This window comes from Filicampus tigris, chromosome 1, assembly GCF_054856515.1.
Source record: "Filicampus tigris isolate MCC_2025a chromosome 1, RoL_Ftig_1.0, whole genome shotgun sequence".
Taxonomy (NCBI): domain Eukaryota; kingdom Metazoa; phylum Chordata; class Actinopteri; order Syngnathiformes; family Syngnathidae; genus Filicampus; species Filicampus tigris.
This window is the reverse complement of record NC_141217.1, coordinates 5,577,445-5,715,988: the sequence shown is the minus strand read 5'-3', so window position 1 is coordinate 5,715,988 and position 138,544 is coordinate 5,577,445. Positions and strand designations below refer to the sequence as shown.

Genomic DNA, 138,544 nt, shown 5'->3' with positions numbered 1-138,544 from the left:
ACCTTAGAGTTTATTATTCTTGACTGTTTCAAACGAAGAGGTAAAAATAAAGTATCAGTGCATTAGAAGCACTACTTTTAATTTTTTTTAAATTGGGTGATAATTACCATCCTCTTTTCTGCTACAAAGACGTCAATATTCATTGCTACTAACATTGTCTACAAACATATATCTGAACCATAGATCATGTTCGACTGGTTCGACTAGTTTAAAGTCCACAATCGCGTCGTCTATACCACTGCCGTTTGTCATTTAAGAGCTCCCGCGACCGCGGCGCCCGCCATTATGTCTCAAAAGAATTCCCGAACATCCTCCGCGGGCTTACGACACCGTCACGTGTATATTCTGATGCATTTCATTGGTAAGAGACTGAGAATTAAATAATAAATAGAAAATGACGTATATGCTCTCCAGGCTTTAAGGGTAGAAAGACACAACAGCGCTCTCTAGTGGTAGAAACGCGGTTGTGAGCCCCCGTACTTTAACAGAATGTGATACGAGTAAATAAATACAAGTGAAACCAACTTACTTCCAATAAAGACTGCCTTCACGTACAAAAAAAAGAGAGTGTGACGAAGGCCATAACCAAGGATTCACAGAGTCAAGAGAAATAAATGCACTCTAGAAGCCTCATGGCAGGATAAGCTGCGTGAATCGTGTGCAGTATTGTACAAGAACATGGCACTGCAGTAAATAGCGATGTCATTGTTAGCCATAAGGTGATTAGATTTGTGGAATGGGATCGGATGAGGGAGCATGACTGTTGTTAGCCAAGAATGGAACAACCAAGTAACATACAGTGTAGGGATTAGCTTGAAGATAATGGCAAAGTGCCAAGTATTTGGTATGTTTCAGTAGGTAGCCCATAGGAAAAGCAAGAACCACGTTAATCATACAAGTCACAAGCAGAACATTGTCGAAAGCATCACACTGTCTGTGCACCCGTGCACTGTCTCCCCGAGCAAAGCTCCTTGTTCTGTTGGTCCGTAGTCATTGTAGCGACTTTGAGAGGTGGAGGTCGGCGTATTGCACTTTGAGTGCATATGCAGTAATCTGCAGTGCACTGTGTATTCCGACACCTTAATCAGGAGCAGACCATTGACTTTTTCAGGAAATGCGTGTACTGCGGTGAAATCTTCTGTGGGATCAGACTACATGGCATAACCTTGACTACTTCCGAGGACATCAATCACTAGGTTTACATGCACGTTTTAGCTCACGCTATATAGCTTGAGTAAGACATTAAATCGGGTGAATGCGTTGTCCCACTGCACCGGTGAAATGTGTGAATGAAATATACATCCCAGAGGTGATGGTGGGGGTTATGTCGGGGGTTGACCCCAAGGAATTTGCCTTTTTTTTTTTTTTTTTTGGCCATACTAGAATAAAGTGTAATTGCACATCTACTACAGTAGGTTGCAGTGGCGCTCTCACTGTCAGAATGTGCGCAGGGAGTATACGTGATGTTAACAAAGTTATTCAGATTTATATTTCTTATTGTATTCTTTAATGTTTATAAGGATACAATGTTTTGCAGAGGTACTTATAACTATTTTGGAGACTAAATCATATTATTTATAGTCGCGGCGGAGAGTCGGTGGTCATGAAATATTTTCTTCTTCCTACGGGGGCGCATAACAGAAAATAATTGAGAAGCACTGCCATAAAAGCAATGAGACAACCCATGTGTGCCAGATCTTTTCCTCATCACTGGTACGGAAGGCAAATTGTTTGCCTCCTCCGCTACTATAGATGGCGTTATACTCCCTTTGTACCGTTTTTTTTTCTCTTTTTTTTTTTTTTCCCAGTTGGCTTTTAAAATAAAAGTAGCCGTTTTTGAACTGCTACTAAGGTGAGGTCTGTACATTTATGTTTTTCCACTCCTTTTACAAATGACAATGAACATTATCCATTTGAAATTCTGGTATCTATTGAAAGTGAACTGTACAACGGCAGATATTGCATCCCTCTCGAATTTGGAAATTGTCTTCCCTGCGTACATGCTTCGATAGTTCAACTTCTCACCACAACAACTAAAAGGTACGTTAGCTCAACTATTTGAATTTGATTCTTTCAGTCAGATTAAGGTGTTGAACGTGTCTAAATCTGGTCTCAGTCAGAATAATCCAATAATTGTTGTGGGTCCAATGTCCAATACATACTTCCTGCTTTCAAGGACAAAAATTTAATTCGCTGCTTGGTGCCAACTGGTGCCAATGTAATGACACAATCTGTTTTACTTAATTCATCTGTCGGTGAATATAATATTATGGCTTGTCATTGTTTATGCGTGTTTGAAAGGGAAATCTGAAGTTCCACGGATGGTTACTGTGACTATAAGCACTGAGTTGCGGCACAGAGCATTACTTAAATGTCACACAGACACGAGTGGGCTTTCTTTTTATGACATGGTAGCAGTCTCCACAAATAAAATAAAGAGGGGCTACGGCAAGAGTGTCAGACTCAATTTTGTCGCGGGCCACATCGTACTTACGGTTTCCCTTGGAGGGCCGTTGACTCTGAACCCATATAAATGTATGATCGCCTTATATCATCACATATACACAAGAAATTGATGGATAACTGGATTAACTACTTTTTGAAATCAAAGACCAGTAAAATGTTTTTTTTTTTTCAACAATTTTTGAATTTATTTAAAAGGGGGGATTGGTAACAAAAATCTTGCAGTGTCTCATGTCTCAAGGTTGTTAAAAGTCAGTTGTGACTCAAAGCAGTCCTGAATTTGAAAGAAACAGGAAGTCGACACATGATTTGCCTTCTCGGGCCACATAAAATGATGTCACGGGCCAGATCTGGCCGCCGGGCCTTGAGTTTGACACCTGTGGTCTACGGCATAATGACCCTCAAGATACCATGATTATTTACCACTTTTTGCTTATAGACAAATGAAGCTGTTGAGCGCAAAATATCAACAGGCCTTGGATGTCCCGTAAGACCTCACTTTTACAATATGTAGGTATTATTACAATACCTACACATTTCTGACATTTTCCCCCTGTATGTATGTTCACTCAAAATGGCCTGTTTGCATTACTACAATAAGTAAATGAAAACTTTGTTAATTATCATAAATTAATTCTGAAACACTATCACTTCAGAATGAACTGGGTACCAGTTACAGTATATACTGTGCATACTAGGGGTTGAACAACTAGAGAGTTTTTGTAGTCGACGCTAATGAGATGAAAGTGGAGTCGAAGTTGATTAATCAATGACGTCATTGAAAGTTTTTCAGTACAGTTGGCCAGTCGCCAACCTTTTTTGCGCCGCAAATCAGTTTCACACAAGGACATACTTGGATGGACCAGCAGAGAAAAAAAGAAAAAACATGATTAAAGTAACAACTCACCCATTACGCTAAATGTAGTGTGGGAGTCATGCGCATGTTTTTTCTCTTTAACATTCGTAGCATAGCATGTCGTAAGACAAGATATCATGGCCGAGCAAAAAAATGTTCTTACTGTTTGTGTCTATTTAACTTTTACATACTTTGCCATGCTACTACTCTTATTTTTGATAAAATATTTCCACACGCGTATATCATTCTGCTTTATCCCGTAGTGCTATATGTTTTACAACAGTCAACACTGAGGTCAGTGTCGTGATATTGGTGTGTGTTATTTGATGGATAAAGTTCACGTTAGTCGTGCATTACTGGACATAACACTTTGGTGATGAAGATGGGGCTTCATTTCGTGCCACCGCCCTGAGACTTTGCCACCAGCCCCAACTGGTATGAATCCTTTAAGACTAGCGGTGATAAGACTAGCTAGCGAGGCTAATCGCTGTGCTCATCGGCAATCTTCACAGACCTGTGCGGACAGAAAAAGATTGTTGCCTTGTTTGCCGGACAATTTGCTGCTCTTAAGATAGTCTAGCAACAGCAGCTGAGAGGCAATTGGAAAGTACTCGATAAATTGGCAGAATGAAAGAACAGATGACAAAAATGTGATTAGCATTGAAATTGATTTCAAGCTTTAAATGTCGATTCGGAGCACGTCGAATCGAATAAGTAGTTGAAGCCCTGGTAGGCCTTTGTACTGTATATATGGGTCAATTTACTGAGGTAAAAAAAATATCAAGGGAAAGACTTCTAATTCCAATTTCTAGTTACAATAGAACACAATCATATTATGGGATTTATTTCGATTCTAGAACAATTTTCCCCATGAAATTAGGGCAAAACAAATAATCCATTCCAGGGTTAATTTTTTTTTTCTGCTGGCCCAAACTGAATTCTGTTTAGTTTTACTGAGTTCTTAGGTGAAATGCTGTCACTCCCGATGACAATTAGACCTCCAACTTTTTATGTGACTTTAGAGGGGTTAATTTCCCCCCCAAGATTTTTGTCCAGTTTTCATTTTGTACAAACGTAATGCTGTCTGAATATGGTTTTTCCACCGAATAGCCGCTAGACTAATAGCAAAACAATATTAAGAATGAACTTGTTTCACAGCTGACATGAATGTAGGTTATATGCAGTACCAAGGGGTTCGGGGCTTAAAGTGCTATTTGTTTCATGGGATCCAAAATCTGTGGTCTGATTAACGATGGGCTGTGTTGGATCAGCGCTCTGCTTATCTGAAGTCAAATTTAAAGTCATCTTGTGCAAATCGTGAAAAATTTCCATCATATGTCAAAGGCTAAAGAGAGTTAAGAATAGAATGACTAGTCAATTACTTTGCGTCTACAATCACCATCATTAGGTAAGAGAGTGTATCTGAATAGATGATAACAGGACTCCTGGTAGTGTAGTGGGTCAAACAGCTTACTTCCATGTAGCTGCCGTAGGATCATGTCCCACTCGATGCTCCCGTCACAATTGCCCGGCTATTGACTGGTGACCAATCCAGAGTGTAGACTGCCACTCCGCTGAGTCAGCGGGCATAGGCTGAACGAGTTAAGCGGTGCAGTACTAAATATGGATCTTGGAGCCTTTCTATGAAAAGTCACACACTAGTACAGTACATAAAAAACATTGTTACAGCGCAGCATGTCTCGCAAACGTCCAGCATGTTTGCGGATTTGCGATATCCGTTCCGACTTTTCTCATGATTTCTCACTGAAGTCTAATTACAACATATTTAGTACAATCTTCCCCGTAGGGATCGTGCCAAAAGCCCTGCTGCGAGTATCGAAAATTGAATTGCAATTTTTCTGACAGATACTGTATTGCAATTTTGATTCAATTCACAATTTCTTCAAATTAAGCTTCGGTTCAATATTCACTATGTACAGTAAGATTTACAAACATGACATAAAATTACATCATACCATTAAAACCTTAAAAGGTATTACTGTAATAATGCACGGACATTTAAGAGCCTGTGGGATCGACGCAGTCCTTTTTCAAGGTTGCTTGCTTACATGTATAAATATGCAATTACGTTTAGTGTATGCAAATGTAATATATATATATTTTTTTAACCAAAAATGTTTATATTTTTGTGATGCACTTTTCCGCTGTACATAAATGCAATATTATATAATATGTTTTTCCTTTATTTTTATGAGAGACTTAACTGCTTCAAACTGAGACAGATGGTTAGCAAGGGTTGGCCTGAAATGCATATCATGGTATTAATTGAATCCCTTCAAAGTAACGGTGAGTGTAAAAGAGTAAAAATCATAATGGAAGTATTTCTGAATGGGTTATTTAAATGTGAAAGATAAATAGTTCCAGTTAAAAGGGTCAGAACGTATACAATTTATTGTTCGGCCTCTTTTCATTAAAATTTTGCATTTTCATGTAACCATGTCTGCTTTATTCGTCATGGCTGAGATCAGCCCGAACCGATTCATTTCTTGTTTTCGAGCGTGTGCTAGCTGTTGTCTTATTTAATTTCTAGATATACACTAATTGTAATACTAATTTGCTGTTAATAGCTGATAGCTCTCCACCCTAACGTGGTTCTGGACATCCAACTGCTGTTTTATTGCTCAGTGCTCACTCACTGTGCAGACGGTGTTATTGTCCCGGGAAGTCTTGTTTGAAAGAATACCTCAACCCTAAGCAGATGTTCTGTTATTGTACTGTACACTCAGTGTGTGCCGGGAGGACGTGTTGGACATCTAACAGCGGGTCGGCGTCAATTCACTCGTACACGACCAAACCTTGCGCAATTCTTTCTGACGTAAAATGAGGTGAAAACTGTCCGAGCGCCAGTCAAGGCATGACTTTCCAGTTACACAACCAGAGACGCATCATATGATAGATAGCAGAGTCTTGAAGCTTATTTAAGACATATTTGCCTTCCTCACTCTGAAGATTATTTAAGACATATTTTCATTCCTCACTCATCTCAGTTGACCTTACAGCGGACGACCGCAGAGTGCTCACTCGTGTCCATGTTGTCCTGTCAGCAAGCTGGGTCCACAGGGAGAGGACCATATAGAATGGTCCAACAGCCAAAAATAGCATTGCAGAGATCGCGAGGAGACTTTTAACTGATATCCCTTCTGTAGACTACAATCAAGAATTTGCTTTACACGAGTAGAGCAGAAATACGAACACAGCGCTACGAATGGAGGTAAATCAATCGGAGCATTTTGATGCAAAATCATGAGTCATGATACAAAGTCTATTCTTGGATTTGCGGGGGGCTGGGTGGACGGGGGGCTGTTGCTCAACTTGTGCAAATCAAAGTGATCCTGCACACCAGGCAAGATGAGAAATGGGGGAAATCAAGAATCTATTTGGGAATACGCTTTGGTCACTTTGAGCAGCCATGTGGAGTTAGACTCATCAGTTACGTAAGCCAGAAGGATGCATTTTAGCACTCATTGAATTTTTTGGAATCAGGTAATACTATACCTACATTGTGCCTGTTTTCACATGGAACACTGATCATCTTCTATTTCTCTTCTAGAGCTCACCAGACCTAAAAAAAAAGTGTGAGGGTTCAAGATGCCACACTCGAGGTGGACGATGGCAGTAAGCACCAGCTGGCGGGAGCAGGTACACGGCTGCTGTGGGTGTTTCTCTGGCAGTGTCTTAGCTGGTTGTTGTGAGGAGTGAGAACGAAGCAATCAGCAAGTATACTGCCGCAGAAATTCTTTGCAATAAAAGTCCTCGGCACCGGCGTTGACAAATGGAGGGGGAAACTTTATGCTGCCTTGTATCGACCAACTGGTTTTAGTTGCCATGTGAAGACAAAGTAGAAATAAACAAACGACGAACAGAAGTTCCCAATTCAAGATTCTGTTGGTCCAAGGCCTCATGTTGTAGTTTGTAAAAAGCCCTCTGCTGTCATCTGGTGGCTAAAACAAACTCCCAGCATTAAACCAAAGTGGCTAGACAATGACTTGTGTTGATGTGCCTGAAATCAATTTTCATAATAAATGCATTAATTCAGTTGCAACGTTTTAATTTAAACATTTTAATGATTTACTTAGTTAGTCTCAACATTATGTTCACTTGCTAGATCTACTGAGATCCAATACAAGAGCTGTATGTTAAAATCAGCTATACCAAATTAATTATACTCCATTATGGTTGACAGTCCCAGAAATGTTAATTTAACCAAATGTCCAGTACTGTGGTTGTACATTTGAGTAGTGTATAATGTTCTGCATCATAAAGTTACTTCATTTGGTTACATGAGTGTTAAAAAAAAAGTATTGAACAGCTCAGTGGGATGCAATACAGTTTTACACCATAGCAAAATGCAACCAGAACACCACAACCATTAACACTTTAAATCAATACCTCAGTGTCATACGTGTCACAATTGAGCATTATTATCTTTGTTAACAGATTATTTGATACAGCTCTTGTATTGGATATCATATGGTGCAAGTGGTCATGTAGTGTGGCTGGCCAGTTGACAGTCAATTGCTCATTCATTATGTGTACTGTGAACTGAATTAAATATGATAGAAACAATTCACATCCGATGTTTTTCTTGTTCAAACGCACATTGTAAGGTTATTGACAAACATGATGCAAGTAAGACAAAATTGTTTACCCAACCAAAAAAAAAAAAAAAAAAAAAGTCACGCAAGGAAGGTTGAAAGCAGCCAGGTTGGCCGTCTCTGCCGATGAGGTGTACCTTATTTTCGGACCCAGCCTGCGAATTTGGACACAGCTACTGAGTAATTTGTGAAACTCTTCTTTGTGCGTCTCTATTTCTGTATTCCCTGTCCCCTGGTGGCCAAGGTGCGCACACCAGAACGAGCACAACATTGGATTTTTCTATTCATTTCAATGGGGGAAAGATTTGAGATGCAAGTGTTTGGAGTTGCAAGCGCGGTCATTGAATGAATTAAACTCCAAAATCAAGGCACCACTCTATTATTGCCTGACAAACAGTATGTTTATCTAAACTGTCATATTGGTTTTAGCATGAAGGTGAAGAATGCCACAGAGGTCTTCATCCTTTGATTTTTCTGTCCTTGGGCGGTGGAGGCACTACAGGGCTTTGGTGTTTTTCCACATACTGCTGGAGAATTTAGTTTTTGGATTACACATTGCTACATAACCATTTGAAATCCAGGGTTCAAATCCGGCAGCCCAAAATAGCCTCGAGTGTGCCGCTAACCGGCTGCTGTGACCTGACCACAGCTTCAAGAGGAAGGAAGGGGAAGAAGGGGAAGAGGTAGTGGGTGGGAGGGAAAGAAGGAAGGTGACTTAAAACGCACTTAACTTCGCGGCCTTCTTTAAGTAAAGCGGACACATAAAGCTCCATCATTCGCCTTAAAGTTAACAGTGTCGTGTTTAGCAATTATGCAGCGCGTGTAGTGAAGAGGAAACAAGAAAGAAAGAAAGACATGGCAGCACACAACCAGACAGTTGTGTACTTGTCCGAGCAGGTGGTAGTGTTATGTTCGTGCGCCATGTCGTTTGTGGGCTCGTCGCTCATTATCGTCACTTACATTAGTTTGGCGGATTTGAGGACCACTCCACGCAAACTGCTCCTCTTCCTCTCGGTGGCCGACTGGCTCTCCGCGGTCTCGTACGCCTTCGGAGTGTGGAGAGTGTTCGACTCCGACTCGCCGGACTGCATCGCTCAAGGAGCGATATCCACCTTCGCCAACACCAGCTCCTTTTTCTGGACGGTGGCCATCGCCGTCTACTTGTATGTGCTCATAGTACAGTCCAGTCAGAGGGCTGCTGACAGTTTGGTGCTGGTCTTCCATTTGATCAGGTAGGTCAGATCAAAATCCGCTACTATCTTATCTTTACGACGCCCTGAGGAATCTTGGGATACATAAACTACTTTTTCCATTCATATTATTATTAACAAAGAGGATAATACAAGTGTGGTTACAAAATGTAAAGAAAAAAAGACATTTATAATGAAAGAAATGACAAAGGGATTCTTATATGAAGAAAAACAAACAATACATGAACATGCATCTAAAACAGAAACACTTTCCATTTGCATTCACACACGGAAGAGCAAAGGCAAGGAATTAAGATTTTTTTTTTTAAAATATCGAGCAATATCTGCACTTAATTTCCCATTATATTTTCTTATTTCAATTTTCTTAGGGCAAAAAAAAAAAATCATTTTAACGTCAGTAATAAATCCCGAGAGGTGGTCTTACTCTTTCTCCATTTGGCACTAATGTGCATGGTATTTACTATTTACCCATCAATCAAATCATGTTCATCAAATCTGAAACAGAAAACTCCAGTCGTCCATAAACAAAATCTGACATCAAATTATGGAACTTTATCAATTCTTAATGGCAGATTTTTTTGGGGTGGGGGTGCAGTTCAGAAGCGTTGAGGGATACAGTAATCCAAAGAAAAAACAAATGATCCAAAATTTAACCTTCATTATGGCAGAAGAGCTATCAGTTATTCAAATTAAATGTTTTCTTAAGAAAATTTGCCATATTATTGACTTTATAATATAAAATTTTAAATGACACATAATCTACTGCTGCTAGGCAGTGGTGGCAAAAATGCTAACATTTGGTTCTGAGGAAACATGCTCTTTTATTAATTTGCAGACTTGTCATACCATGTGGCCCGCGACAAAAATGAGTTTGACACCCCTGTGACCTAACCCTTACATTCCTTTCAGGTTTTGGGCAGGATTGCAACCTTTTCACCACCATTTGATGAGTATATAGCATAAGAGTGTGATTTTGTACACCACATTGTATGTTCTTTTAAAAAATATACCATCATAATCTATAAAGTAATTTAACAGTCACCGTGTGAGTACAGCGAACCACATGTTTAATCATTAATAATACGATGTGCAACAGTGAGTACTTCAATTGTAAACCTTCATTTATGTGCTGTGTGTATAAATACACTGTAAAGAGAGGAAGCAACTTCGTGTTGGTGTATAAATTAAGATAAGTCAAGAATTGTGCGTATCACAATCACATGCTCACCCCATGTGAATATTCGAGCTTTGTTGAGACAAATTCTTAGGCGGTCCATTGCATTTGGGGTATCACAACAGAGCTATTCATCCGCTTGTTTGAGCAGCACATACAGCCTAGCCCCTGGCAAGGTACTATTAAAAACAGTTTGTCATTCTGACACGGAAATATTTATTTTTAGCTGTTAGAGACAAAACTTTGAAACATTTTGTTTATATTTGACATACTGACAACAACTACCACACAATATGTATGAACCAGGTGCCCGGCGCTCAGAAAGTCTTTAACGTGGTGTTGCATGTAATTGGCTATTGAACCCACACAGCATTTAAAAATGGCAAAACATTTTTTAAAGCGATGATGTCATTCTCTAACGCTTCTCTTTTTAACGCTTCTTTGTTGTCTAGCTGGGGGGTTCCTCTGGCTATCACAGTTGCAGCCGTGTGCCTCAACAAGATTGGCTACACTGCGTCAGAGGTGTCAGTGGGCTGGTGCTGGGTCAGAATCCACACACCTGACCGTGTCCTGTGGATGCTGCTGACTGGAAAGATTTGGGAATTCTTGGCCTACCTCATCCTCCCCATCCTCTACATCCTCATCAAGAGACACATCCACACAGCGGTGAGGAACCCAGGGGTAGCTCAACAATGTAGTGTTACTCATAGGGTTGAATGGTATACTTGGACTAAAGAAGTGATAGCTTTCCGTCAAAATGAAAAGATACCACATATTTTTAGTACCGTTGCAGTTCGGCAGATTACGAACATTTCTCCCAAAAAAGTGGCTAAGTACTTGCTTCAAGCTGTTTATAAGGCACTCCTGTCAATAATGTTCTGCATTTGTATGTGGAAAGAACGAAAGCCAGACAAGCATCCTGTGGACACGGACGTATGTATGAACGGACTATCAATAGCCCCCTTGTGGCCGAAGCCAGAGGGCAGCCATCTTGCATTGCTTCTGTTACTAACCACTTGCGTCAAATTTTCACTGAAAACACTGTTAACTATATAGAGTCAGGAGCGCCTCTCAAAGAATGCACTTCACTGTTTGCATCAACCATTCAGAGTTCACCTCAGCATTGTGAATTGTGACTGGCAGAGGTTAGGTTGACATTGTGCAGTGAATTTTGTCCCAATGGACTTTGCTTTCATTTCATTGCTCATGGTTCTGACAACCTGATTCAGACGAATCATTAAGTAGCGGTGTCATTTTTGGGAAATCAATTTCTTCTGGTTAAGCAGGCTGAGCAAGTGGCAATGTAAGATGGCCGCCAGTGGCTTCACTTTTCCCGACGGGGAGTAAGCAGCATTGTTAGTCCATGCATATACACGTCCGTGGCTGTGGGAAACTGAGGCATACTTTATTCAGCTTTCAAGGCCCAGACACACAAAAACAGTACGGCAAGGGTGGAGGAACATTACTTGAAGTAGATATAGATGACAAAAATGTAATCCGCAAAATGCTACATATTGTACAATGCTGTGAAGCACCAATATGTTCTACCAAACTACATAATTTTGTTTGGGGCATAAACGTACCAACCATACTGTATGTATGTAATAATTTCATTTAATATACTCCACCACCGACTATTTTGAATGATTGGATAAATATCATTTAGTTCCCTGGTTTTATCCTCTTTGGATTCCAGTGTTTTTACTGATGATCTTGGTTTTTGCCGTGATATCGTTTCAGTAACAGTATCGGGGTACATTATGCTGGTATAATATCGAAGTCTGAGTTTTGGTATCGTAACAACACAAGTTACTGAGTTTCTAAAAGTCAATAATTTCCTGTTATCTTCCTTTGATACTGCACGCAGCATGCAGCCCTTTCCGAGTACCGTCCACTCTTGGCAAATAGGACGCCATCGCACTCCTTCTCCTCCATGGCGGACATGAAGCTGACTCTCATCCCTATTATCTTCATCATGTTACGCATTTGGAGCACAATACGCTTCATTCTGTTGCTGGTTGGATCCCCGGCAAGACAGAACCCTGTACTGGTGGTGCTACATGTGAGTGGAGTGGAGTGGAGATGACGTTTCAATAATTCTGTTGCCATACAGCTACAATTTATTGCTCAGTTGCATGTTGGCATGTTCTCTTCTAGCCACAATTTCCCACTTCCCTTTCCATTAATTAGTTCAGAATTTTCTTTTGTTTGCGACTGAAGCTGTCATTCCACAGTACGGTAACCGAACCCTGCTGAAAATAACTAAAAAAAACTGTGAGAAATTGACATCCCCTACAATTCCCTCTACTAATAATTTAAACTAAATATGCCATAAAATTTTGATCCAAAATCAGATTAGTATCATTTCATTATCTTTAAAAGTGAATGGATTCAAAATGATTTAACTACAAGAAAAATGAATGTAACTTTTTTTGTTCAATACATTTGAATTGAAATTATTAAGTACAGTTTTCATTTCCTTACGTTTAAACATACTGTTAATGTTCAAACAGAGCATATTAGGCCCACCGCAAACTGAGCGATCTGCCCAAAAATGAATTATTTGAACAACCACCCCAGAAAAATAGTTCGCGAATTGCTGGTGCACACTATTGCCCTGTGATTGTCAAGCAATGATGAGACCTCTGTCATTTGTTAGCTTGCACTTGTCGACCTTAGAGCAAAAACATGACGTCATTAAATAATAAATAAATTGGCAAAATAGGCTACGACATCACGGATTTGGCATAAAATGCTAAACGTCTGCTGATCCGATTCAGCAGATCAGATCTGTGTAAAGTCTATTGAAAACCATTGCTCACTGAACACTGAGTAAATTGAACCAGATTGTGACAAGTGGATGTTAAATGTAGACCTTTAGGCCCCTATTTGGTAGACTGGCGCTCGTGCGCTCGGTGTAAAAACGGGCGTTCCGGCACACAGAGTCGTGATTTTCGTGATGGGGCAATGGTCTAGTTTAGCGTGTTTGTGAATTTGGTAAAGGTGCTCCGCCTCACTGGCCGTTACTGCTGCGCCCCCTGGTGCATCTGCAAATTTGGTGACAAAAACTAGACTAGATTTTAGACTCTCAAAAAACAGGTCCAACTCGTGGCACAGATGGTCTAATGTGATTTTGATGTATTTGATCGAGGCACAGGCAGACAAATTTGGAGCTCCGCGGATGTGTATGGTGGACGTCCTCGTATTTCATTCATAAATATGACACCATCTTGGGACAATGCCTCTAAATCATTGTCGAAATCAATTCATTGAATCAGTTATAATGATTAGCATCTTAAAAATATTTTAATAGCACCCCCGTCACTATTGGAGGGGTGTGTGTCCACACTCGGACGCACAATCAGGTGTGCAAGTCGGTCTCCAATTACCCACGTCACATGCACAGGCACAATGTAGCACAGGCTACATTATCCACAAGGAGAGATCTTGCAGTTAACTGCCAATGTCATCCACGGATCCCAGCGAGTCTATTCCTGTTTGCACAATGTCAAGCATGTGGTACTCGTGCGTACCATGACTCCGACCACCCTGATTTTGATGCAAATGAGGCCACTAGGATTGGCCGAGAAAAGAGTACTTCCATCTCACAACGCCACACAAAGGCCCAATACCCTGTTACGCCCAATTTTACCCATGTAAAGTCTAGCAAAACACCAAATGAAATAAAATCCTACCCATGCGAGTTAGACTGCGCCGGCCGGAAAATGGAAACTGTTTAAAATTGTTCAACTTTTCATAAATGTTTTTTTGTGTATGTCTTGTGTGGTACCACAACAGGGTATTGGCAACACTTCGCAGGGAGCAGCCAACTGCATCATGTTTGTATTATTCACCGCACCTGTCCGCATACGGCTCTTCGCTTCGCTTTGCTGCTGCCGTGCGGGCTCATTGGAGAGGCAGAAAGCACAGGACCACACTCACGGCCTGTCTCCAGGACCTCACACCTCGAATCAGAGAGAAGTAGACTTCACAAGTGATACCCACACTGACAGGTGATGCTCGATTGAACAAAAGGTGGACTTACTTGAACAAATGTGTTACATCCATATGTTGGGAAATTTACAGTTCCCAGCACATAACGTGGCGTCATAAAAAGCATCTCACTTTGGTGAGATGGTGGTGTCACTCACTCAAAGATGAATGAATTGATCACGTGGCGCGTGGACTCAATTTATCATACGTATGATTCATATTCAGTTTCCTCAAGTATTTTTGGGCGACGGAAAACGTGTAAAAGCTCTTGGCTATGTCGTAGAAATAAACAGGATTACCATTCTGTGCCTTCATTGCCGCTGTTATTGAATTTAATCATGTGCATCATGTATCATATGATATTTTGAAAGAAAGTGGACACAATAAACTCGCTCAATGTAACTTGTCACGCTCTAGTCACTGTTCCTTTGTGTTGCCAAACAATAGTCATTCAAAAGAAGTAAATTGGATACAATAGAGCCTCCAAAGTGGGTCATAATCTGATCCGTGATGTTGGTTGGCTTCCAAATTAATTCAAAACAACTTTTCTTGCAAGAAATCACACATCAAATAATGTTTCATGCTACAATTGTCACAATCTTTGCAACTTTATTTACAATACACCTTACAAATACAGTGAACTCCCGCTATTTGTTTGTTTTCTGTTGAACCTATCTACAGCTGTTTACTGAAAAACTTTTTCTTTTTTTTTTTTTTGTGCTCGTTATAAAGATCTAACGTGAGATGGCACAAGTTTATGACAAAGCCCCGTTACTCAAAAAGTATTTGCTGGTGTCGATGAAGTATGTTGAAGTAGTACATCTCGATTGAGAGACTAATATCTCTTTATGTTGGGGAGGAGTGAAGTTTAGCCAGGGTTGTGAGTGGAAATTTGTCTTTGCTGCATATGTATGACTTACATGCACTGTAGTGCCATTTTTTCATGAAGGCAGGTAAATAACTATCATTTGACAACTTAATCAAGAAATAATAGTGACTTAAAATTCATTGTTTTCCTTTTTTGTAATAGAGGAGTTTTGAAAATGTAAAAAAAAATAGCATGAAAATGTTCAGTTAAAAGTTTCTTCAAAAACATTTTTCTAATTAATTTATAAAAACATTCACTCTGGGACAACAACAAAATAAAGGTTGACCTCTTAAGGAAAGCGCTTCAAGGCTAATTTGCATTTAATACCTATAATTCAATGTATTGGCAATCTTTTCCTAGTAACTATTTCAATTGGAATGGCACTGTTGATAAGCATGATGCTGCAGTCAGATGATGTCACTGGGAGTGATGTGCTCATCCTTTGTTTTGCAAAACCTGCGGGTTCTTGCCTGATGATGTGTTCCAAAATCATTGCGTTTGATGTGTCACAGTGATTAATATAATCACTGTTGTCATCATGATCAGGATGTATGACTGATCGTCACATGTCGTCCTTCCTCCTTGAAACCAGAGCCTTTCTACACTGTGGAGCCTCACTTCTCCTTTGAGCCCTCTGATGTTTGCTCAAGTCAGGTCAACGTCTGCATCAGTCTTAAAGCATACCCGGGTGGGCTTTAAACCCACTGAACTCAGTGGCCTTTCGAAAAACCAAAAATGGCCTCTTCTTAGTGCTAGAAAGTATTGTTGGTTTGCAGCATTTCCCAATCTTTATGGCACCAAGGTACATATACTATTTACTGTCAAACAAAAAGAAAGGGGGTGGGGCTGAGGGGGCGATGGTTTTGGGACATACTAATCACACTCGTCTTTGCATCGAGTTGTGAAGCGTAACAGTGTTTATATTTGTCATTAATATAATCCTACTTGAAACAGTAATTGTGCCACACACACACATGTGTCAATGATGTGTCATCATCTCAATATCGTCCCTTGATAGAATTTCTGTGATCTAAATTCAGATAGTGGCTCAATAGCCAAGTGACTCCTAACCACTGTGCCACAAGATCGTTAGGTGTGCTGCACCACGTGGCTGGGAAGCATAAAATCTTTAACTGTACAGGTAATTTTTAAAGTGATATTTTAACATTGATATACAAGTAGAATCTTGATTTACACCAAACAAAATCTAACACTAAACAGTTAAAACGACACACGACACAAGCTAATGGCTTGTGCGGGATGCTAAGATCTTCCATCTTAGTGCATACAGATGTGGCATGACAGTAGTCTTGTAAGATCCAAATCAAATCCCATTAGAGTCTGATAAAGCCAACAATAATGGAACAAAAACAGGAAGCTGGAACCTACCAAAATAAACAAGTAACAGTGCAGAGCACGGCTTAACGGAAGCAGTCATCCACATGACGACTACCTATCATTTCGCTAACGCTGGACAAAATTTATACTTGGACAAAACAAGTCACCACCACAATGCCAGAGAAAATGGAGAAGTGAGGACAGTTGATGCTGATGAGGTTCCTTTTTTTGTCCTTGAGGCCCATCGTGCATTGTGTTAGGTGCGAGGACGAATATATTGGTTGTGTCAGCTTTGAGTCTTGGCTGACATTGAAAGCCCTCCAACGTGTGCAGACACTTCATGAGGGGATTTTAGTCAGCTGGCTTGCACACCACTTAATTCATTAAAACTAAAAGGGGAGCACACCAAATGCGGTGGAACCATTTATTTTCTATTTTTAAGGCATACTTTTTCTATATAACGTGTGGCAACCAATAGCCATCTAATCTTACCCCACATCACCAAAATGCTTATACCAAATACCTTTAGACCTTACCCAAAAGATGTGAACAATGTGAAATATATATATATATATATATATATATATATATATATATATATATAACAGTGTTTTGTTGCGTCTTTATTCAGACATGAACAGCCTCGCTCTAATTCTAGGGGTGGGGGGATCGATCCAAATATCGATATTATCGATACCAAGCAAGTATATATATATATATATATATATATATATATATATATATATATATATATATATATACATAAATATATATACTTGCTTGGTATCGATAATATCGATATTTGGATCGATCCCCCCACCCCTAGAATTAGAGCGAGGCTGTTCATGTCTGAATAAAGACGCAACAAAACACTGTTCTGCCGTGTCGGTTGTCTTTAGCAAGGAAGGCGCCAGAAGAAATACATAAAGTCAAACCTCTATTGTAACCCACCATACCACGGCCTCTGAAGATAAGGAAGAGCGACTTTTAAGGGTTACACTACCTACACGTACGTCACGACTATCTCCGGGGCAGGGGGACTCAGTCGTGCATGTGTCAGCCGAGCAATTAATGCTCCTCGTCAATATTTTTAAACAGATCTAATCCAGTTTTGCCGCTTTCACAGGTTCTATTACAATTCTTATTTATGTAATGGGTGTATCCTCAATATATTGCGCAACAACTGATTAACCTAGCTAGACTAACGAGTGAGCACTATCAGCAACATGAAAGCAATAAACAAATTGCAGCTTTTAGCTGCGATGATGACATGTTCAAAGGGCAGGCAGAAACCGCAAGTGCAGTTTACCAAAGTGCACTTTTTCTTATTCATTGTGTGCGAGACACAAAACAGCCATGGTGAACAATGAGGAATGGGCAAAGCCGGAGACGAGCGGGGTGAGTGTCACACGTCCCATTAATCCAAGTATGCAATGCTGTAATCATGATGAATAATGTATAAAACATTTCTATATCTATTGTAGAGATTAACTGTGGTCCTGGCACTGGCCACACTCATATCTGCATTTGGCTCATCCTTCCAGTATGGATACAACGTAGCGGTCATCAACTCTCCAGCACCGGTAACCTTGCAAGAAACACACACACGCACACACTTTTGTGTTGATGCATTTCTGCCATGCAGAGTTCTGTCTTGTTCCCGCTTCAGTTCATGCGGCACTTTTACAACGTCACCTTCCTCGAGCGTTACACTGAACCGATGGGGGAGAACCTGCTGACTCTGCTGTGGTCTCTGTCCGTGTCGATGTACCCTCTGGGAGGCTTCTTTGGCTCTCTCATGGTGGCCCCGCTGGTCAACAAACTGGGAAGGTACACGGATGCACGTGAGACAACAGCATAACCACCTGTCCCATGTAATGGGATACGAGGATTGGAACAAACCTTCGGTCTGCAAAGACAATCACCCAGCTGACTGGGCGAAAGGTAGCCTACGCCCTGGGTTGGTGGTAAGATAAACGTAGGACACGCTGTATGGCACATAAACAAATATTACAAAGACCTTTCGCCCCACAATTCTGATTTAGGTCCATCATCCTTTATCTATTTGCCTGAATTGGTAATGTCATCGTGTTACCTGAATACACAACAACAAGCCAGATGCGCGAAAGTCCCTCGGTCAATTGTATTGTCTTGTTTAATGATCTAAATAATGTATGTATGTAAACATGTGGCGAGCGGCCCGTCTGATTGAATGTCTGTTCGTAAGTGAATGAGGCAGCAAATGGCAGTGAAACGACCTACGTGTTAACTTTGAAACAAGCACAAATTGACACTAGTGTCACACTAGGGTATAATATTGACGATTGAGTTTTGACGGTCTCATCAGAAATTTGATGTGATGGTCATATTTTGATGAGATTCGTCTCAGATTGATCGAGTATATCTGATCTGTCCACTTCCCTCGCAATGGCAGGTATCCAATTTTTAGTTGTTTTTTTTTTCTCGTTCTGGAGAAAAAAAAACCTGAAATAATGAAGATTTTGTTTCAATTTACTCACAAATTTATGTTGGCTGTGCGTGGCATGACGTCTTGGTTTTGAATGGCAAGAAGTGGGCACACAAGTACTTTCTGCTATCTCGTGGTAGAGCATTTGCTAGTCATTATGCTTTCCACTATATAGAGATAGATGAACAAAGATACAATATTTGTAACAAATCATGTCGCATGTCTGTGTGCATTGATGATGGCAAACTCGCGACCTGCTCTCATACTGGACCTTATTACACGCTGCAGGAGAACGTAATGCTGTGTCTCGTAAGTGTTCATGTTTATCACAATCAATGCAAACGGTATTTGTGTTGCCTGGCAGAAAAGGAACGCTCCTTTTCAACAACATCTTTTCCATCGTCCCCGCATTGATGATGGGAGTCAGTGAGCTGGTCAAATCCTTTGAAATCATTATCATGGCGAGGTTCATAGTGGGCATCTGCGCAGGTCTGACTTTTTTGAACACAATGAAGCCCAGCGGAAGAACCATTTGAATGAGTCTTGAGTTTCATGTGCTTGTGTGCAGGTCTTTCATCCAACGTGGTGCCCATGTATCTGGGTGAACTCGCTCCCAAAAACCTGAGAGGAGCCATCGGGATCGTACCGCAGCTCTTCATCACCATCGGCATCCTCAGTGCCCAAGTGCTTGGAATCAGAAACCTATTGGGCAATAGCACAGGTTGACACTACTACTACACATTCACAGTACTATACATGTCACGTACATATGCATTTGTTGTGTATTTATTTGGTCAAAATACACGTAACATTCCCTGGTAACACTCTGTGGTTGATGTCTTTAGCGAGTGGTTCTGTCTCATGGATTCACATGCAAAGGTTATTTTTTATGAGGTGCGCTGACACCTTGATATGAGGTGATGTCACACTCTGGCGATCAAATCTCCAAAACGTGTTGTTTGGAGGGCATATTTTTTTTAACCAAGATTTGTTGGACTCCAAATTGCACACCTTTTTGTGTGAACTCCGAGGTACTACTGTATGTTTTGCGTGGAGTGACATCGAAAACTCCTGGCCTAGCATGCATATTGGAGTCGTTATACGGTTCTTAGACTCAAGTCAATTCAACATTGTTTACTGAGCACTTTAAAAACAACCGCAGCTACATACAAAGTTCTGTATATAAAGTAAAAATCAGTCATAAAAACTAAGCCAGTTAAAACAACAAATTAATAACATAAAAACAGTAAACACCAGAAAACACAAAAGCACTGGAGAGTCTCAGGGGTTAGTCATAAGACATCGCATAAAATTGTATTTTAAGACGAGTTTTAAAAATGGACACATACAAGGCTTGCCTAACGTTTGTCGGCATTTCAAAGAGAGGGACAGGCGACGGAAAAAGCTTGATCCCCTCTGAGGCTCCGCTTGGTCCTCGGTCCCCCTTCCAGTTACGTCTGGTCCGTTGACCTGAGGTATTGGGCAGGTGCGTAGGGTTGAAGGAGCTCAGAGAGTTAAGGTGCGGCAAGACCATTTTTAAAGACTTGAATGCAAATCAAAGAATCTTAAAATGAACTCTAAAACGTATAGGAAGCCAATGAAGGGAGGCCAGAATTGGGGTTATGTGCGCCCACCCCCCAAGAGCTAGTTGGTAAGCGAGAAGCAGCATTTTGGACCTCCCTTGAGGGAGGACTGGCTGACTCCAAAATGAAGTGCATTACAGTAATCCAACCGAGATGTAAAAAGGCATGGATTAACGTTTTCAAATTGTGTTGAGAAAGGAGAGGCTTTAACTTAGCCAGGCGCCTAAAATGAAAAAGGCTGGATTTAACAAAAGCACCAATTTGCTGGTTCAATTTAAAACCCAGGTTTGAGACTGTTGGCTTTAGATAAGGAGCCAAGGGGCCCAAGTCAAGATGGTGGGATGTACAAAAGCCATTGGGATCAAACACCATAACTTCTATTTCCTTTTCATTGAAATTAAAAAAGTTCATTGCCACCCAGACCTTGATTTCCGCCAGGCTGGACAAAAGGCTAACACAAAATGCTCTGTCTGCCAAATAAGATGTAAACTATACTCGAGAGCCCTACCATTAATGCCCACCTGGTGCTGTAAATGTTTTTTACTTTCTGGACCTGGATTTCCCATCTCTGCTGTGGTCAGTATCGAACGCTGCAGTCAGGTCCAACAAAACGCGACACACATAAGTCTCCGGCGTCATTAGCCAGGCAGATGTCATTACTCACTCTGTGCTACTCAGCATCTGGAGACCTGACTGGAAAACCTCCATGACCTTATGTTCGACCCAAGAAAGATTTCAACTGACTATGCACCAATTTTCCCAGAATTTTGGAAATACTTGTAAAAGTCAGTTTGGTAATGGGTCTAAAATTTGACAGTATCCCGAGTCAAAACCGACACGGTTCCTGTATTTGTTCAGGTTGGACCCTCCTGCTGGGCATTACTGGCATTCCTGCCGCGATTGAGCTCATGCTGCTGCCCTTCTTCCCGGAGAGCCCTAGGTACACGCTCATCCAGAGGGGCGACGAGACGACGGCCAAGAAAGGTGATTTGCAAATGTGAAGTGAGTTTGAACATGACAAGGGTTTAGGGTCCATCTTCCCTTAGCGCTACAGAGCCTGCGTGGCACAAACGACGTGACTGAAGAGCTTTCGGAGATGCGTCTGGAAGACCAGTCGGAGAGGGTAGAAGGCCGCTTGTCTGTGCTGCCCCTGCTTTCCCAGCGCTCCCTTCGCTGGCAGCTGGTCTCCATCATCGTCATGAACATGGGGCAGCAGCTGTCGGGGGTGAATGCGGTGAGACCTGCGTTGGCCTCCTCATCTGTGGAACGAAAGTGGGAATGTCTGGGCGATCCCGTCTGATTGTTTTTTTTTCAGATTTCAGCACAGAGGAGAAAACATGTTGTTTCGTTGTCATTTTTGTTTTTAGCATTAGCAATCCTCAGTGAGTGAGTTTCGGGGGTTCAAGCTCAGCTAATCATAGTAGGCTATTTAGTTGAACCAATCAGGGGCTGAAAAAAATGCTGACGTCACTTTGAGCCTTTTTCGAGGTGCAAGAGTGTTGAATCTAAAATTTGATTGGTTAAAATAAGACAGCCATTTCACTCAGGAGTAGAGCAAATCACATTTACATGGCAACACATATAAACTGGAATGTGATTGGACAAAAAAGAAATTCAGCCACAAATGAAGCTAGGCAGCCAAAGACACACGCTATGAAATGAAGACAAAAGACTGTTGGAAATAAATGATGACTGTTTCATGTCCGTGCTTCTGGTCGTGGTTGCACCAGCAGAGAAGGCCATGAAGTCCCTTACTGCATGCCATTGGCAATCCTAGTTCACGGAAGGTGGAGATTTTCTCTCCTTGATTTTATTTTGACAGTCGGCAACAGTTGGTAACCAAGAGGCATATGATTTTTGCCATTCCTGGAAGGGCTTTTTCTTATAACAGGGGTTCACTTTATTTACATATGGACACTGACAACAGCTGTTACACTCCTGCTCATGTCAAATCATCTACTCTTTCTCGTAGATCTACTACTATGCAGACAGCATATATGCCACCGCAGCGGTAGCGGAGAATGACATCCAGTACGTCACAGTTGGAACCGGTGCCGTTAATGTCGTCATGACCATAGCGGCTGTAGGTATTCTTCATTTGAGCCGAGAGCTGTAGTTCTTTCATAAAAAAATATGTTAATATGAAATTTGTAACGCTAGGTCTTCATCGTTGAGGCCTCAGGCCGACGGCTCCTTCTCCTCTGTGGGTTTGGGATTTGTTGTGGCGCATGTATCCTGCTCACAGTCGCTCTCACTATTCAGGTTTGACCGGACAGTGCCTCAAGGCCCTTCAGCTCATGTCGCTCTGCTGCCCTCAAGTGCTCATTGTCAGAATGACTTGAGTTGTTCGGCGTGACGCTCGTGCTCACCAGTCCAGAAACATATACAGTAGTGGAACCTCAAATTTGCAACACCCAAAATATTCCGTAAATTGAAGATCGAGTTACTTTTCAACTTCCGTATTATATTTTACAATACATTAGTGGTTAACTTGTATCATCGTGTTAAAACGTTAACTCAAACGTTTTGCAATGAGTATTGTGATGGACTGTATTTAATTTTGAAGATGGCACATAACCTGCTTGTGCTAACAGGAAAGTGTGACATGGATGCCCAACGTCAGCATCGCTTGTGTCATCATCTACATCACCGGCCATGCTATCGGACCCAGTGAGTGTGGATATAGTAGCATCAAGGCTGGGTCTTGACAGGCATGTACTGTATTAGGGAGCAGCCACAAATCTTGAGGGGGTCATTGTGCTCCAGCAGCTTTTACCATGTCCAACTGACAACGCTGGCTCATTTGCATACTGAAGGGTGATTGGAAGTTGGGTCTCAGCTCGCTGCAGACAGATATCCCTCACAGCGAGCCGGGAGCAGGCCGACACTCTGAGCAGAGTGAAAATGGGAGATGGAGCGGAGTTGAGAAGCAAAACATGAGAAACAACTTGATATATTTTATATTTGAGGGAGCAAGCAAGACATTAAGACAGTAAGAAGTGGAGCGGAGGAGAGAGGCATGAGAAAATAAAAATATGTGAACTATGACATATTTGGGGGTTCAGTTTGGGGGGCACAACATTTATTTTAGGGGGCCAGGCCCCTTCCTGCCCCTGCTTAGACTGCTACCCTGGGTAGCATTCGTTTGCACTTTCCAAATGGACACCCTCACTGTGACCTTGAGGATTGACCACTTGTCTCAAATGTTCCCGCTTTGGCTGATCCCATTGGCAGGTCCCATCCCTTATGTGGTGACCACTGAGATGTTCCGGCAATCAGCCAGGCCCGCTGCCTTCATGGTGGCAGGCTCTGTCCACTGGCTCTCCAACTTCACTGTCGGCCTGCTATTCCCTTTTATGGAGGTCAGTTGCACCACCTCAGTCTCATCCTCTATCCCAGGGGTCATGTGCTCAAGAGCCCCTACACAGCCTGTTTTAGGTGTATCCCTATTCAACACACAGGAGTCAAATGATCAGCTCATCAGCAACGTTTGCAAATGCCTGATAACGAGCCTGATGATTTGAATCAGGTGTGTTGCCATTGGGATACATCGAAAACAAGGCTGGATAGGGAATCTCGAGGACCGAACTTGGGCATCCTGCTCTATCCGGACACCCATTGATAACAACATACGGTATCTAAGTTCTCATTACAGGCATATCCAATGTTTTGATTGTCTAAAGTTAATTAGACTGCACAGCGTTTCTCACACTTTTTTCTTTTTACTCCAAGTACCACCTCGAAAAATACTTAACTCTCCAAGTTGTCATGAGAAACATTAAAATTGTAGGCCCAAGTAGTCATCAAAAACAAGGCATACGTTTTAGTCCTACAAAGACAGTTATATTATTGTAAGCCACTTTAACGCTATACAGTTTGAACATTAGCGCTGCGCTTAAACATAAAATTAGAAATAAAAAAAGCATACCAATGATTTAATTAAAATCGATTGCACAGAAAACCTGAATAAAAATTGTGTTCAAATCTTTAAAAACAAACATTTCTTAAATATTAAATCCAAATATATTGAACTGAAAAGTAAAATGCAACTGAATTACACTGGGGAAAAATGGTTGAATTTACGAAATGTTATTTCATCAAGTGGTTGCACAAAATAAAATGATCTGTATCCAGATACATTTTTAAAGTAAATGTATATGGTCTGCTTAAAAAATCTATTTGGATTCGGATGATTTTGTTCCGTGCAACCACGCTTGAAATAAAATTGAGTAAATGATGCTGTTTATTGCAGTGATTTATTTCGCAGACCACTAGAGGGAGCCTGTGCACCACTGGTGGTAATCATACCACAATGAAAATCACTGCTTTAGAGCAGTGTTTTTCAAACTTTTTGAGTCAAGGCACATTTATTTCATTGAAAAAATCCCGCGGCACACCACGAGCTGAAATTGTGAGAAAAAAAAGAAGCTTATTTTAACACTATAAGTGTTATATTCTTTATATAGGCATTTTTTTAACATTGAAGAATGTCGTTAAACAATAACGTCTTGAATAGGAATTAAATAAACACAGAGAAAAACGTATTTTATAATGTTTCATATTGATACTCAGTGTGAAACATGGGTCTGTTTGGATAAACGTGTCACTAATTAGCTTGTCTCTAAACAAAGACAATTAGCTACCTGCTGCCACCTGCTGGTATGGAAGAGTACTACAATGTAGTAAAGACTACAATGTAGTAAAGATGATTACGCTGCCAGTTGCTAGACCGCAAAGGCACACAAATTAGATAATTTCCCACGGCACACCTGACAATATCTCGCGGCACACTGGCACAGAGTTTGAAAATCACTGCTTTAGAGTACCGTATACATACTAGAACAGGGGTCATCAACTGCGGTTCTCGAGGGCCACTATCCGGCATGTTTTATTGAATTTGTATTTGTTGGATACCCTTTTAGTTGGCAGTGACCAAAGACCGTGGCATTAGATTGTAAGATTTAGTTTTCCCCCATTTTTTGTAATGAGTCATATCCCTGTTATAATGGGACACTTTGGAGTGCAGGTAATCTTTTGCACTTTTCGAAAGTAACATCTAGCGTTGTTATCCTAATCAACTATAATACATTTACACCATTGGATATGTCTGCATGGTGAAAGGGTTTTGGCACTTAGTGGGGTTATTTCTAAGTTGAAGCTTGCAACCCATTCAACAAATGAAAATTCACTTTTATGCAAAAAATTGCCCACAGTCTTTGATGCAATGAAAACAAATCTGTCCCAGAATTGTGTGAGTTTTGCTGCTTTAAATATGAAAAACAACAAAAATAAGATCACGTTTTGAATAAAAGCCTGTTTTACACTGGACAGTGATGATGGTTCAGATTCAGTACATACTGTATACTCCCATTAGTAAAAAAAAAAGTATTGTTTTCTCTCTTTGCTAATGTGTGGAGTACTGAATTGTGAGTTAGTGTTGCTTAACAAATATATTGCTGAACGTCATGAAGAGACCATCCAGCATCATGGACAGTATTGCTTTATATGGACTCTTTCACCTTCAATAAGATCTCAATATGTTAGCATTTTTGAATTGTGATGAGTAAATAAAAACGGAATTCCTCTATCAATATATGCTGTATATTTAAGGCAGCTCACTGGGTGTATTTGAGAAGTCAAGCATAGCATTCACTCACTATATTTTTCTGTTCAGGGACAAGAAGAATTTGACATCTTAACCAAGAAATAATAAGAATGAGTTTCACACATTTTTCATTTTTTGTGTGTGTAAAACTTTCAATTTGAGCCTGAATTGACAGCAATGATAATTATATTTATGATGATGACCCTGATGAGGGTAAGCCTTAGTATAGACAGTAGATTGATGGATACAAATCATTTAGGTCAAAGACAAAGAGCTTTTACATGCAGAAACAAAAAAATGACTTGGATAATACCAACACATAACTTAGGTCAGTGGAGGCGTGAACGTCGCATGAGGTGGTGGTTGATCAATTTTGAGACTGCATGTTTCTTTCATATTTACTTCCTTTGAATCTTTTTGTAATAAGATTTAAAAAAAATGTCACAAATGGATGTCTTTGCTTTCTCCCCTCAGAGAGGCCTGGGCTCCTACAGCTTTATCATTTTTTCCTTTATTTGTCTGGCCACGCTGATCTACATCTGGCTGGTGGTCCCCGAGACCAAGAGCAAGACCTTCCTGGAGATCTGCCAGATGTTTGCCAAGAGGAACAGAGTGGTGATCAATCTGGGCGATGCGCCACTCTAAGGGAGCAAAGAAAACCTGCAGGATGTAGAGAAGGTCACAACAACCTTTTGAAGACAACAATAGATCTTTCACATCAGAGGAAGTCCTCACTTTGGGGGGCCAGGGGGATTGCATTACACTGCAAGTTGCTCTAGTTGTATTTTTAGTCTTTTGGACCATGTCCTTTGTAGAAAAAAAAGATACACTGCCAGAAGTATGAATGGACAATGAAATCGCTTTATTCCCAACACCAATACAAAGATGATAAATGAATGAATGAATGAACATGTAGATGTAGACAACACAAGGCATCATCAAGAAGAAAAATAAAATAAAATGAAAAAAAAACCCACAGCAAAAAGTCTGTTCAATAGCAAAAGAAAACCAAAATCACATTTTACAGTCAATAGTGAATTATGAATACAAGGATGAAGCTCGAGTTGATGTTAAATATGAGGTGCATGGGACAATAAAGAAAATGGCAGCCACGGCTCACTGCTTTTGTCACTTCATCACTATTCTGCGTCACTCTTGCCTCTCTTTTTCAGGCTTTTGTGTTTATCGCATACTGTAAGTTGAGTCACCACTGTGGCTGCCGCGGTCTCATTTCTTTGTATTGTCACGCCTCGTACTAATATACTTTTTATCCTTTGATACATTGCAATGACGCGTTCAAAGCCCCCAAGTCACCACTGGTATACAGTAATCCTCTGCCCGGTCATGTTTTGGTGGGGGGGAACCCATCTGCTATTATTTGCAAAAAAACTCCCCCATTCCCGTTCGTTGCCAGGGTTAGGCTAGGGTGTGCTATAGCCCCGTCAGAAATCTGTGTAGGCCCAGTTAACCCCACCCCCCCAAGCATTTTGTTGATATTCTAAAATATATTTCTAAATAATTTTCTGAGCCCCCCCCTATGTTTGCGACAAGCAGGAAAATCCTGGAGCTGTGCCTGTTTGTTGCACTTTTTTGGGGGGGTTTATAATGTACTAAGATGGTACTAAAACCATGTCGAACTAGAAAAATACAATTATCTCAAGGAAGTAGGTTGAAGGGATATATCTTGATTGATAGACACGTTTTGTACGTCGGGGAGGAGCTATGTTTCGTCTGGGTTTTTAGTGGAAGTTAGGAGCGTTTTCACACTGCAAGGCATTTTTAAGTGTGTAGAAGATGAGTTTGAAATATTAAACTGTTGTGGCATCACCGATTGTGGTACATGTATATTCTAAACTACTAATATAGGCAATTCTAAATATTTAGGGAAGGGCATTAATTACTGACTGTTTTTGGCTATTCGTGGGAGGACTCGGGGCCTATCCCCCCAAATAGCGGGGGTCCACTCTATTGGATTTTGCTGCATGAGGGTGTTTCAGGAGCATCTGTACTGACTGTCTAGCTGCACCCCCTCATAAAGGCTAAGTTTGGTGCTCCCCCAGTTGAACACATTTCCTTGCACCGTGTTGGTCCCCTCACATGACATCTGGTTTCGAATATTTGCTGTGGTCAGCACATGGTCCCACACATTCACGTCGGTCAGCTTTCCTGCAAAAGAGTCGGTGTTGGAGATGCCCAGCAATCCATCCTGGTCGTTGCCCAGGATGAACACCCCACCGGGGACGATGGTGTAGCCGCTTTTTAGGTAGCGTTGCTCCCCCACCATGCCGTTGACCCACAGCTCCACAGCGCCAGTGCGGGACGTCCAGGTGATGCAGTAGTTGACCCAGCTGTCGGACTTGATGTTGTGCGGCAGGTTGACAAACTCATTGCCGATCCACAGGCCCACCTCCTTGGTGTCTCTGTCCTCGGTGACGGATATCATTAGCTCGTTGTTGACGCCGTCGCCGGTGTAGGAGATGATGTTGTACGCCTTATCCATTTCAGGCAGGACATGCATACAGATGGTGAAAGAGTCGAGATCCATTGGATGGCTGAGGTGGGCCTTCGCGTAATGACCCAAATTCTCCCGCTGGAAGGTCAGCACCAGAGGAAACAAAGCTTGACGTTCTAACGAAGACAGAGAAAGACACCTATATTTTTACAGATATTGCTGCTGGATGTTGGAACAGTTTGTCAACCGTTACTGAGTCACGGTATTAGAAAAATATCAGAGCACACCACCAAACGAAAATGTCACAAAAGTATAATGACTAAAATAATGATCTTGTCTCAATTAACTCACAAATGTACTTATTCGGTGTGAAATCTTCAGTTGGAAACAAAGCTACTAGTGTATCAATGGCAAAATATGGATACACAGGTTAATCAAACCCTAAGCCATCTGGTGGCGAAGTGTTGAATTGTTCTGCCTGTTACTACTACTACTTTTTTTAATTTTTAAAAATTATTTTTTTACCATTCCTGAAACATCCATCCATCCATTATCCATACCGCTTCTGCTCACAAGGGTCGCGGGCGTGCTGGAGCCTATCCCAGCTGTCTTCGGGCAGGAGGCGGGGGACACCCCGAATTGGTTGCCAGCCAATCGCAGGGCACACACAGAGAAACAAACACACACACTCACAATCACACTTAGGGGCAATTTAGTGTGTCCAATCAACCTACCATGTATGTTTTTGGAATGTGGGAGGAAACCGGATTTCCCGGAGAAAACCCACGCAGGCACGGGGAGAACATGCAAACTCCACACCGTAAGGCCGGGGCTGGATTCAAGCCCACGACCTCTGAACTGTGAGGCGGACGTGCTAACCAGTCGACTACCCAATTCCTAAAACATTCTTCCAAAAATGCTGATAAACATTCAACATATGTTTTTTGGGGGAAAATGCAAAATATAAAAAAAATATATTTCAAAATTGAAAGGAAAAAAATCTGTAGATATGCAAATTCACGGGTGCTGAACTGCGAATATGTAGGTTTCGACTATAGTTTTAAGTTGTAATATCACCAATCACCACTAGATGACAGACATATCTTAATTGCGCTTACACTGAGTCTTATACAACAGTTTAGGAAGGGGAAATAAATGAGCTCACCATATTTTCTTGGCTGCGAAACATGTCGTCCGCCTAAGTACACACATACAACATACAGTAGAACAGTGAAAAAGTTAACAAGAGTTCTTGGATTTGGATCCAGGCCTGCATGACTTGTTATATGACCAAGACGTCGCTCACCTGAGTACACGCTCTTCCCGAGAGATGTTATCAGGCCTTCAATTTTCTGAAGCTTGGATTCTATTTCGTCTTGTCGGCAGAAAGCTGGCGAAGTGAGTGGACACGGCAAATATTTGTCTCAGCCGATTTTCAAATAACGCAGTCATCAAGTATACAATTCATGAAATACACACTTCCTTTCCCAAGTCGAGGAAGGAAAGATGATTCCACCACTCGGTCATTGAGAGGCTGAGCGATGCGGTAGTCGTTCCATAAGGTCTTATTATCGATGTCCATCAGTGTGCTCTCTAGTTTTCTGATCTGGACACAACAAAGACCAGGCAATGCAGCTTTATTTATATAGCGCATTTCGTACACAAAGTAACTCAATGTGCGTCACTTAGGCTAGGTTCACACCGCAGGTCTTAATGCTCAATTAAGATAAAAAAAAAAAAAACGGCTTTTTTTCTCGTAGAAGCGTTCATATTACATTTTAAATGCGACCCCGGTCTTGTCTGCTGTATGAACACATGCGTCACTAAAGTGACCGGCATGCGCAGAATAAGAGACGACGTCACTCCCGGCGTTGGGTTTGTGGAAGTAAATTTGGTCCAGCGTGTTGGGGCATCTATACAGTCAAGTGATTAGGTAGGCGGCAGAAATAAATACAGTATTTGGATAAAATCACGAGGCGACGCTTTAATATCTCATTGCATGGAGACATCACTAATGATGACGTCACGTCATATCCGTGTGTAAAAAATGAATCGATTTGCGCTGTGCCTGAATTACTACGATCGCCATAAATGTCCACTTTATGCTTCATGTTTCAAGTGGGATTAAATGAAAGTAAAATATAAAGTCAATAGCGTTCCTCAAAACAACTTTGTAGATGCGATCCCCTGCTGCCAGCACTTTCCCTCTGCCTGCGCGGAGCACATTTTGGGCTCCGGATGACGTCAATGTCGGATATATGCGACCCAGCCGTTCAGACCACGAACGCATTGGAAAAGATTGGATACGTATCCGATCTAGGACCACATTAGAAAGCGACCCAGGTCAGGTTTGAAAAAGTCGGAATTGAGACGTTCAGACTGTCATGTGGTGCGAACCTAGCCATAGATACAAAACAACATTTAAAGACAAAATACATTTAAATTCAAATTAAGTTAAACATACAGCACAAGAGCATGATTTGGGAAAAATATATAGAAATGCTCCGACCTTAATCATTCACTGGTTTCACAGGTTTCTGTTGAATTTACTCAATTTTACTTCTTCAAGCGGTTAGTCAAAATAAAATCATCTGGATCCAGATACATTGTTTAAGTAGACTATACATCTGGATCCAGATGATTTTATTTTGTGCCACCACTTGACGAACTAAAAGTGAGTAAATTCAACACACCAGTTTTTTTTCAGTTTAGGTTTGGGGAGGGGGGGAGCATAGCTTTAACCTAGATTTAATTGGGGCTGTCTTCAATTATGTTGGCATCTTAATTCGTTTGTGTGGGTTTAATGTCTTCTGAACCTAGACCATGTAGTGATTTATAGACCAGTAGCATCATTTTAAAATCTATTATACTGCTGACTGGGAGCCAGTGGAAAGCCCTCCGGACTGGAGTAATACTGTATGTTCTGATCTCTTTGTTCTGGTAAGAACCCGAGCTGCAGCGTTCGGAATTAGCTGCAGCTGTTTGATGCTCTTCTGAGGGAGTCCAGTCAGAAAACCATTACAATAATAGTCAACAATAGATACTGTTTGATACTGACTGTGAGAGCCAGTGCTTTAAAGTAGTTAGCTAGTTTGATCATTTCTGATTAGAGATTTACTGCGCATGCGCGATTGAATTTGTACCCCCTGTGCACACAGAGGAGGGGTAGACAGTAGTGATGGGAATTCCGGATCTTTTTAGAGAACCGGCTCTCGCGGCTCGGCTCACTAAAAAGAGTCGGCTCTCTCGGCTCCCAAACGGCTCTTCAGATTTTTTTGTTGCTTTAGTCGATATATTACCCAAAATAATGTAACGTTATGCACAACATGAATGGATAATTAGTTTTAAAAATGTATTATACTACTATATTATAATAGCCTTTATTGTTTCACTCTAGAGTGAACTTTTAACCAATTTAAACTTGTAACTTTTTTTACTAAACAACTTTAAAGTCAAGCAACACAGAATTCCTGAAAAACACACGACGCAACAAAATGTAAATTAAAAATATTTGCTTTTTAGTGCAACAACAAATAAACGATGAAATACATGCATAAACCTTTAGCTTTTGTATACGTAACAAATTTAAAGTGAAACACAGGATCCCTGAAAAACATATATACGAAATGAGTGAGGAATACCTTTTTTCGAGCACTCAGCATCAAACCTGATTTACTGCACAAATTGACTGTAAACCTCAGGATTTTCTGCTGATACAGTTTATTCGAGGCAACGAATTCAAACTTGCGGAGGAAGAATCATTGAACACCTACAATATGCCTAAAAAGTCTGGTTTGAAGCGTCCTAACGCTAGCGAGTCCAGCGAGGAGGCTAACATGAGCTTCTCAGAGAGCGACCATGCTTATAGCAGTAACGGCGCGGTTTGCAATCTGCAAACATCCTTCGTCTAGGAAGAATTCCCGACCCTGCCGGTGACTCCCGGTAAACCTCCGATTCCGAAGAAACCTTCCTTATCCACAAATAAAGATTTCGGGCTTTGCTCAGACGATGTCAATACGTGGCGAGATTAAGGTCCTGTCTGATAGGGTCGTACACGTTGAAAAGACGGTGGAAAGGAAAGAGAACTCTGCTCTGAAAAATATGACTCGGATCAGCGAGCTTGAACGATACAGTCGTAGATGGAACCTGCGGCTACAAGGCCTGCCAGAAGACAGGGAGGAGGAGGTGCGGGCTCGAGTGATCAACATCTGTCAAGTGATTTTACCGGAGGAAAAGGAATTGCTCCCAGTTGCCGTAGACGTCGCACACCGAGTGGGAAAACTTCGACAGGACAACACAAAACACCGAGGCGTGATCATAAGATTCATCACTCGAAGACACAGGGATGCGGTGTGCAGAGCGGCCAAACAAAACTCCTTTCGACAGACAGAAGGGCTTCGCTTCACAGAAGATTTGACCCAGGAGGACAGCGAAAACAGACTAAAACTGTGGCCTCACATAAAGGAAGCTCGAGATGAGGGAAAAACGGCGTGCTTCGTGGGAGGAAAAGGTTTTGTGAACGGTTTGGAAATCCATCCATAATCTGGACTTGAACTCCAACCTGAAGGTACGTGGACTGGATGTCCTATGTTCGGGTCGTGGTTTCATGGATCGTCTACTTAAGGATGTTTTGCACAAGATCACTTTGGTTTAAATATGAGAAGATTTAATTTGATAGATATATGGAGAATGAAGAATCCTAAGAGCAGATTGTTAACTTGGAGCATTAAAACCGGCTCTAAGCAATCTAGACTAGATTTTGGCCTGATATCTGAAATCTTAAACAGGAATACTGTTGATTCGCTGTTCTGTTCGCATCTGCCCAACACCATTATCTGACCATAAAGGCGTATACATATCTGTTAACATCTCTGCTGGTCCCATACCTACCTCATTTTCAAGCTACTGGAATCGTAATTGTTCATTATTACATAGGATTGAAATTCAAAGTAAAATTAGGAATATGATCTCACTCTAAATTTTTATAAAGAGCTGTACAGCTCAAAATTTTAAGCCTACAGCTGCTGAGAATTTCCTAAACTCCCTCTCAGTTAAGATGCACAGAGTTATGTGCGACAGGCCTATATCCGCTCAAGAAGTACAGGATGTTATAAATCAACTTAAAAACAATAAATCTCCAGGACCTGATGGGCTAGTTTCTGAAATGTATACGTTTTTTGCTTCCGAACTCACTCCTTTTGTACATAAAGTTTTTGTAGAATGCATTAGTCATGAATGTCTTCCCACTACAACGACCCGAGGAATAGGAATAGGTCTTAATTCCTAAACCAAATAAGGACAAACTACTCTTAGATAATTGGCGCCCACTTTGCCTACTTAATAACGATTATAAAATTATGGCTCTTTTATTAGCCAGAAGATTAAGGCTAATTTTAGACTCGGTCATGGATGAAACACAGTCAGGTTTTATGAATAAGAGGCATATCACAAATAATATTAGACTTGTTTTAGATATTCTTGATTATCCAGATATGGTGGAGGACAATGGGCTTATGCAATTTTTAGATTTCTACAAATCATTTGATACCGTTGAACACCCATTCATCCTATAGTCCCTTAAGAAATTCGGTTTTGGAGGATATTTTCTCAGCTATAAAAACTCTACACAAAAACAGTAATAGCTCAATTAAATTAACAGGTGGCATGTCTCCTGGATTTCATGTCTCCAGAGGCATTAGACAAGGGTGTCCAGCTTCACCGTACCTCTTCCTACTCGTATCTCAGCTTTTGGCGGATCAAATCAAATCTAGCGAATTGAATGGTATCAACATCTTAGGCAGAGATTTTACTATTACTCAGTTGGCAGACGATACGACACTCTTTCTAAGGGATGAAAACCAAGTCTCTACTGCTGTAAGTACTATAAAAAAGTTTTCCAAGGCCTCTGGTTTGAATCTAAATCTAAGTAAATGTGAAATTATGCCTATCAAGAACTGTTTGAAAACATACATCCGTAGCATCCCAGTAAAAAATGAACTGGTTTACTTAGGTATTAAAATTATTTGATTAAAAGACCAACAAAAAAGATCTGTGATGAATTTCAATCCTATTATTAAAAGAACAACAAAAAAAAAAAGCTAAACTAGTGGCTCTTGCGGGATCTCTCTCTCAGTGGTAGAATTCTTCTCTCTAAGGCAGAAGGTATTTCTTGCTTAACATATGCTTCACTGTCCTTGCATTTGGATAAAAAAGTAATTGCTGAAATTGACAAGCTACATTTCAACTTTGTGTGGAAAAATGGAACTCATCATGTGAAGAAATCTGTTCTAACAAATGACTTTGAAAATGGTGGCTTAAGTTTTCTAGATTTCTGCACTCTAAACACATTCAAGATAAACTGGTTGATTTTTTTTTTTAAACCCAACTCTATATGGAATGTCATACCTTTTCATATTTTGTCAAAACGGGGTGGATTAAATGTTTTCTTGGCCTGTAACTATAATATTGAAAAAAATCCCTATAAAAATATCATCCTTTCATTGTCAGGTTTTCCTTTCATGGTCTCTCATTTTCAAGCATAACTATTCACCTCATACATATTTTATTTGGAACAACAAATATATATTATTTAGACACAAGTCACTTTTTATTGAACAATGGTTTAATAACATCATTTTTGTCTCTCAATTATTTAACAGGGCTGGTCATCTTACAGTGAGTTTCTTGAGGAATACAATATACCTGTGTCACCTGGAGAATATGCCAAAGTCTTTGGAGCAATTTTTCCTGGTGTTTCTATGTTATTTAGATCACGAACAGTGGAAACCCAACGTTTATCTTTGCCATCTTTGACTGACACTATAATTGGTAAGATTTGCTTGTCCTGCACTCATAGCAAGAACAATAAAGTCCTTCGTTCTTTGTTCAAAAAAGAAGTCATGACTATTCCATATGTGATTTCGTACTGGAATAAGTATGTGCAACACATTGACTGGAAAAGTGTATGGCTGTTGCCCAATCTTTATTTGTTGACCAACAAAGTTAAAGAAATTTCATTTAAGTTAATTAATAGATTTTACCCCTCCAATGAAGACATTGTAAAAAGATTTTAAAAAGCATTGATGTAAAATGCTCCTTTTGTTCTGTGGATACCGAAACAGTAACTCATTTTGTTTTGGCTATGTCCTATTATTCAAAGTTTTTGGTCTGATATTTGTAATTTTATTGCTAATAATTTTGATAAAGATGTTCAACTTTTTTGTAAGGATGTTTTGCTTGGTTTCTATGACTTTAAAAGAAATAAGGCAAAACCCAACAAAACTTTTATTATCAATCTTATAATTTTTCTGGCTAAATTTTACATTGACAGATGTAAATTCATGCATAATAGTATTCATTTTGTTGCTTTCCAGCGAGATCAAGCAATACATCAAATCTATACAGTTTTCTCATAACCAAAAGGCTATCAGAACTTGGAATATGTGTAAACCTTTTGATATTATTTTGTAAACTTTTATCCCCCCTGGCATATTAGTGTTTTATTTTTATTTTATTTTTGTGTATTTGTATTTGGTTGTTATTTAAGATTGGTATTTTGATATTATTTGTTACAACTGATGGTAAGATCCTATATAAGATGTGCAATTGTTAATTTGTTAAATTGCATTGTAATTGTTAATAATAAAGAATATGTATGTATGTATATATATATATATATATATATATATATATATATATATATATATATATATATACACATATATAAAAGAAAAAAAGATATATATATTTTTTCTTTTATATTAACATTTACAATGCAATTTAACAAATTAACAGTTGCACATCTTATAAAGGATATATATATGTATACACATTAGCAGCAAGTTAAAAAAAAAACAAGTACAAGAGCAAGGGTTGACAATACCGTGTCAAGAACATGATGGTTTACTTCGCATGGGATTTCATCGTGAGCGAAGAATATAGCTGAGTGCATTGTTTACGTTTTTATAATCCTCCCCCGGCCAACAGTTTTCCAGTTGGATTTTTCTAACCACGAGAGATGGTGACTACCGCCGCTGATGATATGGAAGGGTATTACATCTTATGCATGAGCAGAAGGTACTGTACTTTAATGGTCGCTGTTGCGGTGTATTCCTCCAGCATGAAGTGCCGATAACCGGCTGGACGCAACAGGGGGTAACCGTCTGTCACTGTTGGCCAGCGTTTTTTTGGTCCATCTAGACCTTTACGTTCGCAAACGACACAAGCCTCGTAGACAGTGTGCTGGTAGTCACGGAAGCAAAACAACTTTAGACCGTTCCCGTAGTTTAAGTAAATGTTATCCACCCATTGTACTGAACACATTGCTCACTTTGTTGGATTGCAAAACCTTCAATACAAGAAGATAAAAAGTTCCTTTGAGTCCGTGTGACTACTTGAATGAAATTCAAAGCTGTGGCTAAAAAGATGTGCCGCTACGGACGAGTCTGAACCACCTTCGACTGCTCACATTGACGAACAAAGGCTGATGGAAAAACAGCATTTCTGCCATTACATTAGTCAAAAGCTGGCTGGAAGAAGAAAACGCTGCTAACTGTGAAGAAGATAGCTACTGGAAAGCTAACCAACGAAGCCCGATGCAGAAGAGCATCGAGCTAGTAAAAAAAAAATATTTTTTTTTTGGGAGCTAGCATCAATTAGCGTGCAACCTCGATGACTTCGTTACGTTACGAGTTCAGCCTACCGTGGATCGAAAGTGGACCAATCGTCACAAGTAAACGGAAGAACGAATTGTGCTTGCCAACTGCCGCGTCACAAGTTAAACTCAAGAACAAACTGTGCTTGCCAGCTCCCGCGCAAACATCTGTTAATGAACAATGGAAGCCAGTGGCAACTCGTCAATGAGACTGAGCCAGACGAAGGAGCTCAGGGTGCAATAACCCGTTCAGGCCGCAAGGGAGCTCACACCTAGAGGATTACCTTTATCAGACAAAATAAATGGCCTTATTAATGCACGGAGAGGAAAGCTGAGACAGTTAACAAAGAAATCCAATGAAATAAAACTTGCTATAGAAAATGAAGAGGAAAATGTGCCTGATATAAATGTTGTGCAAAAGGAATTAAGAGAATATGAAGCATTGGTTTCAATGAAATTAACTATGAAGTGCTATCATATCTCAAACCTGATGAAAGGGATGAAGATCAAGAATTCTGGTTTATGCCTAAGGCTAAGGCATGCCACCAATTTATAAATAACATGGAAGCATGGATCCAGACTGCGAAAAATAATGATGAGGTGACTGCTGAAAATAGTGTGTCAAACACTGGTCTATCAAAGGTGACATCTGGAACATCAAAGGTTTCTTCTACTACATCCTCAACACGTGTGAAAGAGCAAGCCAACCGAGCCGCATTGATGGCAAAAGCAGCTGCCCTGAAAGAAAGGCAAGCACTAGAAAGACAAGAAGCACCGCTTAAAGCTGAACGGGAACAGTTGGAAATCGAAACAGCTTTAGCTGCTACCAATGCTAAAAGCAAGGTGTATGAGGAGTCTGAAGAGCAGCGTAGAAAGTCTGCTGTATGCATGCCTCGCCACGCAAAAGATGAACTCTTAGGTGGATATTGGCTTGCATATAACCCACACAACAAGCCACGAAAGATGCCCATGTTTCAAAGTAAAAGCAGCTTGGCCGTTGCTACCTGGAGCTATCCCCAAGCAAAGAGATACACCCGAGCTGTTGAAACCCAAAATAGAACCAAGTAATGAACAATGACTACAACATGATAGTCCACGACGTAATAACATTGCAGCAGATATGTATCAGCTCGTTAAACAAAATCAGACAAACGTGATTGAAATGCTCGCTAAGAACCAGAAACTGTCGCGCTTGCCACAAAGAGAAGTGCCAGTGTTCAGCGGTACATGTTAATCCACTCGTTTTTAGCCATCTCAGGGGGCGGCCATTTTGTCTTCTGTCGACTGAAAATGACATCACAACTGCTCACAAGGACCAATCACGGCTGACCTGTTTTCTGAATCTGAGCCGTGATTGGTCGTTGTGAGCAGTTGTGATGTCATTTTCAGTCAACAGAAGACAAAATGGCCGCCCCCTGAGATGGCTAAAAACGAGTGGATTAACATGTATTCCACAAATGCAATATTCATCAGAATGCCCTGTTTGAATTAGTGGTCTTGCGTAGAACATATTCTTGAAAAAAATATGTTTGCGTTGACTTCCACTTTAATGCTTTAACTGACTTCTCAGTGTTTCTGGTGAGCTGTTGCAACACTATGGAAGATATGGATTATATGGAAGAAATAGACAATCCAACAACGATGAGGGCAGTCGTTGCCAAACTGCCGTTCAAAATGAGGGAAGAATGGAGATTCCGCGCATAAAATCTACAAGAACGCTGTGGTACACGAGCCAAGTTTACAGATTTAGTGCACTTCATCGAGCGCCTCGTTAATATCGCGTCTGATCCTTGACAGCACAGCATCTGAAAAGAAGGACACTAAGAAGACTACGAAACAAAAAGACAAAGCGGGGAAGCAGCTTTGCAACCAACGCCAAACAAGTTGATGATGAACAAAGCCAGTCATCAAAGTCAAGGAACGATGCTTCATCCTTCAACCGGGCCTTCACAAAACCGTGTGTTTTCTGTGAGAACGGCCACACCATGGAAGAGTGTCGTAAACTGAGAGAAAAACCACATAAAGAAAGAGTGGAATTTCTGAAGAAAAACGGCTTCTGTTTCGGCTGCTTGGTGAAAGGTCACCTCTCTAAGGAGTGTAAGAAGAAAATGACGCGTGAACACTGTTCTCTGAAGCATCCCAGTGCGCTACATTTTGTAAAGCAAGACAAATGAAAGGAGAAGACAGGGGAAGGTGCTTCCATTTTGACCTCCGCGTCAAAAGTGGACGCAAGAGACATTGGACACTGGAGACATTGTCATGATCATGGATGAATCAGCGCCGCGTGGTTGCTGGGGAGAGTCGCTCGTATTATTCCTGATGCACAAGGGCACGTGAGGTGCGTGATGGACAAGACAAACACCCTGGAAAGACCTGTCGACAAGTTATGTTTTATCTGTGAGGTGGACGGTTAAAGATTTTTTTTTTTACTTTATTGTATCAGGTGTACATTACTGTATAACGTGGCTCTAATTTGTTTATTAAGTAATTGTAAGCCTGCTTGCCTTCCAATTAGGGCCCGGAAATGTGAGCGCCAGTGCTTTAAAGTAGCTAGTTTGATCATTTCCCACTAGAGATTTACTGCGCTTGCGCGACTGAATTTGTACCCCCTGTGCACACAGAGGAGGGGTAGTCAGTGTGCTGGTAGTCACGGAAGCAAAACAACTTTTGACCGTTCCCGTAATTTAAGTACACGTTATCCACCCATTGTACTGAACACATTGCTCACTTTGTTGGATTGCAAAACCTTCAATACAAGAAGATAAAAAGTTCCTGTGAGTCCGTGTGAGTCCTTGAATGAAATTCAAAGCTGTGGATAAAAGGATGTGCCGCTACGGATGAGTCAGAATCACCTTCGACTGCCCATATTGATGAACAAAGGCTGACGCTAAAACAGAATTTCTGCCGTTACACTGAGGCATCCTGTGACTCTTTTACCCATCCTCCATTAAAGCTTTGTAAGAAAAGATTCCAACAGATTAAATTCAAATGCGTTGTACTTGAAAGTTAAATACAACTGAATTGTAATTGAGAAATGTACTCAAGTATCTTAAAGTGACACTTGGGTGAGCTTAACATTGGCACTTATATAATAGGTTTGCATGTAAAAATGACATCAGTACTAAAATGTCCACCTCAAAAGACTCTGTAGTGATTTAAGGTCTTTTTTTGTGATTAGGTTTACGACAAATTTCCCTGCCCCTTTTTGGGGCGTGGCTTAACTTTTGTTATCCGTCTCAGCTGTCTACGTCACGGGAGGGAGCCAAGCGTGATAAGAATGCCTTTATTGATCCCACAGTGGGGAAATTTTCAATCAGAGCTGGGCAGTCCGTCCCTGGATTCCCATTATCGGGGCGGGGGTTGGGGGCTGACAAATTTTTTTTAAATGGCTGCACTGCCGTAAGTGGATTTTAGTCCGGCCCACTAATTGGCCTTCATGCGTGTGACGTCGTTGCGAGAAGGCCAAATTTCATCTCAGCCTACTCGGTGAAAGGCTTCTTTTTAGGCTTCTTTCAAAACAACTTGTGTCCGGGAGTATATTCAAGCTGCGCGCAGCACTCAAGTATGGCACGTCATGCACTTTCCTACTTCCGGAAATACGCCGTGGCAAAACTGCTGTGTAGTGGTTTGCTGGCATGCTTTTATGTTGAAGACCGGGAAGTGTGAAGGAGGGGAAGTGTGGAAAATACGTAACTTGTTGAATGCTTGCAGACTTGTCGTCTGTTGGACCCAAATAATTATACAATATGACAAAACCAACCCCAGGGCTAGCAATGGAAGTTAGTACACGCAGCTGGGTAAGTATGTGAGTAAGTGGCGCATTTGAAGCGTGTCCACAGCGCGCGTTTGAATAGTAAGTTAGCCAGCTAATTGTCTTTAAATAAACCTAATCCGTTAGAATCGCTCCCGCGGGGGCATCATGCACATTTTTGGTGGGGGGGGGGGGGGGGGGGGCAGGGGTCGGAACGGGGCGGGGGCTGACAATGTTTATGAATATGGGGGTCGCGGCCGGAAGGGTACCCAGGTCAAGGGTAGAGGGTAGCAGCCGGACAGGCAAAAAAGGGTCAAGTGCCCAGCTCTGGTGGTAATATTACCCGCTTTGTCAGTTCTGTTGTCTAAAACGGCGACCGATCGCCACCAAAATGCAAATGCACATTATTACTCTTGTCCACTTCAACCTGTGAAAGTATAAAAGTGTTCTGCACAATAGTTTGGATTTATTGACATAAAACGTGATCTCATTCATGATCACCTCCACAAAATCAAAAATATCGTGGCAATTGCTTCTCCACTTTACACAAGATGAAGCGGACAAGAGCATGAATGCGCACACGAACCCCGACTGGTTATATTTCGGACATTTAGCGACGCTAAACTCATGTCAACTCTCGGGAGGCAGACAGCGACTGGCAGTGGGCAAGCAATCAGGCAAGCATGGATCTAAATCTATGTAGCTCTCCTCACTTCCAAGTTTTCTCATTCTCATATAAATCAGCCACGGAAAGGTTCATCCTTTTAATATGTTGAAGTGGTCATTAGTAAGGATGTCCACATACATTTTGGTGCCAATTGATCACCGTTTTTGGACTCTTTCCATTTTCCTGATCAAAAAATATATAAAATGAACTTGTTAGTGAAAACATGACCTCACCGTCTCTTTAAGAAAAGCTTAATCCACTGTGACGAGCACAATTGGAAGATTTAATTCAGTGATTCTTTTCACATACCATTAGAGGGAGCCCCTGTCCCGCCAGTAGGTGCAACTACGCCACTGTGTCTTCCCCATTGAGCCTACCTGGTTATGCGAAAGAGTGATGGGTGTATCGAACACCGTCCAGAGGATGCTCTCGAAGCAGGGCGGTGTGGTGAGGGAGCCCTGATACCTGAAGAAATGGTTGAGGTTCTCAGGGAGCATGGAGCGCACATCGAGGCTGGAAATGTTCATGGACTGACCTGCCACAGGTCATTTAGGACACATGGGACTCAAAAATGTCATGTGAGTGCACGACCGTGCGATTCATAATGATACTCACCTGCATATTTGATTTTGGCAAGGTTGGAGATGAAGTCACTGTAATAGGTGTTCTCAAAATGCCCATCCTGAAAATGGAGAAAAAAATCATGAGCAAAAAATTCCAAACTTAACTGTGAGTCATCAGTTGTAATCTGTGGTGTTGTATCGGAGGTCCGTTCCATTTATTTTCTGTGGAGCGTGTCCTCGTGATGCTCACAGGTATGCTGGAGCCTGTCCCAGCTGACGTTTGGGCCAGAGGCGGGGTACACCCCGGACTGGTGGCCCATCAATCACAGGGCACATAAAGGGCAAACAACCATTCAGTCATATTCACACCTATGGATATTTTACAGTCTTAAATTATCTTAATGTGCATGTTTTTGGAATACAGGAAGAAGCCGGAATATTCTGAGAAAACCCACGCAAGCATGGGGAGAACATGCGAACTCTACATAGGAAGGCCGGAGCCTCGATTTGAATCCTGAAAGCCACAAGTGTGAGGCAGATGTGCTGACCACATACTGCCCAGCGTAGGAGGGAAGAGAGCAAAACAATATAGTAGTAGCACTCTAGCAGGAAAAGTTGCTTTGCGACTCTGCTTGTAATGTGTGTGTGTGTGTGTGTCCATAATCAGTGGTGCGTGTGTTTGAACAGTGACCTTTTCAACCAGGGAGTCAAGCTGAACTCTGCCTATTTTAAAACGCACATTATCAGCTGGTCTTTTTTTCTCCACTATAATTATTTCTAATTATTACCAACCACTCCACAGCTTGGGCCACTCGGAGCTCATATCGCAAGGGATGATAAAGGCTGTGTTGCCATAGCAAAAGACACATCAGCGCATTCTTCGGGTAACGATCTGTCTTCAACCACTTGAAAACGTTATTACGCTTTTACTAACTTGAATTAGCTTTTTTTCCTGTCGAAATATGTTGTTATCTTATTGTAAATAATACAAATGGCAGGATAATGACTGAGATGTGTTTAAGTGCGGACGAGCAGTCAAAGAAGCAAAAGAATACGTACTTCATAGAAAAAGGCGAGTACTGCCAGCCCGTCTGGTTTATCTTTGGCCTCCGTAAAGCTCTTGTACTTGTCTGAATTGTAATGGACAACATGGAGCTGAAAGACAAGGAGGAACAGCCAAAAACAATAACAAGGGACACTGTGTTTGAGCACAGAAAAAAAAGTACTGCATGTAACGCAATTAATATCAATCATAAAATAATTCACTCTCATGTTACTTATAATTAATTCAATATTTTATTTTATTCTTCAATAAAAACCATGCAAAAACGTTAAATGTCTAGGTAAGAAAAAAAATACTATTACGTTTTTAATGTATTGTAATACCAATATATTAACCAATTATTTAATGGTATGAATAAAAAAATAAACCCCTGAAAATGATTTAGAAAATAACAGTGGGCTAGATTAATTTACAGAGCGGGTCATACTTTGGCCCACTGCAGCTGTATCGACACTGTCACTTTGACAAATTGATGTTTTTGCAGCTTGCAGGATGTTTGCGTTTCACATCACAACACTGTCACCACTGAAGCGTGTGCTGCACAACGCTGCTGTCTGCCCATCACTGCTCTTCATGGATGTAAGCCGCATGTGAGCGTTTTGTTTGGTCTACCTCTGCCATATAGCGGATGCCGTCGATGGTGTGCTCCGCTCCGCTGGCCTCCAGGTCCCAGCCGCCCCAGTGAAGATGCATCTGAACAGCAGTGTATTTTCCTGGCATACCCTTTGTGATTTTCATGGTGGACGGCAGGTCAATTTGGACTGATGGGAAACACCATGTTAAACTATTAAGAGTAGTACAACAGATGCAAACAGTAGAGGCAGCTGGTTTGAAACAAGCATGGGTAGTGCAAAGTTGTTAACCTAGTTTGTTTAGCTACACCACTAGAATGTTGTTGTTCAGAAGCAGAACTTTCCTATAGGATCACCATGCGCTATACTGTACGATTGACTTACCCGAGTGTCCGTTGTTGGACATGAGAAAAGTCCCTTTCTGAGCATCATATCCACTAAGCTCCAGCTGCAAGATATCCGGATTGTGTCTCACGCTGCGTCTTTGGATGTCAATTGGGGACTGTTTCTTACCCCCACATGCTGGGTACTTGGTTGCCCAGTGCATCTGGTCCAAAGCTCCCTCTGTGTGAACATCAAATGTTACAGAAAATTGGCTTTTTAATTGCTTGCATGTAATAATAATATACTTGTTATATACTTAGGAGTGACTTGAGTTTTTTTTTTTTTTAATACAGTACAAGCCATGGCTTGTCCGATTTTTATTTTTTTTTTGTCTTGAGTTGTGAGTAAAATTTAAGTTATGAGTGCTAGCCATGGTGGCAGCAAAGTTAACAACAAGCAACAATTTGGTAGATAATTAAGATCTTTTTTTAAGCGGCAAAGTCTTTGCTTCCATCTCTTTATTAACACTCCCAGTCAAAGTTTACTGTAAAACTGAACATAAAACAAAAACAATTGCACAAACAATACACATTAACTTTGTCTAACAAAATCCATTAGCTCAATACTAACACACAACGCGAAATGCTATAGATGGGCTAACGAAACTAGCGTCCATTTTGTGGTAATTATAAACCCTTAACCTAATGAAAAGCATCTACGTAGCAGTGTTATGATGCTTTAAGGGATGTATATTTGAACAAAAGTAACACACACAGACAGGACATACAACAGTACTCACAGGCATAGATTCTTTATCCTCTGCGAAAAGCAATTAACAAATGTACATCTATACATAATTTTTCAATTCTAAATCTACATTTAATAAGTCTGTTTGTATAACACTGCCCCCTGGTGGCCAAGATGCATACACCAGGAGGAGCAGCACAATGACCATTGAACTATCTTGATGTACTGTTTAATTCTTTAGATTTTATTCAATGATGCTATTACTACATGTTTGAAAAAAAGTTAGAGTTTTAATTTTCCTATTGATACTACATTTCATTTTTGTCAAGGCACAAATCATCAAAACAGTGACTCAAGTCGACTTAAGTCCAAGCTGCAATGACTCAGCTATTTGGACAAAAGCATGCCAGAGAAATATTTTTAAGACACCTGGGAAATGTTTTAAATGTTGGGGGTGGGGGTCTTGATGCATAATATGTCTGCTTTACGTAGTTTGCTGAATAAATCATCAAAGGATTCATCGGGGAGTGACTGTGTGCGCAGTTGTGGGATGTTGGTTCTCTTTTTTTCTGCCAGTGAGGATTAAACAAGTTACAGTCACAGCCAGGACTTGCCCAATTTATGTTGTTGCAATTTATCCTTGTTTCCCGGCAGTGTAACAAATTATAACCATATGATTGTCATGCATATTCTGTATCTGAGGAGTCATTATTAGTATGATTATGATTATGGTCATTATTGTGTTTATAATAGTAATAATAATAATGATAATAATAATAATAATAATCATATTATTATTATTATTATTATTATAACAAAAAAATGCCATTTTAGTTGTTTTGGAGTTATTTGGAGTTGTTTGGAGTTACAACCTATTGTTATTATGATTACTTATTTCTATTATCCATTTACACCCACTCAAAAGCGTCTGATCGTTAAGGTTTTAAGCATCAATTTTGGCGGTACGTAAGGTTAGTAAACCCCCTCAACTTCATCCGCCCCCCCTTCCTTCACCTCAGCTCTAAAATGAATATGACACATGAACAACTTCCTACCTGAGTATGTCCAGTGTATATCGTCATGGGGAATCGCTGCGGCGACAACACCGACCCCAAAAATGGCGAGCAACACGCAGTCTCGGAGCATCGCTGCGTCTGGGATTACTTTGCGCACGACTGTGACACTTCGAATGAGGAGTGGACTGCGCACCACTTTTCAAGTGAGAGGATCAAGGGAAGTGCTTGAACGTCTGCAGAAAACGCCCAGAGGCAGGCCCCGCAGTGATTGTACTGCGCGCAGTGAAAGTTGGAATACTAGAATAGAAGGATATGCACGCTAATTATTATTCATTCAAGAGATGTCAGACTCAGCAATTCTATCGTTAATCGGCTGAAGTGCGTTGGATGTGGTAACTCCTGTTTTAAATGGGTTCAATATATATAACAGCATCTTATCCAACTGAAGTATTTCAGCATCTATACATGTAAAGAAAAAAAAAACAATTAGCTGTTGTCAAGCGTGACCTGTCCTCTCTCTCGATTTTTGTTTGACATTGGAAGTTCAGTTGATCCCATTGCAATAATGGTCCAGCAAAATGCATAACACAGGCAATCCAAAATTGCACTTTATGCAAGCGACGCAACTTTTTGTTGTCTACCTTAACTTGTCTGAGTCAATTCCATCTTTTGGCAACATATAATATGATTAAAACCTTCAGTAACAACTCTGGTGACAATTAGCAAATGTTCTATATAAATATTAAGATACGAGTTTAATTTGTTCAATGACTATGTTCAAGACTCAAAACACTCAAAAGCGACAAAAATGTTGTAATGTGTTTTTCGAAGCAGTTTGTGCACCACCATGAAGAATTCATTGTGGCTCCTTTTGGTGCTCCCGACAGCAGTGTAATACAGCCATCCAGATGAACAAAGAAGCATTTCAATCATACTGTAAGAGGCTCAATAATTTGCAGCTGTGGTTGTTTTTTGCAGAGGATAAAGAAAATATGCCTGTAAGTATCATATATGTTTATATGTGCTGCTGAACCATTTGTGTTCAAATATAAGTTCCTGAAAAGCGTCACAACACTGCCACATAGATGCTATTCATAAGCCTGTCTTTGGCATTTCCCATTATGTGTTAGCATAGCAGAGGCAAAGTTATGGGGTTGTTTTAAAACAACATGTAATTCTGTTTTTATGATTAGTTTGACAATAACTAATGATGAGTGGCAATGAACAGCTTTAGCTTCCTTTTTAAGTTTTGTTTTCTATACCAAACTGCTGCTTGTTGTGAAATAAGCCGACTTGAGTTCACTGGCACCATGCAACAATTGGATCTCAACATTTTGGTCACAAAAAAGGTCAAATTATCGCTTGTATCTCAAAATACTTTCAGTCATTCGTCTCCTTAAGGTATCACTGTTGTAACTTAATCAAGGGGAAAGAAAGAATTGAATTTGTACAGCGATTGAATTTAATGTGCGTAATTGAAAGATTTGTATATTTTTGGATTCAAATTCTGCCCACACTTGAACAGATTGTTGATGCTAAATATCAAAGCTGGGAACTGAAAGTCACAAGTAAATCTCAAGTCGTAAACTTTCTAGTCTCAAGCAAGTCCCAAGTCACTGTGGGAAAAAAAATCAAGCTAGTCAAGTTGAGTAGCTGTCAAATTTCAAGCAAATCATGTCAATCACTAAAATATTGCTCAGTCACGTGTTGGAGTGATCTTTTTTTTTTCACTGGTCACACTACAAAAAGTACATTATCTCTAAAATTAAATGACCATTGAAATCCCCCCAAAAAGTCTCTTAAATAAAAAATAATTTATCAAATTAATGTCGACACTTAAATTATTTAGATACATGTTTTGTTTTTTTCATACTAACGTTTATATGAGTGGCACATTATTAATGTGGTGAATACTGAAATATGCTAAACCTGGTAATTACTATTAGTATGTGTAAATAGGTGAATGAAAGGGATTAACTTTGTGCAGTTTGAAGTTTATCCCTTTTTGAAGTTGAGTGAAGAAGTTGATGACCGACACAGGGCACACACAGAGAAACAAACACACACACTCACAATCACACTTAGGGGCAATTTAGAGTAGCCAATCAACCTACAATGTATGTTTTTGGAATGTGGGAGGAAACCAGAGTACCTGGAGGAAAACCCACGCAGGCAAGGGGAGAACATGCAAACTCCACACAGGAAGGCCGGGGCAGGGATCGAACCCACGACCTCCGCACTGTGAGGCGGACATGCTACCCAGTCGGCCACCAATGGTGTGGTATATTTTACTGAACAATGAAAAATATTTGCAAATAATTGCCTGATAATTTAATTTACCTGGTTAATGGGACTTCTGCTCCTGAACTTTTGCGCACATTCAGCGTCTGCGAATCTGGGCTGGCAAGTCATTTTCATCTTTACGCAGGACTGTAAGCTGCCGTCTTTTTAAGAAAAATCTTTTTTTTTGTGTAAGCGTTCGTATTACATTATAAATGCGACATCGGTCTCTCTTCTTGTGTGAACATAATTACGACCTGGAGGTTCAGACTGCCTCACATTGCAAAAAAATCAGATAGCTGTCCAGTCTAGGACCACATATGAAAGTGGCCAAATAATTTGACTTCCTAAGAAGACATATGCACGTTTTTGAGAAAAATAACATGCACTTCAATCAGACACTTGTAATTTATTTTCTCAAGCCACGCAGAGCCGCAACATATGAAAGAGCGGCGGGTTGCCGACCCCCGATTTAGTGCGGGACAACCGGCAGATGCAACATTCAAATTACAGCACTCTGCAGCTCAATATGATTGGTGATCAACACTTGCCTAACTCAGATATTATGCTTTTCAAAATGTATGAATGCAGAAAGTCTCTTGCATTCTAAACGGTTCGTGAAGTATAATTTTCAAATGATTGGGTGCTCCAATAAACGAACAATTTATTTTTTTGGGAAAGGGTGTTTGAAAAGGCAACTATGGATGCAAGTTCATTCATGCATCTTGTCACTTGACGCATACTCCTGCAGTTGATTTTGAAGTTTCCACTTGACTTCAAATGACAACACCAGTTAATAAATATGCACGCACGCACACACAGGAGAACTGGCAGCGAACAATGTGATAGCATGCTAGTTGGAGCATGTCCGATACCGCCGCCTCAGATGCCAGACTTGTGAGTCTGCTCAGGAGGGGCAAATCGAAAGAGCATGTTAGGAATATTCTCCTACTGTTTATATATAATCATGCTTGTTAAAAATGCTTCAGATTTTACTTACCCTTGCAAAGCACAAGCTGGAAAAACTGGTGAGTGCAGTGGGAGTGTAAAAACGACGTGTTACAATTTGGCAAGAGCTTTAATGCCTAACTTCAGGAAACTATGAGTTTATAGGGGAAGAAGTCAAACCACAAGAAGTTTCTACACCTAGCCAAGAAGTACTTGACTTAAGATGTTGGATTCCACTGATCACAACTTTAATGTAAGCCACGGGTTCCCTAATCTTTGTAGCTCAGATCCTCCCCACTTAACAAATTCATAGCATGTATTTCCAAGACATCACCATTTATATGCAGAGAAATGATGTTAGGAAAAAAGAGAACAGACATAAATGCAACATAACAAACATTTCCACAAATAGTAGCCAAGACATTCATTTATTCAACCATCTAGTGAAGGGATGGGAAATTTAAATGCTGGAGGTGCCCGCAATTTTTCATCAGTGCTACTCGAGGGCCACATAGGACCACGCACTTCCGAACAAGAGGTTGGACAAACATTCTATTTGAAATGTGGACAAAATATGTGCATACGTGCAAAATATGTGCTCTTGATACATTTCATTTTCATAGTACACTACATTTCTCCAGAAAAAAAGAAACAATAAATACATTAATTAATTAATTAAAAATCCCCCCAAATAGTTTTTTACATTTTTTTATTTCTTTATTCCAGATTGATACCAGTATGAGTATTCACTCATTGAGTGCCTCAGGTACTTTTGATTTTTATGTATGTTTTGATTTCTAAATATATAAAATTTAATTGAACAAAAGGACCAAAAAGAGGTGAACAAAGACCTGTCTTTCTGATGAAGATGATGCTTTGCTGATTTGTGAAACTGCTGCAGTATTAGCGCCAATTACTGCCGAGGAGGACTTACAATGTCAGATTTCTTTTCTTTGCCGTAAGTGACTGTGGCTGGTATTGGCAGCCTCCACGAGTACTGATACCTTGAGATAAGGCAAGGCAAGGCAGCTTTATTTATAAAGCACATTTCATACACAAGGCAACTCAATGAATGTGCTTCACATAGCACAAAACAACACCTACGAGCATTCACAAACACAATTACTGTTCATGACATTCAGATCAAAGCAGGGAAAAGCAAAAGTAGCCTAAAGAAATTACTAAAAGAACAAGCAATGACAACGTTTAAACACATTAACAGAATACTATAAAAACATTTAACAGTTAAGTAAAGAAATAACAGTAGGTTTCTAAAATAACTAAAAAAAAACATGTTTAGAAACCTTAGTCAAAGGCATGTGAAAACATCGTTTTTAACCTGGATGCTCCTACTATTTTGATTGACAATGGAAACGAAACAAGTTCAGCAATTAAGTATTTAATGAAGTGAGATCATTACATTAGCTGTTTGTTTATGATAAAAGAAATGTAAAGTGCATCCTGTCCTTCATAAGTGCCTTTGAGAGCGAGGATTAACCCGTATTTACCCGTCAGTCACAGGGCAGTACACCGAGGGCACATATAGACAAATAAAAAAATGCACGCATAAGAACAATTTAGCATCCTCTGTGAACCTAATGTGCATATTTTGGAAAATACAATACAAAACAATTTTATTTATACAGCGCATTTCATAACAGCTAGAGCTGTAACAAAGCACTTTACAAACAATGCAACAAATAAAAAAACAATAAAAGGCTGTGATACGGTGGTGTACCGTGAGAAAACTCATGAAAGCGCAGTGAGAGCATATAAACCAGGAGGGCCGGAGCTGAAATTCCCCCAACTCCAAAAGTGTAAGTAACACCAAGTAGCGTCAGTCCGAACAGGAGTAGGAAGAAGTAACTCTTATTCAAATGCTACCCCTGCTAAACATAAAAAGATCTTAGAAGAGCTGACAATCTTCTTAACACTCAAAAACAAAATGATCATTTTTCCAGATTGGTAACCTAAGTACCAGCCAACGCTTTGAGGTTGAAAGTGTATTGTTTAACGAGAATTCATTCCAAGAGCCTTCATATGGCCTGCACGTGTGCATGCATGCGTGTATGTCTGTGTGTGTGGGTGTGTGTGTGTGTGGGGGGGGGGGGGGGGGTTTATGTGTGGAGAGAGACAATTGAATTACAAAATAATCAAAGAGCACACCTCAAAATTGTATTGGAAGCTTGACTGGAAGCTTGTGGCCTCTCTGATTGATTCCAGTCCTGTTTGGGGCTCATTGTCTCAAGCAAGTGTGGAAATGTTTGAGCTCAATTTTGTTTTTAAAACAAACAGGTTAATTGTCAATCAGGTAAAATAGAATAAAAAATTAAAATGAGAATGTACAATTGTTTATTTTAAGTACATATATATATACTGTATATATATATATATATATATATATATATATATATATATATATATATATATATATATATATATACACTAATTATTTAATGAGTAAAGTGAATGAAAAATTAATAGAAAATGCTGAAATACATTTTACTTAAAGCAGCACTGGGCGAGAAATCGACCATAATAAATTTTTTTCACAACCCTTTTGATGAAGCATTGACTTACAAGTACAGTAGTTGAATGGGACTTCATGCCCTGAGGGGTCTGTATCGTTTTTACTGGCACAAAGCAACTTTGACGTTGGTGGGATCAATCCTGGCACACAAAAAAAATACAAATGTCCCGAATTACTTTAGGCATACTCATTTCCTCCTTTCGCTATAAGGACGGCTCAGCATTTCACGACACTATGCGCTGGCACGCATGGGGAATGTGGTTGACTTTTGTAAAACACTATACCATTTTTGTCCACATGGCGCCGCCATAATCAACAAAAACTGACATACGACACAGTGTTGCTCTAACCAATTATAGGACAAAAATGCTTAAATTAATGCAAAAAATAATTACATGAATCTTTATATTAAAAATGCTCTGAGGTCTTGATTAAAGAACGGAGTGGACTATATTCACCCCACAAGCCATACTTTGTCCACCGCTGAGGTAAAGGCTGATAAACAGCAACTAGTAGATGCAATAATGTTCACCCTAGTGGGCAATTTCAACAAAGTAAAAAGTCAGGCAGCGTTTAAAATTTGCTGACGCTGTGCACTCGCCAGGATTTAGATGTTGACTGTGTCCTCAGAAAATCACACGGTTCCTTTTGCCCTGAGGGACAATCGTCATATTTAAGCTGTCAGGGATTATAATGTTGTCACTGGAAATGTCATTTCAGGTCACCCAGTGTCATATATAGAATTAAAGCTGTGTGATGTACAATTCAAAACAAAAGCTAGACTGTGACGAGTGCTGTAGTGGAACCGCCACACTTCAACGGCACGAAAGGCGAAGAAGTGAGATGCAAGCAAATCTGGCTGTACATCAGCTCAGGAAGCATGTAAAGCAGTGATTCTCCAAGTGTGTATGCAGCTCCCTCTAGTTGCAAATGAAACAAAAATCACTAAGTACAGTTCAGTTGTTTTCAACTTTTAAGTTCCATACATTTTTGTTTCATCTTTAACGTGTAAGTAAAAAATATTGTTTACAATAATATGTTCTATGCGCGACCACTACTCGAAAGAATTTATTCTGATTAATATTGTGTTCGTGGGATATGAATTAAACAGCAAAATTCACCCGTTTTTATCCATCTCAGGGGGCTGTCATTTTGCCACTTGCTGTCGACTAAAAATGACATCGTAGTGCCCAAGGGCTTAGGTAACAACCCATATGGCTCGGCTGTTTTCTGGGTTTGGTCATGTGACGTTCACTACACTATCTATCTATCTATCTATCTATCTATCTATCTATCTATCTATCTATCTATCTATCTATCTATCTATCTATCCATCCATCCATCCATCCATCCATCCATCCATCCATCCATCCATCCATGGATACATATACTTTTGTCATTGTGTGTTGCTGAGACAGCTAACAGTTCAACTCAAACTTTATGAGCCCTGTTTGTTGTTGTCCAAACGTTTCACAACACAAAAGCAGATGGGCGTTTAAGTTCAACCACAGCCTGAGATCATATTCAGGTCATCTCAGAAGAAGGAATAAGGAATTTTGTGCATGACTTGCACTTGCTGAGGCACCACACCAAGACATCTAACCAAATATGCAAAGGACTGAGGCTGACAAATGGCAAAACATTTTTCGCCACCACTAACCAGCCTCCCTCACTCTGTCTGTAGAAACAAATGGGCAGAACTGTGATTGCTTTTAAACTGTGGGAGACGATGAGCTGGTAAACAAACATGAGACGGATAAACAAATGGGTCATGATTGTTCACTCACACGCCCATACTGCTTTATGGTGACGACCGACTGTTTCACACAAGTGAAGAGGATCCTGAGAATTTTGCAGATTGATGGCAAAAGTAGCACCTCTGCCACCACCGGGCTAATTCAATTCAGTCAAATCTGTCAATTTCTTTTCTACCAGCAATGTACTAAACCACTAAAAATGTCCAGGATTTAATTCATGATAAAACTTCACAAATGAAAGAGCAAAACCATCTCAATAAATACAGGTATTGTATTAATGCTTGTGAATATCCTCATTCGTCATTTCATTCTCAGGGCATTGATTTGATTACAAGTGGACGGTTCTGGTTGTCTTAGAAGACAGTTCGCCACCACCCTGTTCTAGTGCTGCTGTCTTATGAAGCCTGCTTGAAAAAGAAGCAAAGCATCTTCTAAGACGGTCATTGTCAAACCTTTTAAACCAAGTAACACGATCTAAAAAACGATCTAGTGAACATCCCAAGTACTACAGCAATGACCAACATTAAAATACAGTAGAATAGTAAGTCTAAGTATCCATAAAAAGGTATTATTGTTAATTGTTAAGTGTTAAGTGACTGTAACATTATACTAGCTAAAGGAAAACTGTACTAAAACATTAAATACAGTTGATCTGTACTTGTTCGGTGATTCTTTCTAATACCACTAGAGCTACTGGTACACTTTGAGAATCACTGTTCTAAAACAACTAGAAAACTCAATTTGCAATCAATTCAGTGTCCTTAAAATATTCCTGTGTTCACCAAGCACATATTTGTGTGGTTATTTGTTGCTAGGCAGAAGTGATTACAATTTTGTTCTTTTAAAGAACCCCGTAGCACCTCATGCTGGATTTGGTAGGCCACTTCCAAGTATCCATTCTCTGTACCACATAACCCGAGAAGGGTCATTCCTGGCTATTGGTAACTTTTCAATGCCCTAACCTTTGTGATTTTTTTTGGTGTGTGTTTTTATAATTACATCAGGTAAATGATGTGAAACTTTCAGGAAATTGTGTTGACAGATCTTAATCATTTAAATGTAATTATGCGTGGATTATTCAGACATTGACTTTAAGAGAATTCTAACCTGCTATGTAATGCAAAGTGTTAATTATGTACATATTTAGCAATACTTAGTTTAAAAAACTTTTGTGACGCTTATTCCATGATGCAATTTTTTTTTTTTAATAACAATGAAATGAGAATTGTTAAGTACAACATGTGTTCAGTGTTTAGGACATCACAATTTTGTACCTAATTTATCCAAAAGGATAAATAATAGCAAATTACTCAAAAAACATATGAATGCTATGTTAATCTCTTTCAGATCTACAAATTAACATAAAAACATGCAAAATATTTGACAAAGTTGATGTTTTTTTTTTCCTCCAGTGACTAACAAGGTGAAAAGTATCCTAATAGGGCGTTATCAGCAATGAATTTCAACAGTGTTTTTATTAAGCACATTAGCATTGGTGACAGAAAAGTCACAAATAGCCAAGGATAACCCTCTCGCAGAAGACTTTGGGCAAGAGGAAGGGTACACGGTACACCCTGCTCTGAAACTGTTAGGCTATTATTCATTCATTTGTTGACGATTATGGGTATTACCATTTTTGAAGTTTTGTTATGACAGCAGTATGACCCTGTATTGGATTGTTTCTATTTAAATTTTATAGGGAAATTGATTCCATATAGTTGATGTTTTTGAAATTTGCTAGGACCTTGAACGCAGTGGTTCTCAAACTATGGTCCCTGGGGTACTGTCAGCTATAGCTTGCAATTAATGATTAGGAAAAATCAAATTAAAAAGTGTATACCTACAAGTGGGGACCAGTGTGCCCAAAAAAAAAAAAAAAATCAACCAATTACCAATTACTTCTCCTTATAATAGTAAATCCACGTATTAAAGTAAATGAAATTATTATTGGATAATTATTCCAGTAAAGTCCCTTGTTAAACTTTCACTTTAATATTGTAATATTTTGATTTATCTAAGAAAAAATGTGGAGAAAAAAAACTGGCATTTTTCTAATAGCATTACAATTTTGTATCAAAAAAATATTAATTTGTTGTCATAATATTGCAACTTGTCCGCTGATAGTGTAGTGGTACACACGCCCGAGATGTGTGCGGGCAGCGTGGGATCGATTCCCGCTCAGTGACAGTGTCTATGTGTGCCCTGCGACTGGCTGGCGACCAGTTCAGGGTGTAGTCTGCCTTCGCCCATTGACGGCTGGGATAGGCTCCAGCAACTCCCCGCGACCCTATATAGGATAAGCGGTTTGGAACATGACATGACAATATTGCAACTTCTTTTTCAGAAAATAGGGAAGCTATTCATTCCTGTGGCATTTCGGGGTACAGGTGGTAGTTATGTTGCATTTGTATTAGGATTTGGAAAAATATCACCTCTGTAAGGAGTCCCTGGGCCCAAAATGTTTGCGAACCCCTGTTTTAAAGGAACGCTCAGAATCACTCGATACTTCTCCTATCTCCCGTATTTCTCTTTTCAATGGTTGCGTCGCCGACTGCAATCGGACTGCAGATGGCGCAGTCAGACAAAGTCCAGTTTGAGCATGAAGTTGCTGCAGCACTCTATATGCGTGTACGCACTGCGCAGCTGCAGAAAACACAACGAATGGGGGTGATCGGGTGTTTTTCCTGCACCATTATTATTATTATTTAGCGAAATGCATACTTTCCCCATATTTACACAAGCATGAAATGGAGGGGTGGAGACATTTCCCAAATGTTCCTCATCCTTCTACATTTCACTTTGTTCAAGGGATTCAAATCATTTAAACTTCAAAACATCAGATCATTCAGGACATCTTGAGGATATTCCCATTACCCAAATCCCCAAATTTTACAATAAAGTTCGGAAGTTTTATATATATATATATATATATATATATATATATATATATATATATATATATATATATATATATATATATATATATATATATATATATATATAATGTAGCGAATTAATATTTTTAAAACTACATAGGCTATTTACCACGTCCCTCCACATAGCTTGACCAATACATAATTTCAACTTCACAATGACGAGCTCAGTCAGGACACCATAGGAACTCCTTTTTCCAATTTTAATTCCTTTTTTTCATTGTTGCACATTCTCTATATGCCAACATAACCGAGTGAATGCAGACATTTTGCATTCTTAACTCCTCCTTTCAGATTTTTGACCTAAAACCATGAATGGATTGTTCCAGAAAATAGATACTCATGTAAACGTACAAGAGCGGTTTCATTGGCTTGCATCCATGTTTTTGGATGCAGTTACTGCGTAGTTACGGTGACTGTCCCGAAAACGCCATTGTTGTATTTGCAGTACCTGGTGGGAAAGGACGTGTCAATGCCCCCTCCACACGTGACCACGATAGACATGTGATCAACATCTGCATCGGAGGCCCCGCCCACTCATCTCCCAGGCCCCAGACTTTCTGCACGTCTTCTTGAGTTGCCAAAGGGGTTCCTGACTTTTTTTCCCACGGTATATTATCCACAAACATATAGTAACGTTGTAATATCTCTCTGGACATGGTGCTTATGATTCTATTGTTATTTATAGGACGGCTAAATAAGCATGCTTTCCGTGCAGTTGTGGCTGTTGGAATTGGACAAATCAGTTTTGTAATTATCCAACCGCTTTTGGCTTTTGAAAAGCATACACATACCAGAGGGGATGGCCCCAATGTAATTTTCAATGTGAAATTACGTGTTTTAAAAATGTGACGTCATATGGCAGCGCATCATTAAAACCGCCCATGAAATAGTTTAACACACACGCACAAAAAGAAGGCAATTAGATTAGAATTCATGTGTGCGGAGTCAAACATTTAGGTCCACTCCACGATGAGCCACGCCTTGAACTGCGCTATGCGGCCATCATCCCGCGTTGCCTCTATGCACGGTGTACCTTGGTCCAGAAAAAAAACAAACAAAAAGTTCAGTTCCCATGATTCACTGGAAATAATCGCTCCCGTAGATGGCTCATCGAGCGGATGGGTCCATTTCTGCGATACGTCAGCGTGGCCGCCATGTTGGATGTGACAAATCTCCCCCATCAATCGACTTGGACAAGTGCACTAGAGGACGCCCCTTTTAACTACGAGGTCCGAATTGCGAAGTCAGAAATAAAAAACAAAAGACCCCAAATACACCGACAGACTTCAATGTGACGTCACTTGGCAATGGCGAGTCGACCCCCATGGAGACACAGACCGTGAATGGCAAAACATAATTTACAAGCTTTATAAACTTATATTATATTATAGTATAGTATAGTATAGTATAGTATAGTATAGTATAGTATAGTATAGTATAGTATAGTATATTATTACATTAATTTAGTTATTTGAAATAACTTCACGTAACACAATGTGATTTGCACTCACTGTGCGAAGATATGCCGTTATCTCCCTGCATAGTTATTTGGTGAAATGAATGAAATGCTTTGAAGATAAAATATTCCTGTATTTATATACATTTAGGAAATTATGAAAAAATTGTGATGATCAAGAACAACAGACAATTTATTGGAATCAGTTATCTTTGTATTTTTTATGCCTTGAGGTTGGAACTTGGTAAATCAGAGTGGGATAAATCCGATTTACCACCTTCCTCGAGTGCAGCATAAGCACCAAACCAATTACAGTATGTTATTTTCTTTTCAGTTTGCTAGTTTTAGCTACCTATGTATGTAATACTGTTATTGTGATAATATATAAATATTCATAGTAAATCTTTAATTGGTGTCTACCAATAACAAGATCCTGAAAAGTAGACATCACGTGATGAGGGTTTTCTAATTAGTACTTGATTGAGTTTTAACCACTTGATCAGCAACAATTAATATCAATTTAGTTATTAATAATAACAATCACTCAAGTGCCCATCTGACTGCATTCTCAGCACTTTATCTCTGGGAAACCTACATAAAGTGAGGAACGTTAAGTAATTTAGTTAAAGTGGGAAGTCAACCCAAATATAATTTTTTTCCAGAATATGTTCTGTGCAGGCCCATTAGTTGAATCAAGGCATTCCGATTAATATTCCGTTGAAATACAAGTTAAGCAGCAAAATCCATCACTTTTAGCCATCTCAGGGGGCGGCCATTTTGTCACCGCTGTCCACTAAAAATTACATCCCAGATGCTCAGGGCTCAGATAACGACCAATCATGGTTCAGCTTCAGAAAACAGGTGAGCTGTGATTGGTCGTTACCTGAGCCCTGAGCAGGGGCCGAGCCATGGGTGGGCCTGGGTGTGCACAGGCCCACTCAGATTGATAGACTGCCCACCCAGTGAGATTCATGAAAGAAAATTTACTTTTAAAATGTTAGTAAATTATTATTACATTATTTTTGAATTTGTGTTTTGATGTTTTACATTTTATTGAATATTAAGAATGGTAGAACGGTGGTTGTCTAAGGAAGAGCTGAACTTCATATTATTCAATTTGTCATTTTATTTGAATATACGTCAGGACAGGAGGATTGTGCTCAGTGAGAGAAATATTCAGGCCCACCCTGATTTTTCCAGGCCCACCCATTAGCCACATTCTGGCTCCACCCCTGGCCCTGAGCAACTGCAATGTCATTTTCAGTTGAGTATAAGTGACAAAATGGCCGCCCCCCAGAGATGGCTAAAACCGTGCGGAGATGGGCTAAAACCGTGTGGACTTAGCTGCTTAACTCATATTTCGTATTAATCATATTGCCTTGTTTCAACTAGTGGGCCTGCATAGAACATATTCTTGAAAAAAATGTTTGGGTTGACTTCCCCTTTAAATAGCAAAGACTTCTTTGTTTATTTTTCATGAAAATTTGGGAATAATGAAAAGCGTATAAAATTGTTGGATGCTGAAAATAGTTTATGAAAGACATCGTGAATGATCTGAACACTTTTAAATTGTGAAATATAGGAGGATGAGTTAATTTCTGAAAATGGCTCCCACAACGCAATATATAATAAATTGGGTTTATGTTTATAATAAAAAAGAAAAATAACTTTTGTGTCACAAAATAAGGCGTCGTCACTGATCTCCCCACTTAGACATATCCAATATGGTCGCACCCTCGACGTACGATATAGCGCATAAGGCGGTATTTATGTAAAAGATTCTAGGTCACCATCAGCTCACGTTCGTTACTTGCGCATCTTCCTGGTTCCCTCCATGGCGAACGTGCAGCCCAACTCGCAGTCGTGTCCCGCGTGACCGTGCTCCAGCCAATGGCGTGGCTCCGCGGCTCGGTTCTGCGTGGATGCTGTCCACTTATCATCGAGCCCCGCACGTCACGAGTGCCTTCCTCTCGTCTGCTTGCTCGCACGACACAGCCACAGACAGCACCGTCCTTGCACACAGTTAGGCCGGAAAGGTAACTTTAAAATCCATTTGGTGTTTGCAACAGCCACTTTGATTCAAGTATCGGATTTCCGTTTGTGCCTTATATCATTTTCTTTCATCGTGTGTTAACGCGCTTTTGGGAAAGGCACACTTTAAATGTTGTCCTTGACAATTGTATGTCATTTCGAGGACTGTATGTCCGGATTTTGCTAACGCTCCTCGGTGGCCACCATGGTGGGTTAGCTTGTAGCCCAGGGGCTATTTTTAAAGCGACGCCGTCAGCTGGCGGGGAAGACCGCCAGTCCCCCTCTTGATTTTTTCTTTTTTTTAAGAACTGCGGCGGGTGTCAGTAACTGGCGTCAGGTTGCAAACTTCCTGCTGTCTCTGCAACATGTTGCGGAACTTTGGGATAGAAAAGATGAGAGCGTTTCGGACACTTTTAGAGGCGACACTAGTTGCTTGCCGCATTAATGGCGGCCGGGGGGGCGTGTCGACCAAAAAGCAATACACTTACTGAATGTAGCGAATTAACTACAGTGTGTCTATAGCTTCGTGGATACTTTACAGTGAAAATGTTATAAGACAAGCACGCTTGTTTTTGGGGTGTCACGTTTATGTTGCCATTTTTAAAAGCACTTTTCTCGCGAACCGAATGTCATGCATATGATCTTTCAGACTGAGAAAGATTAATATCGAACTTTAATGCACTTAAAAAAAGATGGTATAGAGTAGCCGCTGCATGGAACATAAATCTTATGCTTGCATGATTAGTTTGAGGCTGCCATTTTGTGCTGCCATTTTGTTATGCTTCCTGCAATGACCATGCAGTAATCCTAAGAGAGCTTTTGGGACAAAACAGGCGAATTTGTAGGAGACGATTAGGACATTTACGTTAGTAAAAGGTGCATTGACGGAAGGTTGATTGACTGTACAGTAATATGCTACGTCTTCAAAGTACAAGTATAAAGGTGTTCTTTCTTTGATTTGAAGTAGTTGTAAGAATGAGACACATTCATTTGTTTGTGGGGGTTTTTTCACCAGATGTTTGAAATTTGGATCTTTCATTTTTGCCCTTGTTGCACTGGAAAAAGACATTTGAGTTGCATCAAAATTCTGTCCATTAAAAAATAAGTGGAAAAAAGGGATGAGCTGCACAATTAATCTTAATAATAATATCAATATAGGGGGCCTATTTTATACCTTTTCAAAAATCCCAGTGTATTTTATGAATTCCAAACCAGAGCTTAGTAAAACAAAAAAAACAAAAAAAAAGAGAGAGAGTGAGAGAGACGGAGAGAGAAGGAGGAGGAGGGGAGAGAGCAAGCTCAATAGTAATGCTGCATTAGCGCCCACCCATGCATTCAGAATCAGTATGGGCAGAGGGGGTGTGGTGGTTTGTCATTGGTTAAAATCAATGGCAAATCAATAACGGCACAGTGAACCCCTTAGCCAAATAGTCTGGTTCTGTGACCTCCATTATTTGCGTTTGGAAGGATAACAAAGTCAACGTCAGATTAAACCGTGACTCTGGCCTCAGCACCATATCGGTTTAAAGATACTATTGACATTGACTTTTTGTTGCTCATTGTATTCTTTTTATTTTTTATTGTTATAAAATTTCGCAAATATTTTGCAATGTCTTTTTGGGTGATCAGACAAAGCATATTTATTTAGTTTAGCCACACCTCACCGTGACTCATTCATCTGCTTCTCTGAGTTGACTTCTCTCAGTGCTCACACACAGCACACATGGTAACGCATAAGAGTTGGTAATAGAAAAACAAGCATATTTTTGTGATTTTAAACGTGGTTTGTAATTATTTAACTGGGTAAGTATGAGTACGATATGACCAAGCGAGCATGTCTTTGTGCTGACCTCTCGACCTGTTGTTGTGTCTGCAGATCCTACCCAACCATGTCCATCCTGAAGATCCACGCTCGTGAAATTTTTGACTCCCGTGGTAACCCCACCGTGGAAGTTGACCTCTACACCAAGAAAGGTACTTGTACGCCTGAAATGATTCTTGTCGCATCGTCGTCATTTTGACTCAGTAGCTGACTGCAGTGATTGGTTATGGTTTATATATTTATTTACAATGGATGTGAAAAGTCTGCACAGCCATGTTCAAATGACAGATTATTGTGAGATCAAAAATGAGACCAAGATAAATCAATTCAAAACTTTTTCCACCATTAATGTGACCTGTACATTTCAGGAATCTTTGTGAGAAGGGGAGTAAAAAAAATAAACGATTGTGCTAATGTGGTTTCACAAGCGTGCTCTCCCGCTTATACTTGGGGAATGTGGTTGTGTTTTGAATTAACCAATCACATTCAAACTCATGTTTAATTGGACTCGGCACTCGCCTTCCACCATTTGTTTGACCCTAAATAAAGTTCAGATGTTCTAGTGGGCCTTACCTGTCGTTTTTTGCTTTTTAGTTTTTGTAATCACATTTTATAGCACAAGTCATTAGTTATGTATGTATTACGGTATGTGAGCATTGTATTATGACACAGCGATCGGTGTGATAATCAGTGTATCGGAAGAAAAACATTTGTGTTGTCGCTTATAGAAAATGTCTTCGTAGGCATTAGTCATACAATAAAGAACTAATTGAATGGAGAAAACGTCCCATTCTGTCTTCACATTATAATTAATGGTTATGGAATACATTACCATTAATTATAATGTGAAGAGAAGACAGGCAATTGCTCTTAGAGGCGATAAAAGAACATAAATAGAATAGAATTGTATGTCACAATAATCTTTTCACCGTAAAGGAATGTATTTTGAGTCATGCGCATATCAATAATGACATGATTAAAGATGTACTTATGATTTGCATTGAAGTTTGAGCTGCTTAATGCTGCTTTGCCACTGGGACATGTCGTTTCTTGCTACAACTCTTCACAGTTGCCAGTTTCAGGCTCTCTTGGTGAGCTCAGACGTTGAGCATGTGCAAATAGCTTGTGTAATAATATCACCATGGCCTCACAGTACTGTGTCACTATAATGATACGTGCATGGGAGCACACTTACGGTAGGTCATTCGCACTAGCCACACATTTGGTTCATGGCAGCGATCTTGTATAAATGATTATGCTGGGGTAATTGCTGCTGAGGGCATATACTGAGCAGGTGGAACCTGCTCTTATATTCAGCTACCTTAGGACTAGGGTGCCACTTGTATTTGGTTAGTTGAACACTCTTGAGGGCTGAAAGAAAAGAGTCAACTCGATGAAAAGTCCTGGGAATGTCAATGAGGCCACCTGAATGACCAGTGGCATGGAAGGCCCTAAAAACATGGCTCGCAGCTTTGTTTCCCTTCTCATTTGGATAGAATGGCTGCCAAGCGCTCTGCGTTTACTGTAAATGGCTTCCTTCCCTTTTTGAACTGTTAGCAGATTCCCTTTCAAGGCAGCCAGGTCTGATATGCCACCCTCGCAGCTTAGATGACGGCATGTCTGTCTACCGTACAAGCGCTTACATAAGCAGCCTCTCTAACGTACACGCTGCTGTGTATGCTGTTGCCGTGGTTGAATTTCAGCAGCTCTGTTTAGCTGTAAACGACTATCTCGATGAAAGGAATACACACATGATTTCCCCAAATTGCTCCCTTGGCCGGCATGACCGCCATGCCCCCACCTCTCTAAGCATTAAATTCCCCCTCATGTCGGGCCACTGGGCAAACTGAATAGATTGGCATGCATTCACAGATGGACTGCACATGCTCAGTTGATCCCCCGTCTGGCCTCTGTTACATAACAGCGCAATGCAGCACAATTCTGCCTTTACATGGCCCATTTGTCTCTGCGGGGGAAATGGACACCTTGTCGAGCCTCTCCAAGGAGATAGAGATATACGTAATTCATAAACATGTTGTCTTGTCGAGATGTCATTATTCACAAGCATCAAGCGTAACTACGGCACATGATGAAGCACGTAAATCTCTTTTGCGTTGGGAGTGCTGGAGCTTGAAGTTTCGTGAGACATAATTTATGAATGAAATGAATTTCAGTGTGTATTAACTTCACACTCATTTCCAGGCAGTCATTTTGGGCATGACACAGCAGTTTTTAAGTAACTCAAAAAATGTTCCCTCTACTGCCCAGGTCTTTTCAGAGCTGCAGTGCCCAGCGGTGCTTCTACGGGCATCTACGAGGCTCTGGAGCTCCGCGACAATGATAAAACTCGCTACATGGGCAAAGGTAAAAGAAAATGACAAGAAAGAAATTCTTAGACTAGCTGTTGACTTTGCTCCTTTTCCACACTGTTCACACTCATATCTTAGGACCACGTTTACCCCAACCCCTCTATCTCTGTCTTCCCCGTTAGGAGTCAAAAGAGCCGTAAAATATGTAAATGAATTCTTGGGCCCGGCATTGTGTAACCAGGTAAACAAAAGTGTGGAGTAAAGGTTGGAACTAACATATCTCTAAGCGCAGAAGCATGAAGAATGGATTTTTATTTTGAAACTAACCTTGGCAGGAACTAACAGAGGATCACAGATCAATGGGGACCGCAGTGTAGAAGATGATCCATTTTAACACAATATACGTTACGAGTCAGTTAATCAACAAGATGCCAATAGTGGAAGGAAACCACACAAGAGCAAGGTATTGCACTTTTGCTGACACTGAATTTGGCAACACCGCCAATCTATCCTCCTTGTCAGAAAGGTGACACAAGTTGCTTCCACATAAAATGGCGTTGATAAAGAAAATCATACTGCATACGATGCGTCATAAGCCGAAATACATAATTCTGCTTCTAAATTATGTCATATTGGGGATCGCGAAAATATCGAAATACCGGGTCAAGGATTTTTTTTTTAGATTATGGTAATACTGATTTTCAAAATTCATGCTGTACAGCTAGAAAGTCCAGCACCATCTGTACATGTTTATTGTCATTCATCACAGAGGTGTTTTTCTTTGGCCAGCTTCTGTGTTTCTATTGTCAAAACTACTTCAAGATCCTCATATGAGAGGAGGGCATGTTCCGTGGTGGTCTTCCTCCCCCCCCCCCCCCCCCGCTCTGCATGGTCTTCCTCAGCCTGGGTCAGTTATGGTCTGCTTGTCCTTTGCAGGTGTCTCAAAAGCTGTTGAGCATATCAATAAAACTATTGCACCTGCACTGGTTAGCAAGGTAGGACCATTTATTGTCTGACTCACACTACCACACGTCACATCCTCAATAGCAATTCCTTAAATGCACAGACAAATCTTTGTGTACGCTTTGTGTTAGCTTGTTGGCGGAATGATAGATGTGTTGTATTAACAATTTGCATTTAGGTTTTAAATGTGAGATGCTGTGACTCTGCTACCCGTTTGTGTATGTTTTGCAATATTGACTAGGAATTAACATACCTTCTTACTAGGGATGTAACGATTCACCCAAGCCCCAATTTGACTCGATTTTTGATTTTCAGTTTTCAGTTTTTAAAAAATCGCTACCAAGCTTGTCTCTGCGCGCTAGTATGGTGCTGCAGCCATCCACAAAAGCAATAAACGGTGATGTTTTGACATCAGCTGGGAAAGGCTTCAACACGCCCATGGCCCTTGTGAGGATAAGCAACTCAGATGATGGATGGATGGATGTTTAGTGCATTTTGAAATGGAACCAAAAACTATACACTATGCTGAGTTGCACTAATACCACCTATAAATACAAAAAAGAAACGCTTGTTTTTTTTTCATCCTTAGTCCAAAACGTTTTGTTTTGCTTCTCTATTATGCATAATTTGATCTACACATTCAAAATGTGGTATGCACCCGGAATGGAAAAAAAAACCTGTTAAAGGTTAGGAGTAACATAATTTTTGAAACACTCTAAATTCGTATAGTCTAACGACCTAAGTATGTTATGTCTTTTATTGTTAGGTGTTGTCATTAAGAGTTTGTGGAAAATAGGTCCTGTTGTGTTAACTTGAGTGCTCAGATGTCCGAGTTTATAAATGCAACACTTGGTGCGTGGTCACAGTGGCCGGGAGGCCAGCGCATGTCCTTTCCTGCTGTTTGATGTCTACCGCGGCCATACAAAAACGGTGTTTTGGTTTTTAATAAATCTGAGTTTGCTGACTAATGCCTCCATAATCTGTAGTAGACGCTACAATATGTTAGCGTACCACAACAGGATATGCGTGCGGCATTCCATCAAACACGGCACACAGTAGCCTGTGTGTGCTCACTCCCGCTAGCTTCCAGAAACGACTGTCCCAATGTGAGAAATGAAATTGGGAACCAGCCACATGGTGCTTCCTTTTTAGATGCTCGTTTATCACCGCCGTGCTGCTATAAAAGGGAGATTTACATCGTTTGAAGTAATTTTGTGAAATGCGCCCGGCCTTTTGCACTCTTTTGCTAACTCTAACACGGATGTTAGCCATGACACCATTAACCACAATGCTTTTGTTTATATCACGGATGACCCGAATTACCATTAGTGTGCATGTGTTTTGCAGACAGGCGTGACATGAGCGAGCGTTAACTTGGCGTTGTAAATCGATTCTTTTCTTTTTTTTTTTTACATCGATGCATATTTTAAGCAGTTTACATCAATCGATTTTCGATAAATCGTTACATCCAATTTTTGATAAATCGTTACATCCCTACTCCTTACATTTGCAATGTCGCTTGTAATGTACCCTAACGTGTTTATTTGGAATCCAGGATGTGAATGTTATGGAGCAGGAGAAGATTGACCAGCTGATGCTGGACATGGATGCAACAGAAAACAAGTGTAAGATGCGCAGCTCCTGTGCCACGTATATCCAAGCCTGCTCGGGAATAAATGATGAACAATGAACAATATGTGTTTATCTCACTTCAGCTAAATTTGGTGCTAATGCCATCCTGGGCGTGTCCCTGGCTGTGTGCAAGGCTGGCGCAGCTGAGAAAGGCGTGCCGCTCTATCGCCACATTGCTAACCTAGCTGGCAACCCTGAAGTCATCCTCCCTGTGCCTGTGAGCTAACATTTACTTAAATCAAGAAAGGGCAAAATACTTAGTTGGACATCATCTAAGTCAGTGTTGACCAACCTTTATTGAGCAAAGACACATATTATACATTAGAGAATAAAGTCATGGAGGAACAAATGTCACAAAATGTGTACACTACTGACCAAAAATTTGGGATATGTGGCTTCCATTGGACGTCCCTTTAGGCCTTCAACGTCATCAATGGCGGCTCCCACGCCGGCAACAAGCTTGCCATGCAGGAGTTCATGATCCTGCCCGTGGGCGCCAGCAGCTTCAAGGAAGCCATGCGCATCGGTGCCGAAGTCTACCACAACCTAAAGAACGTCATCAAGGAGAAATACGGCAAGGATGCCACCAATGTAGGGGACGAGGGCGGCTTTGCACCCAATATCCTGGAGAACAAGGAAGGTGAGAGCAAACCGGAAATAGCAAACCAGTCTAAAGTGGCCTTCAGGGAGCTGCTTGGTTTATGTCACTCTCCCGCTGGTTTCAAGTTGCTAAATAAAGACCTCAACGTGAGCGCATTTGCTGCATTCCTGTTACTGGCTGTGTGTTTGTTTGTCATTTATCATACGAATGTATCCAGTACATATTAGAAACATACCAGGCTTTAACTCTTTATCATAATGTGTGTTTCATGTTTCTATCAAAGCTCTGGAGCTGCTCAAGAATGCCATTGGCAAGGCCGGCTACACTGACAAGATCGTCATCGGCATGGACGTGGCCGCCTCCGAGTTCTACAAGGATGGCAAGTACGACCTGGATTTCAAGTCTCCCAATGACCCCAGCCGCCACATCTCCCCCGACAAGCTGGCCGACCTCTACAGGAGCTTCGTTAAAGACTACCCCGGTGGGTGGGATAAGCATTTGTTCTTGCTCTCCATCTTGTAGCAGGTTTTATGCCGGATAGGTCCAGAAGTCTGTTAGGCTATGACAGGCTGGCAAAGTATGGCTCTTTATAATAATACATTTTTTCTTTACAATAATATGTCCCTATGGCCTCCACTAGTCTAAACAATTAATATTAATTAATATTGTGTTTGTGGATTACGAGTTAAGCAGCAAAACCCCCCCGTTTTAAGCCATCTCGTGTCATTTCTGCCGACTGAAAATGACAGCAGAGTAGCTCGGTGCTCAGGCAACGACCAATCAGAGCTCAACTGTTTTCTGAAGCTGAGACATGATTAGTCAACTGTTTTCGGAAGCAGGTGAGCTGTGATTGGTCGTCACCTGAGCACATATTTTTGAGAGAGAAAAAAAAGTTTGGGTTGACTTCCACTTTAAGGCTTTGTGGATTTCCATGACTTGGATAACTGAGAATCTACTTAGACATAAAGGGGGGGAAATCAAATAGATTTTTAAGCAAATATAAAATATATTTTTTGTTTTTTGTTGAGGCTGGAAATTAAAAATGACTTTTGCCATTAGCCTAATGATATTTAGTGCATTCATTTAGTCATTTTTTCCTTAAAATGTGAACTAAAATGTATCTGATTATTTTGTATCAATTTGTCTTGATTGATAATTGGTTAACGGATTGTAAAACAAACAGTAACATTTGAAAGAAGTGAAGTGGGTAATTTGAATTATGGGTAATTTGAATTAAAGGAACACTAGGTGGGGGAATAGGGTACAAAACCAAAGTTAAATGTTTCATTTTCAACATTGTTGTATTATTTAGACACAATTAAATTCACGACTACATTGTAGCCATGAATCCTTGACACAGCCACTGGAAACAAATGCAATTCAGTCCAACTGCAGGATTTCACGACAGTGTGCGCTCGCCAGATGGGTGCTCATGGGAAATGTAGTTGACTTCGGGCAAAACACTACCGCTCTTGTCCATATGGCGCCGCCGTTATCAACGAAAACTGGGAGCTCCCAAGTGTTGCTTTAAGTATGCATGTAACTTAGATATTTACAAATGAAGTGGTTAATTATAAATATGAAATTAAAACGAATGTGAATTATTTCATTAAAATAAACTTAGGTTTTACATGGACACTATCCTTTTTTTTTTTTTTTTTTTTTTTTTCTTTTGTTTCTAAAACCTGAACTCCGAATGACCTGGTCTATCTGTCTGTTTCCAAAATCCAACGTGGCTCTCGGTCCCCAAAGTTTTCCCTGTACTCAACATTGCCTCCTGACCCTCCACAGTCGTGTCCATCGAGGACCCCTTCGACCAGGATGACTGGGAAGCGTGGACCAAATTCACAGCCAGCACCAACATCCAGGTGGTGGGCGACGACCTCACCGTCACCAACCCCAAGCGCATTGCCAAGGGCGTGGCCGAAAAGTCCTGCAACTGCCTGCTGCTCAAAGTCAACCAGATCGGCTCAGTCACCGAGTCCCTGCAGGCGTACGTGTTCACACAGCAGTCAAGTCCCATCTTGTTTACCTCAAACCGTAGTTGGAAACAAAGCTCATGTTGTGTGTGTGTGTGTGTGTGCGTGTGTTTTTCCTTCTAACAGCTGCAAGTTGGCCCAGAGCAATGGCTGGGGCGTGATGGTCAGTCATCGCTCTGGAGAGACCGAGGACACCTTCATTGCGGACCTTGTCGTCGGTCTCTGCACTGGACAGGTACTGCAGCCTATACTAATAGTTGTGTGCGACTATACCACAAACTATGAACACAAAGCAATTGAGTGTCATTTCAAAAGTCTTCTTACAACATGAGCCCTAAAAACTCTTTCGCTGCCAGCCCTCTCAGATAACATGGATATTGGACTTCTTCTGCAGTCACTGGCAGTGAAAGATTTTAAAATGAAATGGCTTACAGGTGATTTGGGTTAGGAAAAATACAATCTATGTACATGTACTTGCTGCAAAGACTTTCCTTAACTTCCATTTAGTACTTGGGTTAAATTTAGCTCCTCCCGGCATGCACAGCTTCTTCTGACAGATGAGACGTATCACTTGAAAATACTTTCTTGGACTATTACTGTACAACTGTACTTTCCTTTTGAGACTGTGCTTTGGCACCATCTTGTGGCCTGTCGGGGCATTTCTGAGCACAAAAATCCTGACTAGTTTTAGTTTTTATTAGTTTTTCACCAAATAACTCAGGATAATAGCCGCAGGAACAAACAGGACTAAGTGAATTCTTGAATTGTGAACCGCTTATATTCTGGGGGATTGCTGGACTATTTGAACATCTGTGGCCCTGGTTGCTCTTCAGCTCGTTGCGACTTGAATGCAGAATGCAGACTGTCATAGCCCAGCTGCAATAATGTGCAATCAAATGTGTGTTTCCAGATCAAGACCGGCGCACCTTGCCGATCTGAGCGCCTGGCCAAGTACAACCAGCTGCTCCGGTAAGTCAGCCCGAAAATACAGGATTGGGGTGGGGGCGGAGGTTATTGCCGGCCGTTATGACAAAATGTCCTCACTCTCGCTCAGGATTGAAGAGGAGCTCGGCGACAAGGCCCGTTTTGCCGGCCAGAACTTCAGACACCCCATCTGAGCTGCACGTGCATCCTCACGCTTCTGTGTGTTTATCACTCATAATTGTCATACTGAAACGCCACGCAAAAGTCGCCTGCCCTGTCCAAATGTGGTCTGCGGCATGGTGAAGCATCAAGCACCTCCTCAAAGTATGCTTTAGCTCCTGGAAAATAATAATACTAATGATGATCCCTTCTGTGTCTACATGTGTCTGAGACCTCTGTGTAGCTTATTGTGCTACTGAATATTTGAGCTACTGTAACTGTAGTACTGTCTCGAGTAGTGGAAAAGAGTATTATCTGTGCAATGTGTCTCATCCGACAAGTCTTGTGTTGCTGTAAGCGTTGGCAGAAATATATAATAAAAATATAGTTTGAAATGTTACTGTATGAGGCTCCTTTTTTTAAAATGTTGCTTTGGTGCTATTTACACACCATTGCGCAATGATTTTGCAGGTTGACTAGCCTACCGATACCACATCTTACAGATCTTCCCAGAAGATAACAGTAAAATGATGCGCACCTCATCTCTCGTGACTGCTCGGGTCTGTCGGTGTGACGTGTTTGATGTAATCTGAGTACCGCTGGGAGGCTGAAACATGAGCACAGTGGCATCTTGGGGATGCCATTTGTGCCTCTGAAGGGCTAGGAGTAGCGTTCTTTTAATGGTGAAGCTTTACCAGGATAAATAAAGGTCTATTCTCAAGCGATATGACACCATCGTGGGGATTGTTAGTTGTGACTGTTCCCTTACTTTAACCTTATGTTAAGCTTCCTCTTTTGGTTCAGATTTAGAACTTGATGTCATCATCGGCACAAAGGCACTACCAAACACAATGGATAAGCATTCGCATTAATGCAAATTTATTAGATCAAATTCTAAAAGGCCTAAATTGGTGTTTAGAGCCTCGAATGCACTCAGTGAGTTGATGCAGCATTTGGAACCTACGCCATCTAGCGATCACAAACTCTGAGTGCATATGATGAATTCCTTGTACAGAAGGTCAGAGGACTTAAAACTTCTCAACAATGTACAAGAAAAAAATGACACCGTTTTATCATGAAAACGATACAGATGCGGGGACATAACCCATTGACTAACCAACAATCTGTAGGCATAATATTGAACGTACTTTGGTATCTATAATATATTTCTGATAAGATGATTTCTTATTGTGTCGAGTAGCAGCAGGCAGTGTCAGGAGTAGTCGATCGGCATTTGAAAGTGATCTAAGTCGTGTACAGTTGGGCCTCTGTTTGCGACAATGTGACATATTGAAGTTTATTTGTTTTATATGTTTGGTCTGAAAGTGTTTTTCATACAACTATTCACTGTAATCATGACTTTACTACGCGTTAGCATAGGTTACTGAATTACTACTGTATTGCAAGGGGGTACGAATACATGATCATGTGGCACTAGAAGGCATTACTGCCGTACTTAGTTTCTCATGTGATTGTTTTATTTTTATAGCCTAAAATGTTTATCATATAATTATGTAGCGTAATTATGAGATTTTTTGACGAATGTTTTGCATACAAAGTATTTACTGTACTTATGGTTTGACTGCAGTGATAGGGGGCGGCGTAGAATACATAATCAAATGGCAAAAGAAAGCAATTCTCAGATACAGTACCACTGTATTTCCTTTTGTTTTATTTCTATAGACTGTAAGTGTTTTTCATTCAAAGATTCACTTTAATTGTGACTATAATGACTGCGTTTGGGACAGACTACTACACAGCATCATCACGCAGCACATGAAGGCGCACTCAGTTACTGCCAAACAGTCTATCGCTTGATTTTAAATAATGACGGCCCTATCCTGGTACGTTTGATCTAGGATTATGAAAATTGGGAGGCACGTGCATGTAGCACCCCAAGAGATACAAAAAAAAATGTTTGTAGTCATACCTGAAGTAAGTTATGAGTATTTGAATGTCCAATTTGGTACCATTGTTGCACAATACTGGGGTCATCCTTATAACCCCTTGTTCAAGAGTATACATAGATGGGCAATTTAAATACAAAATTTTTCATCAGTGCTACTGGATGGCCACCTAGGACCAGCAGTTCCTAATTAGATTTATGAGGGAAAAAAATGCTATTTTATATATGGACAAAATACGTGCATATGTGCAATATATAATTTTGATAATACATGTTTCACTGCATTATAAAAGATCCACTATCTAACCCAACAAATAATCCCATCAAACAACATAGTGTATTTTTTTCCAGTGCAAAGGGCACTTGCATGTTGCACAGGGATCTTGCATCAAAAATATGATTCAAGGACAGAACAAAACCGCTGGACAAGAAACCAACATTAAGTGCAAGAACTCATTTTGTAAATTTTTTCCCCCACACAAATCAACTCACTCAAAATGTGATATTTGTCCTGCATATCATTCCCAATCTGCAAAAAAAGAGTCTACTTACATTTTAACACAGGGCAGTGTAAGACCCAGTGTAAGCACAACTAAATCTCTGCCATGTAGTGGTGATTAGTTTCTGATTTCCCCCTGTGCTTCCGTGGAAAACGTATCTTGAATGATTGCCAGCGTTTTTGGAAGAATTTCTGGCGTTTGTAAAAAAATATATACAGACAGTAAATGAATGTAAAGTTTTAATTAAAAAACGTTGTTTTTTTGGGGGTGGGGGGGGGATAAATCAAGGGACCACTCAGACTATGATCTGGGCACCCAGTTGCCCATCCCTTCACATGATGTACATTAATTAACATTAACTTGTCATGTCTTGAAGATATCAGTATGAAAATATTTTCATATTCATAAATATTATTTTGTGGTTATTATTGGTGTTGTCGTGTTTTATTTTCGATTTTTATTACTGTTGTAGGGTAATTTGTTACACCTGCAGTTCTTTTTTTCAAATGTTCTCAAAGTAAAATTGTTGTAATTTGATTTCCTGCGCGCTCCGATTTACGTGCACGATCGGGGTTACGTCGCCGCCGTAAGAAACAAAATACCGTCGAAACCCGAGGCCCTCCCTCGTTGCGTGTTGTGGTATTCTCCCTTTCGGCCAGTGGGTGACGACATTTTACCGGTTGAACTTTGAGAGCCCCCGACTGTTCTCACCCCAACATGAAGAAGGATGCTGTCACGCTGAGTGCCTCTCACACACACCAGTCTGAGCATCCCGGCTACCATTAGTCCCTCTTTGAATCCCAACTCCATCATTTATGACAGCTTTGCCCCAAACGTGGTGCGTTCACGAGCAAGGCGAGAAAAAGACACACAAGGTGGCACTGCGGCTGTCTGTAGTGGCGACCACTTGGCTAACTAACGTTGGCTAATTGCCCCCGCCGCTGCTCCGCTTTGCTTTGCCCGCCGCTATTGTTTGTTGTTGCAGCCTCTCATCAAACAAATCACAGATGTTGTAGATCAAGCTCTCCAAGGTAAGTGCCGTGAGCGCACACCGTGAGCCTTGTTCTTTTGCTTCCGATGAGTGTTCCTGTGAAAAATGTGCCAAATAATGCAGTGCATTGTGGTTTGTTTGGTAACGTCAACCAGCTAGCCGCTTGGCTAATTTCCCTGTTAGCATGAAGACCGGGCTTATCAGTGAGCTAACGCGGCTATCCGGTTAGCAGCAGCCGCTAGCACTGATTGGGAATGCCAGTCGGGAGCGGTGTACTGTCTGGGTGCGAACAGCTCGTTTCACGCCGTTTAGCGCCAGCAGCACGCACCACAAAGCTCACGGCTCGTGTTAGGACAGTGTTTGTGTTTTCAACATGTACTGGAACGACGAGAGTGCAGCACAGTGAGCGCTTCCCATTTGAATGGACCCTGTGCTGTGTGTGTATGTATGTGTGTGTGTGGGTGCGCGCGCGTGCGTGTGCGCGACTGCGTGTGTGTTTCAAGGAGTAGTCGGAGCCCATTGAGCTATTGTCATTAGCTCATGGAAATGTTAGCTGCCAGATGCTATCATGCTTCCTTTAGTGTGTCACGCTTTGTGTTTTGACTAATTGCAAGCTAGTAGTTCAGGGCTGCTTTTTTCGGTGGAGTTTTGTGTGAGAACGTATACTAAAACCAAACACTGACAATTGGAAAAACAGACTCATTGTCAGCAATTAGAAGTGGGAAACATCTTAACAGTGGTGAATAACTTCATAAGTAAGAATATAACTTGAATACTACTTTCATAAGTTCAAGTTTATTATATTAACATATCGCATGTTTTTCCTATATGTAGGTTAATTTAAGATGCTAAATGGTCCAAGGGTGTAATTGTGTGTGTGCATGTTTTTTTGTCTATATCTGCCCCAACCAGACCAGGTTGTACCCCACTCTTGCTCTAAATCTGCTGGGATAGGTTCATACTCTCCTGGGGCCCTAATAAGTAAACAGCGACATCGAAAATGGGTGGATGGACATATAACTGTAGGGTTTTTTTTGTATTTACATGAGTGTAAAGCAGCTCAGCACACACACAGATCTGCCTCATAAATTCTTGGAACAATGTTAATGCGACCCCTTTTTAGATACAAACTCCGGTCCATCAGTGATATTTGGCGACATTATAAATGTCAAAAGTATAATCTTGCAGCTTTATGTATTTAGTAGTACATCATTTAGAATATTTGTAAGAATATTAAGGGCGATATGACAACAACGCAAACTGCTAGATCTGATGAGCAAAGTTTTCATTTTTGAATCAGATTCTGTGCCCGAAGGTTGCTGCCTCCTGTCTCTTTTAAAAATAAGCAGCTTCAGATGTCTTATCGGCATTTAGCTCAAGGACATCATCAGCAATGTTACATTTCAGCCATATCTTTGTTAGATTACAAAAGAAGCGTTTCTCTGTGAACACCATTGCTACCGCTGGTTAAATTGTGAGTGGCCCTAATGCAGTTGACTCCTGCACAATTGTCGACCACAGATTTCAAAATCAAATGACCCATTTTGATGAAGTGTTTTATGGAATAATTCGTTCTCGTTAGACTTTACACCTGATCTGATCGGCTGGATCAGATAGGTCATTATTTTGTATTTCATACAAAATTTATGATCGGGCCTAATGTCTTTGATTCACAGATCGATCAATGACGTCGTTGAACGGCTCAGAAATAGAACATTACAGCTGCACTGTTTCCCACCTAAACGTTTACCTGTTGCGGGCCACCACAAATGGATTTTGCCGCTATCTGTCAACATGGAAGTCTTGGAATAACTTTCATTGCTGCACAGAAAGCCACTCTGCTGCTTCAACTTGTGTGGTCCTGGTGTGAATCAGCTAATCAATACCCAGTACCGATTTTCCTTTGTAGTACGATACTGCAAATACAGCGCCTCATGTGACTGAAGTAGAACCGTATCAATGTTTACAGTTTGTGAATCGATCTTAGTACTGTATTATCGGCTCAAACACTACCGATCCCCCTTGCTACCTAGCAGCCATAACGGCCTTTTTTTTGTAGCACAGCTGGTTTTTGAGAATTATTTAATTTTTTCAAGTTTGACCTGAAAATGCTAGCACAATACTTTTACCATGCATTGCAATTTATAGCTATGCCATTTCAGAACAAAAATCCACCTGTTGCTGAACCTAACCCTTGATATTACTGTATTACATGTGAGATTATGATCATTATGAAAACCTAACGTGCGAGAGAAAAAAATGGAAGTTGTATGCCTGTGAATCCTCCATTATCTGCTGAACATCTCAGACTTTTTGTGCTAAGGCCAAAGCAATTCAAACGTTACTTTGGCGGCATCTGCTGGAATCTGGGCGCCGTTGTTCGGTTTCATTTTTTTGAGTGTTTTTTCGTCTTCGTTGGTGATGTTCTATTTTCTTGGCAGCCCTTGAATGCACCTCCACCTCCTTCAAAAGTGAAAAGTATGTTTCTGCTTTTCTTTTGTTGCGGCCACTAATAGCTGGTGTTGTCTACTTGGCTACAACAACTTGCCTCAACTCCTTAACATTCATGTTGTGTGAAGGCCAAAAGATGATCTTTTAACGTTTTGTGTAAAGTGCGTATTTGTTTGACCTTCTGTGTTAAGACACGTCAATTAGTGCCAGCGTGTTATTAAAGGCTTCTATGCTATGCTATGCACACTATGCTAGCTAACGTTTCCCTTTTTTAAATAAACTTCTGAGCGAATGGAATACATCCGACCATCTCTATTTAATGTGTTGGAATTGATGGAGTAATCGATAGGATAATCTTCTACACCCTACGTACCTGACACCACTGTACTGTAATTGGTGAGTAGTGAACCGCGAAGATGCCGGGGATTACTGCATTACTTGAAGGTGGTTTTACTGTATGAACAGCCCCCCTGGTATTGCGTGTTGATTTATACCTTCAGAGATTGCCTACAACTCACTTGTTTATTCCAAGCGACACAGACTTCCTTCTCCGTCTCCCCGCTTGTCAGATTGCCACGGTGTTAGTCAACGATTGAATTACCAGAAAGCTTAAAAGCATCGCTTGGTAAATCGCCGCTATCCTCAACATTATACGCAATATTAATGCCTTTAAACGACCTGATGTGGACATGTTGGGCTGTTTTCCAACTCGTACGTAACACACCTGCTCAGGCTTGTTGCGGATCTCAATGTCTGGAGCTGTTCATAAAACAGTTGCGTGAGACATTTGACTGCCATTTTATTGCTTATTATGCACAGTTCTATTATGATGTTTTTTCTATAACTGCAGTGTCTTTAAGGGGGGAGGAAAAATCCTCATTACCCGACTAGTTCGAGGGTTAAAGGAGGTCAGGGTGTTTTATAGTGTTTCAAATTGAGCTCAAGCGCAGCAGTGGTAAAAATGACGAGTGACACACCCCGTCCACTGAATGTTAATGTATCCCAGCGCTTGCAGATTAATCGGAAGAGAAATAGCCTCGGTTATTTCCCTTTAATGGCTAATGTGTGTTAGAGGAACGCCATCTCCCTGTGAGCAATAATATGTAGGACAGAAAAAATGTGAAAGGGGAAAAAAAAAAAAATCCATTTTCACTACAGTCTGGCACTCAGAGTATTTGTAGGATGATTTGTCATTACACACACTTGGCAATTCAACATTGACACGCTGCGTTCAGATTGCCTCTTGCTGTTTTTCACCCGCATGCCGTCACTGGATATTTTTTTCACTGCCATGAATGGCCAAGATGATTGCCCATTATAATGTCTGGCTGTGGTCTCCGAGCTATGTCAGGCTCTGCATGAGGTGGTGTAATAAAGGCGTTGGTGTGCGAAGCCTCTATTGTAAAATAGATATTGCACTTTCTGCAAGGCTGTTGTGTTTCAAAGCAAGGTGACTAGCTGATAGGCTTCTCAGGGCGTTTTGTATACACTTTCAAATTTTGCTGGTAGGAGAGTGAAAAGTTTGCCCGTGAAAACCAACACAGTCGACTGTCCTCGGGTGTTTTCAGAACAATAGCAATCTATTTCAAACAAAAAAACCTCCTGATTATGGCATTTAGTGTATTTCCAAACTCACAAATGCATTGGAAATGTTGTATTCCGAATCAAAACAAGAAGAGAAATCGATGCCGCATGTTATCCTCATACAGAAAGTGAAGTAAAGTGATTATTCCAGTAGACTAGAGGTGCAACGATTAATTTAATTGATTTTTAAAAAGTAATCCATAATTAGTTTTGATAATTGAGTAATCATAGATACCTTTTTAGATCAAAATTTCATTGTTCCACAAAAGCAGACTTATTTTATTTGTGTTGAATCAAAATGAAACATTTACATTTACTTTGGAAAACAATGATCAACATTTTTGCCTATTTTCTAACGTTACGGACCAAACTAGTAACTGAATCATACTTCATTTATTAGGGTTTGACCGATATAGATTTTTTGCGGCCGATTAAGAAATACCGATTATCGATTAATCGTCCGATTGATTAAAAATGTACAAAGAATAAAATCACTTTTTTTCCCCACCCCTCTCCAGGCTTTAAGGGTAGAAAGACGGTTATGCACTCCCATCCTTAATGGGTTAATATTTGACCGCTTGCCAACTTTGCTCCGACATTGGCAGCCAAAATACCACAAAATGCACAACACATGTACACGGTGAGGTTTTTTTTTCTTTTTTTTCCCCCCTCACACGGGAAATTTTGTTAACCTTGCGAGGTGAAACGGATCAAGCACGTTAGATACTTACCTCATATTCTCATGAGACGGAAATGCCACTGAAAGCTAGCGCGGCCTTCCGCATACGAGCAACGCATTCAAAAGTGGAGGATTGTGAAAAAATACAGGACCGTCCCTCCTTGCTGCATGTTATGAAGAAAGCTCCGACGTTTTTTAATACTGCATCTTTATTGTTTGTCGTACTCACTGGTGGCTCATGCAAGAAGCGAAGCTCCCTTCGTTTTTTTTTTTTTTTTCTTTCTGAAAGTGCTTCTTGCTACCTGCGCCAGGAGCTTTGTAATTGGCTGTAGCAAAGCCTGGCATGTGTTGTTCTAAGATATTGGACTGACACGCACACTGGCAGATAGCAGGCAAGAACAGCAGCAGCCCCCGCTCGTCACTCCAGCCATCAGCAGCAGCCCATTTTCTCCCGGCTGATCCCAACAAGTCGGTGGAGGCGATATACTGGATGTGTTGTGTCTTCTTTGTCAGTTTCCCTTCACCTCTCGTAAGAGCTGTCTCATATCTCAGCCCAGTTTGATTGAGGCCCAGCTCTGCAGTGCCACACTTGGACCAAAGAAAACCTTTTATTGTGTTACCAGCGTGTGTAATCTGGATACTAGAAACAGTACATATGTTTTTACACAAACGCACAGACTCACATGGGGCATTTTAAATGATTAGAAAGTGATAGAATTCTTTTTTTTTTTTTTTCTTTTTTGATAGAAATCTTTTTGAGAGAGGAAGCAAAGATAACTAAGATAATGTGTTTGCACAAGTGTGCGCACCATTCTATGTGTTCGGAATGAACTAAGGATAGACCGATTATCGGCCGGGCTGATTATCGGCGCCGATATTTGGCATTTTGACGAATATTGGCATCGGCCCTTTTTAAAAAATCTGCTAGCTGATAACAGATCATATTAGAATTAGCTAAACTTCAGGGTATTTTTATTTTTATATTTTTTATATTTTTTTTCACTTCACGTTCCAAGATGTGCCTGGGAACTCCATGCACTTTATGTTTGAAACAAAGCAAAGTGAAACATTAACATTTCTGTATAGGGACGTTTTGGACAACTCCAATGTAGAAAACTTTAAGGAGCTATTTATTTGTTCAAGTTTCCATTTAATTTTGTAAGACATGCTGCTGCACTTTTTCTTTGAATTCTTTGAACAAAGACATCTATTTCCCAAGATAAAAAGCAAAAAACACTTCTTTAACACGTTGCAAATATGAGAAGGGAGCACCCAGGGTGGTAGTCGATAGTAAATGAAGTTCAACCAAATTTCAAAATGACAGAAAATGTAACTTTCACATATCTTTGTTTTGATTTCAACACAGTTTTAAATGGATTTATTATTGCCCTTCAGATGTTTTAAAAAGGCCGACGCCGATATTTGTCAAAACGCACAATATCGGCCATCCCGATTCCATTCCCATTATAAAACAGAAATGGAAATTCTTAACGGACAAATCAGTCCAGGTCTTGTTTTTTGCATTTGTACAAATAAAGGCCTCATCTCAAATAAGCGCCTCCTTCCAATAAACAACCCCTGCCAATATTTGAGGAACTAGTGTAATCATTTTGTGTTGTTTTGAAGCCGCACACTGCCGGGATGAGCTTTGACTTGAGTTGTCCTGTGCATATCACAATTAGCACACACGAGTGCACTGTGCGAGCAACACGGCCCGTTTCTTTTGCGCTTCATCCACATGAGCGACACTGGAAATGAAGCGTCGGCTCACGTTTGCGATCGCAACAGTTGACGCCGGCTCGCTATTTAGTCAACGTATTCGTGCAGACGACACAGTTTTCTAGAACCTGCGAAGCAAAGGTAAACGCTAGTGCAATTCAAATGCGGTGATGAAAAAAAACAAAAAAAAAACAGTCCGCCATTTGCCATCCCAGTCAAGGAAGAAAATGAAATGGTGTAGGATCAGCTGGCTGGCCCCTGGGGGGGGGGTGAGGATGAGGAGGAGCGCTTTGCCGTTGTGTGTGCGTGTCAGTACTTATTAGGTAAGAGATTGCCTCATCTAATGACACGGCATGGTGCTCGCAGTGCAGAAACACAAACAATGCCTACCAGTCTTTTACTGTGCACACCCCCTGCAGCCGCCCGCCCCGAGACATTTGCACAGACATACTTTCTCGCTGGAATATTTCAACATCTTTCAAGGATGAACCCCTTTTCTCCCTCTCTGCCAGCGACACACATTTACTCCTCGCGCAAGGCAAAAGGCCTTTTTCTTCCGCACGCTTCCCTTGCTGTGAAACATGCAGACGGTGTCATTTGCAGCTGCAATCGTCACGTTAAGGCTCCATCGGCTGCGCCAGAACAAGTTTGTGTTTGACCCCTTTAAACATTAAGGTTAAACTCTGCCTTGTTTGTTGTAATAATCCAGCAGTGATCTTGTCTAGTCGAGTGGAGGCATAAAATTTGAGTGCCCCCGAGGTGGACAGTTTTTTGGGGGGGGTAGTATACCTCAGAAGTCTATGATTTTTAGATTGTTGTCATGTGTGACATCACAAGAGACTTCATAAAATTGCACAAAACCCGCTGGGTGACCACATAAAGAGGTGTTTCCTCTGCTTTCTTAGGAGTTTTCATGTTTTGTGATGCCGCCACAAAACGTGACGAGCGATGGCAAGCGTTGGAGAGGAAGTTGATCTTGGGATCATGTCATGGCAAAGGCAGTGTTCTCGTCCATGTCCCGGATGCTCAGTATCATAAGTTCAACCTAAAGTTGACATAAATAGAAGGGGGAAAGTCCGTTTTGACCGGACCTGGATGCCAGCCACTTGCGCTGTGCCTCGCTCGAGGTCTTCGCTGGTGGTGTCTCTGCAATTAAGGAATCCGGCGGCGTGTCCAAAATGAAGCGGTCGTTCTAATCCGTACAAATACCGCCGTCCAGGCTGCTCAGTAAGTAAATCAAGACGAACAGAATCTACACTGCAAAGTTCCGTGTGCACGTTCAAAAATATGGGTGAGTACATTTAATTATTCCAATCCAATTCATCGAGCCAATTCATTGTTGGCCAAAGTTGAACACAGCGTAGCATGTACAGAAAGCAAATAAAAACAAATGGGGATATAAGTAAGAACACCAATTTCAAAAATAGTATAGAACCAGATAACGATAAAAGAATAAAAAAATAATAACCAACATCTAAAACTGAGTTAAAAGCCAGAAAAACAGGTGTGTGTTAAAGGTAGGATTTAATAAGATGCAGAGGCAGACCACAATTTTGGGGCAACAAATGAGAACGTTTTCTCATAGTATTCGGGATGACTGGCAAACGCTGATCTGTCGACCTGTTGAATTTAACTTTACACTTGACAAAAACAATTTGACGGTGTCATTGCTTTATGATGACTGTGTTACATCGCCTTTCCTTGTAACAATACTCAGTAAGCGTTTGGGAACCGAGGACAGGAAACGTTGACGCTTGTTTGGAGTCCGTGCTCGCCGTTGTCGTAATTTGCGCTTCGTGATGAGCCACACGTTTTAATTGAGAAACAGGTCTGGAATGTTTGGCAGGCCGGTCTAGTACTTGCACTCTTTTATTACAAAGCCTCACTGTTGTAACATATGCGGAATGTGGCTTGGCGTTGCCTTTGCTCGGAATGACAGCATACGTTGCTCTAAAACCTGTATGGAATTGCTGGTTTTTGAACTTTGCGCTGACAACAATCCAGATGGCATTACCTCTTTGGCGCGGAAGACATGACGTCCATGTTTTCCAAAAAACAACTTGAAATGTGGACTCGTCAGACCACAGAACACTTTTCCACTCTACGTCAGTCCATTCATAGCAGTGATGAACTATGTTCGGTGACAGCCGTTTTCGGAAGTGTTCCTGAACCCGCGTGCCAATGTCCTTTACGCAGTGACGCAGCCTTTTAATGCAGTGCTGGCTGAGGGATCGAAGGTCACAGCCATTCAATGTTGATTTTCGGCCTCGGCGCTTATGTGCAGCGATTTCTCCAGATTCTCCCAATCTTTTGACGATTTAATGGACCGCAGATAGAAATCCTCAAATTCCTTGCAATTGTAAATTGAGATCATTGTTCTTTCTCAAACCGTCGGACTATTTGGTCCCTGTTTGTGAACTCGAGATTTATAAAGCAACTAGTCGATGATGAAATGAATTGACAACCATTTTGATAATTGAGTAATGATTTACAGCCATTGTTTAACTTGAAATTGTCCAAACCAGCCTCTCAACAGTAATCATTATTCTCTGATTTCTGAAGTCCTACATGAAAGCAGATTGAATTTATGTTTAATTAAAGTAAGTAAGTAATTTGCAAACATCTGCCTTTACTTTGGAAAACAATGAACGGACCAGTAACTGGATCAGTTGCAAAAAGATTGCTGACAACAAAATGAGTCTCTTGTGTGGTATTGCTTTATTGTTGTGAAGTGTTCACTAAACGGTACCAAATAAACAACAATAATTGGTTAATAAACAGTAATCGTGCAAAAATCGGTTTGGCAATATGTAGGGATGTAATGATTCACTCAAGCCCCGATTCGATTTTTAAAGTCTTTTTTTTCCTTCGAAAATATGAATAACTCGTTTTAAAACCAAACAATGTTTTTATTTTACTGTCTGCATTTTATCCTTGTTTTATCCTTGTATATCCCTAGCGATATATTTAAATGCAAAGTACAATTGTTAAAGCCCTCGATCGATCAAATATTTGATCGCGACAGCCCTATTGTGAACAACTGAGGCCCTTGACACCCACCTGTTTTCCGTTAACTTTTTTCGATGATTCCTCAACTTCCCTCGTCTTTTCTCGCCCCTGCCAGTGTGGATATTGCAAGTACTGCTGATATTGCTAGCACTTTTGTGACTTTGCAGAAGGCCCAGTGTGCTCGCGGAGCGGCAGACCTCGGACTTAGGATTTAATGGAGATGACACGCGAGCCAATGCTGAGTTCAGGGCTTATGCGGCTCTAAGAAAATAACCGCCCAGCGCTCCTCGCCCGCCTCCCGCCTGCACGGTCCGCTCTCCTCTTCATGGGTTGCCTCGGGTATGCTCTGTCCTTGCTCGCACCTTTGCAGGCTCCACGCACCTATTGAGCGACCCGAGCCTCCAGTTTAGTATGCTGGTACTTAAGGCTGGATCCACTAGGTTTAGGGGGCGGTCATGTTGCCTCCGCAGCGCAGATCCAGCAGCTGTCACAGAGAAAATGAGATCTGAGGATTGGGTTTAGATCTGCCACTGTGGCACTTCCACCCCGGCAACCATCAGTGGAGAGAAAGAGAGAGAGAGAGCACGAATAGTGAAGCACAGCAGTGCTATCTTATAGATCAATTTGTAATAAATCTGTTGCCTCAAGCTGTTGTTCAGTCCAACGTACTATAGGGTGTCTGAATTTCTCCGGCAACAAAATGTTTTGTCAGGCCGGACGTTCAGAGCGCCTACGGTGCTGTTCATCTTTTCATTTATTTATTTATTCCCGCCCCCCGTGTGTGAAGCGAACGTATGTATGTTGATCACACTTGTGCTCTCTCATCAATGCATTCAATTGGGCAAAAAACAAAAACGGAAAGGTGTGGTTAAAGCAATCGATGTGACCGAGCGCCGAAATGAAGAAGTAACGCTACTCTCACATTAAATCTCCCCATGATCCAATATGAGCCATTAATCATGATGATGGAGCTATTGATTACGCTCTCAGCCAAGGTTGCTTAATGTATTTGCCAAGAGTCATTCCACAATATGAGGATTTGTTGTAGTCTGTGCTTTTTTTTTGTCCCCCCCCCCCCCGAAAATGAAGCGAGCCAAATTGGAAGGGCTCTATTATGATGACAACGGTTTGATCATTGTAGGTAACAAAAGAACGGGCCTCTCGCGGGATCCCACTGCTCCTCCTCCACGAGCAGCCATATGGACCGTACTAATTGTGTTTTACGCCAGCCGTTTTCACCCATCCATCAGGGACTTGTGGGAGCGCTGTAGCTATAATGTCACCAGCAGCGGGCTGGCCTCGTGAAAGAAACATTAGCAAGCGAGATGAGGAGGCAGCAAGGCAATACACTGCACGTATTGATTGAAGTGTGGAGCTTTTTAAACGTGCCATTTGTATCTGATGCGTTTCCCTCCTTAATCGGAGCGAGATCCTTCACTGCCGATACCGTCTCATTCTAGGCATCGGGCCAGCGTATGCGTGCGCGGGTGCGGCTAATAAGAGGAGCCCTTCTAATGCCGCACATTTTCTCCCTTTTAATTTGCATTTTGTTCATTCATATTCCGACGGGTTTTGCCGCGTCCGGCCAGTTCCTCTGCAGAGAGAACAGTGCTCATCTATTTTGTTTCGTGACAGCCGAATTGCTGAAGTAATGGTGCGGAATGTAAATGTGACATTCTCGGTATTTGCTGAGCCCTCCAGGGTGGCGATTGGTCGCAAAGTGTTTGAAGCGCTAAGTGTGACTGTGGCAAATCAGTGTACAATTTAATGTGTTTATAATATGCAATCGTTAAAGGGCACCTTTATGGAAATGAGCTTCTCAGAAAGAGGCGCGCTGGTTCTAGAGACCGTCTTAATAAAAAAAAAAAGAAAAAAAAAGAAGAGATAAAAGAGGGAGCGCTTGTCCCTCTTAACGAGTTTGGAATAATTATTGAAATTTATGTTTTCTGCAGAGCTGTAAATCTGCAAGATATTTCCTGTTAATAAAGCAACAGAAGCAGCCCAGGCGTTAGGCTGGGAAATAAAAAGCAACGAAGCCTCCAACATCCTCTCCCCAGCCCCGGAATGAAGTGGCACAAGCCCTAATTAACTGAGAGGATGAGCGCCTCGGCTCTTGCTAATGAAGACGCTGCCGTAGCCGCATGCTTCCAGCTCCGTCTATCTGGCTTTGGCTGGCCTCGGGTATTTTCGAGCCTCTCCCCACCCTCCTGTAGTATGCGCGACGTTGACGACGTGGTGGTGGTTGTGACCAGCGCACTGACGCACGGAGCGAGGCTGTAGCGTTGCCGTCTGGGAGTCCTGCACAGGAAATCGGTGAGCTCGGTCGTTGTAGCTCATGCACATTGCTGCAAGAGCGAGTGGGAGAGACAACATTGATCTCTTGTCATTGATTCCATAGCTCCTCTTCAAAATGACAAGGAACTTGTTCCTCGCGTCATCTGTGGAGCACACCTTTTTCAAATCAGCGGAGTAGCAAATTACTCCTGTCACCATCAGCCGCCCCAAAGCTCTCGCGGCGTCGTGTGATCATCTGCTGAGTTGAAAGTCGGGTTAAATCTCGCTTTGCTCGCTTTTGTTTGGGCTTCTGTCAGTGCCGCCACATTGCGAGTCTTTGAAGCACATCACGTTGGTTTTGTAGTGCTTGACTAGATGGAAGCCAAAGCGCTATGATTTTTTTTTTAGAGCAACAAAGTAGCTGTAATATGATCTGATGTACCTCTTGTACTGAAAGCACATGTTGTGGAGGAGTGGGTCATGATTGATTGTTGGAAACTAGAGCTCGCCTCAGCTCCCACACACTGTTTACCTGTAAGCTTTCCACCATTTTTTTTTTTTTTTTCTCCCCCTCCCGGATGGCAGCGATATTCTCCTCTTGTCGCCTTCCCCCCCCCCACACACTTTGTTGTCGCAGGCAACCCAAAAGCCCCTGGGGACAAACGGACAAATAGGAGACAGCAAAAGGTGAAGCTCTTCATCTTTCTCTCAGCCAAACAGGTTTCTAGGCACTCCAAAAAGCAAATGCAGGAATCACAGTCACTTAGCTTGAGGCGTAACACACCAGGAGGCTCATCGTCTTATTTGTCTCTCTTCTCAAAATGAAGAAAATATGAAGTGGTGGGTGGTAAGGTCTCGAATTCAGTTCGATTTTGTACATGTACAAGTAGTAGTGCAGTGCAATATTACTGTGTATGTATCATAGGGCAATATAAATACTTTGTACTAGAGATAGATTGATATGTTTTTTTTTTTTGTTTTTTTTTTAGGGCCGATATGATACCGATTATCATTGGTCAAGGGGGGCGATATTTGGTGACGATATTTGTTTTCTGGAAAAATATTGCCGTCAAAATTAAAGGGAAAAACTCTTAACTTTGTTTAATCATCTTTAAGCATATGTTTATTGAACATTTTTTCTGATTTGCATAATGTTGATTTTTTTTTTTCATTATTATAAATTTTTGCCAATACGCTTCTTTGTTGTGTAGTTCTAACACAAAGGGAGAATCAGCACGTCTTCAAAAGTTGAATAAAAACATAAATAGCTCCACATTGTTTTCTACAGTAAATAATATTGTCCAAAATGTCAATTTTTTCAATTCTTTTTTTATTTCAAACAAAAACAAAAGTTGCAGAGTGTTCCCAGGGTCACTAGAATCTCTTATAAAGTGAACTGAAAATAAAAATTTGAAATAGTTCCTTGAAGTTAACACAGCTCTAAATTTATTTATTATCGGCCAGCAGATTTTTAAAAAAGGCCGATAATTGGCCCGGCCGATAATCGGTCTATCCCTACTTTGTACTATCGTACGATACATTCCTCGATCGTTTAAAATAGGGATGTTCGATATCACTTTGTTTCAGACCGGTACCAATACTAGAGGCAACTCTTGAATACTCACCAATATAGATACCATGTAACCATTACCACTAGTGTTTTGATGCATACAGTTTCTGTTAAACTAATGTCAGATCATTTTAAAGAAAGACCATTTTGTTTATTTATGATAGAAGGCGGAACAGTCACTTTGCAATACAGAATTTAAAGTTCAAAATGGAACACAACACACTCTTATTTAGGATTCATTTGTAAAACATTAACTTAAGTGTAAAATAAAACTGAAAACTCCCTGAATTTTAATCTTTGTTCAAAATAAATTGAAGTGCGGAATAATACAAGTTGAACCGTTAACCGTTAAGCGTGACACTGAGAAGATGGAAAGTAGGGCTTGCCGATACAGCTAAAAATTTGATCACATGTAAGTATATCATGTCAGTCGATGTTAAGAAATAGAATTTTTTAAAAACCTATTCAAAAGTATTAAATGGTATAAAAATAAAATACAATACAATAACAGCGCTGTTTTCTGTACTGCATTCAACAGTCAAGTAAACTTTATTGAATAATAACAACATTCTATTTTTCTCAGTCAATGCTAGCAGGTAAATGAGTAAAACAAGTGATTGGTCACATCTCGAAAGTGTTGCTCAAAAAGGCAACGGGTATGTTACGCTGGTCACTTGTGAGCGGAATAAATTATGTATTTATGATTACCGGTACAAATAATAATTCTTGAATCGTAATTCATTCAAATTGATTAGGTAATATAATGAGTCTGATTATTTTGCCACAATTTAAAAAAATAAATCTTTATGTACAAGCATGTTAAGTATCACAAAAATATCAATATCGCAAAATTCAACACTCATATCGCATAGCGCATGTTTTCCCAATCTCGAGCAGCCCTATCGCACATCGCTAGTGAGCGGACGGACAGACATTATCTTCAAACTAGGGGTGGGCCTTTCTCTGCATGGCCTCGATTGACTATTCGGAAAATGAACCGTCAGGTACGCGTTGCCTCATTTGTGTGCTTTAGATTATTTCTGTTCATTATACGTTGGAAGGTGTTTAGATTTTTTGGGGTAATGGTTCGTTTTACATTTGAAGTGGTTTGCAACAGTAGCCTTTTTTTTTTTTTTTTTTTTTTCAATAACAGACGGAACAGAAAGTTGAGTGTGAGGCCCAATTAAACCTCCTCACATTAAATGTACATGGCACATAAAAAGAGATCCTTCAGCTTGCTGATTCGAGTTTTGAAATATGCTCATGTCAACATGAGCGCTGTGGAGAGACAAGTGAGTTCATCAAATGTAATCACATGCTGACTTGCTTACTTTGCTAGTCTGCCTGCAAAAACTTGGCCAGGGTGTGCACACTGCACTCCATTTCTGAAAGCTCATTATTTGCCTTTAACTCAGCAGTGATCAAATGCTTACCTCATTTGAAACCATTCCAAACCGGACCGCCCCACAGAGTTCTTCTCGATCAGCTCTTGATTTTAAAAAAAAAAGAAAAAAAAAGATTGGCAGCTGCCGTGGGGCAGATGTTCCGTTAGCTTGACGTCTTTGCAGATTTCACGCGTGCGCTTGAGCTCCCGGAGAGCGCCGTCGCAGGTTCAAGTCCCAAAGCAAACAATCTGCGGGTGTTGGCCTTCCATCTGCGGAAGATGGTGGCTCAATACAATCGAAGCCAAAAGCAAGTCTTGAGGCAGTAGTTTACATTTCAGTCGTCAATGTGCTTGCAACGCTTGCAGTCGCAGGGGATGAGATTCCCTACCAGTGGGCACAGGGCCCTCCCCTGAGAAGCGGGCAGACCTGCTTCTCCCCCCACCCCCCCCCCTCCCGCTGTACTTAACACTCCAGCATTTCCATTAACAAACTGAGAGCTTGTGAAACTCTGAACATAAAACAAGACTGCTTCTGACTCTTCCCTAGAGTTTTATTTGTCTTGCCCGTGCTGCTGTTAAAAAAAAAAAAAAAAAAAAAAAAAAGGGAGGGGCGGGAGGGGCTGTGATGGATGACGAGGCCCAGAAAACAAAAACGGACATGTCCTCTATATTTCTGTCTCGTCTCTCCGATGGCTTCACTCTACCTTTGGAGCGTGGCCGCTTACGTTACAGTGGCCTCGTCCACCTTGTACTTTCTGTTGCCGGGAGATAAAAACGCGAGCCGTTCCTTGGGAGTTTATTGTAGATAAATAAACGCGGAGCGGTAGAGGTCATGCTTTGCGCTTAGATTCCGAGCGTATTGTATTTGTAAGCTAATTAGCAGTAAGGGAGCTCATGGGTAATGGGGATTGAAAGGCGTGCTTTAATTGTTTGTGGCATGTGAAATGAGAAACTATAATGTGTGACTAGCGGCCCCGGGAGATGGCAATCTGGTTGGCAGTTTAAGAAGAGCGTCCAAAAAGATGCGCTTGCTCTTCCTAGCCAGAAACCTCGCTCAGGTATTTGGCCAGCAGTGATTTCTCCTCACGCTGTTTGTGATCCTGTGCAGAGCTTGCAGGCATCCTGACTGAATCCTGTGGTTCGTGCGTGTGTGTGTGCGCGCGCGCGCGCGTTTGCTTGCAGTCCTCGTTCTCTGCAAAGCTGTGCAGCACCACCTGATTTGACTTGGTAATGGGGCATTGATGAGTCTTTGGGGGAAATTGAAAATGGCTCGCCAAGACACACGAGTGTCGGAATGTCAGTACATGAAGCGGCAGAATGATGGCAGGGACAGCCGTGACCTGTATCGATGCCTGCGAATGGCGTTATGAAAGGATTGCCTTCGCGGCATAAATGTATTTTACATCGGGATCAGCACGATTCGTAGTTTAATGTTGGATTCACTCATTTTGACCCTTGTCAATCAGACTCTGTTCACTGAAATGACTCCTTTTTATAATCAGGCGTCAGCTCTTGTGACTCTTGTGCAGGGCTGTCCAAATTTTCTCCTGAGAGCCAAATTTTTAAAAATGCAAGGACGCAAGGGCCAATTCTTCAACTTTAATTTAGTAAACACACTAAAATCACTCGAGCAAGCAATTATATATGGTTTATATTTCTAATTATTTTCAAAAACTATTACATAACAGCTTTCTGTTAAAGGTGATAAGACAATTGTTTAGGATTTTTATTTATTTATTTATTTAAAGATTTTGGGGTGTCCAACGGCCCTGAATCCCACTAGTCTAGATCCACCCCTGTACTGCCGAATCCCTTCTTCACATTCAGAACCAAAACCAGATCAAATTGTAGTAAGATGACCATTTTTTAAAACAGTTACTTGAAGATGATTAATGTGATATGTTCATAAATTGGATCTTGACACAGCAGAATGCGCAAGAAACAATTTTTGCTCCTAAAATTATATTTAATTTATTCTTTAGTATTTGGAAGGTTATTTGTATCTTTTTTTTTTTTTTTTTAGGCTTTTACATGAATGGTGTTTCCGCGTCACAGACATGGCATTGTGAAAGTTAAAAACGTTTTCAAAATTGGAGATGCGTGTTTTTCACAGGACAGCAATGATGTGTGTAGCATGTGAACCAATTTATTAATAGCCTAAAAGTAGCCTTGTGGGCAATGACAAATGTCATTTTTAGTACATGCCACGGGCCACAAATGGCACCCGGGCCATAGTTTGGACACCCCTGCAGTCTAACCAATGTTGTCCGGTGGTTGCCATGTTGCCGGTGAGATGAGATTTTGCACTCGTCGGGGTCAAAATAGAAATCACTTCCTCCTCCATCTCCTTTGTTAGGGGCTGATGAAAAGTGGCTGTGGCTGTGCGTGCGCCGTGCTCAGGGATGACATTTTTACATCAAGATCATAGTGACCAAAATCAAAAGTAGCTATCAGTGCAGAAAGCCCAGGCCTATTTTCAGTTCTCTATTCAAACATTCACCTATTCACATTTATTTCCCTGTGGTATCGGTCCTATCCTCATGTGAAACATACACGTTTGTGGTGCTTGGCATGTAGTCGTGTTCTTTCTCCAACCGCCTAATATGCCACAAGATGGCACCGAAGCTCTGGCTAATACAAAAGCACTAATTGGTCAAAAACGTACGTTGAAGTGATACATCTTCACTGGTCCAAGATCTTTGTATGTTGGAAAGGAGCTACGTTTAGCCTGAGTTGTTTACGCAAATGACAGAGTCTTTGCCTAATGTTTATGTTTGTCGTCTATTAAAAATCAAGCTAACAAATAACAACGGTTTTGTTCTTGCTTGACAATTGCTATATTATAATTATTGCAGAATGTGAAATGACATTGTTGCCACTGCTTTAAATATATATATATATATAAAATCTTCAACTTGTATCTACAAGTTATTCTGTGAGCATGCGATTCTAAAATCATTTTTCCCCATTGAAATGAATGGAAATGCCATTAATCTGTTACTGCCCTCTCCCAAAAACCTGCAAACACTTTTGCAATGTATGTGTGTTTTTATTGAATAAAGCGGCCCTCTATAACATTGTACTTCACATAGTTACAACATAATTAAATACAATGTAAAGAAACCGTTTGTGCATCATGATTAACTCATTGCAATGTCTTCTGGTGTGCACGACTTGGCCACCAGGGGGAAGTCAAGAAGAGACAAACAAAGAAGACTTTCACAACTACTGAAAGTGACTCTGTAAACTGTAGTAATGACATTGTTTTTGACAAAAGATAAGGAATATATGCCTGTGTGTATTGTTGTACTGTTTGTCCACATGTGTTGGTGCGTCGTTTACGTTCAAATATACATTCTCAGCCTGTTCATGGCATTTTCCGTGATGGCGGCAACACAGCATGAAGCTCGTGTGGTTGTTTTAAATGTGTAAATTCTCTTTGGTTTATGTTTAGTTTGACAGTAGACTTCAACTGGTAGTGGCATTAAAGGCGAAGTCAATCCAAACGTTTTTTTTTTCAAGAATATGTTCACAGCAGTTGAAACAGAGCGTTCTGATTAATATTGTGTTTGTGGAATCTGAGTTAAGCAGCAAAATCCACCAGTTTTTAATCATCTCTGGGGCGGCCATTTTGTCACTTCTGTCAACAGATGTCGAAGATGACATCACAGATACTGGGGCTCAGATAACGGCCAATCATGGCTCAGCTTCAGAAAACAGGTGAGCTGTGACCAGTCATTATCCGAGCCCTGAGCAACTGTGATGTCATTTTCAGTCGACAGAAGTGACAAAATGGCCGCCCCCAGAGATGGCTAAAACGGGTAGATTAACTCTTATTCCACAAACGCAATATTTATCAGAATGAATTGTTTCAACTAGTGGGCCTGCATAGAACATATTTTTGAAAATAATGCTTGGTTTTGACTTCCATTTGATCAGCTTTTAGCCTCTTTTACTATCTGCCAAACTGCTGCTTGTTAAGTGAAATGGATTAAGTTTACTGACACTGTTTGACATTTTTAATAATAAACCAAGCGAAAATTCAGCCAAAATAGGCCATTATCTTCAGAAACATTTAAGATGGGTTACTCATATCTCAAGGCACCATTGGCAAACAGCTACATACAAAAATGTCTTAAAATGAGGACTGTCATATACTTGTATAGTAGTGTAATGCTGGGGCGTGATCAGGGAGACGAATCAAAAGATTAGACGCGTTTTATGATTTGGGGGAATTGCTGACATTCTGAGCATAGAGAAACACATCACGGTAGTAAGTACTCGTCATTATGTGCGTACCTACCACACTTACTAAGTTGTCAGATGGCTACTGTCGATATCTGACGTATGTCTATAGATACTGTAGCAATAAAGTTATTGCGTTACCGTCTGATAAATTGTCCCAGTCCAATTCTGTTTCCCAACAGCAGATTGAATCCATATTTAGCAGAGCTCATAGCTGAATGAATAGTGCTCTCAGTGCGGAGAACATAAAAGGTAGCCGAGCCGAGCCAGGAGTAGCAGGGGAGATAAAAGCAGCTTGGTTTAAGCACTCTGTTATTTGAAGCACATTTCTACTGCTGTTGATGGACCCGCTAACATAATAATTCATCTCTCTGACTTTTTATCACTCAGCGCACACACGCACATCCACGCACGCCCACGTAAACCAGCGGCGACGCACAAACAAAAATTCCTCTCGACGGCACGGGTCAGCCCCTGCTAATATGAAAGTGATTCAGAGATGAAATGCTCATCATTCTGTAGAGTGGTGCTGTTAAGCCCCCCCCCCCCCCCCCCCCCAAAAAAATGGGGTGGCGGCAGGCGGTTGGGGGCAAGGACTGCCTCGCTGGGGCATCGTGTCTGTGTTATCTCCCCCGCTAGTGCTGCAATTAATATTAATGTGCTTTAAAGCTCACTCCAGCCTCCCTCCGCCCCTCCCTGGTGCGCGCACGGCTGCATGTGTGTAACGCGGGGAGGAAGAGAGCAATAAAACCAACGGGGTAAAAATCGAGGCAGGATACGACAGTCCTCATGTCAGTTGTCTTTGGAGCCGGACGGATATGTGCAAAAAGGCGAGTGATGAATCGGAATCTCCCGTTACAGAGACAGCAAGGTACTAGTGCTGCATTTAGGCGCAGCGTCCACCACGGCGATGCTGCGGGCGGTGAGCGGCCTGTTTATTTAGTCGTGTTGTAATAATGCTCGACCTTTTCCCAAGTCCACCGCCTGCCCTTTAGCGCCGTAGCATCCCTTCAAATACCCGTGTGTGTGTGTGTGTGTGTGTCTGACTCAAACACACACTCGCACTCGCACGTACTTGGGGAGAAACGAGCACCTCCTTTGCAGGGAGCTTCATGGTCTGCCAACTCCTCGAGTGGATTGTTCCAAATTAGTATGCATTAGGTGGTTAGTGCAAAGCATTTAATTATGCAAGATGGCACTAAACTGTCTATGTTATGATTAGCCCAACACGTTACACCCTTAATTCTTCATCCACCAAACCCCCCACCCTCCCTCTCTGTGTGTCCGCGGGTGAGTGGGGGTGATTGGCTGGTGAAGGAGGAGGATGCTCCCTTATTCCCCTCGGAAGCATCGCTTGTATCTCTGGAACGTTCTCCCTAGAATTTCCTCTCCTTCGCGTGCCCCATGATACTTTGGTAGACAACGTGGAATCAAGTAGCGCTCTTGGATTTGCTCGGCTGCCTTTCATGGTCGGCAAAACACAAAAATCTTGGGCAGTGGCGCCAAGGTAGAGCGAGTGTAAAGGGAGGCAGTTCTGTAGCTTCCCAAGAACCCCAGCAGCTCCCCGGAGGAGACCATTATACAGAAACGATAGCAAAACATGAATCATTTACGCTCGTCCTCCCCCGCGCGCCGTCATGACGCCCGGCCAGCCAGCCGCCCGCATACTTTGCTTCTCTTGCTGCATCTTTAATGAATGATAATTGAATTTGATCAAAATTGGCTTCTGTAATTTATGTATTATTGATTACAAACGCGTTGCCTCCATCACGCTTGTCACTAGTTTGAAAATCAATGGACTTGTTTGTGGGTGCCAATGATAGTTTGTGTGCTTCGTGTTCACTTTCATTCCTTTGGAGATAGTATTCTTTGGTGAAACACATTTTTGAGGCTCCCTCATGCACAAAAACTCAAACCAAATTTTGCAGGCCGGTTCTGCTGGGGAAAAATGAACTTGGCAGCACCCTGTGGAGCAATATTATAATACAAAAGAGAGGAAACAAGTGAGAGGTAAAGACAATTTTTTGGAACTGAGACTCTAGACCCTTCTCTCATTCAGATACAGGTACATATTGAATAATAATTACATCTTCGTATTATTGTAAAACACAATGTATGGACAGTACTGTACGTATATATACTGTACGGGTAGTGGGTACAGCTTGGCGGCGGCCGGCTGGATATCACTTCGTACCCAGAAACATCAATTTTTGTAAATATGACTTGGCATTTTTCATTGGCCATTACACCTGCAACATTGCGACGGCGTTCGCCGAATCATTTCTCTAATCGTAGCAGACGACGGCCCGCCACTCATTAAAACTAGGGCAACATTACAGTCACCATAGTCAAGAGGTTTGGTAGTCAGTTCTAGCACCAATAGACTCACAAAGTGAAACTGGAAGTATCTGTGGCCGAAAGTGTCCATTTTAAGGTCATTTTTGCCCATTTCCAGGAGACCGTACAAAAACGTCTGTCTTCGATTGCTACAATTAACACGTATTTTTCCATTCCCGCGCTCCTCCAAAATTGTGACACGCTCGAGGTATCGCAGATGCTTGTGAACCAAAGCTCCGCGAGGTCAAATCTCGACTGAATGCCTGGTTCGTGATGAAGGCCCCGCCCATGAAGAAGTTCACTAGCACCTCACTGCTGGCATAACTGCTCCTGATGTTTGGCATCCCTTCCTGCTCTGTATACTTTCATCAAGTCGTCCATCTTGATGTGGCGTGCGATCATCGTTTAATACATGTTTCAATAACTCAAGAGGTATGCATGTGTCCACGGAGGGAAATCAACCGTGTGTTTTCTCTGTAAGAACAGATACGACTTTGTCTGCAAGAAGATCAAAGCTGCGGTGATAGACCGGAAAGCCGTGATGTGACAATGATGTCGCGGCATCGCCAGAAACATACAAAGCGCCGGTGAAATTGCTATGTTGTCATGAACTGTGCTGCTCAACGGCGTTTGTGTGCTGTCTGGATTCCTGTGACATGCTTTGGCGGCAGTGTTATTCACGCAGGTAGGCGGCACGTGTTCGCATAAGTGTTGGTCTTGCGTTTTGAAAGACATATCTGGACACCAGGGCATGTAATGCTATGTATTTGCTTTCGTTTTTTGGCTTTCGACTCGGTCCTGTGTACGACATAACAGACGTTGTATTTCCTTTGTATCGTATTTGGTACACGGAGACCTGTCACGTTATGTTCGTTTCCTTGTTTTTCAATAAGTGTAATTATGATACAGGTATCCCCCATGTTTTTTTTTTGCAGTGGGTAGAGACCTGCCAGGAATAGAATACGGAATAGTATGGGGGGGAAAAATGCAGTTGACACCCCTTAAAACGTTTATAAGTAAAACATTACAAGTGCACCTTCGCCACCTACAAAAATAGTAAGCAATACCGAGACCTTTGTTTTTGTTAGCTCGATCTTTTTAATAGCTACTCAACGGAGCAGAAACCTACACATGCAGCAATGACTCCCCATATCTTCAGCGAACAACCCGGGCTAAACTTAGCTCTTCACAAAAATCTTTGTCTCTCAGTTGAGATGTTTCACTTCCACACAACAAACGCTGTCACCAATTACCTTGCCAGAGCTTCGCTGCCGTCGTGTAGGACACTTGGGCGTTAGCGAAAGAGCACAAATAACCACCGAGAGCCACGAATATGTGATTTTTGTTGTGTGTTTGTTTAGCAAATTGCCGAGGACAGGTTCCACAAAAAGAAGAGCAATTTGTAGCTAGTGAACTGTGACTAGGCGGGGCTCGTTGAATACGATATCTGGCTATCTTGGTAGTAGCTGGGAGTCCTCTCTTACTTTCTTTGAAATGTGCTTGCTACTGACACCATTTCAGATCAGATTGCATAGAGGTTGTGTAGTTAAGCACTAATTCGAGTTTTGGAAGGACCGAGCGCAACCTCCCGTTTCTTGTCAATATGCGGCGCGCCGTGAGGATGGTGTCGTCGTGTTTGTTGCGTTGCTGCCGCTGCTCCGTGTTTGGTGTGAAAGGTGGACGGGGCATGAGGGTTAATGTGGTGGAAAAGAGTGATTTAGGTCAGCGGTCGTGTCTGCATCTGTCACTCTGACAGGCTGGTGCTTTACGAGGCCGTGCGGTGTTGAATAAAGGAGAGCGGCAAAGACAAGTGAGGAGGGAGCCGGCGCTTTTCTAATGGCAAGGAGGCGAAACCTGACTCGACTGTGATTTGTGCTCTCGGCGACAGGCGCGCCGTTACAAGCGGCCGTTTGATATAAACCTAATCAGCTTCACCTCTTTATTGAGGATCAAGACTGTTAAAGCCGCCGCAAATAAGTGAATGTCTCCCTGCCTTCCTCCACCGGTTTATCCTTCACGCCCGTCATCTTCTCGCTCTCGCTACATCTCCCTCCTCGTATCCTCTCCTGCGCTTCCTCATCCGCTCGCTCCCTCCATTTTCAGTCAGGAGTGTACTTGAGTTTCTGTGTAAACACCGCAATCACTGATGAGGAAAAGAGCTGCCAGCTCTGCGCGGGGGCTAGAGGAGCCATTTTGTGTGTTACTTATTAACACGTCCGTCTCTGGCAATTGTCTCATGACCCATCTGCACCGCTTCCTTTTGATCGGGGTTTGATCTGTTTTTGAAACATTGTATCGATGCTTCCATTGCCTAATAATCATTTCTACATAATTAGCCCGCCAGAGACGTTACTTTGGATCTTTTCATTGTTTTCTGTCTGTTGACTTGTACGTTTTATACTGGCTCAATAGTGTTCCCAATACATTTGAGGAAGAGTCTGCAGTGTCTTGAATGTGGCGAGTGTGTCTCTGGATGTTCTCAACTCCTCTTAGCGCGCCGGTGTCATACTAAGAAAAAATGTATCCCTCAGCTATTAGTTGACGCAATCCTGTTTTTCTAAACTAATTACTGCCAAGATGTGCTTACTCAATAATCAATTGTCAACTCATCTGATTGATTCCGCATCCTCCTCCATTGTGTTCAGGCAAGGGCAATTCAATTTCTCTCTTCCAATAGTATAAACCTTGCCTCAGATGTTAGAATGTAGCTGTTCACTCACTCGTTTTACACTTAACCAACCTGTGAGACGCGGCGGCGCTCTTGTTGTTTTGCTGCCATGTTTCTTAATCTGAGCTGAAAATATTTTCATGTTCATAGCAAACACATATGTTTCAACGAAGGCACACGCTAGTCTTCCTTTGCTACTTTACAGCTGCTCTATTTTGTATTGTGCGCACCACCGCTGCTCTTTGGAGGTTTTAGTCTAAGCACGGCAACGTATTCATTGGCAGCCCACGGCCTAATCAGCCAGAGCGCAATCATTGTCAACCAATTGCGTTCCTCTTGACCTCCCACATGGAGGAAAACGGCACTGGCTCTCCATAGCGCCACCCCAATTACTGCAGCGGTAATGGTGATAAAAGAAGGCTGAAATGAAAATGGCTGATTGACGAGGACGCACACGGCTCATAATGGGATTATAAGCAAGGTTACGGTAACTGCGTTAGCTGCTTCTGCGGTGCGGCGCGAGTCTGAACACTGAACGGGTATTGCGTGATTTTATCCCCATCTGCATCCCGCTCTAATGTGCGCCTAAGCAGTGTCCTCAAGGGGCACATCGAGCCCAACCCCGTTGTTCGACTTCTGCTGCAGTGTCAAGGGGCGTGTGTGTGTTTAACAGGGCTTTTATGCCGATGTGAGCCGCCAGTGACGGCCTCGCTCTCGCTCTCGCTCTCTTTTTCTAGTGACAGCTGTGGGATCGGAACAAAAAGCTGTCAATTTCTAAAGCAGCAGCCTGCCTTATCCTTCTCTCACACTCTCACACACATACACGCGCTCGACGAATGGCAGAATTAAGCGGTAACCGTGCCAAGAATCGGCACTCTGAGCCTATTTTTAGATTATTTATCATCTATCGGGTGACATTATAGAGGAGAAAATCCTCACATATGTGCCACGTTATTATTTTCGTTCTCGAATTTCGGAAACAGAGCGGCTCTTTGTGTCAGCTCAGAGCTCCCTTTTGTTGTCTGACGACATTAACGGAGGCATAATTAATTGACCTTGGCAGCCCCAGTGGCAGGTGCCGACTTGGACAGGATCCGGCGCTTCCCGTTGAGCGCTCGGCCCGTTTTTTTGGTACCTGCACGCATTGGACGCCTGTGGATACGTGCGCGGCGTATTACCAGCCTGTGCCTGAGGGGGCGCCCACCCCAATTTGATTCTGCCTCCCCGAGCCTGCCCAGGCCAATGCAGAGCAGAGTACAGCTGACTGCCCCCTTTTCTACTCTCCCTGGCAATTTATTAAAGGCAATACGCGCCTTTTCCTCATGCCCCGGCGTTTTGATTCTCGGCACCAGCCGACGCTTTCATGGTAGATGAAAGACAAGACAGCGTTCTGCAGAACTCCGCACCACACCGCATCTGTATTTACTGCGTCACTCGCCTTGCCTCTGCGAAGGGAGGAGGAGGAGGAGGAGGAGAAAATGGAGGATAGGCTGCTGCATTCATGTGACTTTACATTGACGTGTTTCATCCGGGAAAGGGGCAGCGGACAGACGGTGGAGAGTGAAGCCGTCAATCAGCCCTTTTCTACGCGCTACTCCAGCACACTATATTACTCACATAAAAACTAGCGGAGGAAGGTGTTATTGCTGCTCTTGACATTTTTCACACTTTTTTTTTCTCGACCCTTACTGTGAGAGAGCAGGATGATTGTTGTTTGCTGGCTCAGTCAAGATCATTTTGCAGAGATGAATGAAAATAATTGACATTTAGTGTTAGTGTCTTTTTTTCTTTATGTGTAAACTCACTTGGTGAAACGGTTGTTAGTTTGAAAGGTTGTAGAGGTGCAACGATACATTGATTAATTGACAGCTAATCAATTATCAAATATCGAATTATTTTTCGATAATTGATTAATCGTTTATAGATATTTTTTCATTCATCGACAAAATAATCAACAGATTTAGCCATTATTAAAATAATCGTGAGTTACAGCCCTAAAACCTGGTAGTATGATTATTTTCTCAAACGTTCACCTCAAGCAATGATGGTGATTGGTGAATGTTTATTTTTGTAAAATTGAAATCTCTCCCATTTTTTGAAAAACAAAACAGAAATAAACTACTCTTACTAGGCTCACCAGCGTGTCATGTTGACTTCCTCATCATTCCTTTCTGCTTGAATTAACTCTGCAAGGAGTCGCCCTTCTTCAGGGTCACCCACTCCATGCTGCCGACAAAAACTCATTAACCTAACTGGAGTAACGTTTGTATTGATTCTACTGATGCACTGTAATTGCAGTGTCTCCAGTTTTCAGCGGCGGAACCTGTAAGGTCGAACACAATCCTTTTCAGGGTCAAACAGTTACCAACATATAAATACAGTCAACCGAGCTCTGGCAATACTGTATTGTAACCATAACAGGGTTTTTCCTGCCTTCAAAATTGTGAGGCGGCCACCTCCAGCTAATTGTGTGCCCGCCTCCAGCTGGAACGACTGATATTGCTCAACACAGTGCGATTGATGTCTGCGGCAGCAACGTATTTTAATTGCAGTTGCAGCATTCGCCAGTAAGGCCTGGCTAACCCGCGTCTCGCCAGCCGCATGCGGCTCTTTGCCCGGTTTCGTGCTTGAAGCCCTTTTTGCTCTGAACTCGCAGCGCGCTATTGCGTATGTGGTGATGGGCGGCACCACCGAATGGAGCATTGCTGGGAGGCGCAGCACGTACTCGGACCTCTGCCGCGATGGCAAATCCCTTCGAATTGAAGCATATTCTACTTGACGGCGGCGTGACGTCAGAAAGCGTTTCCAATAGGAGAGAAGCTGGCAAGCGATTTACTGCTATTTTGGCGGCATGAGGACAATGCCTTGATAATTAAAGTGCAATTACTGTATTAGCAGTGAAAGATACATCTTGCCTCCTTTCCTTTTTAAAACAAGCAAAGACCGGACTTTCTTTTATTACACTGAAAGATACATTTTGTAAACCAGTAGGAAAAGCCTTTTGACTTCCCGGCTGGCTGCTACATTAGCACTTCCAAATTTGGGCACGCTGTTGCGCGGATGATAAAGGGCTTGTCCGAACGCGGCGATTGAACAGATGATGTTCGGCAAGCGAGGTACCAGCCACGTGCACCTCACGCACGCACTTTGACGCAAATGAGACGGAGGGAAGAAACTTTGTGTAGTGTTGCCTACCAAGTAGGGGTGGGCGATGTATATCGTTATCGATATCATCGTCAATCTTGCTTTCACGATGTGTAATTTTACATTATCGAGTATTAATACTGCCTCGCAAAGGGAGTCAGCCGACGGCCGCAGAGTTGGAGGAAATGCTGAAAAATCAGTGCGCATTGACGGCAGAGGAGGAGGAAGTGATGAGCATTCGGCGAATCAGCGAGCAGGACCCGGTCACGTGACTCTGAGAAACAGTTTCAAATATGGAGTAGCGTCGAGCCGGGATTCATACGCGCGAGTCCACGTCGCCCGTCGTCTGTAAATGGTTTGGAGTTGACAAGACTGACATCGGTGGGAATAACATTGTTAGATGTGCCGAAACGGTCACCGTGAAGTATTTTACGTCGAGCACGCAACATGGATCATAGCGGCGAGGAAGAGTAGATTTTTAAGACGAAACAATGCTTCCACGTTGTTGTGGAAATTCTTTGGATTTTGCAAGAAAGGAGATCGTGTTGACAAGACGGTTACCATGTGTAGCCTTTGCAAACACCGAGTGCCAAACCTGAAGGATCAACAGCGGCAGCAAGGTCGTGGGACAGACCAAAAAGGTGTTGCTGCGGAGCCTATGATTTCAAAAACTCGATCATACAGTAAATCATGTCGTGCTCAAAGAAATACTCATTATTGAATATGCACGCTGTGTGCACAAATACACACAGTCAGTAAATGAGGCCGATTAAGAGCATGCAGAGAAGTTTTTTGCGCCCAGACAACATGTAGACCAGCTGATATTTTTGAAAAACAATATATAAGCGTTTGGCAAAATTGTTTGGTGTTACATACAGTTGTTTTTTGTACAGAACAATCACAGCAGCAGGTTAAATTAACGTGAAAATGTCAAAGTTTAATTCTGGTACTTCTGTACATTTTTCCGTCCCACAAGAGAGAATGTTGCATATTGTTCAGCTATATGGAGCACGGGTTTGTTTTCACGGATGCTTTAATGCATAAAAAGAACCAACTTATTCTGATTATAAGTCTATCAGAAAGTCAACCAGCTTGTCTTGTTGCACTTTGTTTATGCTGTAATATCAGGAGAGCCAGATTGTTTGATATCAATGTTTACATTTTGGAATCATTTAAGCGGAGTTGATTTTAAAAATGGAATCCAATGAAATGTCATTCTTTTGCGTTTATTTGCAGTTATCATTAATTAGTATACATTTTTCCAAAAGTAGTGTACATGTTTACAGAAAATCCATTGGTACTGTATCAAAATATGGTATCGAAATTGCCTTTATCGTATCGAATTGTATCGTTAAAAAGGCGGTATCGCTTGCAAGTGGGTGTCGTTTCAAGAAACCAACTGTCTGTCATGTTTGTGCGCCTTCATGTCGTAGCCTGTGGTGACAAGAAGACTAATGCATCCTCGGTGGCGGCACAGTCGGAAGCATTGCTTTACCTTTGCTTAATTGAGGAGAAACTCCCCTGACACCCGCTTAGCACTGCACCAGCTAGGCAAGCAGCTAAAGTCTAACCCTTTGGAGCCGAGGCCACCCAACCTTGACAGAGGAATAAAACAAGCCGAGACCACTCAGGGACTACCGGGAGGGGTATGGGCGATGATTTAATAATGTTGATGAGCTATTACGCCAAGCTTCACTCTCGCTCGCACGCGCTCCCTCTGTCATCGTTTCTCGACATGAGGAGGTAGACAGCCCTGATTCAGTGCCTGAAGGTGTATTCAGATGGGCCTGCTGAATATTTCAAAGCCTGAAGACACAGTAAAAGAATTGTGAGCAAAAGTGAGAGCGCGGGGAGCAAAGAAAATCTGCGCTGAGGGTTTTGACATGTACTGTGAAGGGAGGTTACACAGTGTAGTCAAGGGCAGCCAGGACAGGCTTGTAATTGGCTGACATCAGAATTTTACTCAGGGTTATGTGTGTATGTGTGTGTCTTTGTCTGAGTACTCTAAAGCAGGGTACATAAATCGATTTTTAACATATGAACTATTTTTAAAAATGTGGCCTAGCTCACACGTGATGAGGGGAAAAATTGCCACGTGTTCTTACTGCTTGTAGTGTGTGGTGTGCACTAGATAACCAACATAGCACAACACACACACAACCATTGACAATTGAGAATTTCCTCCCTCAAACCAAACCAAAAATCTGAACTAAAACAATTGTCTAGGTCTAGTGAGGCTGACCCATTTTTTTTACTCAATCACTCTTTGCATTTTTGCGAATAAAGCTAATATCATTTCAGAAAAAATGATATTAGCTTCCATTTTCAATTAGATCTATTTGCTTTAGAGAAGTTAGTGAATGACGAATTACTCTCAAACCGCCCCTTTCTGTTCTGCAATATAGCCACGGACCCTCTGTCTTTCTCTTCCCATTTCTTCGTGGGAGTCAGCGCAGGAACCGGACACATTTTGTCCATTCAAAATGATCGCTAATAATGTCAAAAATGGCGATCAATTGGCACCAAAATGTATGTGGACATTGCTACTGTCCACTTAAAGCTCTGAATATATCACAAGGATTAGCCTCTCTTTGGCTCACTTCTAAGAAAATGAGGAAATGAGCAGTTTACATGCAGTTTCCCCTCATGCCAGATTTGCTTTCTTTTATAAATCCCTGAGATACGAATACAGAGCGTTCTGAGAGGCTTTTCATACGCTGTATTGTTTATAACGATATGTTAAATTTCAATCTGAAAGGATTAGCTTGATTTATTGTTATTCCAAGGCCACCTCCAGGTTCTCCCGCCTCCGCTTATCTGAAAAGGATGCATCAAACGCGGCCAGACTCTCGGCTGGATGGTTGCCCTCTGGCTGGACCTCTGGTGCCTACGAATTTTTCAAAATCCATCAATCAATCCATTTTCTGCACTGCATATCCTCACTAGGCTCGTGGGCGTGCTGAATTTTTCCCAAAATTCAACTTCGAAATTTCGCCAGCCAACCCCCAGAGGTTCTTGCTTAGCTGCCCATCCGACATTGACACGCTTGATGTGACCACTTGAGCGACCTTATGCCGCACCCTGATGCGAAACTGCATCTCTGGCCGGACCGAAGCCAGCTTTCAGCCTGCTAACTTCAGCTACACAAGCGGCGCTCAGCTGACTGCTTTCCGTGACCCTTCTGGCCAGTAAGAAACCAATTCCCTTTTGCTAGCCTTGGTGGCCGAACCCTAACTGCTGCCCCGACAGCTACAGTGACGTAATCTAGGCAGTTAGCTGCGGGGGCTGGCTGCCTGCCTATGGAGTCTAAAAAAATAACTTAAGCGTCGCTAAATGTCACAAAAATTCATATGCACATCCCTACTATTGTGTACTCCAACCTGAAAAATATAAAAACGATTGTCATTCGATTTTTTGGAGGTGATAGTGGCTTTTCCTCATAGGAGCTCTCGTTTAACCTCAATAAAATCCCAAATATTGTACCGATCGCTTTTATATTTTCACAGGTTGAAGTGGAAATTAGTAGAGCTGTGCATACGAATTTTGGTGACAATTGGTCACCGTTTTCAGACTATTAGGTGACAAGGAAAACCAGGAAACAATGTTAGAGTGCTTGCCTCTTTCCTTCAATGACGGAGTCAGCCTGATATGTGAAAAAAGCAGTCCCCGCCCATAGATAATGGGCGCCATTAAAGGTGTATTTACACAGGTGTATTTAGAGCTGCAAAGTAATTGTGACTGTTAAGAGCAGCTTATTCAACGCAGGTTTTGCGACGCTATGTTTCTAACTTTTGGAACGGCGTCGGCGAATGCGTGGAGTAACTTGGGCACTGAGTCCGTTTGGAAGTGCACTGCGACTGACTACCCCATAAAGTGGGTCTCGGTCCGGTTGTTTGATCAGCAGCAGGATTCGTTTGTGTGTATTCACACTTGCATAAAATGTCCCAGACCAGAGTGGGAAACAAAGCCTGGTCCGTTTCAAGTGGACAAACACCGCATGTGCGAGCACACTCTTAGGTGTGCTGTTGTCATAAACAAAGCACATTAAATAACTTGTGAGTTTTTCGGAGGGTGAATTTCAGTGCTGAGGTCATTTTTCCATACATATCGATACTTATTACGTGAGTGCCTATGTTCAGGCCTATCAACGGTCCCATTAACACCAAGACTGTTTGTAGCCGCCTGGTGCCACAGGGCATCCAGGCTGGCGAAAAACGCAAAGACAAGGAGAAGAGATGTTAAATGCAAAACGGAGTGCACTACGATTGGCAAACAGCAAACCTTTAGTCCCATGGCAAGACTGAGCATGCCAATCTTGCCTCATCCGTCACTATCCTCAGGGGCCTGCTGGGAGTTCAGTGGCAGGAGGAGAGGCTCGTGACGGGACACTTGCGATGTCAGGTGCAGAGAAAGAGCAGAGATGAAGACGGGTCGGACGAGCCAGTGGTGAGATGGGAGAGCAAAGAGAGCTTTTTGTAATTGGACAGCACACAGGAGTCGTTGCCCCACCGCCCCTCTTTATCCTGCAGCACCAGCACCGCTCCACTCACTGATAGTTATTACCCAGCCATTATCAGCTGGTCTCCCAATGCACACCGCTGCTTTTTATTCAAAAGGCCTCACTCATACAAGGCTGGTGGATTCATTTATTGTGCAGTAGCTCGCTCTCTTATTCATTCCACCTCGGAGTGTTTTGTTGCCCATTTTAGACCCGTTAATCATTGCTGAATACTCCTTGACAACAACATGCCGCCGTAACCGCTTTTCAAAACACAAATTCAGGGTTAAGGGAAGTCAACCCAAACATATTTCTTTCAAAAATATGTTCTATGCAAGTTGAAACAAGGCATTCTGATAAGTATTGCGTTTTTGGAATAAGAGTTAATCCACCCCTCTTTAGCCATCTGTGGGGGCGGCCATTTTGTCACTTATGTCGACTGAAAATCACATCACAACTGCTCAGGAATCGGGCAACGACCAATCGCTGAAGCTTTCTGAAGCTGAGCCGTGATTGGTCATTCATTACCTGAGCCCTGAGTACGGTAGTTGTGATGTCATTTTCAGTTTGTAGTGACATTAAAACAATTTTAACATTCACCTCGTTCTGATCCCAACATTTTTGCCAGCTGTTAGTGGTGGTGTTTTTTTCTTTCCCAAATTTTATTTATGAATTATTCATAACGCCACAACGAGTAATTTCTACCAGAATGCATTTACATGCATCGTTTGCTTGTTTTGCTGTATTTTGCTCCGTGCGTTCCACAATAGCACTTTTGCTTTGTTCTCTTTCTTTTGCAGCTTCAAGAAGCGCCTGTTTTATGAAGCTGTTGGACTCCTACAATAACAATCCTTGCAAATTCCCCAGTGTGATTTATTATTCCACTCAGGTGTACTTGTATCGAAAATGCTAATTAGGTCAATTAGAATGTCTTGGGTTTTTTTGCAAGTGTTTTGGTGTTGTGGTAGCAGTACAGTTGTACAGTGCTTAACATAAATGAGTATTACAAATGAGTACAGGAACATTTTACAAAATTCACCCGAGGTCACATTATTGTGCATCAGACATGTTTAGACTTTAATGGGGGTGTACCACTGAATTATTTGTTAGGAAAATGACATTTTTTCTGAATGCGATTTCAAAAATCTCATTCTCAATAGCCTGCATCTACAGGAGTAATCCATAAAAAACTATGGATTCTGAAACAAAACTCAAGGTTTTCGAGCAACTCTGTTGGGTGAGCACTGCATATTTCTTTGACTTCTATGTGAGATATGTTCCTGGCATACTAAACGAACAGCATAGTAGAAATGCTCATGAATCAGGGAGTTCAATGTGCAGACAGGAGTAAACTGCTTTGAGTTTTTTGTGCGCTTTTACTGTGAGGCTAGAGTGTGTGTGTAACTCACCAATGTATTCAAAGCGGTGAACAATGACAGAGGACAACCAGTTTTCCTTTTTCATCCTAGCATTTGGTTGTATAATGGAAGAAGATGATGACATTTGTTAGAGGAAAATATGTGTTTGGAGTGTTTGGTTACATTCAGAACGAATTTATCAAGTTTTCCATTTTAAAGAGGACCAAAATATCTGACGTCCCTTTACTCTTCCACTTTTTAAACATAGGATTCAACATTGTATCTAAACCAGCAAAAAAGAAATAACACGCTTGATCTTAATAAACAGTGCAGACACCCTTGGACAATGAACCCTAGCGATGAGTAAGTACAATCGTACCTTGACTTACGAGTGCACCAACTTTCAGGGTTCAACATTAACTTTGAACGCTGTTGATGTAGGGGTGGATGTTATGATCTCAAAAAAAAAATATCCTGATAATCTTTAAAAAAAACCCTTTAATGATAATTTGACGATATTCCCCCCGAAAATGTAAATCTGCACTTGCTTCACAGAATAATTTGGCATATACAGCGTTTGTAAACAACAGCTCTTGCATGATATTCTGTGGCTAAATTTAACGACGACAAACTTCAAATTCTGTCTCGAATGTATATGGTGTTTTTTTTTTACTTTTGTGAATATTTATGTCAATTGAATGACTCATATTCTCTCATGACAGATGTCATCACATTTTGAGCTGCAGTAAGTACTGGTCTACCACTGCCAATTGAGAATCTGAAAAGGTGTTTACTACAGCAGTCAGAATGAAAACAATACGTTTTATTTGATATATGGTGATTTATGCGTCACACTAGAATACAGATATGTAAGTTATGAAGGGTCCTTAACATAGACCATAAGAGAGATACAGCGTCTAGCGCTGTTATTGGTACATATGTTTGTAGTAACAATAAATTCAGCCGCAATCTTTTGACAGTTACCGAAATTTTCCTACACATACTACACGTGATATAGTCGTAAATGTATTTATGATGCAGACTATGAATGCGCAAGATGACTGTTAAGAGAATATCGAACAGTCCATCAAGTTTAACGTAATCACGTAAAGTAATATTATGCTGATGGCGTCATTAGTTAGGTTTCGCCAACCTTTACAATGGTACAGTGTATTTGTTCTCTCAACTCGGCAACTCGTTTTCTGAGTGTGTATGTTTACTTAGCTTTTCTTTAGCGTGCTTGTGGAATCACAGTTTTTCTTGTAATCCATACGGTGCGTGGTAGAACAGATTTGTAGGTGAATTGCACTACAGGGCGACCGTTTTGGCACATCTAACAATATTGTTCTGACCGACGTCAGTCTTACACACACGCATACACATGCATGGCACGATGTATGCGCACACATGCACACACACACTACTAAATACTGCTACTATGTCTAAATAGTAGGGCTGGGACAATACACTTTTGCCCCGATCCGATACGGATCCCGATACTTGGGTTGCAATCCGATACGTATTGTGATACTTAAAGTGAAAATCAACCCAAAGATATATTTTATTCAAGAAAATGTTCGCAGCAGGCCCACTAGTTGAAACACGGTATTCTGATTAATATTGCATTTGTGGAATATGAGTTAAGCAGCAAAATCCACCCTTTTAGCTATGTCAGGAGGTGGCCATTTAGTCACTTCTGTCTACTGAAAATGACATCACAAATGCTCAGGGCTCAAGTAACGATCAATCATGGCTCAGCTTCAGAAAACAGGTCAGCCGTGATTGGTCGTTACTGAGCCCTGAGCAGTTGTGATGTAATTTTCAGTTGACAGAAGTGACAAAATGGCCGCCCCCATGGCTAAAACCGTGTGGATTAACTCTTATTCCAAAAACGCAATACTTATCAGAATGCCTTGTTTCAACTTGCATAGAACATATTTTTGAAAAAAAAATGTGTGGGTTGAATTCCTCTTTAAATATTATAAAAAATATATATTTAAAAAAACTGAGGCATGTGTTTCCAAAGGTTTAACTTAAGTGCCATTTGACATTTATTCATGATTGAGAAATGCATAAACTGTTTCATTAACTGTTACTGATACACAGGAGTGCAATAAATAAAACTCCATTCACAAAACTCAACTTTAAAGATGTCAAATGTTGCAAAATTATGTTATAGAACGTGCCAAAACATAACATAAGGTATCGAAAGTATCGATACTTCATTACCGTATCGATACTTATACTTACGGTATTGACATAAAAAGTATCACGATACATCGCGATACGATATTTTTTCTCAGCCTTACTAAATAGCATGCAAATAGTTTTTAAAGTTTGTCAAATGTAAAATTGTTAACACTGGTGGTATTTGATTAAGGCAATTATAATGCAATTATATTGTTTTGCCATCAAAAGCACATTTTCATTATTGCTGTGGGTATTTTATTCAAGAAAAGGACTGTTCAGATGTTTGAGATCACTAAAGTAAATATTGTTAGCATAAATCATTGTTGTGCATAAAATATACCGGGATCTTATCACAAAAAGCTTGTTTTTTGGTCCAAAAAAGGTAATTTGGACGAAACCAACCCATATTCTACTGATGATTACTAAAAATGAATGAATTGGAGTTAGCCTCGTGTCGCTAGTTTTGCCTAGTCCGATTGCTGATAGCTTTAATCAATTCCAATCCATAATCCAGCAATGCAAAGTAACGCTTTGTCACCAGATTAATATGTCCAATAATACACGGACAACTGTTTGCTGATAAGAACTTTATTCATTAGCTAAGTTTTAGGGGATTGCATACCACCACCAAGGCTATGTTTAAACTGCAGTCAAATGCGACTCAAATTGTATATTTTTGCCCCCATGTGACCTGTTTCTGACTTTTTATTGTATTTATTTATTGTCATGAGTCTTGACTGGCTCAATTCCCTTTTTTTTTTTTTTCCCCAAATCCGACTCAGGTCACTTTCATATGTGGTGCTGGATTGCATATGTATCAGATCTTATGCAATGCAACGTCAGTCTGAACGGACACGTATGTACCTGTCCTGTACGTCATCAAAAGCCCCGCAGATGGTTCATTCATCACGCGCGGCCATGACATGATGTCATCTTCAGTAGACGTCTCCATTAAATGGGGAGATCCAAAAGCCTTGCTTCACACCCCCCCCCCCCCCAATATTTCTACTACCTCCTGCATCGCTTCTCTGTAGATCGGAGCTGATTAAAAGATGAGCTGAACCATATATACCGGTACATCTGTAAATACTGCCGTGTGAATTTGTCTTTTGTCCGCGTCACTCCACATCGTGCTTTGTGTCATAACTCTTGTCGGAATATGGCATATGACCGGTCTCGTTGAAGCGTAGCTTATGGTGAGTGATATTTTTAGTCATTTGTTGTTGTTTTTTTAATGCTGGTCCTTCAAAATATATCTTGACATGAAAACAGTTAGTGGCGCAAAAGGTTTGTGGAACGCTGCCTTTATTACGCAAAAAATGATGCTGCATTTTATTGGTACTTATAATTAATGTATTCCACTAATAGTTTTCATCTTGAATGCGTGCCTGCAAATCTTTTCTATTTCAGTTTCGTAGACATTACGATCGTCATAATGATCTTTGGCAAAATATTGCGATAATCTCCTCTCTGTTCTCCCACAGCAGTCTTAAAGGCTGCACCGATGTCTTATCCTGATATTTTCTCCATCTGCGAGGCAGCCTGGAGTCACTCTCAGCTGCTGTGCTCTCCCCCGGATTGTTCTGTAGTACCTCAAACTGAGATGGAGTGAAGCCATTATTACAGTACTCTATATCTCTGGCTCAGCAACACTCCCACTCTGCAAAACACATGCAACTGGGCAAACACGTATCCATGCGGCCAAGTATTGGCCAAGTATGTCATAGCTCACATTCTCCAAGTGCGACCACACACATACATCAAACCGGATTGTGTTGTTATGTGTTGTCATCACATGAAAAAAAAAAAAAAGAAAAGAAAAGAAAGCCGGTTGTGGGACTGCCTTTTTTCCCCTTCATAGGGTCAGAGTTGACGTGAAATTACAGCTGGTGTTCCCATCAAAGCCAGTGATGGATCTCAGCGTGCACCGTGTTTACTCACACACCCGCACCCTCACCGACAGCAGCCCAGTGAGCGCACAGCCATTTTGTAGCACCTCAAGGACCACCCCTCCCCCCACTGCGTATGAGCAATAGATGAGGTGGTACCATTAAGTGAATTTGCTGTTATTTCCCCTGGCTCTTAGCTGAAGATGTCAAACCTCCGCCAGTGAGGCAGCCAAGGATGACAGGCGGCAAACGCGCGCACACACACACACACACACACACACACACACGATCCGCTTTTATTCTTCTGTGTAATTTATCAAATTGCTTGGGCATGCGGCAAATGGACCCAGGTCTCATCAGAGCAAAAAATAAAAAAAACATTACCGCTTCCAATGTGATTACAGTGAATTTTAAGAGCTGTATTCACATTCTTCTCAAAGAGTTATGTCGAAGGTTTGATTGCTTTATAGTTTAACTGGCTATACTCGAGCAATTAACAAGGCTTTTGACTCGTTTACAACAACAACAACAAAAATTCATTGAATAGAATGAGCAAGTAGGCTTAAAACATTTTCTCCCCAATGCCCACACCGGCAAATCTGGATTCTACAAGAGGCGGCGTGGTTCTCACCGAGTGATTCGTCACAGTTCCTCTTTTTGTATTACAAATCACTTCTCCTCCATCCGCTCCCTCTCCTCTCTAAATCATTTCCTTACACATGTGTGGCTGCCCTCTCTTGCTGTGATTCTGATACTTCATAACAGTGGGAGGAAATTGAGCTGACCTTGAGGCTGCCGAGACCCTTTTCTAATGCTGATGTATGGGCCCGTGGTTGCAGGCGGGCAGTAAGTGAGAGTCATGTTTTTATTTGCCCGGGTGCGTGGCCCCGGTGTCAGGAGGCATAACAAGGTTCATTTCTCGGCCACTCAAGCCGGCTCCATGTCACGCAATTCCAGTCCAATAGGTACGACTTAGCCAAATGTGTCTTTGTATACAGAGATAAGTGGCGTCATGTGGCCTCGAGGATTTGGATAGCCGCTGAGGGCCGCTACTTCTCAACAGTCTCTTAGTGGCGTTCTCCGCGTTTTCCGTTTGGAACAGTCAAGCCTCTTGTTCCCATAGAGTGATTACAGCGGTGCCTTGACTTATGAGTTGATTTGTTCCATGAACACGCTTGTAACTCAATACACCCGTATCACAAATCATCTTCGTGATTGAAGTCAGGGTTCTTGCAGATCCTTTAATTAAGTCTTAAAAGGCATTGAATCCATGAATCCGAAACCAAGGTCTTGGCATTAAAATGTTTGAAATTAATCTTTGGATAGTTGTAAAAAAATGTTAACTCATGATAAGTAGGCTTTTGTAATTGTAAATAGTAGGGCTGAACAAATTCAAATTCAAGTCAACATTGCAATCAAATGTTCCCTCTAACGTTCCATGTGTCTGAGCATTCACACAAAGCCCCTGAGCATTCCTTGAACCACAGTGAGCACATCAGACATGCACATGGTGGCCAAACCAATATCGCACCTGTCCAAAACCTGAGAAGTTACACCATGTAGGTATATCCCCCCCAAAACCACCTATATATCAAAATAGAGGCTATCATTGAATAGAGATTTATGACAAGCCAGTAAGAGCAGTTTTACAGACAAAGTATCACTCAGTAAGTTGTTGCAATAATATTGGTCGTTTTTCATGAGGAATAAAAGAATTTGTAAAATTGTTTGTCTACATGTGTGGCACCACCATTCGTGTTCAAATAGCTGTTGATTAAAAGGTTATAACAGCGCAATGTTTGATTATCGTTATCCAGTGCATGGTGTTTTCTGTTATGTATTAGCATTAAGTTAGTGGAGGTATTCCTTAGGCAAATTAGTTTGATTGTTTTAAATACAAACATAACGTAATTCACCTAGTTTTATGTTTAGTATGACCGTTGACTTCAACTAGGAGTGGCAGTAAACAGCACACTGCCACTGTTTTGAAGAGCTGTTCACTATCTGCCAAACTGCTGCTTATTGTGCAGTGTGCAATGACTTGAATTTGCTGCCACCACCCAGCATGTTGTATCTCGTTGTTGGCGCTCACAAAACAAACCAAAAAACAACAACTCTAAATTGCCCACACTGTAGGTGTGATTGGCTGTTTTGTCTATACGTGTACTTGAAATGCGGGTGGGCGATATAGGCAGAAAAAAAAAAAATCTATATATTTTTTTAAAAACTCGATAACGATAATTTGAAATTTGATGATATTCTACAAAAAATATTTTAAATCTGCACAGATTTGTGAGCAATCTCTTTTAAATTTCTAAACACAGCTTCTGGGAAACAATGATATTCTACGGCGATATTTAACAATGAAGAACAAAAAATTATGTATAGACTTACATTGATTTTTGGGAATATTTATGTCATTTAAATGTCCCTGCTGTTATTCCATAATGATATGACATTTTGAGCTGCAGTAAGTACTGGTGTACTACTGCCAACTACTAGAGCAATCAGAATGAGAAAAAGATGTTCACTACAGCAATCAGAATGGGGGAAAAAATGTATTTGATATGTGCCGTGTGACGGAATTGTCATCCAGCGAGAGGAAAAAAAAAGACGTCGTCATGACAACACCCATTCTGGAATTCGGGCATACAGGCTAGTTATGAATGATGCGGACTAGAGGTGGGCGATATATATCGTTATCGATATCATCGTCAATCTTGCTCGAGTATTAATACTGCCTCTAAAAGCATAACGACTCGAGTCAGTCCATGGCCGCAAAATCTGAGGAAATGCTGAAAATCAGTGTGCATTGACGGCAGAGGAGGAGGAAGTGATAATCATTCGCCGAATCAGCGGGCAGGACCCGGTCACGTGACTCTGTCCGCACTGCAGCGGAGCTGTTTCAAACATAGAGGAGTGTCGAGCGGGGATTCATAGCGAGTCGCGAGTCCTCGTCGTCCATAGTCTGTAAATGGTTTGGAGTTGACATGAGGGACGTCGGTGGGAATAACATTGGTAGATGTGCCAAAACGGTCACCGTGAAGAGCAATTCTGTTGCACCACGAGCCATATGGATTGCGAGGAAAACTTGAAGACCGCGCAAGCACAGTAAACAAAAGCTTAAACACGCACACACACTCAAAAAAACAGTTGCCGAGTTGAATCAATTGACCAATTATAGATCTACAAATAAAAACACAGAACACAGAATTGCAGTTGAAATTATCTGCAGTTCCAAAAATACAACACAAACTGCTAGTAAAAAGGTAAATCTCTGAGACATTAATATCAATAGGACAGGGGCGGAGCCAGAACGACGCTAATGGGTGGGCCTGGAAAAATCAGAGTGCGCCTGAATATTTCTCTGAATATTTCTCTCACTGAGCACAATCCTCCTATCCCGACAGTATATTCAAATAAAATGACAAACTGAATAATATGAAGTTCAGATCCTCCTTAGACAACCACAATTATGCCATTCTTAATATCCAATACAATAAAAAAAACACAACGAAACACAAATTCAAAAATAATTTCATAATAATTTACAAAATATTTAAAAGTATATTTTCATGAATCTCACTGGGTGGGCAGTCTCTCAATCTGCACACCCAGGCCCACCCATAGCTCCGCCCTTGCAATAGGAGCTCACGATAAAGGCTGAAACTAGTCAGTCTCATCATATCTTGAGGTAGACGCACTTTAACAATAGTCACACACACAATAAAACCTTGTCAAATCTCAAGTCGACATGTAGAGCATGAAGTGCAGTAGCAATTTACTACGGTAACAAAGACAATCCAAACAAAGACAGGCTACTACAACTATACTGCAATTCAAATTATCTTCAAATTAAACAGCCACAGCATAAAACGAAAATAAAAGGAGTCACCCTACGCGCACCCCTAATGTGGACTACAAGCGTGTAAACTGAATGTTAACCGATCATCGAGGATGTCACGTTTGACTTGCTCGCTCAAGAGTGTGTGTGTGCGTGAGTGCGTTTATATTTGTTGTTTGTGTGTTTCTTTCTTTCTGAGTGTGTGTTTAAGCTTTTGTTTAGCTTGCCTGCGCGGTCGCCAAGTTTTCCCCGTCACTTTTTTTTGGCACATCTAACAATGTTGTTCCCACCGACGTCAGTCTTGTCAGTTGTCAACTCCAAACCATTTACAGACTACGGACGACGTGGACTCGCGCGTATGAATCCCCGCTCGACACTCCTCCATATTTGAAACAGTTTCTCAGAGTCACGTGACCGGAACCTGCCGACTGATTCGGCGAATAATTATCACTTACTTCCTCCTCTGCCGTCAATGCACACTAATTTTCAGCATTTCCTCCAACTTTGCGACCGTCGGCTGACTCGCTTTTCGAGGCAGTATTAATACTCGATAATGTAAAATGACACATCGTGAAAGCAAGATTGACGATGATATCGATGACAATATACATCGCCCACCCCTAACCCGAAGGGTTAAATGCAGAGGTCAAATACCGTTTATGTTCGTACAAGGCAATAACAATGGTCTTAATTTGACGGAGGAGGGCTTTTAATAGCAATATCAATACCCTTTAAAGTAGGTTTAAGGTTTCTTTTTTTTCAGACAGTGGTCTTCTTATTTATCCTTGTCAACACAAGTAAGGATGGTGATTAGCCCAGTGGAGTGAACGGCCTCATTAAAATTTGATTCATATGCTAGTTTGACATTGCTCACGGGCTACTGTTGGACTACAGATGAGTTCACAGATTATTCATTTGGAAATGATGCAGTGTGTTTGAACAGCCTGACGTCACCATTGGCGGTTATTGACATCATATTGCCCCGCCCCCGCCCCAAACTCTTAAGATGGCACATCATCTTCTCATCAGCAGCACTGTGCTCATCATGGCAATCAGCTCCCTTCTAACACAATCAGCCTGCTCTCAAGTGACAGTCACGATTGCGAAATAGATTGGGGGGGGGGGCTAATGATTGAAGCCCGAGGAGGTGGACGCAATGTAATATCTGTTCAATATAATGCAATCCATTACGACAGCCTTCGCCCACCCCTCTCCCCCAGTTCTGCTATTGATTTCTATTTTTGCTTGCGGTTTCTGTTTAAAAAGTACGAGAGGTTAATTAGCATCCATAGAATAGAGCATTCATGTGGACGTATGCAAATCCATGTTCAAATCAATGTGCGCGCCGTTTAAAAACGTTTTGGTCGTTCCAAGTTGACTGAACAAATACGAATTAATGATTGGCATTCGAAGCACACTGCAGCCAAGGGACACGATAAGTTGCTAGTAAGATACGGCGGGAGCTCATTAGGGGTGCTTCGTACAACTTACTGAGTGTGTAAATGCGTCTGCATTCAACACATCTAAATGAAACTGCTCATTTTCTATGAAAATACGCTACTGATGATGAGTTTATTGATTTTACGTCTTCTATTGTTTCATTGACCGTGGCTTTGTATGCTCACTTATTTTAATACCCTCATTAAAGTCTCTTTACGGATTCCTCCCAACACATAAAAATGTCAAACGTGATTTTCCCCAATCGCATAAATCAGAGCGCATTATTCAAAATCAAATCTCCCTGCATGCGGCTGAAGCTAATGTGCTGTGATGTTATTACGATATGGATATTCCTCCACCCGTCTGCGCCGCAATGTTTTGTCTTCAGTTCTTCAAGCATGCATATTTAACAGAAGCACACTGGCGCAGCACAGTGTGCAAGTGGAAACACTCGCTGCACGTTAATGTGGTTATACAAACACGAGAATGACACGATGGCGGCATGTCTGCTCACGGTGAGGACAGCAGAGTACTTGTCAGAAACGTTAAAACAGGTGTTGGTGTCATGTTGACCTTGGGTTTGTTGGACATTTAGGATTGCCACTGGGTGTTCTGTATTCTGGATTGAATAGTGAGGCACCCATGGAGTTGTCGTCACTTCTCTCTGATGTCTATTCTACAACGCTGACTGTATTCAAAGTACCGGTAGTTCAATACAGTAATAGACACCCGCATTTTCTGGCCATTGATTTTGGCACATTGTAGCCCCCGACAGTCGATATGTTTACATGGCATATTGAATTACTGGGTGAGTCCGACTGGACTGGACTTTTGAGATGCATGTAAACTATGGTTTGTTGAACAACATTATTGTGTCCCTTGACTTTGTTAGGGAACAGTTGGTGTGAAATGCGAAAAAAAAAAAAAAAAAAAAACAGTACAGGACCCCCCCATTCAATTACCTGTTTAGCCCATAACATTTACACGAAATTTAGTGTATTAGTTGAATGCAGATGTTTGCCAATGTATTATTTTGATTGAACCCAAAGATAAAACTGGTCAACAAATTTATAATGTTTTAATCAGAGATGCAGATAAACCTTTCTACATAGTTTTTTCGCACTAATTCCAAATCTGCCCTTGTTTTTTCTCAAGAACATCAGATTTGAATAATGATAATAATAATAATGATTATAATAATAACATGGTGACATATTTAGTAATGTTTATGAATTAAAGATTAGTTTCAGAAACAGGTGGATTTTTTTCCCTGAAACATCTTAGCTATAAACAACAGCGCATGGTAAAATCCTTATTGCACAAGCTTTTATAGGTCAGACTTAAAATGTCTGTCGAATAGTGTGAACCACAGGCTGAGTAACATGTGTCGCCGTGTTTAACAAACGGTTGACTCTCTCAAGTGTCTTCGTGATATTTACCCGCACACCAACACCAGATCTGGGCATCGCCTAACCGCCACCGAGTTCCCGTCTGCATAGTTCAACGACCCACGAGGTCCCAGTCCGTCCCTCATTGGCGACAGCCAATTGGCGTTGAGAGCGTAGTCTTCACGTCACACGCAGGCACCGCACAAGCAGACATGCCGCCACGCAAAGAAAAAATATCAAACATAAACAACTGACACACACACACACACACACGCACAGCGTGGTGATTGGTTAAATAAAAACAATAATGGGTCACATGCCAATGCATCTGTGAAACCGCAAGGTACACAACAGTTTTATTTTTTATTTTTTCCTTACTCGGCCCCATGTCACGAGTGCGGCACCTGCGTGTGACGTGGTACATTTTAAAGAGGAAGTCAACCCAAACAGATTTTTCTTTCCAGAATATGTTCTATGCATGCCCACTAGGCTAAACACGGCATTCGGATTAATATTGCGTTTGTGAAATATAAGTTAAGCAGCAAAATGCACCCACTTTTAGCCATCTCAGGGGGCGGCCATTTTTGTCACTCGAAGTTGCTCAGGGCTCAGAAAATGACCAATCACGGCTCACCTGTTTTCTGAATCTGAGCCATGATTGGCCGTTATCTGAGCCTTGAGCATCTGTGATGTCATTTTCAGTCGACAAAAGTGACAAAATGGCCGCCCCCGACCTATCTTAAAAACGGGTGGATTTCTCATATTCCACAAACGCAATATTAATCAGAATACCGTGTTTAGACCAGTGGTAGAAAGATGTTTTATTTGATTGGCAGTTGACAGATGAGCGGGCCGTAGTCTCAGCACATTTGGCAAACACATACTCAGCGTTTTAGAGTGGAGAGAATTGCTTGATTGATTGATTGATTTATTTAGTTTTTCCCCTTCACAATTTTTCAGACTTATTTTATGAACACGGATTTTTAAAATCATTGGAAGGGATGTTAATAACCTTAAATATCCTTAAATCATTGCCGATTTATTATTAAAGGTTTTGTGATTTTCACATGATCCGATGAGTTGACTAATTGTCACTACGATCAGTGACTAGTCGTTTGTGGTAGGCCTGCACATTTTTCAAGTGTGGGGCCAGCTGAAGTAATGGCCGCTGGTCTCGTGATGTGAACCAGCTTCCTTCCTCGGGGCTGTGGTGGTCAAGGGGGAGGGAGGACTTCAGCAGGGGATTTGGGGATTATCGTGCCAAAAAGGTCTCCCTGCAGCAGAGTGAATCACAGCGTGTGTGTGTGTGTGCGCGCGCGTGCGTGCACGTGTTTGTGTTTGTGCTCGCGCTTGTTCGCCAGCGTTGAAATTCAAAGACTGAGACCATCAGACTGCCTAAAAGGGAAAAGGCCAGTTTATCGTTTTCATCATGCCTGTCACCCCCAAATTGTTCACATGTAATCGTCATCAACTCACACAGAGCCCAGAAGTTAAATTCTCGCACGCATCCTAGAGTATCGGGAAGCACATTTCGAGGGCTGTTGTTTTTTTCAGTGACTCTTTTACGACTTGTGGGATGAGTCGTTTGTTGTAGGAATGGTGTTGTTTGCCTTGCCTCAAGACAAGATAGCAGATTAAAAAGAAGATAGCCTTGTCGTCACGAAATGATTTTAGTGCCAATAACAGCTCAGCTACTAAAGAGTCCGTGGAACATTCGATGTTGATGTCTTTGTTGCTGATGTTTAGCTTGATGCTGTTTGTACTGTAAATAACATTTACCTCATTTCTGGTTCATGTTGCTAATGTTTTTGTTCTTTCCATAATTTCATATTATAGTGTTGTTGGCTACTGTAAGAAGTAATTTCCCCGCTGTGGGATCAATAAAGTCTTCTTCCTGTAGTTTTTGTTGGCCGTGATGTCTGTCACGGTGGAAAGCCCAGTGTTGCTGAAGGGTTGCAAAATCAATGTGGGCTATTCATATATGGCTCTAATCCTCGGATTTACTGCTATTTAATCTGTAGTTATGGCAGGGCTCTGGTGTTTTTAATGCCATCAAACAGATGTCTCTGCTCAGCCATCCACGTTAGGTTGCACCTGGTGACCATCAAACCTTGGCACCAAGAGGCACATTTCATTTTTTCCCCTTCAGGTAGTAATTATTGCAGCAGGAATAGAAGTACTACGGCGTTGTGATGCATTTAAAGTAGAAATATGGAAAAAAGATCTTGGCTTTTACTATTCTAGATGGTAATTGATAATGCTAAGCATACATTTAAAAGGCCGAGATAGACCAATCCGACGTCGGGCCTAGGGGGGCGTCGGATTGTGCCGTCTCTGTTCGATGTCCAAAGAGTTGTTTTAGCGCGTGATTACGTCCACAATTAGTTTGTGCGCGGGCAGCTCGAGCTGTCTTTATTTAGACGTCAAAAGTGCTGCTGCCGTTGAGCATCGGTGGAAAAAAAAAGAAACTATACGCTTGTCACGTCTAAACAAACATGATACGCGGCCGATTTTGGACCAACTGCACTAGCGTTGCGTTCATTGCCTGCACGATAAGCATTTAATGTGCGGCTCAAAGCCTGCTTCACGTATCGCCACATCCATGTTGCGAGCGTTGTCGGTCACAACAGCGACTCCGTGATTTGGCCTCGGAAGTTCCCATTCGGTGACAGCTCCTTTTAGGACACATCTGCTATATTCACCCGGACTCCAAACCACCATCAAAAGAAAATAGATCTCGTGCCGTGCAGGGACGAGAAATCTCGGGGCGTTCTAATCCCATCCCTAATAAATTAACATAAAGCACTATATACAATTGACACTGAAAAGAGCCAAAAATGTCAGGTCTGATCAAAAGCCAGCGAATAGAAATGTGTCTTCAACCGGGTTTTAAAAGTGGACAGAGAGGGGGCTTGCCTAACATCCAATGGGAGGTCATTCCAAAGGGAAGGACCAGCAGTCGAAGAGGCTCGGTCCCCTCTGAGGCTCCGCTTGGTCCTCGGCACCTCGAGCAGCGATTTGCACCCCTTCCTCTCTCTCGTGCTTTTTTCCCTCATGTTGAGAAACCTCATCACGCTGACAAATACTCAAATTGATCAAATTAATTGCCCAGATTTTTCCATTGAACCTAGGGGTGCACCGATTTCCTTAATTTTGGTTCATCGGTGATCAGTTGAGCCCTTAAAATAAAACCGATCTTGTGGGCCAATCTCATCTCCCTCTGCAGAGGTCAGAAAAAATCATACACTGTCTTCTACTTCTGTGAGATGACTAATAGGCTTTTCATATTTGGGGAGAGAACTACTTCATGTGCAGTCACGCCAATCCATTTGTATTATTACACAGGTAGTGTTCAATGTTTTACCATAAAACAAGATTAGAACATTGAAGGTGTAGGCTGTTGGTTGTGGAAAAAAAAAAATTGTGATCGGCATAAACCGGGATCAGCAGGTCAGGCTTTTTAAAGCACGGGGATCGGTGTTCTGACAGAAGATTGAGATCTATCGTGCGTTTTGTGGTCTTTCTCCAATGCCCTATTTGCCACAATATGCTGCCAAAGACATTGTAAGTAGAAATTGGTGTCAAGGAAGTATGTTGAAATGATGCATCTCTGAGAACTTTGTACGAGTCATCGCCATATACATGTCCATGTGCACTTCTGGTGTGCTTTTTTCAAATTCAAACGATAGTGAGCGGTTTATTTTTAAGGCTATTGTAAACTGGAGCGCACCAGCAGAGGCGCTACTAATTCAGTTTGAACTGCTTTACTGCCTAAAGATGATGTCATGTGTCCTTAAAGAGCATCCAAGCTAGTTCAACTAGCACTGGCACTGAAATAGAAGTTGTTCAGACCATTTAGAGAGAGTCTCTCATGAAGGAAAAAAAACGGAATTACTTTACTTTTTCTTTAATCATACGTGTGCAGTTTCCACGAGATCGTCTGCAATTCTTTAACTCAGAAATTGGGTGAGTTAATTGACTAGCATACCCATCCCTTGTTAGTGTCGACAATTGGAATGCATGTCATGGTCGTGCGTACTTGTAATTGTGTTTCTTTTCTCTTCGGCAATGTTGTATAACAGTACGTTTCACACTTGGCGTGTGTTGCAGCACAATGCAGAGACGAAGATGAAGAGAGAAGCGCGATCATTTTTATTCCCAGGCATACTTGCAAATTTAAAAGCGAGAGGACCATTCATTGCGGGTGTATTTCAGGAGACGTGCTGCATCAGAAGTGGAGCATGAATAATATCAAACAGTAGCATTTTGCACTTGCAAATATCCAGGGATTTCTGCCTTGTTTTCTTCAAGCTTTGCAGTCAATAAATAATTGGATAAGAGGAACCCAGCCGCATACACTCCTTACATAAGAAAACACGAAAGATAAAATGTCAGGCGTGAACCTGCTAATATTCATGACTGCAGGTGCAAACACTTCCGATGTTGTTGCTTGTCTTCCCTTGGAGGAAATGCATTGATTCACAGAGAATTTAATCAATTGATAGAAGATTATTAAATATAACCAATAGGGGTGTAACTGTACACGTGGGTGTTTTAGTACGTTTCGGTATGGCACGTTCGGTTCGGTCCACTTGCGTTCGGTTCGGTCCACTTATTAGCGCGGGTTTACGCACGAGCTCTATTGACTGTTGCACGCGGGAGAGGAGGGCGGCGGCACTAAAGAGGAGCCACGACGCCGCTCTCGCTTGCCGTACGATGCATTCATGAACCTGGAAAACATCACCACTCAGCAAAACACAAATCCGACCACAACACAGATAACACAGATTTCAATGCCTAAAAAGTGTACATGATTTCGTAAAGACTTTAAAGTTACTTTATTTCATTGTAAAAATAGTTTTAATACAGTTAGGAATAATTGTAACTGTTATTGTATGTATTTTTTTTCATCACAAAAAGTGTATATATACTGTAATAACAACTTGAGTACTTAGGTGTGTCATAGGCTGTTGCTGCTGAGTGTTTAAAGATTTCAGTGTCGTAATAATTTACAAAATTAAGAGATCTTTACTGTTAGTGTATTTTTTTTATTCTGGTGTAATTTCTTAGAATGTCACCCGAATGGTTCGTTTTTCTTTTTTTTTTCTAAAAAAAACATGTACCATTTACTTGTGATCTTTTCAGTCGACAGAGTGGCAAAAATCTTTTTTTTTGTACCGAAAACATACCGAACCGAAGTTTCCAAGAAACCGAACCGAACCGAAATGTGATTTAGCGTTACACTCCTAATAACCAAGGATTTGATTGACTTTTCGATGTATTAATCAAGACAATTAATGCACGCCCTTCTACACACACACCCCCACACACATGCGCGTGTTTTGTCTGAGCAGTGTGAGACTGCTTACATTGAAATGTAACAGATTGACGTGTGTCTTTGGTTTAAATTCCGAGAACGTCTCAGCTTGCGGATACCGAATGTGAAATGTCAACGTTATTGAACAGGTGCTGCGAGGCAGTCAGCGCTGTGATGTTTTTATTTCCAAGCTCTTGTCGAGTGAGGCGCCGAAGAGAGGGCTCATGGGATAATGGGAGGAGGTTCAGGGGTGCGGGTCTGCACGTGTGCCTTTTCATTTGGTGTGTGCGTTTATTGAGCCGTGGGAAATGACCACTGGTCCGAATACATTTTCCTCATAGACAATGCTAACAGCGATTACTATTTATTTGCACGGCTATGTACTCGGCGCAGTGTGCTACCAAATATGGCCGCCCTCCTCACCCATGCATCATGCATATGTGACAAACTGTTGTCACCTCGTTTGTGTCATTTTTCACATCATTCAACTACCCGCTCCCGTCCCTCCCCCTGTCCTCTCTCTGTGTGTGTGTTTCCCATCCGTGTTTCTCTTGCAGACTGTTGTTTTGTCAATACTTGAGAGCCAGAGAGCTTGGAGGTGAATGCAGTCAAGGTTAGTCAACAATGCCTCTTGACACTATAGAGCACCGACTAATGCTGCCCCTCCCCAAAGAAATGTTTCCATTCTTGCACGTTGGGCCTTTTTGATATGCTTCCTGTCATCATTGTCACCCATATTCTCCCAACCACCTCTGCTGCTTGCCGCCTTCACTACCACTGGAAATGTACATGCTCAAGCTTTGTGTCTGAATGGATTAACTCATATTTCACAGCATTACACACACTGTGCTAGGCACTTATCTCTCTCAGTAGGGGTCTTGTCATAACCATTGCATGTTGCAGTTTTAAGTCTAGTGTTGTTTTGTCTTTGTCCTGGCCTTTAGAAAAAAAAAAAAAAGAAAAAGAAAGAAATAACACCAATAGACTAGAGCAGTGACCCTTAACCTTTGCCAGCCGTTTTCAAAGCAAAGTTCTCCATATTGGCAGCCGTTTTAGAGTATTTTCACTGATCTTTCAAGATCCAGGGAATTGTGTTTTGCAACAATGTGAACACCCAACCTACCAAAAGAAAAAGTAAATTCATTTCTTTCACCAGAAATTCTTTTTTATTTTCTAGCTTTATCTTTTCAGCAGTAGAACTTAGGGCTGCTCGATTATGAAAAAAATATTAATCGCAATAAATTTGATGATAATTGAAATCACGATTATTCAAATGATCATTTATTTTTTGGTACAAAACAAGATTTAAACAAAATGTTTAAATGTAAAAAATATAAAGACAAATGCATTTCATAGCAACACTAATTATGAGAGTTCCTTTTGGACCAAACAAAATGGATGAAATTATTATAAAACAAAAAAAAAGGTGCACGTGTAAAAATTCAACTTAGATTTCCTTGTGTAAACAAACATAGTGCGTTAAATACAAATACATATTAAAAATCGTTTTTTTACGATTATGCCAATTTTGTAATCGTGGAGTGTAATAATCGTAATTGAATTTTGATTACTTGCACAGCCCTAGTAGAACTCGGGTTGGTTTCATGAAAAACGCCAGCTTCTGACTATAAAGTAGGGCTGGATGATTAGGGAAAAAATAATAATCACAATCATTTTGATTGAGATTGAAATCACAATTATTAAAATGCTTATTCATTGATTTCAAAACTTGGTATTTATTCACCTACTAAACCTTAACTACTCCAAACTATATTATTTTTGTCAAGTACAAAATGAGCTTGTAAATATCAGAATCACGTACACTGCACGCTTGCTACGCAAGCAACATGGTGCATTCAGGGTACATTCACGTCGGGAACTTGAAAATGCACCGCGCCGTTCTGCACATTAATCATTATTCTTCGATTAAAACATTTTAAAGATCGAGAGAAGGCCAAATTGAAATCACGATTTAAATTTCGATGAATCGTCCATCCCTACTACAAAGTGAAGAAAACTTTTTATTTTCTGAAAAGAAACATGGTAACCACAACAGTGATGTTGACGCCAATATATTTTTTGCTTTTGTGACACCTCAAACTATAAAACAACAATGGGCTTTTGATTGGAAAGTAACTTATTCACAGATACTCACCGCACGACTCGAGTTGAATGTCAGTGGCTTTTTTACATAGTGTTGCTTTCCATTCATTACATGAACTGCATCATTGGTTTTCCCTCAAGACCGTGCCACACACTTTCATTACCTAATGGCATACATACTCTGTTTATATCATACATAGTGTATACATACTTGGTCCCTGTGTGATGTGCCTAAATTTGTCCGACTTGCAACATGGCGTCTTTGTTTAATGGTGTGCCATGATGTTTTTAATGTAAAATGGGTAACTTGGCTGGATAAAGGTTCAACACCGGATTCAAAATTAGCAAGTTACTTAATGAGTTTGGTTTTTGGCTTACTGTAGCCTCGGTATACATCCATGACCTCCCGCTGCTGATGTGTTCATGAGCAGAGCGCGGCAGAGGCCTCTCCTTCACTTTCCATGGCACCCGTCTTTCCCCTCGATCCGTCCTCTACATTCTGTGTGCTGATTTAAGGAGCTCACGCAGCGCCAAGCTTCTTCTGTCTATTCCCCGCTGCTCCTATTACATTGACTGCTAGCATGCAGCATGTTCGGTTACTGCGTGGCTCAACACTGTTACTCTATCTCCCCCATGTATCTCTCTCAAACTCTCTCCCTCTCTCATACACACACACACACACACACACACACAGTAAATGTTGGATTCTCCATGCATTATGCAAAATATGTTCATCCGCACAAGCAATTTGCAATTTCCGCTTCACCACTTCAGAACAACATAATGTTAAAACATACCTGCAGGGTATCTATAATGTGTATGTGTTTGTGTGTGTATATATGCAGATGCTCCATTTATTTAGTCCAAACTGTAAGTCATGAAAGCAAGCTTATCACAAATAACGCTGAACATAATGTTCTCCGAATTTTAAAGTAAATCACACTTGTCTTATTTTTCGCTTTGGACTTTTTCTGTCTTTTTCTCTCTCTACAATTTCCAACTGCGTTAAGAGCCCTAAACAATCACTCTCTGTAACTCGTGAAATATGCTAATGCAACAAGCTCCAGTTTTCAATATGCACATATCTCGCAGTAACGTCACAACATGCAATATTCAACTCAATTGCACTTAATATCTGCTCAATCTGTGTTCTGTAATGTGCCTATTTTTTTCTTTTTTTTTTTTTAACAGTGAAGACTTGATTCTTTTATTTATTTATGTGTGGGTGTACATGTATACATGGTACATGTATGTATGTGTATATGTACATGTATATATGTGTGTATGTATGTAAATGTATATAGATATAGATGTTTTTAGTCTTTGCACTGAAAGGGCCTGCACTTTACTTTTCGGTGCACTTGTTGTAATGACAATAAATTAGAATCTGAATCTGAGAAACAAATACTATAAATACTGTCGTTGGCTTGTTGGAACCTGTTCAAAATGATTTTAATGAATAATTTAACTTGTGGATTGAGGAGTCCTAGCTCCTGAATGGCAGAATGAAGTTAAGTGGGGCGCTGACGTTGTCTAGGAGTCTTAGACTGTATTGATGGACATGAGCTTTTTGCAAAACAGTTTCATTTATACCTTTTTTCTTTCACAAAAGTAATTGACTTAACTTTAAAACTGTGTAATGTAGACAACTGAGTTAACAAGAGTTATGCTCTCTGAAAATATGTGTCATCATGCTTGCGGCTGCTTTGCTGTATGACGATATAGCATCGTAAGAGAAATCGCACACAAATATGCGAGAGCTGCAAATAGGTGAGTTTCAGCAAAGAGCTGATGATAGGTTCCACAGGAAAAAAAAAAAAACAAGGTTAGTGCGATTCCAGCGTCCCGCCGGTGGGACAATCGCTATATATAGAACAAAGCTGAGGGATTTACATAACCACTTCAAAACATGTCCGGGCATGTGTATATATGGTTACAAAACGGAGTTTCCGGAGATTCCAATGATGTCCAACATTATAAGATACAATCATGTCTGCAGGCTCGGCAAGCATTTAAGTCAAACACTCGCAAATAAACGTAAAAAATTCGAAACTCAACCAAATGGCACACTTTTGCTTCGCCTGGACCTCTCCTTAGGAAAATTTGTGTAAAATGCTCATTTTCTGTAGTATTATTATCAAATTCGAAATGGACCTGGGGCAGCCCTTGAGCTGCGACCCTGTTGTGTTATCCAGTCACACACCATGCTACATTAATTTTCCAGGCAGATTTTCGGGAAAAAAATAATAGACGGACATAAAATCCGTCTTGTTGTGTCTATTCAAACTTCTATAATTCAGTGCCAGTAGCACTTTAACAGATTCTGACAGTCGAGGACAAAAATCGAAAGTGTTATCTTCAAAAAGAGACCATAACTCTGCTGATACTCCAAATGGTTCAAGTACATCTTCAAATTGACTTTGGGTGCACCTTTTTAGGCATTCAGATAAAAATGACGACAGGTGGAATTGTAAAGGGTTTTAATAGCGATAAGCAGTTCTCTTTACTCTGGCTAATGAGCAAGATTTGCAGTGTCCCACCTTTCACATTCACCTCTATTTTGTTGTAGCTTGAAGAAAAAAAAAATCACTCCTGAGGGAATAGATTTGTCTTCACTTGCAGAGCTGCAGCCCGGCTTTTTTTTTGGGTGGGGGGGGGGGATATGTTCTCCCACAGCGGAGTGGTTGATTTTGAACACTGCAGGGGTTGGAAGGCCAATGCGCAGCTAAGTGGCGCCTCTTGACCTCAGCACTGATATCCAAACTGTCTGCGCAGACAAATTTTACATGATTGCTTCTGCGAAAAAGAGTCTAATCTGGTAACACAGCCTCAATGATCTGCTTTTGTGCCGTCTCTCCGAATAACACTTTTTTTTTTCTCCATGCTGACTGCACACTGGACTTCCAGATTACTTCTGTCTGTTGTTTGTCATGCCAGATGGTGAGAGGGGAAAAAAAAGCACACGAGCTGGTAGAAGGGCCTTGAATGATTTGGATTCCTGTTCCTCCAACCCATAAAGCATGTTCATATTCCACTTACCATTATCTGTAAACTCTAGAGCTGAATCACTCACGCTATAAGCAGCTGAGTATGACTGGCATGGAATAATTGATTTTGGAATAAGCACAGCTACTGTAGCTCGGGAGTCATTCGAGTACTATACGGTTATACTTTGCCCGGCAAGATCATTATGACAACTTGTACAATAAAGATAGCGAGCTGTATCAGATACAGTATGTTGGCTTTATAGATACGGTAGATAGCAATGTTCAGTTCGGAGTGGCACCGTTACATAGGCACTAATTCAACTAAATGTTAACTAAATGTGCTCTGTCATACTGACAGCTACTCTTAATCTCAGTATATTTTGGTAGCCAAAATGTAAGGCACACCTTTCATTGCGACCTCCAGCCAGAATAATACAGAAGTGTTAAACAAACACCTCCCTGGCAGTGCCGATCAAAGCTGGACATTATCTTTGTGCAGGGAGAATAGTCGGGTATCATTATATTGTACAAGTGGTTACAGTGTTGTGGCTGGTGGACATACTGTCCCCTCCCCTCTTCATTTTTTTTTTCAGAAATTATTTGATTATATTTAGCATTGACATGAAGCTGCAGGTGTAATCTTTGTCCATAGGGTGGCAGTATATGGAGGCTCACCGGCAAGCTGAGCAGATGAGCATGCAAGCATACAGGAAGCACACTACATGACCGCGCTTCTTTCTTTATCGCTTCCTTGATCTTGCGCTTGGCCTGCTGTGTTCACGTCCCAGCACAGCACTAATCCACTCCTGCTTAAGTATCAGGTCCATGTATTGTTTGGTTGTCTTAAACAGTCCACAAAAGGGTCTCTCTCTCTCTCTCTTTCTCTCTCTCTCTCTCTCACTCTCTCACCCTCTCTCTCTCTCTGAAATATACTGTCTATGCCTTACACACTGCTGTGTGTGCAGACACGGTGGCCTGAACTGCTCCTTTTTATTCCAATGAAAGAGGTCCAGTGTTGCTTGGAGAAACAGACACATTGACTGCCCATGTGAGAGCTTGAAGAATGCCTGTGACAAAATCAGGATGTGTAAATACGCCGCGGTATCGCAAGGGTTTAGACAGTACTAAAACATTTTTAAAAGTTATTCAATGGTATGATACTTTACGAGGTACAGTTAAATTTTCAGTTAGCATTTAGTTCTTTTAAATGTGTGATTCTGTGTAATCATTCTCAATGATAGCGTTTCAGCTGTATTATGGAAGACATTCTTGGATCATCTTAGTCTCAATTTTTTGAAGATTGTGTACATTTTATATAAATTTAATTAATTTTTCAAGGTCTTCAAACACATTTTAAAACAAGCAAGAAACACATTTAATTTAAATGTATAATATATTTAAATGTGTAGACACACGCACACACACACACACAAATATAATATATCGGCACTGTCCTGCAAAAAACACTTATGTTCAATTTTAAAAAAATAAAAAAAAATCACGGTAAATGCGATGTCTGTAACGCGGAAACACCATTCACGTAAAAAGAAGAAAGTTGAAAAAAATGGACATAAGTGTTTTTCATCGGACAGCGACGGTATACAGTGATCCCTCGTTTATTGCGGTTAATGGGGACCAGAACCCCACGCGAAGTAGAAGTTGACTATTTATTATTATTGTTATTATTATTATTATGTATGGTATGATATGGCATGTTCGGTTCGGTCCACCTTGCATACCGTTTCTGATCAGTTTTTATGATTAGTGCGAGCTGATGCACGGGCGCTATTGACTGTTCCACGCGGGAGAGGAGGGCGGTGGCACTCAAAAGGAGCAAAAGCATAAGCAAACAAGCCACAGCTCGAAGGTCCCCTCGTACACTGCAGTCTCCTGTTTGGGAACATTCTGGCTTTCCTGTTAAAATCGCAGATGGGGAAAGGTACGTGTATAAGTCCCAAAGTTGTGTGCCGACATTGCTACATGAGATCGGCGGCTATGCTGCAGGTAGCACGTCTAACATAATAGCACTTAAAATGACATCACCCGACTTTGAATGTTTCCTAAACGAGGAAGCAAGCAGTCTTTTTAGCCAAAAACAAAGTACAACAGCTCTCTCCTTCGTTCTCCGCGGCTCCTCTCGCTTGCCGTACGATGCAATCATGAACCTCGGAAACATCACAATTCCGACCACAACACAGGTAGCCCAATTCGTTACAATGTGCTGTTGAACATTCAAAGATTTCAATGCCTAAAAAGTGTAACTAAGATGGTAGATTTAAGTTTTTCAGTTATCTTTGTGACTGAGTAATTGTTGTATTGTGCCAGCAACGACGCCTGTGCCTCTTCCTATTCCGCCATTTTGTCCCCAGAACCATAGTGACTATGTTTACATGCAGTCAATATTCGTGCTAAGGTCAAACTTTTTTGGGATTTCTGAAACATTCTGAATATCCCGTTCACATGAATTGCTCCAAAGGTGTGCTTTTCTGCTGCGTCTCTGAGCTTATTTACCTCTGCTTGTGTATTTGACTTCCGCATACAAACACTTCCTGGACTATAAAGACCAGTATTCCTACTACAAAGACCAGTGTCTCAATCATGTCTGTTTGCGCGCCGGCAGTATCTTTGCCTTTTTCGCCCTCCTCCCCTCCTTCTCCATCCACCTCTCAGCAGTAATTCTAAGTACAGCATCTTATGTTTTTATTTTAATGTATTTTTTTTTTTTTTTTTTTTTTTTTTTGAAATTTGATGTAAATTTCGACTTTAATGGTGAAATCCGACATACACAGAAATTCAGCTTACATCGCCCGTGTAGGAATGGAACTCGTTCGTAAATTTAGGACTTTAGCCGTTCAGACTGTCATAAAGAAATCAGGTACAGGTCTCGCATAGGCAGAAAAATCTGGTTCGGGGCACATTCGCCTGCAGTCTATGGAAAAGCCTCCAGGCAGCATTATTCTGCACCGCAGTGGTGTAGAACATTCTGAGAGAGTAATAGTTAAATCGTTCAATGCGAAGTACACAATTTTCAAATGTGTTTTGCTATCATATTGATTTGAGTGTAGTGGCCATGTAAGATGTTTACCACTAGCAAATGTCCTTTAAAACCGGGGGGGGAGGAAGCGAGAGTCGTCCCTCTTCTGAACTGCATCCATATGGAATAAGGCTTACTACAGTAGAATCACATTCAGCAAATGGTTCTTATGATTGACTTTCCCTCTCTTGAGTAACTTGGCAAAGAGATGAGACATATGTAGCCTCTAAAAGTGTCTTTAGTTTCCTTAGTGTTTGCAAGGCAGCCAAATGGGAGTGTGAATAGCTTTGTAAACAAGATATCTGTGTGAGCCGAGACCTTGCACTGATTGCCTGAAGGGAAATACCATTCCTTGGCCTTACTTGCCGTTTCACTGCTAATGCTCATAAATTAAGGTTCTGTCATGATTATAAGCTGTCTCTCTGGATGCTCTCCAGTGGACATCTTGATTATCGCTCAGCCTTTTGTCTCGCCCTCGATAAGGCTGCGCAAAGATACGTGCACATCCATACTTACTATACTGCCGTATTTAGTAGTGTAATTTCCTTGCGTTGCAAGGAGACTGGAAAGCGTTTTGTTTTTTAATGCTTCCCCTTTTCTCAACTACCCCGAGGTGATCTGTGTTTTAATTAGTGGTGTAAGACCCGATTTTCTCGTATAATTCTCGACCCGCGAAGACTTAAAAGGGCCATTCCATTTTTTTCAAAACGCTAGCTGAAGAGGGATTGGAGCTATCGACGCTCGTTGTCAGAGAGGGGAACTGTAAGTTGAAGCAGCAGTCAGTCACAAGGGCTTTGTTCTTCAGGGGTAGAGTACGTGCGGTTGCGATAGTCGCTGCTTTAAAAGCTCCATCTGGAAAATCAGCGTTGAAGTTTCTAATATAAGCAAGCCACTCGAATGGTAAAATTACCCTCGCGTATTATGTTCTGGCGTCATTGTTACACTGCAAAGATTTAGTCATGTGTTAAAGTCCTCCTCAAGTGCACCACCTTCCGCTATAAAGCAAACCTTCCTCTCGGTTTACAAGTCTGTTCCTTTTACTCAAGCACCCCCGACCCACCTTCCCAACTTGTCGGCTCATCCCTGGTGAATGTATTAAATGAAGTTACAAGATAGGAGTACTTAAGAGGCCAGGGCCTCTGAGGTTTCTCCCAAGCTTGGCTCGCTCATCCATGTCTGGTTTTTTTTCCCCCTCTCTTGTTTCAGCTACTGGTTCACTTATTTGTGTTTCTGAGGTCTTGCTTTGTCGGAGTGGCTTGTTGTGTGGAGCAATCAGGTTAAAGCAAACAGAGTGTGTCTACTCGTGGGTTTGTGTGTGTTGATTGTGTCCGCCACAGCTTTTGTTAAGTGTTTATTTTTAATGAGCGCAAGTGGCGACAGGCTCCTATAAAGCGAAAATGAGTCATGTAACTGAGGAGGGAGAGGAATGCATTTTGCTGTTTGATTCTGTAACAGAATAGGCGTGGCAAGTACAGAGTCAGCCATTTTACAATATCGCAATATTTTGTCAATGAGGATGACGATACGGCCGTGATTTGACAACAAAAAACGTCTGCGATATACGGTCAGAACTAAAAAAAACAAAAAAAAAATAGGAAAGTTCCATACCACTTTTTTTCAGACCGATACCAGTACAAGTACTCAACTTTTTAGTTCCCGATACAAAGTAACGGTACCACTAGTACTTTTGATACATACGATTTTTATCAAACTAACAAAATCCATTTTAAAGAATACATAGAATATAAAGAATACATATCCCAAAAGAATAAATAAAATAAAATTTGTGGTAAATTCAAATGATCTTTTTTTTCCATTTGTATACCCTTTTTTATAGAACACACAAAAAAATGAATTTAAAATAAATGAATAAATAAAATCAAACACAAGAAAAAGTCCCAGTCAAAATATGTGGTTGTACAATTTATTTTCATGGATTAAAGTGAATTGCAAGGGATTAGATTGAATAAAATAGTGCTTCGAGTAACATTTATGAATACCTCTAAACAATACCGTTTAACCGGCAGCACAGGTTTGGCATCTTGTTCTGTCCTGACCTGAGGCACAGTTTAATTCAACTGTAGTGTCTCAGTCTGCACCCACTTAATCGCTCCTCCCTAAAAAAAAACTAAAACAAAAACTACAGAACCAATCGGTTTATCAAATCAAAGTAACACCAACTCAATTTCGAGAATCGTGGAGCAGCCAGATGTTACAAACATGATGCAATAATGTTGAGTGTTGAAATAAATTTCCTTCTTTGCAGTGACTAACCATTATTGGTTCTGCTTGGGTTGACGATAGTCTTGAAGGAGGTTGCTCATGGGGGGGGGGGAAGGGATGGTGATGGATTGCTTGGATGCTGAACAGAAGTGAATAGACACAGTCAGCTTCTCAGATACATGCTTAGGCCTGTAGAATGTGGACTGCTTCGCTTGTAACTGCACCGGTTGTCTCCTTTCATTATCGGTTAATGGTGGCCAACTTGACAGAGCCATGTGATAAACAGAGGAGCTGTGAAATCCTGGAGGTGGAGTTCTCGTCGGCCCGATAAAGGGATCTCATCCGGCAGGGGAGGGGAACTGGCGCCCGTCAGCCGATCCAGCTTTGCTCAACAAAGCCATCGCGGAGGCTGGCCGCTCGTTTCCTTCTCCCGGGCCGACCGAAAGATCCGCTTTAAAATGAGCCGGCACCACCCAATGTTATGTAGCGTCGCGTTTTACCCCTTTCCAGGACAGTGGTCGCCACACTAGACTATTCACAAGTTTTAATTTGTGCATAAAAGTTAGATTAGCTATGTGTAGTGCTGCTGCGGCGCACGAGTGTGTGTGCGTGCGTGCGTGTGTGCGCTTGCGCGTGTGTATGAGAGAGAGAGAGAGTATTTTATTAGTGTGTCGTTGTGTAACAACATCCTGTCTACACTAGCTTTGATTCAACTATGGGATTAGGCCTAACTCTAACAGAGGAACATAGAGGGAGGAATGCAGTTCAAGCATGTGCAGTTGTTTGTTAGGAAGAGAGCCCAAGTTTGAATACCAAAACATTATTTTTGTGAAATTTTACTACATCGTAACTTGACAATGCCATGAACAGTTCTTTATTCTTGTTGTCTCATAATATCGTGGCCTTGTGCAGTTTTTCCCTCTTATGACTTCATTCTCATAAATTACCATCTAGTTCACGTAGAGGTTTTTCCCCTACCAATTCGGGCTTGTCTTATTTACGACTAGAGTTGTAATTCTGACTTTATTCTTGCGTTTTTTTTTTTTTTTCACCCTTTTTCATTTCAACCAAGAGCTAATTTTGTACAGTACAGCTACTTTCAAACGTGTGGACCATGTTTCACGTTAACAAACTGACAAACTGGAATTTCTTGTATAATTCTGTTTCATAAAAAAAAAAAAATCTCCCAAAGATGCAAATGCAGATTTTCTTGGACGACATTGTAAGAAAAGCCATTTTCAGTCACTGATTGTGTGACTGGGGTTCATTCGCCTGTCTTTCATGTAGGCAGCGTGGGTTGAGTGTAAATGGTTTTCTGTCTTCACATGCGTCCTACAATTGACTGCTGACCATTCCAAGGTGTTGTCTGCCTTTTACCCAAAGTGATCTGGGAGAGGCTCCAGCTCCCCGGAACCCTGAACAGGGAAGACGGAATAGAGAAGGAGCAGATAAGTCTACATTCGATGAGTGTAGAGCTGGATGATTAATCAAAATTTCAGCGTGATTTCAATTTTGACTTCTCTCAATCTTTAAAACGTTCTAATCAAAGAAAAACAATGAATGTGCAGAACGGCACGGTGTGCTTACAAGTTGCCAATGTTAAAGTACCCCGATTGCACCATGTTGCTTGCATAGCAAGTGTGTAGTATGTGATTCTTCCATTTCTGAGCGTTCTTTAAGCTGTTTGATAGCACCCGGTTGGAGTTTACTGTAAAACTAAACACACAACAAAAAGAGTTACACACATTATATATTTACATATGAAACATGATTCGTTACAAGTCATCGCTAGCTGCTAATGCTAAAGTCAATGTAATATCCCTTTGAAATGCTAACGGAAACTTAGCATAGACTTCAGGAGTGATATTCCTTCAAAAAATGAATATTCACAAAAATGAATATTCACACACCAACGCTTTGGAAACACAATCACACAGGTAAGATAACACAACACAAAGGCATAAATTCTCCCAAATATGTGAAACATGAGTTACACTAATAGAGTTCAATCGCAACTTCTTATGTTCTTATTGTAAGTGTGTACTCCATCCACGCATGGCACCACACTGCCCCAAAGAGGCCAAAGTGCACAGGAACAGATGTTATTTATCTTTTTTTCATTTGTTTCAGTATATTCTTGTTTTACCTTCTTACTCATTTATTTTCTCATTGTCCTTTCAAGTTACATTTAAAGTGGAGTTTTCAAGGGATTTTTCCTTTCCTCAAAATTCAAGGATACAAATATCTAAAGACTTTTGTTTGTTTTCTGTCATACCAAGACACATTTCCACATGGCATGGCACGTAATACAACCCCTGAGGTCTCTGGTTAGCCTAGGAAGTCCCAAGACTTATGAAAATAGCATAAGATAAAATAAATATGCTAAAGAGATAGGGATGTAAAAATGTATCAAAATTCGATTATAAATGCTGAAAATATGCATCGATGTAAAAATAAATAAATAAAATAATCGGTTCGCAATCCCATGTTAACAATAGCCGCTCTCTCAGGTCGTGCCTACTACACCGCACATGTGCAGTAATGGTAATCCGGGTCATCCGTGATGTAAACAGGAGCATTGTGGGTAATGGTATCATGGCTTCTCGAGTTAAAGTTAACAATAGAATCCCGGGCGTATTTCACAAAGCTAATTAAAACGATGTAAATCTCCCTTTCATAGCAGCACGGCGGTGATAAACTAGCTTCTAAAAGGGAAGCACATTGTGGATGTTGCCCAGTTTCATTTATGGCATAGGGACAGTCATTTCTGGAAGCTAGCTAGTTAGCACACACAGGCTACCGTGTGCGTCAGAGCGAACATTGCACGCATGTCCAGTTGAGGTACGCTAACATTTTATGGAGTCTACTACGAATTAAGGAGGCATTAGTCAGCAAACTCACGTTTATTAAAAACCAAGACAGTTTTGTTGTACCCGCGGTTGACACATACCAAGTGTTGCGTTTAATAGCCCCGAAATCCCACTACTCAAAGTTAACATGTGACCTATTTTCCACAAACCCTTAATGGCAACACCTAACAACAAAAGACATAACATACCTAGGTCGTTAAAATATACTAATTTAGAGTGGTAAGAAAAATATGTTCCTCCTAATCTTTATTTTTTTCCATTCTGGGTGCATCCCACATTTTGAATGTGTAGATCAAATTATGCATATTAGAGAAGCAAAACAAAATCTTTTGGATTAAGGTTGAATAGAAACAAATTTAAAAACCAATACAAGGGTTTAATTTTATTTACCACAGTGCTTTTCCCTAAATTTACCCATGATTTCACTCTCTTCTACATTAAAAAAAAAGGCTTGGTGCCCAAGAAAAGTGAAATATGTTTACAAGAATTTATTGGTAATTTCATAGTATTAGTGCAACTCAGCATAGTGTATAGTTTTTGGTTCCATTTAAAAATGCACTAAACATTTACAGCTAAATAAAAAAATTCAGGCCACAGTATCGCCTTCAATTTCAATTACTCCATCATTTATAAACATGTCAGGAATGTTGGTAGCTGCAAAGTTTAATACAAGTTAAATGTACTTTGATCTTAAATGCCTTTATTATTCTTTTATGCATACCTTAAAGATTTCCAGCTGTAAGATACCGATGGTCATATAAGAGCCTGTTGCGATTATGCCGCGATTTACATATGATCCGATTAGTCGACTAGCAAAATAATAGTTTGTAGCAGCCCAACTAGACACGTTTGCGCCAAACATCAATGTGTTTGTGGATGGCTGCAGCACCACACTAGCGCACAGAGACAAGCATGGTAGCGATTAAAAAAAATATCAAAAAAAGAATTGAAAATAGGGAACTGAAAATTGAAATCGAATTGGGGCTCATTTTGTACTTGCCAAAAAGAATAGAGTGTTCAAGAATAAAGAACAACTAAGTTTATTCAACTTAGTTGAATAAATACTAAGTTTTGAAATCAATGAATTATCATTTTAAGAATTGTGCTGTCAATATCATTCAAGATAATCATGATCTATTTTTCTCACTCAATCCTGTTCAATGAAAAATATGTATGTCGAGGAGAAGTATGACTTACCACCAGAGTGGCGAGTACTTGCCTTGGGAGCTGGAAGAGGTTGTGTATAGGAGAAACCACCCCCGCCCCCTTGCCTCTATTGAAAAGCAGACAGCCAACATGGTTTGTAGGACAATGAAGGACCCCTCCACCACCCTCAATGCACATAGACACACATGCACACGAGAACAACACACCACCTTCAACTCAATTTCTATTGATCCCCACTGCCTGTCTCTTTCCTGCTCATGTTTGGCTTCCGTGCAAAAAGAGCCCATCACGCTGACTATTTGCTTTGGTTAATTGGATTCTGACAGTGATCCAATATCGTGTTTAAGACAATGAAAATGTGTCAAACCACCTGCTCAATGAAATGGAAATACTGCTGTTATTTCATAACGTAGTGCACCCCTTTGTTGTTTCCCTGCTGTTTTAGCACCACTTGGGGAGGGGTAGATTGAGCTGTTTTTTGAAGACAAAGCAAATTGTCATTTTCGCACTAAAATCACCATGAATACATTTGACGTGAGGCGCTCGATAACTGCTACAATGGAACCATTGGTGATATTGTAAATGGACTAATCACGTGATTTCCCCTGCCCATTTTTAATAGGCAGGATAACTAATTAATTCATTATCCCAAAATGCAAATGAGCTCTCCAAGCCTGAACAGCATCCATTTGCTTCTCGCCGCCGGTCTATCTTCCCACTACATCAGGGGTGGGCAAACATTTGTGCCCAAGGGCCACATTTGATTTTTAAAATGAACTGATGGGCCAGGTCATCCGTAGACTTTTTTTGTAACATTGTTTTATATAAATGTATGTATGTGCATGTATATACACTATATATATATGTATATATCTATGTATATATGTGTGTTATGTATGTATATATGTATATAATTTTTTTAAGTCACTTCAAATCCCACAAAGTGGCTCTCGTTGGTAAATATGCATGTGCAGTACCTACAGCGTCCCCCTCTTGGAACATCAATCAAACTACCACCACTAACCACCGTCTTGCCCTTGATAATAATTATTTTAAATCTGCTCCATGGTTTGGTTTCATCTTATGTTTTGCGTGTAATGTTGAATTGAGAGGTTATTGTTTTTGAGTGAAGAGTAGGGCTGTGTTCAGAATCGGTCACTCATTCCCTACTCCCTTGTCACTATCTAGGGATGTTTACATAGTGGACTACATAATTCGCTCATCAGTGAAATGAAAAAGAGCTTTTGAAAACTACTTGGCATGCCATTTTTACGTCATTGCTGTCTCATAATTACAACGTACTCAATAGTCAGCTGAGAAATCAAAATATTGTTTTAAGATGATTCCATCCTTCCATTTTCCGCTTATCTTCACAAGGGTCAAGAGTGAGCTGGAGCCTATTCCAGGAAGAGGTACCTAGATGCCACCCTTAAGCCATCTTTAGCATATCGTCACTGCGCTGTGAA

At 41.1% G+C, this 138,544-nt stretch overlaps 4 protein-coding genes and 3 long non-coding RNA genes across 7 annotated transcripts in view; 5 read left to right on the top strand and 2 right to left on the bottom strand.

Annotated features, from left to right (window-relative positions):
- LOC147152589 (uncharacterized) overlaps positions 1–7,906 on the top strand; it is a 13,428-nt gene extending 5,522 nt beyond the window's left edge. Inside the window, exon 3 of the long non-coding RNA XR_015089245.1 lies at positions 6,891–7,906. This is a non-coding gene — a long non-coding RNA (uncharacterized LOC147152589). The remainder of the gene's footprint in view (positions 1–6,890) is intronic.
- A 725-nt stretch (positions 7,907–8,631) lies between these two features.
- gpr157 (G protein-coupled receptor 157) lies at positions 8,632–14,621 on the top strand. The gene is made up of 4 exons (XM_086048834.1): positions 8,632–9,167; positions 10,773–10,986; positions 12,188–12,382; positions 14,119–14,621. Exons 1-4 carry the CDS (start codon positions 8,791–8,793, stop codon positions 14,335–14,337), a joined length of 1,005 nt encoding a protein of 334 aa, XP_085904960.1. The 5' UTR covers positions 8,632–8,790; the 3' UTR covers positions 14,338–14,621.
- Positions 14,622–17,434: 2,813 nt separating this feature from the next.
- Positions 17,435–27,254, top strand: slc2a5 (solute carrier family 2 member 5). The gene is made up of 12 exons (XM_086048822.1): positions 17,435–17,917; positions 18,004–18,102; positions 18,189–18,349; positions 19,351–19,475; positions 19,555–19,707; positions 21,428–21,553; positions 21,592–21,803; positions 22,542–22,652; positions 22,730–22,831; positions 23,164–23,239; positions 23,804–23,931; positions 26,649–27,254. The coding sequence occupies exons 1-12, from the start codon at positions 17,876–17,878 to the stop codon at positions 26,817–26,819; spliced, it is 1,506 nt and encodes a 501-aa protein (XP_085904948.1). The 5' UTR covers positions 17,435–17,875; the 3' UTR covers positions 26,820–27,254.
- Positions 27,016–46,155, bottom strand: ca6 (carbonic anhydrase VI). The gene is made up of 10 exons (XM_086048808.1): positions 46,022–46,155; positions 44,280–44,459; positions 43,936–44,084; positions 43,320–43,415; positions 42,313–42,379; positions 42,075–42,232; positions 30,106–30,232; positions 29,933–30,016; positions 29,792–29,824; positions 27,016–28,802 (listed from the first exon to the last, which is right to left on the bottom strand). The coding sequence occupies exons 1-10, from the start codon at positions 46,110–46,112 to the stop codon at positions 28,168–28,170; spliced, it is 1,620 nt and encodes a 539-aa protein (XP_085904934.1). The 5' UTR covers positions 46,113–46,155; the 3' UTR covers positions 27,016–28,167.
- Positions 46,156–59,759: 13,604 nt separating this feature from the next.
- eno1a (enolase 1a, (alpha)) lies at positions 59,760–70,709 on the top strand. Its single transcript, XM_086048787.1, has 12 exons — positions 59,760–59,925; positions 61,797–61,894; positions 64,011–64,106; positions 64,988–65,046; positions 66,570–66,639; positions 66,730–66,863; positions 67,064–67,286; positions 67,531–67,728; positions 69,039–69,240; positions 69,353–69,461; positions 70,137–70,195; positions 70,281–70,709. Exons 1-12 carry the CDS (start codon positions 59,780–59,782, stop codon positions 70,342–70,344), a joined length of 1,458 nt encoding a protein of 485 aa, XP_085904913.1. The 5' UTR covers positions 59,760–59,779; the 3' UTR covers positions 70,345–70,709.
- LOC147152585 (uncharacterized) lies at positions 64,116–64,875 on the top strand. The gene is made up of 2 exons (XR_015089236.1): positions 64,116–64,292; positions 64,387–64,875. It is a non-coding gene; the product is annotated as an uncharacterized LOC147152585 (long non-coding RNA).
- A 63,354-nt stretch (positions 70,710–134,063) lies between the features above and the next one.
- On the bottom strand, positions 134,064–134,956 carry LOC147152583 (uncharacterized). Its single transcript, XR_015088683.1, has 2 exons — positions 134,629–134,956; positions 134,064–134,456 (listed from the first exon to the last, which is right to left on the bottom strand). It is a non-coding gene; the product is annotated as an uncharacterized LOC147152583 (long non-coding RNA).
- Between the last annotated feature and the right edge of the window lie 3,588 nt (positions 134,957–138,544).

What these genes read in the sequence shown, in the direction of transcription:
- gpr157 (XM_086048834.1), top strand. Translation starts at nt 8,791, where the DNA reads ATGGCAGCACACAACCAGACAGTTGTGTACTTGTCCGAGCAGGTGGTA. An exon ending in CTGGTCTTCCATTTGATCAG is followed by an intron (nt 9,168 to 10,772) that starts GTAGGTCAGATC and finishes TTTGTTGTCTAG; the next exon opens with CTGGGGGGTTCCTCTGGCTA. An exon ending in AGAGACACATCCACACAGCG is followed by an intron (nt 10,987 to 12,187) that starts GTGAGGAACCCA and finishes TACTGCACGCAG; the next exon opens with CATGCAGCCCTTTCCGAGTA.
- slc2a5 (XM_086048822.1), top strand. Translation starts at nt 17,876, where the DNA reads ATGGTGAACAATGAGGAATGGGCAAAGCCGGAGACGAGCGGG. An exon ending in CCTATTGGGCAATAGCACAG is followed by an intron (nt 19,708 to 21,427) that starts GTTGACACTACT and finishes GTATTTGTTCAG; the next exon opens with GTTGGACCCTCCTGCTGGGC. An exon ending in TCGTCATGACCATAGCGGCT is followed by an intron (nt 22,653 to 22,729) that starts GTAGGTATTCTT and finishes TTGTAACGCTAG; the next exon opens with GTCTTCATCGTTGAGGCCTC.
- ca6 (XM_086048808.1), bottom strand. Translation starts at nt 46,112, where the DNA reads ATGCTCCGAGACTGCGTGTTGCTCGCCATTTTTGGGGTCGGTGTTGTC. An exon ending in TGCCAAAATCAAATATGCAG is followed by an intron (nt 42,233 to 42,312) that starts GTGAGTATCATT and finishes GACCTGTGGCAG; the next exon opens with GTCAGTCCATGAACATTTCC. An exon ending in TTCGCAGCCAAGAAAATATG is followed by an intron (nt 28,803 to 29,791) that starts GTGAGCTCATTT and finishes TGTCTTCGTTAG; the next exon opens with AACGTCAAGCTTTGTTTCCT.
- eno1a (XM_086048787.1), top strand. Translation starts at nt 59,780, where the DNA reads ATGGCGTGGCTCCGCGGCTCGGTTCTGCGTGGATGCTGTCCACTTATC. An exon ending in GGATGCAACAGAAAACAAGT is followed by an intron (nt 66,640 to 66,729) that starts GTAAGATGCGCA and finishes ATCTCACTTCAG; the next exon opens with CTAAATTTGGTGCTAATGCC. An exon ending in GTCACCGAGTCCCTGCAGGC is followed by an intron (nt 69,241 to 69,352) that starts GTACGTGTTCAC and finishes TCCTTCTAACAG; the next exon opens with CTGCAAGTTGGCCCAGAGCA.